Raw genomic sequence first — 142,416 nt, forward strand, 5'->3', positions numbered from 1 at the left:
GCTTCTCCTCACCCTCCTCTCCAGTCTCCTGGGCAGCCAGAGCCCGAGCCTGTCCCACCTTTCTCAGCAGGAACCAGCTACTAAGAGACACAAATGCCATTCCCCTAAAAGGCAACTCAGGGGAACACAAAGCAGCTGCTTCTGATAAAGGAAGGATGTGGCCGGCATAGAGGGAGGAAAAGAAGTCAGCAAGGAAGACAGCTGCCGGGCAGACCTGCGGGGAGCCCGAGGCCGTGGAGGGGCCCTGCAGAGGAGACGGCGGGGCTTGCACTCCCACTTCACTTTCCCCTCGCCCCACCGGGGCCCCGCTATTCAAACTGGCCAAGGCCAAATTGCTGGTCACTAAAGGAAGACACCCCTGTCCCCCACGTCAGCCTGAGACCACAGCAGCCTGTCCCCTGGGTGAGGGAAAGCCACATCCCCAGAGGAGCGGGTCTGGGGACAGGCTGGTTGAGAGGGTCGGGTGTTTGGATGTCTTGGATTCGTTGGGATAAGAGGGCCAGGGGACGGGCTGGGCCCTTGGTAGCCTCCCCCTGGGTGGTGACCGGTGAGGTTTCTCAGAAGCCACCTCCCTGGGCTGGTAGCTCCCCCAGATGCCCACCTTTGGCTGCACAAGGTAACCCAGGAGCTGAGCCTCAGGCAGGATCTGGGTTGCAGCAATCCTCATGACCCTCGCAGACTCCAGGCACCCTGTCTCTCTCATATATATTCTTTTAATCCGTAAAACAGGGATCTTCCCTGCAGTGTGCTTCTGAAGATTAAATCAGATAATGTATTCCTACGAGCTTTATGAACTGGAGTGACATACAAAAGCAAGGGATTATTCACTAATTCAACCAACATCCACTGAGCTTCAGCCATGGATTTGGAGGTAACACGGGAACTCACTGTCCAGACAAATCCAACTCAAGGTGCCCTGGGTGCTCAGGGGAGGGGCCGCCGGGCCAGACCTTGCAGAAGGAGCAGGGATTAGTAATGCAGAAAAGGAGTGAGGAGGCTCCGGGCAGGGTGGGGAGGAGGTGGGTGTCAGGGAGCCACAGCACACTCGATGGGAATGACATCATCTCTTCTCCTTTTTTCTTTCAGTGATACTAGCGATGGCTAACATGTTTCAGGGCTGGGTACCACAGTGTTCTAAGTGCTCACTGTCCTTCCCACCTCTTGATTCTCACAGCGATCCTGTGTTATTCTCATTTTGCCTGATGAGAAATTTGGGGTCCAGAGGTTAAAGTACCTTCCCAAAGTCGCTCCGCTGATAAATGACAGCAGAACTTTGAACCCTATCAGTCTGACCCTGAACCCTGTCAGCCCTGGTTTTAACCTCCTTTTTAAAAAGCCCCCTTACTTTTGTCCAACCCTCCAAAAACCCTCTTGAAGCAATATTTCCTTTCCTTGAGAACATCACCCCTCATCTTTCTCTAAAGCAAGACCCCAGTTTCTTTAGCTTTTTGTAAGAGGGTGTCTGGCTTGTGAGAGGCCAGAATAAGGTCAGCAGAGCATGGAAAGATTTGGAAAGGACGAGGGCCTAGGGTGAACCAGAAAGGCCCCTTACCTCAGCATCTCACTGACCCCAAAAAGTCCAGGGAAGAGTTGGAGAAGGGCAAGAACAGAATCATTGCTCAAAGAAGCATCTTGCTTTCTGGTAGCCAAGGCTGATCTCCTTTTAGAGTTCACTTCTCCCAAGGAATGTTAAGGCATGTTTTGTCAAACTGCCTTTCTTGTCTCCCCTGCCCTAACCCTCACCTGGAAGACAGACAGGGCATCCATGTTAGGGGACAAAGGATGTCCCAGAGAAGGCAGTTGTGGGAAGCCAAATGTGCCCGCATCTCGCCCCTTGCCTGGGGTCATCTTTAAGGAAAAGAGGTCTGAGGAAGGGTGGCATTCTCGGTAGTCATCGCCAGTGCCCCTGGAACTATTCTCCGGTGACCTGGGTCACTTTTTTTCCTAATTGCATTTCTTCTGCCAACCCCATAACCACTTAACTTGTTGTCTACCTTCACCATTCGGCATCTTCAAGATGAGACACCCTGATCCAACACTTGGGAAGGAGGCCTCTCTTGGGGACACGGCGCGGCCACTTGGTTGTGTATCACTCCCACGGCCCTCCTCAGCGAGGCGTGCAGAGTCACAGGCAGCTCCTGGCCTGAGTGCCACTCTGAACTGTAGCAAGCTCTTCCAGGCCACTCAACCTTCGGTGCCACAGCCCAGTCCACAGTGAAAGGACTGCCCTTTGAATTACAACGTTCATTGTCAATCCTTTGATGGCTCATCCCAAACCAAGAATGGTAAACCCCAAACAGGGTGGGTGGGTCACTATCAGGAAAATGCCGGTCTCTGAAGGAGGAGCTGATAGAATCAACAACAGATCGATGCAGCCACCCGCAGAGTAATCCATGCTCAGAGGTGGTTGGTGACACTGCTAGAGATGAAGGTATGTCGCAGAAATCCTGTCCGGCTGACCAGTGCTTCTGAAGCTAAAAACAATTGCGGAGAGTATCCGAGGGGGTCGTAATCCGAGATAAAGCTGTCAACCTGGGGAAGCCTCCCCAGAGCAGAGGGGTAGTGGCTCATGGTGTCTCAAAACCTTGTTTTGAGAGCATTTTGAATTACGTGCCAGCATTGAAGAAACTGGGAGGTCTAACATAAAAATTGGGATCTGCGGCTCCTTCTGGAAGATGGCCAGATGTGGCGGTGCCGGCCCCCTGCCCGTGTGCGCTGTCTGGCAAAGCTGAGCAGCAGCTCCGCGCTCCAGACACGGCGTGCAGACCCAGGTCCGCCACAGGCCCCCCGCTCTCCCCGCGTCCCATACGCAGAGGCTGAGGATCAGTTGCCAGTTATGATGACACTTCTGCCACTGGGTTCTTATGCCAGGCCTGCTTTGCCCATCCGTGTCATCTCACAGCCCCTGTAGACATGTGAACAAGGCCTCAGCCACTGTCTGAGGCAGAGGGTACCCTGATATGATCTCAGTCCCTGAAGAAAAGGGAAGTGGGAAGTTTATTGTCTATCATATGCCAGGCACTGAGATAGAACCTTGTACGTATTGTTTAATTCTTTTTTTTATTTTTATTTTTTATTTTTTCTGAGACACAGTCTCACTGTTCCCCAGGCTAGGGTGCCGTGGCATCAGCCTAGCTCACAGCAACCTCAAACTCCTGGGCTCAAGTGAGCCTTCTGCCTCTGCCTCCCAAGTAGCTGGGACTACAGGCATGCGCCACCTGGCCTGGCTAATTTTTTCTATATATATTTTTAGTTGTCCGGCTAATTTCTTTCTATTTTTAGTAGAGACGGGGGTCTCGCTCTTGCTCAGGCTGGTCTCGAACTCTTGACCTCAAATGATCCACCCGCCTCGGCCTCCCAGAGTGCTAGGATTACAGGCGTGAGCCACCGCGCCCGGCCAGAGTTTGACTTCTACGAGAGTCCCTTTCTTATCTTCTTCTTATGTCAACTCCAGGGATCCTCATGATTTTCCCACTTGCCCTCCTTATACCTCGCCCCCACCTTTAACTCCATGTGAACATATAAGTATACACACACGCACACACAAACACCCTGTATTTAGGCTGATTCCAGCATCCAAGGAATCTAAAATGCTGGGAGTGACCAAGGCCTTTCCCCCAATTAGGCTAAGCTATGTCTGTCTCAGCAAAAGATACCCTATGAGAGTTGCTTGTTCGGGTACAAAAAGGAAGGAACAAGTCTCCTAACATCATGGTGGCACTAAAAGAATGATAGAGTCTTCTCTCTCTGCCCCCCCTTCCCTTGAATCTCTCGTGTCATTCACACAGGCTAGAATGAAATGGCTTTAGGATTTTAATTTTTCATACCCCTACTGATTTATCATCGACTTTGATCACCTTCCTTCCATTTGGCATTTTCCTCCCAGAGGTAGATATGCCTGATCATGAGACCACCAGCCTGCCTAGCTTTCACCACCAGCCTCACGCAGCTCACGTCATACCCCATGTTCTTCGGAGTTATCTTCTGGTCCATCTGCCCTTCCATGAGCCGGCCCAGCAAGACGAAGCTGGTGCAGGACTGAGGCACCTCCTCAGGGTAGTAGCCCAGCTCCACCTGCCCCTTGTGCAGGGCGTACCTGCCGTCCACGATGGTGCCCGTCAGCACTTGCACTCTGCTCAGGTTTGCTGGCTGGTTCAGAATCACCGTCAGGTGTTTCCCTTCACTAACGTTGTGTGTCCAGAAGAACGACTCGTCCAGAGTGTAGGCCTCCCAGGGGTAGTGAACATTGAAAACCTCCATGTCTGTGAAAACAGCTCCAGGTGGGTTGTCGGGACCAGAGGGTTTCTTGTTCTGAAATGCTGCGGCCTTCTGCTTGTCATCAGTGGCGCCATAGGGGAACCTGTGATAGAAGAGGAAGGGTCTGCAGATGATTGGCTTTTCCTGGACCAGGAGGGTGCGGAAATGAGAGATCAGCCTGTCAAGGGGTTTCTCCTTGTGGAAGAGGAGAAGGAAATGGGCCAGGAGTGGGAGATCCTTGCTGTGGAAGAGTTTGCCAAGGATGCCCCTGTTGGAGAACTCCAGTAGCACCCAGGGTTTGGTCTTCATGGTGGTCACCTTTGAACGAATGTGGGTGACAAAGTTGGGGGCAAAAAAGACATTGTCCTCTAGTAACAAGAAGTAATCAGAGAGCTTTGTGGCAAAGCTCATGAGGAAGGCATGATCTACGTTCTGCTTGGAGTAGAATTCCTCGTGGTAGGCCTTATCCCTGATGCCATCTGCAGTGGGGTAGGCATCAGCTGGAGCATGGATAAGCAGCAACTGCCCTGCCAAGATCTGTGGGCTAAAGAGGCTTGAAATATGGGCAACAGTATTTCTGAGCCAGGTGAGATCAGAATCTGCCAGGTGGACCAGGACGGTGAGACGTTTCCGCTCAGCCTTAGAAGAAACACGGAACAGGGAGACCAATGTGGTCAAGAGTCTGCTTTCGTTCCCTCGTGACTCCGAGGAGATCCCCACTGTCAGCCATGCTAAAGAGAGGTAAAATAGGGACAACTGTCGGTGTGCAGTAGTGGTGAGGGCTGTCAAAAGGGTTAGGGGTTGGGATGTTATTTGGGACCTTCTCTTCCTTTCTTCCCTCTTTCGTCTCCTTGCTACACAAAGTGTGGTCCTGAGTCCAGCAACGTCAGCCTCAAGTGCGAACTTATTAGAAACACAGAATCTCAACACCTACCTCAGATCTAGTTAATCAGAATCTGCATTTTGACAACATCACCAGGTAACTCATATGTACGTTAAAGTATGAGAAGTACTGAGTTAGGTGATGTCGAGTCCCTGTGGGTCCCTCTGAGTCTTCTCTGAGCCTAGAACTTTGTAGCACATGGTTTAAGTGCTCAATAAATATTAGCTGTTATTATAGTTATTATAATTCTTTTTGTTTTTACTCATCTTCCCAAAGCTCTCCTTTGCAGAAAGCATATTTGAAAAAGGACTTCTTCTAGAAGTCAGGAGCCCAAGGTTCTCCTCCAAGTTCTGCCACAGACTGTGTGCTCTTGAGCAAGTCCCTTCAGCCCTGAGTTTTTCGTTCCTAATCCATAAAACCAAGGGAGTTGGACTATGTGATCCTAAGACCTCTTCTAATCCAGATGTTCTCTAATCCAATGACTTCACCTCCTTTATTTCTTTCTTTTGACAGAGTCTCACTCTGTCACCCTAGGCTAGAGTGCAGTGACATCATCCTAGCTCACAGAAACCTCTAACTCCTGGGCTCAAGTGATCCTCCTGACTCAGCCTCCCAAGTAGCTGGGACTATAAGTGTGCGCCACCATGCCTGGCTAATTTTTTCTATTTTTAGTAGAGACGGGGTCTCACTCTTGCTCAGGTTGATCTTGAACTGCTGAGCTCAATCTTCCCGCCTCGGCCTCCCAGAGTGCTAGGATTATAGGCGTGAACCACCACGCCCAGCCGATTCCCCCTTCTTATAACTAACTTTATCTTTTCCCTTCTTCTTCCTCGTATCCCTGATATAGAAATGTCGTGGGGAAGGGAAAGAGAATTGTCCGCCAGATTCAAATATTCCTGGGCACAGTTTTGCCTTTTCTCCTCCCCCTTTCTTCTTTCCTTCCTAGCTACCTCTCTTGCTGTCCCCACTTCCCCGGGACACTCAAACCCTCCCTCTCCTTGGCACTCACTCTTTCTTCTCCTCTGGATGTTTTCCATATATTTGAAGGTGATATTCTGCCAGTCTTCTAGTTGTCTCAGGCCCTTCCTGCTGCCGTACTTGGCCTGCTGGGCATTGGCAAAGGTAAAGCATATACATCCTTTTAGAAAAAGAACAGGGTTCATCCCCCACTGGCTTCCCATAAGCTTTTCTAGGAAGAGGTGGAGTGGACCATTCTTCCTAGAGTGAGCCCAGCACATTCTCAGGATGCCTGGCCATTGGCAGAAATATCCAGGACTCAAGCAGTATTTGCTCTCTTCTTTATCTTAACACATATGAAAAGTAATTGCAGCTTCTTTAGGGACCAATGGGTCCAGGTCCATACCCCAATTCCCCGTGCAGCTTCCTGCTCCAGTTAAAAGGTACAGGAAGCAGGAAAGCCCAGGTGCTTTTGAGAATCTGCCTGTGCACACCATTTCCACCCTAGATCCCCAATTCCCAAGCTTAGCAAGAGCTGCTACTTGGCCTTTGATAGTCATCACCTTTTGGTTATCTTCAGTTTCCTTGAGGACTTGCAAGGTGATGAAGAGCCACAGGAATATGACGCTCACTGAGGTTATCAAGCATCTCCTGATGGAACACCGCATGATGTCTGCCTCAGGATATGGTTCCTACAGCAAGAAGTCAACGTGTACAACTGGAAGACTCTCCCTCCCATCCATGCTTAGAACTTCCCTTCTGTCCCCATTTCTATCCTTCCTCATCATCATTAACTTATTTCCAAGTGCACCCTTTTATCTGACCTAGGAACCTGGTGCAATGGAGCCTTATTCCCTGCCAAGAAGGAAGGTCACGTGTCCTGTGATGACAGTTGCTAAGTTTGTCTGGAGATTCAACTTTCCCAAAGTCTCCCCTACTCAAAATGATGAGGGTTGGCTGGGGCTTTAGTGTTATGGTCAGTTTATCTGAGAAAACGGGGGGTCATTGTACCTCCACTTTTTTTTTTTTTTTTGGAGACAGAGTCTCTCTGTGTTGCCCAGGCTAGACTGCAATGGTGTCATCATCGCTCACTACAACCTACAACCTCAAACTCCTGAGCCCAAGCAATCTTCCTGCCTCAGCCTCCAAAGTAGCTGGGACTACAGGCATGCAACACCATGCCCAGCTAATGTGTCTTATATTTGGTTGAGACGGGGTCTTGCTAAATTGCTCAGGCTTGTCTTGACTTCCTGACCTCAAGCAATCATCCCACCTTGGCCTCCCAGAGTGCTAGGATTACAGGTGTCAGCCAGCACGCCTGGGCCTGGCTGCTTTTTTAAACAAAAATGAAACTATTACAATGACTGAACTGGAGGCTGGGAGCAGTGGCTTACACTTGTAATTCTATCACTCTGGGAGGCCGAGGTGGTAGGATCACTTGAGGTCAGGAGTTCAAGACCATCCTGACCAAGAGTGAGACCCTGTCTCTACTAAAATAGAAAAAATTAGCCAGGTGAGGTGGCACTTGTAGTCCCTGCTACTCGGGAGGCTGAGGCAGGAGGATCACTTGAGCCCAGGAGTTTGAGGTTGCTGTGAGCTCTGATGATGCCACTGCACTCTAGCCCAGGCCATAGAGTGAGACTCTGTCTCAAAAAAGAAAAATAAATAAATAAAATAACTGAACTTGAAGTGTTGCTAAGTGTTACATCATGTTGACATGTCTTTCTTTTTTTTACAAAGGATATTCTTAATTTATTCTAATCTTTAATCTTATCCATAGACCTTGATTAGAATATGATTCTGTTAACAAAGTTAAAAAAAATCCTTTCATGAGTGTTGGGTTATCGGAATTCAGCTGGCTCAGCCTCAAAAGTGCTTGTATGCTGCTTTCTTCCTCTGTTAGTGTCTTTTCTCTAGCGAGAATGTGTCTCTCTGATTGCTTCTAGATTATCAGAGGAAGAGCTTTAATATACCTTGTCACCTGCTCTTGATTCTTTCCTTGCATGCTCAGTACACAAAAGAAAAGGCATTGTAATCAATAATTTCTGTGCTCCTGAGGCCATATTAATCTCCGCCATTTTCAGGGATGCCTTCTAGTTTAGTATTTCAGTAGAGCTAACATGTTTCTCTCCCTTAGCCATTTAGTTTTTGATAACAGTTATCAAAATAATATATATGGTAGTAAGGCTTTACAGATTAAACTTTTCTTTACCTGGTTGCCTTAAGCAAAGACTTTTCGTTGCATAGGTGATTCAAATAGAAACCTCTTTATGTAAAAGAAGTAAACTTCTCTTTTCTAGACCATAAACACGTGGATACATACACTGAACGAAGGGGCTTGATGACTGCAGTGAAAGGATGTCACGCTGCAGGCACAGCTTTTCCCCTCTGTGCCTCCTGTGTAGTCCACTAGTCACGTGGCGAGGACTGCTCCCATTCAGCCGGCTGAGTTCGACAAGCTTCTGGAAGAGGCAGGAGAGAGAGAAAATAAGAGGAGCTGGGGGGTTTATGAGGCTTAGTCACTCTAGGAATAATGAACGGAGGGTGAGGCCAGGCACAGCAAGCTGAAGTCTCCCCAGTTTTCTACCCGTGAGCTAAGCTCCCTCTGTGATGTTACTCTTGTGTCCTACCCACCTGCTCCCCCATCATCAGAGGTGCGCATGCACAGGACTCCCATGTGATAGGTGCGTGACTCATAATTGACAGCTGGTAATCAGCATGCATCCTAAAGACCAGCATTAACTGAGATACCAGATACCAAGAACTATCACCCCCTGTCCCCGCCACATCCTCCACTTCCTTGCATCTCTGCTACATTCTCTCCACTCCGGTTGGTTCCACTGACACTTAGGCCTTGACTCCTACTTCTCACCTTCTCAAGTTCTTCACCCCTGTGATTATCCTCTTTATTACCTCCCAGTGGAAAAAAAGACAAAAAGCAAAATGCTTGCCTGAATTCATGTTCTGTGCCATTTCTCTCCAACTCTGCACTATAAAACTCCTTGAAACGGTTGTCTTTATTAATTAGCCCACTTTATTTCACATTTTCTCTCCTCATCTTACTCAACCTCTCTGTAATTTTGACCTGGTTGACCACTGCCGCCGCCTCCAAACGCTCTCTGCTCTGACATCACTCTTGTCACATGGAACATTCATTCTCAGTTTCCTTTCCTGGCTCATTCTCTTTCCAACCTGTAAATACAGGAGTGTCATAAGACTCTGTCCTTGGCCTCTTCCCTTCCTATACACTTCCCCTGGGTGATTTTACCCCAGTAGCATGACAATCAATCAATAAATAAATAACTTATGTATGTATATGTGTGTGTGTATATATGTACCTTATGTATGTGTATGTATGAAATTGTGGGTATCAGATAACTCCCACATCTCCAGCCCTGACTCCTATCTTGGCATCTATCCTGAGCTGAAGATTATGTGACTATTCAACATCTCCATTTGGATGAATAAGAGGTGTGTCAACTTTAATAGAGCCAAAATATCAATAGAACTATAGGTTCTTCCTACCTCTCGAATCATTTCCTCCCCAAGTTTTCTCCATCTCAGTAAATAGCACCACCATTCACCCAGTTACTCAGAGAAAAGAAATCAGGAGTTATCCTTAATGCTTCTCTCTCCTTAACACTCCACATTCAACTTATTTAGTTCCGTTACATTTTCCTCCAGAATTTATCTAGAATGTGACCACTTTTCAACATCATCTACTGCAACCAGCTTCTCATTGGTCTCTCACCTCCACCCTTGTTCTCCTGCAGTCTGTTTACCACATGGCAGTCAGACCTTTGAAAATTGTAAATCAAATGGTATCCCTTCCCTGCCTACAGTTTTCCAACGGCTTCCTACTGCGAGTAAGATGAAATCCAAACTCCCAGCTGGCCTGCAGGGTCCCACCTGATCTCTGCCTGCCTCTTTCACTTCGTCTCCCTCTCCACTCTCTCTCCAGCTTCAGGGGCTTTGCTTTCCTTTGGTAAGGTGCGAGGGAGGTTTCCTTGGACATGTTAAGCTGTTTCTTGACCCAGAGTCTTTGCGTACGCTGTTTCTCTTCTTGGAACCCTCTGCTATAGCTTTTCCAATAGCTGCCTCCTTCTCAACAACCACATCTGAGCTCAGATGTTGTCTTTGCTGCCTAAGATCACTGTGGCTAATGTAGCCCTCCCCACCCCGTCTGTCATTCCATCCTCCCAATACTCTAGCATGTATTCTATTTTCTTTTTCTCAGCATTTGTCACTACCGTAAACTACCTTCCTGTTTGTGTGTTTGTTGTCTATCTCAGGGGCTTTATTTTATTCAATGCTGTATCTATAGCACTTCACATGGCACCTGGCCGGGAGAACATGCTCAACAAGTATTTATTAACTCACTAATTATCAGGGCCTGTGTGATGGTGGTGAGTGGTCACCTATTTCTTCAACAAACACTATGTTAGGTGCTGGGGGCACAGCAATGCTGGGAGGACTGGGAAGTATTCCGGAGAAGGGCATTCTGTGGGTGATGGTCAAGAGCTCAGATTCTGAATGCAGATGGCTGGGGCTGGAATCATGAAACACTTGCCCACATGACCTTGGCCAAGTGATTCAGCCTCTCTGTAACCCAGTTCCTTATCTATAAAATGGAAATAAAAATGATGGGTATTCTCAAGAGTTCTTGGGATTAAAAGAGACCATCCACACAAAAATACGTGGCATATAGCAAGCATTCAACAAATGTTAGCTCTTTTACAGAAGGAATAACTGTTAGAGACAAGCACTGCCTTCCTTTCCCTCGTATTTGGGAGGTCCATCTCCCCTCATTCCTAAATCCTCACCCAGATTTTTACTTTTGGATTCTCACACAGGTGCACAGCACTCTGAGAACCTTTCTGGATCTTGCCATACTTCTTTCCCATTTTAGCGGGGGCAAAAAATAGAGGGAGGGAGGAGAATAAATATCACAAAGCCCTGACACCTTCCTTGCCAGGTTCCTAATCAATATTGCACCTGTTGCCACTGTGTGTTCTGGGTGTGGGCTCTGGACTTTTATGGAAGTCAGAGTTCTCCCTTCAGCCTAAGGAAATGCACGAGACCCACAGACTAGGGACGGGGCAGGAGCTCACCTCCATGCCAGCATTTCTCCCTGAGCGCCTCAGCTCATGCTCCCTTGGTAACCATTGTGCTTTCTGAAGTGCAGCAAGCTCATCACCCACTATCCTTTTCTGGCAGTTGGAGAAGGAAGGTGGCCATGGAGTGTTTCATTGGCCTACACACTGCTTTTTAAAAATTTGAAGATTGAACATTTAAAAATTGGGATAGCTTACATGAAAGCCTAAAACATTGGCTTCTCTCGAAAAATTGGAACTTGCCGCAACCCTGGTCTGAGTAGTGACAGTCCCCAGGAGCTGGTCGTGCATCCTCACTTCTCTATAAACTTCATCTTGCTGACTTCACTCATTTACTTGTCTTGCCCCTGTAGGCATTTGAGTTTTTAACCTGTGCTCTAAGTCAGGTCTTGGGAGACTGCAAGACGGTGCTAGCCCCTGATCTTATACTTAGCACCGGTTTGGCATGAGATGCTACAAAGATCGGGCACAAACTGATCCCTGGGGCTGAAGGGCTGTGGGCACAAGTAGGAGGAAAATGACTAGAATAATGCAGACAAATGAAAAACAGATAGATAAGATATAATTATTGAGTTTGTATATGATGTAGGCAATGTTCTGGGGGAATTGTTACAGAGGACATGGAAATAGGGGCAGTGGCTGAAATTCAAGATGAGATGGGTATGGGTATGGAGGACTCACCATTAGATTGCATGAATCAGGGTCCTACGGAGAAACAGAACCAATAGGATGTGTGTATATACACATATGGAGAGAGATTGAATGATTGACTTTAAGGAATTGGCTTTACCAACAGAAATTAATTTTCTCACAATTCTGGAGGCTAGAAGTCCAAGATCAAGTTGGCAGGATGTTTTTTTTCTGAGGGCCTCTCTCCTTGGCTTACAGATGGCCATCTTCTTTTAGTGTCTTTACATGGTCTTCCCTTTGTGTCATCGGTCTGTGTATATCTTCTTGAAAGCTGCCCAAACAGCAGGAAAAACTAACCACCAAGCAGTATTTTTTTCAAACTGAGGGTCACAGTTCATTATTGGTTACAAAATCAACTTAGTAGGTTTCAACCAGCATATGTAAGTACATCACTGTGTAGAGGTAAATATTGTTTTGTGAAACTTTCGTTGCTGTTGCTATGTAAACAAAAACACTGGAAATTACAGTCATAATTTGAAGACACTGTAACCTAGAGTGGAGAGAATGGGTCGATGTTGACAGATTAAGAATTAAGGGTCCATGGGTCTAGGTGGCTCACACCTATAATCCTAGCACTCACTCTGGGAGGCTGAGGCAGGAGGATCGCTCGAGGGCAGGAGTTCAAGATCAGCCTGAGCAAGAGTGAGACCCCATCTCTACTAAATATAGAAAGAAATTAGCTGGACAACTAAAAATATATAGAAAATTTAGCCAGGCATGGTGGCCCATGCCTATAGTCCCAGCTACTTGGGAGGTTGAGGTAGTAGGATAGCTTAATCCCAGGAGTTTGAGGTTGCTGTGAGCTAGGCTGACACCAGGGCACTCTAGTCCAGGCAACAGAAGAAAGGACTCTGTCTCCAAAAAAAAAAGGATTAAGGGGCAGCTGGTGAGAGCTGAGATGAGGGTTCTGTGTCCTCTTTCCTCAGCTTTAGAGAGTCAGTTCAGTGTTTTCGGAAGATCAAAGGCAGGCACTAGGATGACCATTCTAGTCCTGGCTCTGCTATTACTATATCTATGGTTTTTGGCTAATTAATCTTTCTGAGTCTCAGTTTCTCCATCTGAAAAATGGTAACAATAATACCACCTACTTCACAGGGTTGCTGTGTCGAATAGACTGTGAATTGTTAATACTTCCAGCCTGTGGCCCTGGCTTATTCATACCAGTACAGTATTTCTAGTTTTTCACATATCGTGCCTTTCTTCCAGGGAAGAGAAAAAGGGAAATTAGTATGCAGCATTTAGTGTGTCGGACCCTGTGCTGCACACTCGACATGATTTGGTTGAACACGGAATTTCAAACGGGCATGGTAAATGGGGCGGTGCTCTATAAAGTTCCGACGTCGCGTTGCACCACAGCCCTTTCATCCTGTTGGAAGACTTTCATCCCAGATACAGGGAATTCCAAACATTCCAGCTATCCAAGGCCATAGAGCATGCCGTCAGGGGCCCCTCAGCCCTGAGACCTGCGTAGGGGTGCTGGAGGTGCAGCTGCAGGATGAACGGGCACCATGGGTTTCCCTCTCAGCTTCTCTCCGCAGCGCACAGGATTGCTCCCTGGGAGTGTAGGGCTTCGAAAGCGGCCGAACCGGAATGGGAAGATACACACCCTGAAGCCCTGGTGGGGGTAACTCTGCCCCTCCCAGCGCCTATGGGCAGGGCTGGCAGCACCGTGGGAACATCCCACTTGCCAGTGCCTGACCCAGACAAGGGTCTAGCCCTTTGAGCCCCACACCCAGGTAAACCAAAGCCCAGGACTGAGGGTGCAGTAACCCTAGATCTCAGTTGGGCTGAGTCAGCAGAGAAGAGACTCCAGGACTGGAGAGGAAGAGGAGATGGGAGGAGGAGAGTTACCAGGTGCCTCCCTAGGACCCAGACCCAGCTTCCCAAGACCAGAAACCCAAAGATGAGCCCCTTGTCATGGTGTGAGCTGATCTCCAAGGGCACCCCCCACAGCTAGGGGCCGGGCAGAGCAGGGAGCACGGAAGTCCCACGTAGGAGACCAGTCCAGCAGAAGATAATAGCGTATAGGAGGAGGGACTGCTGGAGTCGGGGAAGGAAGCCAAGGCAGGGAATGGAGGAGGAAGGTTTATCTCAGTTGTGATGCCCACCCATCGTGGGGGCTCCACCAGCACCCCACCTCCGATCTGTTGTGAGATTCCTTCCTGCTTCATGTGGGCAACCAGATTCTTCTCGTCCAGCCCAAAGCTCCATCCTCAGCCAATTGGAGCCAAAGAAACTCAAGGCCATTTCCCCTCCCCTGACCTTCAACAAATACTTGCAAAGTGTCCACCACCGCGCGCCTGATGCCAGGTATAGGGAGACATTACTTCTTCCCTTTAGGGGCTTACGGTCCGGTGGGAGAGGCTTGTGTAGGGGGGAGCGCAGGGAGCACGCCAGCGGGAAAAAAACAGATACTGAGTTGTAAGTGCAGTGATAGTGCAGTAACAAGGCGCTGTGGAAACACACAAAGTACATAAAACAGGCCGGCTAAATCCCAAGGGTTTGCGGGTTTCCACAGGGGACATCTCCCCCAAACATTCCAGGACAAGAGAGGTGGTTAGAGAGACGATGGCATTGAACTGGAGCGACGAGGCGCTGAGAGGGACTGTGAAGAGGCAGAGGAAATCCCGTGCACCTGGGGGCTGGGGGAACGAGAGAGGTGGATCAACAGGGCTGGGGAGGGAAGGGGGTGCCAGAAAGCACGCCGCGCGAGGAGGGCGCAGAGAGCCGAGGTCAGGACGGAGGGAGGCGCGCGGGCGACATCGGGAGCCCTGGAAAGTCGTCAGAGGCGGCGCGGAGGGGGTGGGGAGCGGACCCTACACGTGCGCTACGTGCTGCGCCGGCCACCGCCCCCTCCCCGGCCGTTGGGTAGCCGGGCCTGCCTCCGTCATCCCGGGGCCGGTCCCAGGGCAGCTGCATGGGGGACGAGGGGCGGCGAGGGAGGGAGAAAGTCGGCCCCCCAGTTTGGAGCCCAGGAGCGCGGTCTTCCCTTGGCAGCGACCGGAAGGAGCGCGAGGAGCGCCTCATCACCAGGCGGGTGGATCTGGGGGCGCAGGCTGCAGATCTGGGGGCGCAGGTTGGCGGGTGGGATCTGGGGGCCGAATGGCCCGGTTGAGGATGGAGACCCCTAGGAATGTGTCCAGTGGCTCTGGGGCTGCACAAACGGAGGTGGTTTGGGGAACTGAGGCCCGGGATCGGGGGCGGAGTGTGGTCCAAGAGTAAGGTGGGGGTTCCTGGAGACGTGGCACTGAGAGCGGGGCTTGGTTCCGCTCCGGCCGCCGGGCTGCAGCCCCGCTTTCCCCCGGGAACCTGAACCTGACCCCGCCCAGGCTTCGCTCCCAGCCCTGCAGGAGCTCCAGCCCCGGCCCCTGCAGGCCGGGGTTGCCCAGGTCCGGCCTCTGGGGCGTCCAGCCGGCCCCAGACGAGACAATGCGGCCCGGGCCCCGCCCCCGGAGGCTGACGCGGCCCGGGCGGCGGCCAATCAGCGCCTGTGGCTAGGCTCTTTAAAAAAAGAAGAGCCGGCCGCGGTGTGGCTGTCAGCTGGAGAGGGATCCCTCCGCCCATGTAAACACACATCATAAAGGGCAAGGGGAAGCGTCTCCTGCGAGGCGGGGGAGCTGGTGCCTTCCCGGAGAGTCCTCTCAGTGCTCAGATTCCCCTCACCCTCCCGACAACCACCCCCTCCCTTAACGTCACGTCGGGCCCACCGGGAGCCAAACAGCTGCTGCCTGCTCTGGGAGCAGTAGAATCCCATCACTTTAGGGTCACCACCGGAAATGGAGGAAGGGAGACCTTGAGAGTTGAGAGCGAGAGGGAGTCCTAGGACACAGCTGAGAACTGGGAAATATTTTCTTAGGCTACTTCTTGTGCACCTCAGTTAGATATTAGTCACGATTCATATGTGTCTAGAATTTTTTCTCAAAGTTATACTCACCTGGCGTATAAGATGCCAACGTTAATGGTGAAAATAGTCTTAACGCTCTCCCAAGAGAGACCACATCACAGAAATCATCTCCAGCAAGACGCTTAAAAGCACGAAATGCCCACCGCAAAGAGCGACAATAATGATTTTTCTCTCCATTTTATTATGAATTTTCAAATAGTCAGCAAAGTTAAAAGATTTTGCAGCAAGTCCATCCATTTAGATTCTACCATTAGCATTGTATTATGACTTGCCATATCACATATCTATCTTGCACTGATGACTTCTCAAATAGGATGCTAGCTTGGCTTGAATTTTCATTGCAGTGGGGAGCAGGACAAGGTGGATCCATGTCCCAAAGTCCTAGAGAGCTAAGAAAATGACTATCTTCTCCAAGGACCACTGTGAACTCTTTTGGGGCCAGGTTTCCCTGAAAAGAGTTTATTGAAGAGGTGGCCGTTTTTCTTTCCTTTTTTTTTTTATTTTTAATTGAAGAATCCTTAAGGATAAGAGACTTCCTTCCACTAGGTGAATCTGAAAGCAGGGCTAAGTTTCCATTGACTCCTCCCTAAGGAGCTTCTGGCTAACAGTCCTTGCATGAATTTGGCTGCTTTCTAGATGAAAGAGGTCATTTCAGTGTTGAAGTTCTACTTTTTTGAGCTTCTTCTCTCCTCTTTTCTGAGGCTGGACATACCTCCCCCCCCCCCCCAAAAAAAGAAAAAAGTGCCTCAGAAGTGTTCATATCTCTTTAAATTACTTAACCTCTCAGTGCCTCCATTTCCTGCTTTGCAAAATGGAGATAACTGCAGGATCTATCCAATAGGATTGTTGTGATGACTCAGTGAGCTAATAAATGCAAAGCATTTAGGACAGTGCTTTACAAACAGTAGCATTAGATAAATAATGGCTATCACCCATATGTAAGTAACTCCCAGTTTTATATCTCCAATTCAGATCTCCCCCCTTCAGATTTATACCCTTGTGTTGGATATCTCTAGCTGTATGTACCAGAGAATTTTAATACCTCATTGTTCCTTCCCAAACTATTAGTATGTCCTAATTTTATTTCCTACCTTTTACTCCTTCCTCCTAATGAATAGGACTTAGGCCCCATCATTTCTTGTCTGGATTATTTGGGAAGTCTTGATTCTCTAAAATTCCACCTTGTCATATTGTTTCTGCCTGACTCTTCCCTGCAATATCCCCACTTCTCAACAAATAGTCTCCATTACTTATTAGCCAGGTGAATTTGGGCAAATTGCCTAGTCTACCTATGCCTCACTTTCCTTATTAGTAAGATGAAAATAAGAGAACCTACCTTATACGGTTATTGTGTAAATGATTAATCACCAAAGAACAGTGCCTAGGATATGCAAGTGTTCAGAAGCATTATATTGTTATCATTCTTACTACCTTCTCATGAACATGCTGTTCTTACGTTCAATCTTTCCTCTCTACCTGGAAAATCCTTCTCGATTTCCAATACTTTCTGCCCCTTCCGGGTTTTACTAAGTGTATACTTCTGTCATGGCACCAACCACAGTGTACTGACATGATTGAATGAGTGGCTTACGGATCTGATTCTCTTCAACAGACTATGAACTTCTTGAGGGCAGAAACTCTGCTACATAGCAAATGTCAATAAATGTTGGCCCAACTGAACCTTAAGGATAAACTCCAACCCCAAGCGGAAGGCCTCGGCCCCGCCCGATTCGGGGCGGGGCAGGGAGCTAGGGACGAGGGGTGGGTGGGGGTGGGGGTGGGACTCTTTTTCCTCGCCGTGGCGGCGGAGGCGCACGGCGTGAGTTAGCGGCAAGACGTCGTCGGAGGAAGACTGAAAAAGCTCTAGGTGCTGCCGTTGCTTGTACAAGTCGGTCTTGCTGTCGCCGGAGCCGCGTCTGCACTGGTCTGGGACCGAGCGGAGCTCGCAGCTGCGGTCCCGGAGCCAACCCTGTCCTCGCTCCTGCCCGACCTGCGGTGATGGAGCCAGCCACCGCGCTGCCCCCGGGCCCGCGCCAGGCGCTGCCCCTCGGGGGTCCGGGCCCGCTGGGCGAGTTCCTGCCTCCTCCCGAGTGCCCGGTCTTCGAGCCCAGCTGGGAAGAGTTCGCGGACCCCTTCGCTTTCATCCACAAGATCCGGCCCATAGCCGAGCAGACTGGGATCTGTAAGGTGCGGCCGCCGCCGGTGAGTCACGCCGGCACCCCAGATCCTGCTCGCGGCTGGGGGAGGGAGCGGGGACTCGCGGGGCCGGGGAGGCCCGAGGCGCGGGGGGCGGGGAACAGGTCGCCCTGCGGGCCTCTTCAAGTTTGGGGCTGCCCAGAGGGTCGGAGTTGAGGCAGCGAGAGGAAGACCGGAGCTCCTCCAGGGTGGGAGATAGGGAGCGTGGGAGAGCGGGGAGCTTTGGCGGTGCCACAGGGGGGCCAGGTTGCCGCGGGGCTCGGACGGACGGTGCGTGGCCCAGCCCGGGGGTTCGGGTTCGGTTCCGGATGGAGTGGTGGCTGGAGCCGGGGGATGGTCGCGGGGGAGTTTCCTCCTGGAGCCCAGCGGAGGCGCGGGCGTGGAGGGAGGGCTCTGGGCTCGGCGAGGCTCCTCAGGCTGGTCCTCGCCTCCTCTCCCGGGGTGCGGGGGTGTGTGATGGGGTGGGGGTGGGGGACTTGCGAGTTGTCGTGCGAGGAGGAAAGTTTTCAATATGGCGGCGGGAGCCCCTGGTCCTTTGTGTGGCGGCGGCGTCGGCCCGGAGCGGCCCTTACCTGGGCGCCCCACCCTCCAGACCAGGGCACCCCACCATCCCTTGGTCCCCCGGCCTCCAGGTGTGCCTCGGGCCGGGGTCGCGGAGGGGGCGGCCGGCGCTGCCGGGGGGCGAGGAGGCGCCGCGGGTCCGGCCCCGGAGCGGCTGTGTTGTGGGGGGCGTAAGTGTCTGGGGGGCACTTTGGGGGCGGCGGAGGGCAGGACCGGCGGCGGTGGGCGCCGATGCCCGCCCGCGCTCCCGAGCGCGCACGCACCCGACTTCTGGCCCAGCCACTCCGCTCTCCCGGGAGGCCTGGGCTGCGTTGGTGGGGATGGGTGGGGGCGAGGCCGTGTGTGTAGGGGGAGATGTCAGGCAAGAAGACCTCGGAAGATTTCCAGCTCGTTCCCCCTGGCTCCCAACCTCCGGAAGCTGAAATGCAGTCACCCACCTCAGCCCTCTAAGCCCTGTCTAAAGCGCCTCGGGCCTGGGGCCTGTGAGTGGGGTGGGGTGTTCGGAAACCATCCCTAACGGCTCCAACGTTCGGCCAGCTCCTCCATACCCCCCGCCCCCCACAGCCGGAACTGAGTGCGCTCCTGCACCCCTAGTTTTTTGCCCACCTTTCGGGATGGTCTGAGTCCGAGTTGGCCTAAACGACGGTTGGATGGGCCGGGACGGTTGGGAAGGTGGTTTAACTGCCTTTCCTACTGTTTAAGAATGTTCTCGCCACTCTCCTCCTCTGCCCGCCTCCCCTAATTGGAGGAAGACGACCCCCCCCCCCCACCTCTTTCTCCCTTAAGCTTGCTCTTTGTAATGACATTTTGAGTTTCGGGGGTTCTGTATGTAATCACTCTGTTTTGGAAAGCTGTTTTGAGGGAGATCCCTGAATAAGTCGTCTTTATCCCAGCCTCCTCCCCCACCCCAAATTAAAACAGGGGCATCATACTTAGTTTTTCTTAAACAAGTTTGAACATGGAGATGAAACATATGCCTCAGAAAATAACTGGCCGGCTAATAGGGGAGAAACGTTTGAAAATAGATCCATTTCTCTCAGTGTAGTGGACGAGGTTGATTCTTGTTGCTTAAGGGAAGTACATTTCTTTTAGAGCGCAAGGCCTGCAGAAGTTATAACGGGGCTGGTGAGAGCCAAGGTTTTAATTCTTGAATAATAGGTCATGTTTCAAGCATTTGGCAGTTTAGCTTTATGTCACATACTAGGAAGGGGGAGTATGAATATTGTACATTTGCATTAATAGGATTTTATTCAGAAATGAGGTAACTTGAGTAAGTTCTTGGTAACCAAAATGTGAGGAGTCAGGTTCCTGGGAGTTGTCCTCCATGTTGGTATTGTGGTATATTAGGGCTGGGGTAAATCCTTTATCTTGCTTTCTTATTCTTTGCCTTTTAGAGTACCCTTTTCCCAAAAAGAGAGTGTTGCTATGGTAAGGTTTGGCTACCCATTTCTTCATCTTGGCTAATAAATTACTGGCAATCTTGCAAAATTTGTGATCGTATTGCCTTTTCCCACTCAGAATGTCAGAGAGACATGATGGCCACCATTTTGTATTGAGAGTACTACATACTACAGCCTGAGGAAGAGGGTTAAAGAGGCACAAATAATCTACAAACATAACCAATGCTCTATTTTGGAGGCCTCCTTTGTGTGAAGGTGGCTTGCATCCTTCTTTGTTAACAAACTCCTATGACAAATGGAAAGAGTTTGGGAGTATTTGTTGTTGATATAATCACAAAAAGAGAAATCTTTCCAGAAGTTGTAGTTCTTGAAGAGGGGTCTTGTTGAAACAAAGGCTTCTTAAGAGATGTAAACAGTCTTTGTTTTAGAAACTGTTTTGTTTTAGGAAAGCTAACTGTGAACAAGTGGTTTCATATAGTTGAAATATAGCAACAAAAAAACCCTTCAATAGGTAGGAAATATTTTCCATGGGAATAGCTATGTAATGCCTGTGTTTCTAGATGATTTTTGTTGACTGAGTTTTTAGAACACAAATGGCTATTATATATATTAAAAGAGAAATTGGGGCTGTTGATATTTTACTTGTTAGGAGGTAAGGGGGAGAATTATAAAGCATTTCTATTTCCTTTTGTTCTTACCTTTATATCTTTAATTAATGGTACTTATGTAGCTTCAGTTTATAGCCTACTTAGAGGCTCCTAAGCTGCTTGGCTTTTGCAAACTTAGGTGTTTACATTATTTTGTCTATGGCACCTAGGGGTTGTCAGAAATTTGTGAAAATATAGTAAGATAAATGTGATAAAAGTTAATTAAGAAGACTACTCAAATCTTGATTTTAAAGTTTAAAGAGATAAACAAACCTTTGTTTGAAATTATATGAAGTATAGGGGATAACCAGGTTTGTTTTCTGGGCTAAGACGTTTTCAAATTACAATTAATCTGGTTTTGTAACCTTAAAAATGCCAATTTTAATTTCTTTCTTTATATTGTACTTAGATATCTGTTTAAGGATAAATGATATTTTTCATATCACTTTGTGGTATTTGGAGATAATTTTAGGGTATAATAACTATTAGGCAAAAAATAGTTGACTGCACAGTCATCACTTTTTTGAATCTCCCAAGTTTGATAGGACTATATTTGATGGCTTTCATAACTTACTTTCTTGCCTTCGAACATCTGACATTTGGCCACAGATAGGCAGATTCCACAAATTTCTTCTTTGGCAGTGTCCAAAAATCAGAGATTTAAATCAAACCCCAGATGGCACAGTGGACACATTTTTTTCCCCCCAGCTTTAACTTCTGTGGTCACTAGTTTGATTTCTTCATCCTTCTAGCCAGCATACAAATTTGCCCTTTTTTTTTTTTTTTTGAAACAGTCTCACTCTGTTGCCCAGGCTAGAATGTTGTGGCCTCTATCTAGCTCACAGCAACCTCAAACTCCTGGGCTCAAGCAGTGCTCCTGCCTCAGCCTCCTGAGTATCTGGGACCACAGGTGCTCGCCACCACACCCAGCTAATTTTTTTCTATATATTTTTAGTTGTCCAGCTAATTTCTTTCTATTTTTAGTAGAGACGGGGGGTCTAGCTCTTGCTCAGGCTGGTCTTGAACTCCTGCCCTCAAGGGATCCTCCCGCCTTGACCTCCCAGAGTGCTAGGGTTACAGGTGTGAGCCACTGGCCCCCCCCCCCCAAGTTTGCCCTTAAGCGTTTTGAAATAGCATCTTTGAGTGAGCCTATTGATTCTACTCTAAGAGAACTGGGAGGAACTTAAATACACATTTCTTTGTATGGTGAAAGTGTTAATGATGGGGAGCTTATTTACTCCCATTCCAGCCTGCCATTCTCCCTAACTTTGGATTTGATTGATTTTGGCCCTCTGTTTTCCCAATTTCTCTGGTGTCATGGAATCTTTCCCTAGTTGTAGCGATTCTTTGGCTGCTTTAAATCTTTAACATTTGAAGAAAAGACTTATCAGTAGAAACATCCTTGAGGAAGAATTTATAACTACTTTTCAAAAATAATTGCTTTTGGCCCTGTGTGGTGGCTTACACCTGTAATCCCAGCACTTGGGTGAGGTGGGAGGATCACTTTGCTTGAGGGCTGGGAGTTTGAGACCAGCCTGAACATCAGTGAGACCCTGTCTCTACAAAAAAATAGAAAAATAAGCTTGGTATGGTGGTGCCTGTAGTCCCACTACTCGGGAGGGCTGAGGCAGGAGGATCCCTTAAGCCCAGGAGTTTGAGGTTGCTGTGAGCTGTGATGATGCCACTGCATTCTAGCCTAGGTAACAAAGTGAGACCCTGTCTCAAAAAAAAAAAAAAACAAACAAACCCAAAACAAAAAGCTTGCTTTATTGAGATATAATTCATATACCATACACTACTGCACTGTATAGTGTGCCATTCAGTGGTTTTTAGTATTTTCACAGAGTTGTACAACCGTCACCACAATCAACTTTAGAATATTTTCATCTCTCCCAAAGGAAACCCTATACTCACTTGTAACTACTTTTTAATACAAATTTAGGACTATACTGCTCAGGAGAAAAACTTGGTAGGAGGTTGGATTAAGCCCTGCAGTTCTAGGTCACAAGTGTCTGCCTTAAACAAAGCAAAAACAAACTTCATTTGTTGTAGTCTTTGAATGGATGTTTAGCTAAATTTGACTTTGCCAGTGGTAAATTGGCACACTAGGAGCCACAAACATCCGCCTAGTTGTAACTGTTAGCTAATCAACAAAATCAATAGACTTTTAAAGTGGAATGTGAGTGACACTGCAAATATATGTCAGCTAAAGATTTGAGTCCCTACCCCCACTGGAAAAACTTCTTATCCTTGCTATGATCATAAGATATGGTTTTAAACATGCAATCTAAACTTTCCTAAAGAGCAGAATGAATAGAGAATTGTTTTTGAAAAGTGTTAATAAATATTCTCTATTAAAGCCCGAGTTTGAATTCTTTTATTAAGACAGTAATAAGAAAAATTAAAGGAAATTATTAACTCTTAATTTTATTCTTTGTCTCTAATATCCTTAATTTTCTTTATGATCTGTTGGCCTAGATTGAAGAGTATTTCTGGTTGATAGATTAGTGATAAACTTGTTTATTTGTTTAATTGGGGGGGACAGTAACAAAATTTAGGATGTTTGGATACTTGAATATAGGCAATTAGAAATCTGCCAGTGAGGGAATTTTCTCTTAGAAAGGTGAAAAAATACGTGGTAAACTATTCGATTAAAAAAAAAATTGAACTCAGTTTAGGCACTGTAATGGGGTCTTTTTGTAACCTCATTGTTGCCTTAATTGGACCCCATTAAGGTTGGCTTATAAAAAAGGATTAGGGAAAACCCATGTCCCAAAATGAAAATGCTAATTAGGTACCCAGTTAGTTTCCATGAAGCCTACTCACGTGCTTCTTTCCAAATGCTATCTGGGTTTGAAAAACTAACCTAGGAGGACCTTGCTTTCATTCATGCATGGTCCTTTCAGCTTGGTTTGTGTTGAAGTGGTTGTATGTCTTTTCTTTTTCTAAGAATTAGGTGATTCTCTTAGAAAATCTGGAGATTATGCTGATATACTTGCTATAAGTGTAGAAGATCATTGCCAGCCTCAAAAAAAAAAAAAAATTAAAATTAGGTGGGATAAATGTTGGAAACTGGAAGGCTACACATTTTGAAATTTTTTAAGTTTGGGAACCTAGAAAAGGAATCACCAGAAGTGTACTGATGCTTTGAGGTGAGTAGGTGAATGGGGCGACACCTTGGGAAAGCCATGTTCCTGGACTACCACCGTTAACTTTTGATTATTTAAAGTTTGACAAACAGGCTAGGCACGGTGGCTCATGCCTGTAATCCTAGCACTCTGGGAGGCCGAGGCGGGAGGATCACTTGAGCCTCAGGAGTCTGAGGTTGCTATGAGCTAGGCTGACGCTGCGGCACTCAACTCTATCCCGGGCAACAAAGCGAAACTCAGTCTCAAAAAAAATAAATAAATAAAATAAAGTTTGACAAACTAATAAAGTTTGGATTTTTAAAACCTGAGTTGTGAGAAACTTGTTTTAGCATGAAAATTATAGGCAATTCTCCTAACAAGGTTTTCTTAAGTATTACCTGTTTGCTGTGTCCTAGCATGGGATTAAAGAGAAAAATTAAATGAGATGACCTTTGTACTCCTCAAAAAATTCTTCCAAAAATGTTCCTTTTTCTGTCATTAACTATTAGATGTATTCTGTGGTGAATTTGCTTTTTACGACCAAGTTTATGAACCAGACTAATGAAGAAAAGCTGTCTCTAGGACAGTGAGGCATTTTAGTTCTATAATTGGAGGATGTTGGTAACAAAGATGTAGAATTTCACCAAATGCATTCTTTTAAGTCCTTTTTTCCCCCCTCCACCATGACTTAAACATTCAAATCTTTAATTGTAGACCATTCTCCTTAAAACACAGTTGCCATATACCTTTATACACGACCTTAGAGTCATCCCATCTGGTGTTTTTTTTTTCCCATTTTTTTTTTTCATTTAAGCTTTCTTTCTGGATATGAAGACTAATTACTTTGTTCTGCCAAACTTACCACTTCCAGGGTGTAAATTAAAATTTCTTTATTATGAAAAATGTCAAGCATGTAAAAAAGTATGAAGAATAGTCCCTTTAGCTATTTCCTTGACTATAAGAGCAGAAAGCAGAGTAGCAGCATTGGGATTGAGAGAAAACTAGTGACCTTCAGTTTCAGTGAACAGCTTGGCTTAGCCTTTGTCCTATTCAGGTTATGAGTGACATTTGGGCAGTTAGCAATGAGCACCTTTAGTGAGTGATAGTCACTTTGCCCAATTAGGTTGGGGATTATATTTCCTCATTTTAGTCTGTGGTTTTATTGCTTTATTACACATTTGTTGGAACCTGTGAAGTAACTTGACCATCTTCAGGCCAGTTCTTGGCACACAGAGATGTGGGGGTGGGGGGTGGGTGGGGACATTCTCTGCCAACATCGTTCCATTCTCTGCTATCCATTTTGTATTGGCCAGAATTTATTTCAACTTTCCTCTCTTAGGAAGGGGACTTCTGGTCAGAGTGGGTATTTAGCCTGACAAAACAAAGCTGGAAGTCAGGAGTAACCAAGAAATAGAATGAAGTCTCTTTCTGGAAAAGGAGTTTTAGGGAAATGAAAATTAGAAGAGTCTAATGAGTTGTTGGTTAGATTGTTAGGTTCACTTTTCTCTGAAGAATCATACTTTAATTTTCAGCATTGATGTTACAGTTTCTGTTTGAGCAGAATTTCTATATTAACATATGGTATCAAATATTTTCTTCAAAATGGGTGATTTAAAAATTAGGTCATTGAAAAATGTTTTCTATTAATAATCTCTTAAAATCTAAGGATTTTCCTCTCCCTTTCTGAAATAATCACCTTATTTTTCAGATGGGAGATGCTAGTAGGCAGATCACATTATGAATGTTCTTAGAATTTGTTGATTCCATCTCACTTGGTAGTTTCTTGTAAAATTCTATGAAATTTAACAAATATTTTGCAGGGATAAAAATGAGGTTTATCAAGGGGGTGTGTGTGTGTATATGTTTATTTATTACTTTTTAAAAGCCAGGCCTTCTATTATGTAAAAGAGGGACAGCAGGAGGTGTTATTTCTAGATTTAAAAAAATGGGTAGGTAGAATCTTGAATCTAATTCCATCATGACCTTTCTGTTATAAGGGAATCTGACACTGACCTAGGGCTGCTGTCCAGATTAATTAATTGATGGGTTGCAAGGAGCTTAAATCCCAAAGCTTTATTTGCTCATTGCTAAGAAGAGTCTGGGGGCAGATTTAGCGACACAAGGGTTAGTGCCAAATACATATCCCTCATTTCCCTTACAGTGAAGAGATTTTTAAAAAGTGAAACTTGGAAAGGCAAGAGCCCCACATCAAAACTAGAGTATATAGAATATGATCCTTCTGTTGGTTTAGATGAAGCTTTTCTGTACTTGAATCTTTTTTAAAATTAGATTAAAAATTGTTACACACGATTTCAGAAAATTTGCTGATGCATATGTGTGTCTTGTGGGGTGTATTATAAACACAGGAATTTGTATTTGGTAAGATTTGTCTAAGAAGGATTTACAGTTATTTTAATTTTCCCCAGTATGAGATGACTGAATTTGTGAAAGCCGTGTACATGAAAGGACATTATACTTATCTAACATAATAATTTAAATAATCCCAACTCTTGTCTGACAGGAGGGTCAGGATATGGACTCTAATATTTTTGCAGTTATCCTACTTGTAAAGTGGGGAGAAAAAAGTAGAAGAGGTGGTAGGAAAAATGTTTACTTGACTTTTTTTTTTTTTGAGACAGAGTCTCTCTCTGTTGCCCAGGCTAGAGTGCCGTGGCATCAGCCTAGCTCACAGCAACCTCAAACTCCTGGGCTCAAGCGATCCTCCTGCCTCAGCCTCCCGAGTAGCTGGGACTACAGGCATGCGCCACCATGCCTGGCTAATTTTTTCTATATATATTTTAGTTGACCTGCTAATTTCTTTCTATTTTTAGTAGAGACGGGGTCTCGCTCTTGCTCAGGCTGGTACCGAACTCCTGACCTCGAGTAATACACCCGCCTCGGCCTCCCAGAGTGCTAGGATTATAGGCGTGAGCCACCACACCCGACCTTGACATCTTTTTTTACAAAGAAAAAAAAAACAACAACAAAACACTTCAGGACAAGAGCCAGATTTTTTTTTTTTTTTTGGAGGCAGGATCTTTCTGTTGCCCAGGCTGGAGTGCAGTGGCCCAGTCATAGCTCACTATAATCTCCAACTACCGGCCCTGCCTTAGCCTCCTAAGTGGCTGGAACTAAGAGGCACATGCCACCATGCCTGGCTGATTTCTTTTTTTGTTTTTTTTTTGTGGGAACAGGGTCTTGCCTATGTTGCCCAGGCTGATCTTCAACTCTTGGCCTCAAGTGATCTTCCCGCCTTGGCCTCCCAAAGTGCTGGGATTACAGGCTTGAGCTACTGTGCCTGGCTTGTATTTTATCCTTTACTAACAATTAGACAAAAATTTTTCAAAAAATTTAAAGCTAATTAGAATCCCTATATAGTCATCTCTGTGTGCTAGGCTATGCTATAAGAAAAAAGAATCCCTATGTAGTCATACAAACCTGGATTTACCAAATTTTTGTTCCAATACATCTTCTGTTATTGGACTTCGTAATATTGCCTCTTAGATGGACCCATGTGTAATAGTCTCCCCTTTTCTGTGGAAAACAAAACCATGGATAAGGTTTCAGTCATATGCAGTCTGAAAATAGGTGAGTACAGTACAGTAAGGTATTTTGAGAGAGTGCCCACATTCACATAGCTTTTATTACAGTATATTCTTTTAATTTTCTATTTTATTATTGTTAATCTCTTACTGTGCCTAATTTACAAATGAAATTTTACCATAGGTATGTATGTATAGGAAAAACAGTGTATTTAGGGTTCAGTACTATTCCACAATTTCAGGCATCCACTGGAGGTCTTGGAACATATTCCCCAAAGATAAAGGGAAACTACTGTATACTGTACTTCTGCTGTGACTTTAATGGTCTTTTTTTTTTTTTTTTTTTTTGAGACAAGAGTCTCACTCTCTCACCGGGCCTAGAGTGCCATGGCGTCAGCCTAGCTCACAGCAACCTCAAACTCCTGGGCTCAAGCAATCCTCCTGCCTCAGCCTCCCGAGTAGCTGGGATTACAGGTGTGCGCCATCACACCTGGCTAATTTTTCTGTTTATAGTGGAAATGGGGCCTCACTTTTGCTCAGGCTGGTCTCAAACTCCTGACCTCAAGTGATCCTCTCGCCTCGGCCTCCCAGAGTGCTAGGATTACAGGCGTGAGCCACTGCGCCTGGCTGGCTTTTTCAGTCTTGAATCAAGCAATTTACTTAGTAGTACTGCTTTCTAGATGTATTAAAACACTCCTTGAGGTATATATCAAGTTTTAAATCTTCAAATGTTAGGTATTTTAGTTGGAAGCACACAGCTAAGATTTCACATCCCAGCTGTGCTCTTTGTGTGGCCCTAGGCAGACTTTTGTGCATTCTTGAATTAATTCTTGCCATCTTACCAGTTTGACCAAATTGTAACATTCAGAGAACTAAAGTCTAAAGTTCCTGTGTTTTGAGCACTTGGTTGGCGCTTCTTACTAAACATATATTCCCACGAGGCACACATACTATAGGCTATAGATACTGAAACATCACCGTATTACTCTAATCACATAACTCCAGAAACAAAGAACAAATCCCTATCGAACCCACATAATTACAAGGTCCTTAAGGCAAGATCCTTCCAATTTTCTGTGTGGTTATACCAACTCATCATTTGGTGATATTTAAACCAGATGGTTCATACTTGCCAGGTTTTAACTTGAAGGGAAGAGACAGGAGGCAGGAGCTATTAGGATTTGTGTTCTGGTATCTTTTTTTGTGTGTGACGGGGGCAAGGGGGTGGAGATGAGAGAGGTCTATACAGAGAGAATTTTTGGAGTATAACCTGTACTTTGTAAAATTCTAGGTATTTAAACTTTTCCCTCTCTGAGAGGCTCTCATCCAATATGATGCATTTTGGACAAGTTGAGAACAGCCACCAGATTTTCCAGCGGGAGGCTGGCTTCAGGGATTTGTGTGGGGTGTGGGTTTGGGGTTTTTAAAAATTGTACTTGGTGGCAGCCCATTCTTCTGCTTCTTCCATAACTTTTTTTCAATGTTAATCTTGTGGCTTTTCTCATCTTCCATTTGTAAAATATTTCTTTGACTTATGGATAATTGCTTATCAAGATTTTTTTGAAGGGAATAGGGTTTAGAATTTGATTTAGGATTCTAAGATAATTTTGCTCTGAGGGGTGATATTAGCCAGCTAGGAAATGAAAACTAAGAGAATAAAGATTTTGTGGAAAGAATGAATACTGGAGTGAATCAAAACATTGGGTTTCTGACATGTGTTATGTGTTATCCTTGAGCTCCTAGTCTTAAAAGAACATCCTGACTCTTTCAGAGCTTTATTCTGTTAACCTGCCTACAAAATGGGTAGGTTAAAATACCAACCCTTCTTTACATAGTGAGGCCTAAAGATGTAAGGACACTTAGGCCAGGATCACCTGATTAGTCAGTTAGTAGAGCCAGGATTTGATCCTAGGCAGTACAGGTCCTAAGTTAGTGTTCTGAGCCACTATTTATATTGCGTCTTACATAACCACAGTAATGATACAATTGTGATTACATGAGATGGCTGATGGGAAATTATGAATCTTATAATTTTTGGTTATATACTTTGTAAGTTACACTTTTTTCTGATAGGTTCAGCAAAAAACATTTTTGTTACTTCTTGCTGCTAAGGTAGATCCATTTTATAGGTAAGGAATAAATAACTTCTCTCTGAGCCTGAGAGAAGTTAAGTGGCTTGTTTAAGGTGACAGCTTTTGAAGGACAGATTGGGTGTTCCAAACCATGGCTTTTTATTCCCAAGTTCAGTGTTCGTCCTTCTAATTAATACAGTGGTTCCCTTCATAGATCCCAGAAAGATTCCTGCTTCTCTCTTTCATCTCCCTTCACAGGCTTGTTGAGTATGGTCTTCCCTCTTTTCCTTTTGGCCACCCAAACATAACTATAGGGAAATCAATAAAAATAGGAAGCTGCACATATACAATATTAAAGAACCGTTTAGATTTGTGTGTTTTTATCAGTTTTAGTTTATCAATATTTGTGAGCTTAGCCCTTTCATGTCCTGTTGGTTGGCTCACTTATATGGAAACATCTGGCTCATCAACTTCAGTGACCACTCAGCGTTCACATTGGAAGAATATTTTGGACTCAGGGGCCCCCTTTAAATGTACCTCTGCCTCCCATCAAAGTCATTCAGGGATCCATCCCAGAAGAACTGAATTAGAATCTTTTAGAATCTCATGTGTGCCTAAGTGTTTGAATTTTAAAAAGTTCTTCAGGTCATTCTAAAGCTCAGCTGGAATTAGGTGGTTTAGAATAATTCCCTGACAGGTTTAGTTTAGGCAGCTGTTAATATAAGGAATTCTCTTACCTGTTGACTCCAAATTAATCAGAAAGTCTCAGTTCTACAGAAAACTGGGGAATTTTTTTTATCAACTCTGTTGAGTGAAGAAATGAATTCGGTCCTTGGGTTGGTTGTGCTTTCAATTCATTACAACTATTGATATGTCAATAAGTGCCAGGTATTATGTTAAAGTGTTAGAGTTTCAGAAATAAATTAAACAGCTTGACTTAAAAGAACTCATAATCTACTGGTGAGAAAGATCTACAGATAGTTTATAAACTATCATTTGTGCAAGGAATAGAAGTTGTATATTAGAGTGGTTAAAGGGGGTGGATGGAGTGTGGAGAGAGGGCTGCCTGGGATGTCTGGGAAGATCTTTGCTTCACCTATTAGGGTGGGGTTGGGGGAGGAACTAGGGGTGTAGAATGAGAATGAGGGTCATGAGGACCCCTTGGAGGCACCAGGTAATGTGGTGCTGTGAAGCTAAGGAGAAAAAAGCAGGTTTGTTGATAGTATCTTAGACTTATGTGAGTTCATGGTGATAATTTCCTATGTCTCAGCTCTAGACACAGCTGTAAACCCCTGTGTTTAAAACCTGGAAAAGTAGATAATTGCAGTTTTTATAGAGTGTATCCCATTAATACCAGGCAGCCATTCAAATGAAGATCAGTTTTATCAGTCTGCAATTTCCTCATATTTTAGGCTAAAGTGTGTTGTCTTTTAAATCAGATTTATTTTGGAATATGGCAATAAATGTGAAAGAAACAAAGGAGTTGATAGTGCTGACTCTACTACAATAACATACTGAAATATAGGATAAATTTTTTCTGTGCTCTTTGGAGAAAAAGACCTATGTATCTACCCTCCTGAATTGAGTATACCTATGTATTAGTACATCCTTCTCTCTTTCAAGCAGTGTATCTAACCTTGAAGCTTGGTCAGTGTCGTAGTCCATTCGTGCTGCTTTAACAAAATATCTGAGAGACTGGGCAATTTATAAGTAATAGAAATTTGTTTTTCACAGTTGTGGAGTCTGGTGGCAGCTTGGTCTCTGCTTCCAAAATGGTGCCTTGAATGCTGTGTCTTTATCTATGGGAAGGGCAAGAGGGGCCTAAGCTAGGTCCCTCTAGCCCTTTTATAAGGTCACAGTTCCATTCATGAGGGCCCTGCCCTTATGATTAAACTGTCTCCTAAAGGGCCACCATCATGTTGTGAGTAAGTTTCAATATATGAATTTTGGGAAGGACACAAACATTCAAGTGATGGCAGTCAATTAAAATAAGTATATTGTATACATTGGCAGGTTGACCTTGTATAAATATTGAACTATCAGTGGAGTAAACTGAGCAGTTTCCTAGCCAATTCTAGTTCAGGTTCAAGTTGTCAAATATGGCTATTAGGGATGATAATGCATGTTCTAAAATTATTTCCACTTTTAATGTTAGGCTTATAGTTAATGTATCTTAATTGCAGTAGGGCTAAATAGCTGTTAAATATTTGCCTCTAGTGAAATATGTGAATTACTTAATTTACCTTTCTTTTTTAAGACAATTGCAGATGCATCTTCTTTAGATGGAACATGACACAACGAAGATTTTGCAGTCTTTAGGAAGGCTCAGGCTGATTTTTAGTTTCACTATTGTCCCTTTCCTGACCCTGATTTTGAATCTCTAGGAGTGACCAGTTTATAAAGGACTAAAGGTAGAGAATGTGTTTACAGATCTAATGAGGCCTTAAAGTAAGGGTGTGGGATGTTTGACTTTCCCTGCCATTGGTGCCTGGTAAGTTTGGGTGTTGCTTAGGAAAGGCTGAGGGAGCAGAGTCCAACCTCTTTCCTAAACCCCTTCACCCTGACAAACAAATCATTTTTGGAATCTTTCTGAAGTATGTAATATTTTCTTAACCTTGACAACCTCAGTTTTCTGCCAGAAATTGTTTTTTCCTCACTGGGATCATAGGTATGGAAAGTACCAAAATCAAAGCTACTTATGTGGGAAAAATAGTGGCATTACAGTTACTTGATCACAACATGGCTTGGTGTAGGCATACTAAAGTACTATGTGCACCAGTTATACTTGCTGTAGAGAAGGATCTGAAATTTCTTCTGGTCCCATTCAGTGACTTAAGTATCATAAGATGTCTACAAATGACATGAAAAAATAATGCTTTCTGGTTAACTTTTCATGATTAGCCTACATCATGATGTCAGCCCATTTGGGTGGAAGGTAATTTGTTCTAGGGATTTAGCTAGCTTCCTTAGGATCTTTGTTGGTGAATTTTAAAAGGAGGGTTCCATTACAGGCCCTGTAAATCTTTAGGGATTTGCCAAAATTTGTATGAATCACTCTATTAGGTAACTTAGGTAGACTTCTGTTGGGGAAATTTTGGGAGAATAAGAAGATCTCCATGTGCTTCAGTTAGCTCCCTTACTCTGTTGTTTATAAACAACATGGTACTTCCCACGTTCTGTGAAGTGGCTTGCCGGAAACTTTGTTTCTTTGAGGTTTGGGAAGCAAAATCCACCAGAGGGCCATTTTGTATTTTCTCCTGTTTTTGACAGTAATAAATTTAAGGCATTTCAAGGACTTGCAAATGCAGATTACTATTGCCAAATATTATTAAAAGTGGTGAAAGACTGAGTCCCTCCCTATCCCTTTAAAACAAAACAAAAAAAAAGTGGTGAAAGAGGAGCTAAATGGGAATAATGCTTAAAAAGTAAATACCATGGCATGTCTCTTTATTATCACTGTATTTTTATTTACTAATAGATAGTCCATAGAAACAATACTTTGCCTTTCCAAGTATTTAATATTCAGAAACTAAAATAATCTTCGAAACAAATTCTTTAAAACTGATAGCTTTTACCGGGACCTATCTGTAGGAGTTGTAATTTTAACAAAGGTTCTTATCCCTTGGTACTTACTGTTTTTGATAGTGACTATTAAAAGTCCACAAATGATTGTGTTGGTATTTTCAGGATCTTTTTGGTGGCAGGAATTTAGGGAAGACTGAGTTGACCCCGGTATACCTTATGGGCATTGTCTCAAAATAAATAAATAAATAAAATAAAACCCAAAACTTTGAGAGTGGTAGCAGTAAAAAGGGAAACCTGCTTTGCAAAGACTTGACTCAGTAGAAATAAATGTAGGATCTATGAGTAAGTGGTTTCTGTCTGTGCTCATCACTTTGAAGAGATTATGGCAAAATGACTAGGTGGCTGAGTAAAAACTTTATTTACCTGTTGGATGCTTCTGTGAAATAAAAATTTAGAAGTATTTTCTAAAGGGGAAATAATATCTCCATATAATCAATAACTGAAATATTAAAGTGGGTCCTTTTGGTCTCATTTTGCCATTTTACTTGTTTAAAAAAATTTATAATAAACAGATATGTTTGCCTTCTGCTTTTTTTTTTTTGAGACAGAGTCTTGCTCTGTCACCCGGGCTAGAGTGCCATGCATGGTGTCAGCCTAGCTCACAGCAACCTCAAACTCCTGGGCTCAAGCGATCCTCCTGCCTCAGCCTCCCAAGTAGCTGGGACTATAGGCATGTGCCACCATACCCAGCTAATTTTTTCTATTTTTGGTAGAGATGGGGGAGGGGGGTCTCACTCTTGCTCCGGCTGGTCTCGAACTCCTGAGCTCAAGCGATCCTCCTGCCTCGGCCTCCCACAGTGCTGGGATTACAGGCAGGAGCAATTGAGCCCGGCCTGAGGATGGTTTATTTTTAAGGTTACAGACCCGTTTAAGACCCTGTTGAAAGCTGTGGACCCTCCCAGAAAAATCCACAGACACTCAGTTCTATCTACAATTTAAGAACCTCTAATATAAGATATAAAGTGGTTCTATAGTCTAAAAAGAAAGTCTTCCAAGTAAAGTGTTTTTGTTTTTACTAAAGGGCTCACTAAAGATGGGAGGTCTTAAACAGCCTTTGAGCAAATGAGGGGCTAATTGAAGATGGTTGGTGCCAACCCTACCCTGAGGGAAAAGGGAGGAGTAAGCAGCATTGTCTAACACATTTTATTTCTATTTGGAAAGCATTGATACAGATCTATGTATTACAAAGCTTTCCTGATAGACACCTATCAGTGGGTGGCAATTGGATTCCACCAGAGGCCCATAAACTCTGCTTGTCCTTTGTAAGAGGAATTTATAATGGTTGTGATGTACCTGGTTCTACCTTTTGCATTTGTGCAGGTGTTTTAAGGTCATATTACTGACCTTAAACCGTTAACTTGAAGAGAAAGTGGTCTCCTAAATTGTGTTTCATATAGGTGTTACCCAAATCTTTATTAAGGTCAAGTATTGTCATCTTTGAAAGGTTTGCTAACTTGCCTTAAAATAGTAGATAAATTTGTTTGGATCCTTAAAATTTTGCACTGAAGTTTTGTATTAATGTTGATAACCTTGAAACTGTAAAAATGTGGACATAGAAAACTGCTGGCATTGGATTCAAATCCTATGAGTGCATTTATTTTCCATGATGACTGGGTTTCTCTTATAGAACATAGGCAATTTAAAAAATGCTTTAGTCGTTAGTTAATGTTATTCTTTGTGAACTAACAAGAATATGCTTTTGACACTGATTTCTAATTGGTTTTGTCTGCAGGGAGTCAGAGAACCAACTTATGTAGCCTCTGTAGAGAGTATACTTTTTCATTTTGCTAATTATCAGATCTCAAAATGATGACAGCCTCTCTATAATTAGAAAGATTAAAACATTTTGATATGTTAAATATGCGGATACTAATAGTGCATCATCTACAGAGTGAATTTTCATGGCATTCTTGGGAAAATCTTCAGCATCCTTTGAAAGTTTATTCTCACACTGGTCAATTTTATCTTTGGAACATTTCTCTCAGTTAAGTGTGCTGTAAATTGTTGCTAAGTTAGTGCTGAGACTAAGGAAAATATTTACCTGATGTTTCTCAGGCCTCTAAGGACTTTGAATCTTCACCTTTCTATTTAATTGCCTTCCCAAGGAATACATTTTTGAGTGCTAAGGAAAATAAATGAACTTTTTAACAATATAGTTCTTGTACTTTTATTTTGAAATAAAATAAAAGTATCATTTTTTCATGATACTAGTCTTTCCATGATAGGATTCTGTGAAGAACAACATATGAATAGACATTAAGGCAATTTTTTTTTTTTTTTTTTGGAGACAGGTCCTTGCACTGTTTCCTGGGGCTAGAGTGCAGTGGTATCATCATAGCTCACTACTACCTCAGACTCCTGCTTTCAAGTGATCCTCCCGCCTTGGCCTCCCAAAGTGTTAGGATTACAGGAGTGAGCCACTACCCCTGGCCAAGAACGATTTTTAAAATTGTGTTTGGATGTCAGTTTTTTTCCCTCCACCCTCACTGAAGAACTTATTCTCAGTTTTTATTATGAAAGTTAATCTGACTAGAAGATTAAGAATTTTGTAGATAATATGGCTGTTTTATAAAAAGGCAGATGCTTCTATAGTAATAGAGGATTCACAGTCTCTTTCACTGAAATCACTGGTTTTTCAGCAGAGGTTGAGACTCAGTGACATTGCTCGGTGGGAAGGATGTGGGGAGAGGTCTGTGTGGGCTGTATGATTTAATGGGAAAGGGTGTTCACATTCTGCTCTTGTGAGAAGGAGGTTGAGAAACTGTTAGCCCATGTTCTGTTTTGTTTAACTTGTTAGAGTGACCTGTTAGAGATAGGTTTATTTAATTTGGGTTTTAATTTTAAAACAATTTTTTAAATGTCAAAGAATTATAAAATCTTGTAATAAGAGTTTTGCTTTCTTCTAGGATTGGCAGCCACCATTTGCATGTGATGTTGATAAACTTCATTTTACCCCACGTATCCAGAGGCTGAATGAATTAGAGGTAATGTCCTCACTAGTGTTCTTGTTGCCTGTGTTCCAGATGGACCCTCTTTGAAAGTATTAGGGCATATTAAAATTGTTATAAATCATTGAGTGTTGAGTCAAAAAAAAAAAAAAAAAAAGAAAGAAAATTGTTACAGAATCACCACTGTAAATCTGTTTTTAGATTTTTATTTTTTTATTTTTTTTTTCTTTCAGAGGATCTTGCTTGCTTTTAAATTTGTGTTTGAGCAATAAAGAAAATTTCTTCTTGTGGAGAACAGGCCTTTAAAATATCCAGTGGTAGGCCGGGCATCGTGGCTCGTGCCTGTAATCCTAGCACTCTGGGAGGCTGAGGTGGGAAGATCCCTTGAGCTTAGGAGTTCAAGACCAGCCTGAGCAAGTGCGAGACCCCGTCTTTACTAAAAACAGAAAAATTAGCTGGGTGTGATGGCGCACATGTGTAATGCCAGCTACTTGGGAGGCTGAGGCAGGAGGATTGCTTGAGCCCAGGAGTTTGAGGTGGCTATGAGCTAGGCTGACACCATGGCACTCTACTCAGGGCAACAGAGTGAGACTCTGTCTCCAAAAAAATCCAGTTGTAAAAAGACCAAGTTAGACATATGAAAGCTTACTTGTCATAAAATTTTCAATGATAACATGAAATTATGGTTGGGTGAGGTGGCTCATACCTGTAATCCCTGCACTTTGGGAGGCCAAGGTGGGAGGATTGCTTTAGGCCAGGAATTTGAGAACAGCCTAAGCAACATAGTGAGGCCCCCATCTCTACAAAAAATGAAATTAGCGGGGTGTGGTGGTCTGCTCCTGTAGTCCTGGCTTCTTGGGAGGCCAAGGCACCGCTGCACTCCAGCCTGGGTGATGGAGTGAGACCTTGTCTCTAAAAAAAGTTTAAAAAGACCCCAAAACAAACAAAAACTAGAAAACAACCCCATGAAATTGTGCTTACAGTACTTCTTAAGTGAAGTACCTTTCAGAGTGCCTACTTATGCTATGGGAGGGTTTACTGAGTATTTAACTTCTTGCCCGTTACATGGTAGGAGCTGAATTAAATTTTTGTTGAGTTAATGTTTGTTTATTATACTTAACCAGCTTTATTTTGTATATTTTTTTTACTAATTCTCTGTTGAATTCAGGAAGTGGTTATTGCACTTAAATATTCCAATAATGAAAATATCACATGGGCAGGTAATAGGCAGGAGCTTTAAAATAAGCTAGGTGAGGTTAAAATTCAGTTCTTTGTCATTTAGGCTCAAACTCGTGTAAAATTGAATTTCTTGGACCAGATTGCAAAGTACTGGGAGTTACAGGGGAGTACTCTGAAAATTCCACATGTGGAGAGGAAGATCTTGGACTTGTTTCAGCTTAATAAGGTAAAGGGCTAATGACCATCCTACTCATCTGACAGAATGAATTTGATCTTTGTCTGAAAAGAAACTCATTGTTTAAAATATGTAAAGTGAGATTCTCAATTCAGTTGAGTGATGAGTATCAGGCTCTACTTCCTAGGTCTGGCAGCCTTATCTTGTGGAATATTTTGCTGCCACTTGTTTTTGCCATTTTCAGGCTTTACAAAAATCCTGCAAATCTATTCCTTTCTGTTGTTACGCATAAGGACACTGAGGCTCAGTGTGATAAAGAAAATTGACCAAGCTAAAAAGGCTGACATAATTCATTACCACTTTGCCTTGATTCTAAAGCCTGCATTCTTTCCATCAAACATGCTGCCATGCTTCCTACTCCTTAATTTATGGAGATTTTAAGAGTCACAGAATAGGACCAGTACTAGAGCCCTTTCTTTAGCAGAGATTTAATTGTTAACCTAATTCTTCTTCCCAGATGACTGCTTTGGGGAAGTGAAAAGTAGCTTTGGGGGGACAAAACGTTTATGGACCATGCTGTCAAAAGGGATATTTCATTTTTGTAGCTTAAAATCAGTAGTGCATGTATTTTTTCCTTTTTACTTGGGAAATGTATTTTTAAAAAATAACTACAGCCAAGAACATTTTGCTCTCGGAGTCATACCTAGGCATAAGGGAATTAGGAGTTATTTCCATATATGTGTTTCTAATTTCTTTTGTTATTTTAACAGTTAGTTGCAGAAGAAGGTGGATTTGCAGTTGTTTGCAAGGATAGAAAATGGACCAAAATTGCCACCAAGATGGGGTTTGCTCCCGGCAAAGCTGTGGGCTCACATATCAGAGGGCATTATGAACGAATCCTCAATCCCTACAACTTATTCCTGTCTGGAGACAGTTTGAGGGTGAGTTTTGGGGCTAGCCTTCACCTGTTTTATTTTACTACATTGTCTTTTAGGGTGATTGAAAAGACCTTGATTGTATTTGGAAGACATTGTTTAAAAGATCTTGTTTTGTGGTTTTTCCTCCAGTGATTTTGTTCCGTTTTGAGAGCAATCATACTTAGAAGTTTGTTTTTAGAATGAACAAGATTATGGAGGAAATGTTTTTTTTACTGTCAAAAGCTGAAATCTGTATTAACTTTCCTACAGGTGTTTTTTTTTCCTTACAGTGAGTTGATTATTATCTACTTGTTATGGTTTATGCTTTTGCATTCACTTGCTATTTAAAGTATTCTTGGTTGTCACACGAAGGTACAACCTGTGAAATAACTTGACCACCTATTCTTTTTTGCCAGCTGAGATTTCCAGGGAGTTTGTCAGATGGAGTATTGATATTGGTAAAGGATAGGTGATTTTATAATGCCGAATAGCTAATGGGTTCCTCTTACAGTAGTTCTTATTTAGCCTACAAAAATGGTATTTGTGAAATTATTCACCTAACAACTTTCATCCTAATTAAAGTAACAGTATTATAAAAACTTTCCACTGATATCAAGGCCTTGGTAGAAAAGGAGTGTCATAATCTATTCACACCCTTTGGCTTATTCAGTGACTAGAGCAGTGAGCCCTATAATTTTAAGAATTGTTTTTGTGCTATAGAGAGGTAGGAAGATAACAACATGATTTTTGAGGGTAAATCACTAATGAAAACACTATCCTTATATGGACACATACCATCTAAAATGCTTAAATCCTAAAGATTTTCTTAGCATTTTGTTTTTCTTCCTTCTCTCTTTTCTTGATTCCAGGTGAATTTTCTTTTTAGCCTAGAACAAGGTAGCCAAGGCCGGGCGCGGTGGCTCACGCCTGTAATCCTAGCACTCTTGGGAGGCCGAGGTGGGCGGATCGTTTGAGCTCAGGAGTTTGAGACCAGCCTGAGCAAGAGCGAGACCCCATCTCTACTAAAAATAGAAAGAAATTATATGGACAGCTAAAAATATATAGAGAAAAAATTAGCCGGGCATGGTGGTGCATGCCTGTAGTCCCAGCTACTCGGGAGGCTGAGACAGGAGGATCCCTTGAGCTCAGGAGTTTGAGGTTGCTGTGAGCTAGGCTGACGCCACGGCACTCACTCTAGCCTGGGCAACAGAGTGAGACTCTCTCTCAAAAAAAAAAAAAAAAAAAAAAAACAAGGTAGCCAATATGATATTCAGAAAGCTTTTTTTTTTTTTTTTTTAATGTACATTGTATGAAAGTTTAGTGAGCTCATGGATGAAATTGTTTACAACATCGAATATAAAATGTTTATGCCTCGATTTTATAGTCAGATCTAGATACAGTTGCCCATAATAGATTAATTTTCTCTTTTTGAACTCTTTTTAAATACGGAGGTTACAATGAATAAGGGAAGAGAGAAAGTCCACCTGCTTTTATGGGTTGCAACATTTTAGAAACATGTCGTCTATATACTTAAAGAGGCAGTGCAGTTTCAAAGTTAAAAAGCATTTAAGCCAGCCTGAGCAAAATAGTGAGACCCTATCTCTACAAAAAAAATAGTTAAAAAATATATATATATTAGCCACGAGTGGTGGTGCTAGCGCTAGCCTGTATAGGCCCAGCTACTGATTGGGCCACTGCACTCCAACCTGGGTGACAGAGTGAGACCCCATCTCTGTTTTGTTTTTGTTTTTGTTTAATTTTTTATTTCAATATATTAAAGGAGTACATATGTTTTTGGTTACATGGATTGATTTTGTAATGCTTGAGTCATGGCTATAAGTGTGCCCATGTCCCAAATAGTGTTCATTGTACCCATTAGGTAGGTTTTTGTCTCTACTCTCCTCCCCCTTCCCCCCTGTTTGATTTCCACAGAGTTTTACTTTCCTTTGTGCACACGTATGCTCATTGGTTCATTCCAATTTAATAGCAAGCACATGTGGTGTTTGTTTTTCCATTCTTGGGATACATCACTTAGGATAATGGTATCCAGTTCCATCCAAATTGTTGCAAAAGGCATTAATTCTTCCTTTTTATTTCTGAGCAGTACTCCATTGTATACATACACCACATTTTGTTAATCCACTCATGAATTGATGGGCACTTGGGTTGATTCCACATCTTTCCAGTTGTGAATTGTGCTGTAATAAACATTTGAGTGCAGGTGTCTTTTTGATAAAATGACTTCTTTTGGGTAGATACCCAGTAAGTGGGATTGCTGGATTGAATGGTGGGTCTACTTTTATAGTTCTTTGAGGAATATCCATACTGTTTGCCATAGAAGTTATACTAATTTGCAGTCTCACCAACAGTGTATAAGCATTTCTTTCTCTTTGCATCCACACCAACTTCTGTTTTTAGACTTTTTAATAAAAGCTATTCTAACCAGGATAAGGTGGTATCTCATTGTGAGACCCCATCTCTTAAAAAAAAAAGCACTTAAGCATTTATACAAACAGTCTGAAAGGAACAGGTATTTAAAGACACCCTTGTACAAACATTGCATCTACCTAGTATGTGCCAAGTATATAGGCATTGATACGTATTCATTGTAGAAAGTTTAAAAACACAGGAAAGTATTCATCATGGATTTTGGATCTTGTTGAAAAAAAAAACAAAACAAAACAGGAGAGTATGGCAAAAATAAAATCATTCCTAATCCTCCCACCTGTTATTTTTCTTAAGACTATTTTTATGCATATATCCATAAATTGGCAGTGTACTCTTAATATGCAGTGGTGTTTCCTGTTTTTTTTCTACTTAACATCATGAGCATTTGACATGTCATTGAATGTGTTTGAGGACTTGGTTTCTAATGCCTGTGGCAATCCACTTTTATAGCCAGACCTTGATTTGATTTTTTCCTATTGTTGAATGTTTAGGTTGGTTCCAATTTTTTATTATAATACTGTGATGGGATATTCTTTGTATGTAAATTTTTATCCCTGTTTCTGATTTTTGACATAGTTCTTGGGGGAAAGGAGAATTGAAGAATATACAGTTTAAAAAAAAAGCAGGGGGAGTGTACAATGAAGGAATTGTTGCCAAAGGGTGAACTAGAGCCTAAGTTAAGTTTTGGGAAACTTGAAAAAAGTTGATGTGTACTACACAATGGAACAAAGGCCTCAATCTTGCATCATCATGTTTTCTAAATGTCTTAAGGGATTGCTTTGTCTCTGTGGGATGATATGATTATGGTGTGATGATATTAATCATCTCTAAATCCCAGTTTCTCAAGTGAAGGTTAAAATTAGAGTCTGTATTTGATGGCATTACATTCAAAACCAATATACCATGTGTGCGTTTTGAATTGTGGTTTGTAACAAAATAATAAAGCTCTTCATGTATATTTTAAAAAGATACTGGCTTGATTTTGCCTTAGGTCTCCAAAGTTCATGCAGAACCAAGCTGACCATAGAGACTATCTTGGGACATAGGAAACACATTTATAGTATCTGAATTTTAACCATCCACTTAATACAATTTATATGATTCAGCTCAATTAGTATTTCCCTAATCACACATACTTTTGTGTCTCAAATAGAAAGTTCATAGAGTACATAATGGGAGTTAATTTAGATGATAGACAGGTTTTATTCCCCTCTGCATGCTTTCATGAAACATACTCTAAATGCTTAATTGAGGACATGTTACAGAATGAAGGGTAATGTTCCATGCTAAGTAAAAAAAATAATATATTTCTCTCAGTTATTATTGATATGTATTTTGTCTCCCAGCTTTTTCTAGAATGTGAATGTTTAACTATTAGGAATATAATAGTTGACTTTTCCAGATAAATCAATGGATAGGTTTTATTAGAATAAGCAGAATATTTAATATTTATAAGGTGTTGTGCCAGTGGTAGATTTGTTAGTTGTTATCAAGTAATCTGAATCAGTACTTCTTATAGTATATCATATTTATTAAATAGATTTTTTCAGTTTGTTGCTTTGTACTTTCTTTTGTCCTTCCCCCAGTCTCTGTATTCTTTCTGAAAATATAAAGAGGAGGGGGTCAATCTCCTTAGTGAGACTATATGGTATTAATAGTGTTCATAGTGCCAGTAATTCTGGAAGGTTATTATTGCAGTGTATCGCATTCTAAGGATAGATAATATAACACACTCCAAATGGTTACATTTTAGAACCTGATTTTTTTTTTTTTCTTTTTTTGAGACACAATCTCACTCTGTTGCCCAGGCTAGCCTGCTGTGGCATCAGCCTACCCCACAGCAACATCAAACTCCTGGGCTCAAGCAATCCTCCTGCCTCAGCCTCCTGAGTAGCTGGGACTATAGGTGCAAACCACCATGCCCAGATAATTTTTTTTTTTTTTTTCCTGTTTTTAGTAGAGATGGGGTCTCGCTCTTGCTTAGGCTGGTCTTGAACTCCTGAGCTCAAGTGATCCTCCTGCCTTGGCTTCCCAGAGTGCTAAGATTACAGGTGTGAGCCACCGCGCTTGGCCTGGAACCTGATTTTTGAAAGGCTTCTCTTGATGTTTGTGGGTTGTCTTATGAAAGAGTAACTTGAAGTTCATATTATCTTTAGTGGTGATATTTTATTGTGTTAATATTGAGAGGGAAAAAAATTGTTTTTGGAGACAGGGTTTCAGTCTGTTGCCCAGGCTGGAGTGAGTGCAGTGACATCATTATAGCTCACTGCAACCTCAGACTCCTGGGCTTGTGTTAATGTCATATTGGCATTAAATACTCTTTCAGCCAGCTAACTAAAAAGAAGAACCAAAGCAAGAAGAGATGATTGTCTGATCAGAGCCGAAGTTATTACTCTGGGCTACCAGTTAATCTTTGCCTGTGGCTTAGACTTTGTAGGGATATGTTAAAGTAGATGGAAACCCATAAAGAAGAGTACTTTAGTTAAAAAACCTGTTTTCTTAATTCAGATGATATCTTTGATAATATTGCTAGTTTTGTGTGAAACTACAGGATTATAAAAATCTAGAAAATCTCATTGAATTCTCTATTTTTATTATTCCAAACGCTTTCTTAAAATGAGATATTCTTAATATGGAAAATCATTTTGGGGACTTGCAAGGGGCCTTTCTAACCTTTTGGATCTTCAATTAATTGACAGTTCCAAGCACGAATAATTGTGAGTAGATGATTAGTTGTGCCTTGAGCCTGCTGTGGCCTGTTGTAACCTGGTGACATCAGCAGTGAAGTAAATCAAAGTAATACCATCTAGCTGTTAAACATTTTTTAAAGCTGTTACACACACACATATGTGTGTGTGTATGTATGTGATTGGTAACTGCAGACTGATGTTTGTGTTTATTTAGATTTTTTAAATTACAGACCTTTTATGTTATTTTCATAAATAATTATAAAACGTACCTTACAAAAATCCAGTGAAATGCTTTAAGATTTAAAAAGAAGGGAAATTCTTCAGTACAGTTGTGTTTTATTTCTAGTGTTTGCAGAAGCCAAACCTGACCACAGACACAAAGGACAAGGAGTACAAACCCCATGATATTCCTCAGAGGCAATCTGTGCAGCCCTCAGAAACGTGCCCCCCGGCCCGGCGAGCAAAACGCATGAGAGCAGAGGTGAGATTCTCGTGGGGTTGATGGGAAGAATTCTCGGTCCCCAGTACTGGTGACTGTGACACTGCGTTTCTCTCGTGCATGTGATCGTCATGGTTTTGAACCTTGTTAATTTCACAAAGGGATGCAGTTGTGGGAATTGTACCATCAAAGGAATGAGGAATCGAAGAACTCTTTCTGGGTTTATGCTGCCTGGACAGACAGCTGCTTAATTGTTACTAGGCAAAGCTTTGGGAAGAATTGGTGTTGATGTGCTCTTACGCGGATTACCCATTACCCTTACAAAGTTGGACGATAATTATTGGACATTAAGGCTAGAAGATGTGACGATAGAGAATGGTTTTTTTTGTTTGTTTGTTTTTTAACAGAGGTTAGAAAACAGTAGCTAAAGCCATTTTTCTAAGACTTCCTGAAAAAGGAGTATGGAATCAATGGCATGTATTTATGCTAAGACAGAAAAATTGGGCAGCACGAAGGGGCATTGGATAAATAAGATGAAATAGAAGTGACACATGAGGGAAAATTAGAAGGAGTGAAACACTGATAAGATTATTTGCTTTAGGATTTTTCTGCTCTGAGAATTTTCCCCTGGGAAAGGAGAAGAGTATTCTTAGTTATCTTCTTCCCATACATAAGTGTGAAGGTTTTGGATTCCTGCCTAGCCTGATTGACATGTGAGTTTTAGGACTCAGGGATGATATATAGGGAACTGTTTAGAGCCCGGATGCCTCATATTGCATTAATTATGCCTCTAAATCATTCTCTGGCTATTTAATAATTATTAACAAAGAGAAAAAAAATTATCCATTTTGTTTTCTGAAGAAATGGATAAGTAAGAGAATTGTATTTAACTTAGGTAAATTGGAGATAGGAAAAATTTAGTGACTACATTTTTCTGAATGAAGGAGACATCCCAGAATAGGAAAAGCCCATGGCATGCTTAAAGTTCATTGATCTATGAATTATTTCTTTTTTTTTTTTTTTTTTTTTTTTTTTTTGAGACAGAGTCTCACTCTGTTGCCCAGGCTAGAGTGAGTGCCGTGGCGTCAGCCTAGCTCACAGCAACCTCAAACTCCTGAGCTCAAGCGATCCTCCTGTCTCAGCCTCCCGAGTAGCTGGGACTACAGGCATGCACCACCATGCCCGGCTAATTTTTTTTTATATATATATTTTTAGCTGTCCATATAATTTTTTTCTATTTTTAGTAGAGATGGGGTCTCGCTCTTGCTCAGGCTGGTCTCGAACTCCTGAGCTCAAATGATCCGCCCACCTCGGCCTCCCAGAGTGCTAGGATTACAGGCGTGAGCCACCGCGCCCGGCCTATGAATTATTTCTTTTTTGAGCATATTCTTGATCTTTAAGTGTATATGTAAGACATGCCCTAGTGTTTGTTGTGGGTGCCAAGCTCTGCCTCAATGATATGTAATGGTAATAATATTACTCATGGAAGAAATTATTTTAGCAATGGATATGCACAATGTGTATGAATGAACATGGGCAAAATGAAGTTGAGTTCCACATATATTTCATGTTACAGACCAAAATGGTTTTATTTGCTTTACCAATTAGTATCAGCACTTCAAGAAACAACAAAAACTGAAACTGGCTTATATACCCTCAGTGAGAAGGGAGTCATTAACAGTTTCGTGATGTTAGAAGTGTAGTGTATAATAATGGTTTATTTAAAGAATTTATAGAAAGTGGTTGTGGAAGCTGAATTTTTCATAAATACTGGCAGACCTTGGAAGAGGTCAGCAAACTCTTAGAAGCTAATGAAATTATGATATTTATATAAATGCTTAGGGTTTGGCTTGGTGTGATGATTGAATAAAGCATAAAGTAAATAGATAAGAACGGAGAAACTTCTGGGAGGAAAATAAGAGTTGTTCCCAATTTTGGTAGTAACATTTGTCATAATTTGTTCTTGATTCTTTGACCTATGATAGTGGAGAATACTTTTGTAACTTCTAAAATTCCTCATGCACATCTTACTAGTAGTTTAAAGGTGAAATCTCTCCCCTAGGGAGAGAGAGAAGTATGTTTTGAATGCCTAATTAATAAAGACAGTTTGTAAGATTATAGTCATTTTGACTCCAGATTTTTAAGGAAGATTTCTTTCTTTTTAAAGGAAATGTTCATGTATGTGACAATTTTTTTTTAGGCCATGAATATTAAAATAGAACCAGAAGAGACAACAGAAGCCAGAACTCATAATCTGAGACGTCGAATGGGTTGTCCAACTCCAAAATATGAAAATGGTAAGAAAGTTTATTCATAGAGTAAATAAAATTATTTGTTAATTTAGTAAACATTATAGCAACTATTACATACTAGTCCCTGGGTTGGGCTTTGAGAAATAAAATCTTTTTTGTTTTTGAGACAGGGTCTCACTCTGTTGCCCAGGCTGGAGTGCACTGGCCTCATAGCTCACTGCAACCTTGAACTTCTGGACTCAAGCAATCCTCTTGCCCCAGCTGCCTGAGTAGCTAGGACTACAGGCGCATGCCACCACTCTCGGCCAAGAAATAAAATCTTAATATATCAATGTCCTTGTTCTCACAATTAAGTGAACAGTGGGAGAGAGAAACATTTAATATATGCATATTAGGAATGTGGCTAAGTTTCTCAACTGTGGCAAGTTGCTGCTTTGAAATTTGGTTTAACATGTTCCTTAAAAAGAAGTGATTTGTGAAAAGCATAGATGCCTTTGACTGAATATCTAATAGATTTATTTCAGGCAAGGCAGACAGACATGCCTCCTAATCTGAATTTTAGTTGATAATCGCTTATCTGGTTGTCACTTGATACAAGTCACTGAGAGGCAGATTTAGGATTCTCTTAAGAGAAATCTCCTATCCTGTATAGGAGGCACATACAAATGAAGAAGTTATTAAACTTGGCTCCTCTTAGGGATTAGTGAGTTAGTGGAAAAGCAGCACAATGCAGTGGACAGTAGTGCACATATGGATCTACATCCTGGCTCAAGCACCTTAGAGAGATTTCTTGACTTCCTTTAACATCAGTTTTCTCATCTTTGAAATGGGTTTTTTGTGAAGAATTAAATAATTTATGGAAAGCATTTAGCACAGTGCCTACCAGCTGACACTTCAATAATTGATAGCCAGTGTTTTAGCCAAAATTCTGTCTGTGGAACCAGGAAGATGACCAGGAAGTCATCTTAGACTGTGGAGAGAGACTGTGTGAGGTGGAGGAGGCACAGGTGGTGCATTGTCAGTCTCTCATGTTCATGACCAAGAGGAACTTGATTTCATCAATGTGTTATGTCTTGGTCTTAAGAAAACCATATCTTAGCTCCTATTTTGAAAGCACACAAACCTGAGCAACATCTCCAGAAGAACCCACATCTTGAAATTTAAATGGTATGAAAGTTTGCATTTTATCATAAAATATTAATAATCAGCATTGAGCCCTTGAATATAGTAACACTGGGTACCATTGCTACTGAAAGGAAAACAAACACGAAATTATGTTTTGTGTACAGTGTATGCTTTTGGAGGGAGGTGATGAGGTGAGGGAGGAAGCAGAGAAAAGATAGTACAGAAAGAACTAATTTTGAATTGCCTCCCACAGAGAAAGAAATGAAGAGTAACATTAAGCAAGAACCCCTTGAGAAGAAAGATTATATTGTAGAAAATGAGAAGGAAAAGCCCAAGAGTCGATCTAAAAAAACCACCAATGCTGTGAGTTGACATCTCCCTTTTTCGTTTCCCCCATTTCCTCAATTCTTCCTTCTCTTCCTTTCCTTAAACCCCTTTACTTCGAATTGTAAGGTTTTGTGCTGTACTTAAGATTGCTTAACTTTGTGTCTGACAATGAAAATATCTTTCCAAGTCAGTTTATAAATGAGGAAATAACACGATTGTATTATGAAGATCTGGGGGGCATTGATAGCCATTTTTCTGGAGAACATTCAGTTTAGCACTGAATAATAATAAGCTAGATCATACATAGAATTGCTCATAAATCACTAGCTCACCTCAACATGAGCTGAAGGCTAGATCAAAAATCAAATTAGTGTCTTCCAGCTTTCCAGCTAGGAAGGAAAGAATGAAAAGGAGAAGGGAAGAAGGAAGAGAGGAAGTAAGGGGAGTGAAATGGGAGAAGAGAAGGGAGAAGGAAGGAAAAGAAAAGGAAATGAGTTAGTGGTTGAAGAGTAGGCATGGCAGAGTTAGAGGGCTAGAGAGCTGTTTCCTCTTTGAAAACTTTTATTAAAAGTAAATAGCATTAGAAAGGGTCTGGTTGCTTTTCTTCCCCCGCCCTCTTCTGACAGCCTGACAGCAGTGCTTTTCTATCTTGGAACTAGAACTTACTCCAATAGAATATTCTCTCCATAAATAACCCCCCCCCCCCAAAAAAAACCAGTTTTTATTTACTACAATAAGTAGACTGAAAAAGGTAAGACACCCTGTTTGGTTGACCTGTCAGCTTTCCAGTATTGAGTAGCATGTTAGTTTGCTACGGGTGCCTCAGCACAGTGCCACAGACAGGTGCATTCTGAAGGACTGAGGGCTAGGACTTGAACATGTGAGTTTTTGGAGAGTGCAGTTCAACCCGTAATAGGTAATAACTATGCTTTATCACCGGGCATTTGGAAAACTTCTTAACCATGATTCCCTAAGTGGAATTTAAATTGGTTAGTTTAATGTGGTTAATTAACCTTAAAGCAGTAAATATGGCAAAATTAACCTTTTCCCTTCATAAGTTCTACTTTGGGTTAGGCTGTTAATTTATTACCTAACATCTCATTTTTATAGAACAGTATCTTTATGCTATTGAAAACTAGACGTTTAAATAACAGACTTTAAACATATAACAATTGGGAAAGCTAGGAGATTATACCTTAGAATTGCTGATGCATGAGGTATTGTGAAATATCCATTGTAGAAAGTGAAGCATTTTTATTCAAAATAATCCTTATAGAAGTTGAAACATTTGAAGCAGGATGGAGAGACTAGATTATGCCTCAGATTCATTTCATTCTTAGAATTTTACAAAATCAAATAAGCTCATATTCCTTTGTTCTGTACCCATTTTTACTGCTGCAGGTGGACCTCTATGTCTGCCTCTTATGTGGCAGTGGCAACGATGAAGACAGGCTTCTCCTGTGTGATGGCTGTGATGATAGTTATCATACCTTTTGCTTGATCCCACCTCTCCATGATGTTCCTAAGGGAGACTGGAGGTGTCCTAAGTGTTTGGCTCAGGTAAGAATTACTGGCACGGATGGCATTAGAAAATTTCCTTTAGAGTATTTTTCTTTGCCTTTGAATTTTAGATTTGGCAACAAACAATAATGGGGCCCAGGAAGAAAACTGGGCTGGACCTGAATAGGAAAGAGGTAAAGAGGTCTTAGAAGTGAGTTCCACAATGTATGCAGGTGCTGCCTGGACTCTTCAAGTAGCTTAGAGTAGAAAATAATTTTCAATAACCACCACTATTTTTTTTTAACTTCATTGTAAAATTTCTTACATGTTCTTTGCAAAAATTCTTAAACACTGAACAACTTAAAAAACAGAGGTATGGGCTGGGTGAGGTGGCTCACACCTGTAATCCCAGCACTTTGGGAGGCTGAAGCAGGAGGATAACTTGAAGCCAGGAGTTCGAGATCAGCCTGGCAACAGAGAGAGACCCCGTCTGTACAAAAAAAAATTTTTTAAGTTAGCCAGGCACAGTGGCTCATGGTAGCTACTTGTGAGGCTAAGGCGGAAGGCTCAATGGAAAAATAAATAAATGAATGAATAGCTGGGCCTGATGGTGTACGCTTGTAGTCCCAGCTCCTTGGGGGTCTGAAACAGGACGATCCCTTGATCCTAGGAATTCGAGGCTACAGTGACCTATGATCAGGCCACTGCATTCCAACTATAGCTTGGATGACGGAGTGAGACACTGTCTCTTAAAAAAAATAAAAAAATAGAGATATGATTTCACAATCTGGAGATCACCTCTGTTAGTATCTTGGTGTATATTCATTCAGACTTTTTCTTTTCTTTTCTTTTTTTTTTTTGGAGACAAAGTCTCATTCTTTTGCCTTGGCTAGAGTGCCGTCAGCCTAGCGCACAGCAACCTCAAACTCCTGGGCTCAAGTAATCCTCCTGCCTTGGCCTCCTGAGTAGCTGGGACTACAGGCATGTGCCACCATGCCAAGCTAATTTTTTCTATATATTTTTAGTTGTTCAGATAATTTCTTTCTATTTTTTAGTAGAGATGGGGTCTCGCTCTTGCTCAGGGTGGTCTCAAACTCCTGACCTCGAGTGATCCTCCCGCCTCGGTCTCCTAGAGTGCTAGGATTACAGGCGTGAGCCACCATGCCTGGCCGAATTTTTCTATTTTTAATAAATGGAATTACATAAGTAATTTTTGTAATTCTAAACAGGATTTGCCTTCACCTTTGTGAGGATAATTTTATATTATGAAGTGGTCAGTTAGTGTATTACCTATGTGTTAGGGTTGGATTATAAGGTAATAGTAAGAAGGTTTAACTGCAGCTCGGATATAAAGGTTTTAGTGCTTTTCCGTGTAGCCATGTTATGACGTAAGGGTGTCCTCATCAAGGGAAGGTTGTTAGGCATGGGACAAGGCGGGGGACCATAGGTGTTGGATGAATTAAGTATGTAATACCTCATAATAGGGATGACTAAATCCGTTGGCTCACCAAGATCTAGGGCAGCTTATAGTGCCCCTGTTACCTCTCAGTGTTTTGTTTCTGGTGGCATTACTAGGTTATCAAACATTGCTGGTCTGAGAGATATTCTATTTCCATCAAGTGATTTCTATCTATTTTGATGTATTACATGTTGATTTTATAGTTTTAACTCTCAAGAGGACATTATTTCTCCCATTTGCAGTATTGAAAACATTATTTGATCCTGAGGAAGTCAAATCTTGTTAGGTTGCTTCTTTATGACATTTTCTTTGCTCATCAGCAAATAAATAACATGTATTTCATTTGCTCACTGGAACAAGCCCATTCTTCAGGCAGATTAACTTTTTTAATGTAGACCTAACGTAGAAGTAAAATAAATAAATTAAAACCCTGTTTTTTATTTGCCAGTTTGATGATTGACCAAATATATTTGGCATTTCCAAATGTTACCTAGAACATAATTTTCTTTATTTTCAGGAATGTAGTAAGCCACAAGAAGCATTTGGCTTTGAACAAGCAGCCAGGGACTATACCCTCCGTACTTTTGGAGAAATGGCAGATGCATTCAAATCTGATTATTTCAACATGCCAGTTCATGTATGTACATGCTTTGATTCGTGATTTTAATAACTTCTGGGGGACAGATCTGAGTTGGCGCCTTGCTCTGATAGTCATTATCATGCAGAATGAAACCTTTAATTTGTTTAGTGGTATTAAAATTCCATAGTACTTTAAAATGCATTCTAATTTTTTCTTTAAGGATGTCTCTAAAGATACGTCTCCCACACAAATTGTACAATAACCAGTCTAGTAAAGAAAATCACCAGCAATCCTTTCAGCCCAACAAATGTAATTTAAAGAAAACGTCAAGGCCGGGCGCGGTGGCTCACGCCTGTAATCCTAGCACTCTGGGAGGCCGAGGCGGGTGGATTGCTCAAGGTCAGGAGTTCGAGACCAGCCTGAGCGAGACCCCGTCTCTACTAAAAATAGAAAGACATTATATGGACACCTAAAAATCTATATAGAAAAAATTAGCCGGGCATAGTGGCGCATGCCTGTAGTCCCAGCTACTCGGGAGGCTGAGGCAGTAGGATCGCTTGAGCCCAGGAGTTTGAGGTTGCTGTGAGCTAAGCTGACGCCACGGCACTCACTCTAGCCTGGGCAACAAAGTGAGACTCTGTCTCAACAAAAAAAAAAAAAAAAAAAAAAAAAGAAAACGTCAAAAATGCATTGAATGACTGCTGTGTGCCAAGCAGTGTGCTAGCATTGGGAACATATTTGTTATATATTGTTATGTAATCATAAGTTAGTATTGGAAACTTCAGGATAAAAGTTCATTTTTCCCCTTCTTTTCCCCATAGGTCAGGAAAGAGTCTATTTTTAATTTTCCCTTTCACTTGGAAGCATAAAATAAAGTATGTTTCATTCAGCATTTAATATTCTGTCAAATGAATCTATCAGAGTTAAATGGTTTACTACAACAATTCTGGATATTTAAGCTGTGGTTTTTCTCACTGCTAACCAAAGTAGTACTAACAAAGTACTACAGCAAACACTTCCTGCATGTAGGACTCTTTAGTTGGATTATTTTCTTGGGGTGACTACTGAGGTCAGACAAGAGTATCCCTCATTCTACTTCAATAGCTGTAGCAACTGATGGGACCCCAGCAGTATATAAGTGAACCTTTTTTTCCCCCTAACATCAAATGTTTGCTTATTTAATGGGCTTAAATCTATTTGATTTTCAGTTCTTTTGACTCCTCATGCATTATAATATTTTCCTGTATGTTTTCTTAACCAGTCCTGCTGACGTGCATATGACCTTTTCTATTACTATTTGTGGTTGACTTTTTATTTTGATGGACTATTAAAAGATGGGGACATTGAGGGATAGACATTTAAGTTACCTACCTCTGAACTCAACAGATTAACAACAGTTCCTTGCAACTTAGTCTGGTGACTCTTATTCTAGGACACGCTGCTGCAAAATCATTCCTCTCTTTGTCATGTACTGTGCCCTGTCTTTGTCATTTTGGTGGCCTGCCTGCGTTACTCTAGTTAGGTCTTGTGACAAAAATGAAAGGATGGACTCAGGTAATGTATTTGAAAGCATTTCAAAGTATAAAGCTTCATTCAAACACAACAAACCGTTATTACTGTGCAGTTGTGAATTATACAGTACTGTACATCATTCCATCATTCTGACACAACTAGCCATTATTACTGTGCAGTTTGTATTACATTTCTTGAAACACAAAAACATCTCCGGTTCCTAAATGTCAGCATTTTACTTTCTTTGGCTCCCTTCTATAATTGTGGTCAGATTGGTGATAGAGGGACATGAATTCTTTTTTTTTAAATTAATTAATTAATTTATTTATTTTTGAGACAGAGTCTCGCTCTGTTCCCCAGGCTAGAGTGCCGTGGCATCAGCCTAGCTCACAGCAACCTCAAACTCCTGCGCTCAAGAGATCTTCCTGTCTCAGCCTCCCGAGTAGCTGGGACTACAGGCATGTGCCACCGTGCCCGGCTAATTTTTTTCTATATATATTTTTAGCTGTCCAGATAATTTCTTTCTCTTTTTAGTAGAGACGGGGTCTCGCTTTTGCTCAGGCTGGTCTCGAACTCCTGACCTCGAGTGATCTTCCCACCTTGGCCTCCCAGAGTGCTAGGATTACAGGCGTGAGCCACTGCGCCCAGCCATAAATTCTTCATTTTTATGTTCCTTATAAAATTCCTTTTAGAAAATAGAGGTTTCCTGAATTGCCTGGGGTCAATTACCAAACGTTATAAACCCAGTTTTTCCTTAGCGCACTATTCTGTGATTCTTGTCACTAAATTTAAAAGTTAGATTGGTCACAGTTTGTGAGGAAACTCATTTTTTCTATTCCTCATTGTATTTCCAGATGGTTCCCACAGAGCTGGTGGAGAAAGAGTTTTGGAGACTGGTGAGCACTATTGAAGAGGATGTTACAGTGGAATATGGAGCTGATATCGCCTCAAAGGAATTTGGCAGTGGCTTTCCTGTCCGAGATGGAAAAATCAAGCTTTCACCTGAGGAAGAGGTAGGCTCAAGCTATGAGGCACTTCTAGCTTGAGGAGGAGCTCTGCATTTAAAGCTTTAGTTCAGCATATCCTTGATCTAAAGGGGATGATACTGGATTAATAGCAGCTATACTGTTAAAAAAAAAAAAACAAAACCAAAATATCCACATGAAATGCCTTGAAAATTTCCGAGTTATTTATTGAAATCCTATTTGGTTGGCGTGAAGTAATCAATGATTATGTTCAGCAGATCTTTAATTGCCAGATTTTTAATGATTTCAAGAAAAGCAGAATGGGCCTACAGAAGAATTGTAGTCGTAAGCCAATACAGTGTGGTGATATGGGAAAATTACTTACCACCCTTTGCCTTCACATTCTGTAATCTTGGTTTCTCCTTTTGAACAAAACCTGAAGAATTGGGACAAGATGTGTTTATCGTTGAAGTTTAATGTTTATGAGTCTATTATTTTCTACGCTAGCAAACTCCTAGGAAGATTTCTATTTCTATCCTGATAGGAAAGTATTATTTTTTTATTTTTTTATTTTTTGAGACAGAGTCTTGCTTTGTTACCCAGGCTAGAGTGAGTGCCGTGGCGTCAGCCTCGCTCACAGCAACCTCAAACTCCTGGGCTTAAGCGATCCTCCTGCCTCAGCCTCCCAAGTAGCTGGGACTATAGGCATGTGCCACCATGCCCGGCTAATTTTTTCTGTATATATTTTAGTTGGCCAGATAATTTCTTTCTATTTTTAGTAGAGATGGGGTCTCGCTCTTGCTCAGGCTGGTCTCGAACTCCTGACCTTGAGCGATCTTCCCACCTTGGCCTCCCAGAGTGCTAGGATTACAGGCGTGAGCCACCGCGCCTGGCCAAGATATTTTTTTTTGGAAATTTTTTTGAAATCTAACTTAAGCTCAGAAAAGTATATAATCAGATGTGCATAGCTTGATGAATTTTTACAAACTGAACGTGTCCACATAACCAGTACTAACTAGAACAAGAAATAAGACATTCCCAACATCCTGGAAACTGCCCTTCTACTTTCTATCCTTGGCTACTTTCCCTCTTTCAGGATAACCACTATCCCCTCCGGGTAATCACCATCCTAACTTGTAACACCATATATTAGTTTCCCTATTTTTGAACTCTTTATAAGTGGGCACATACAGCTTATGCTCGTCTGTATGAAAAAAAGAGGCACTACTGTGTGAATCCATTTGTATAAAGCTTAAAACTGGGCAAAACTAATCTCTGGGTATCCCAGAAGTCAGCGTAGTGGCCTGTCCTCTTCTATACCCTCCCATTTTATTTCGAAGGAGTCTCTTTTTAGCTAGCTTTTTGAAACAGAGTTCTAAAATGTTAGCATGATGTCGCTAAACCTTTATCCTCTTTTGTCTTCTTATTTTTAGGAGTATCTTGATAGTGGCTGGAATTTGAACAATATGCCAGTGATGGAGCAGTCTGTCCTTGCTCACATTACTGCCGATATATGTGGCATGAAGCTTCCTTGGTTGTATGTGGGAATGTGCTTTTCTTCATTCTGTTGGCATATTGAAGACCACTGGAGCTATTCAATTAACTACCTGCACTGGTGAGACATTCCAAATAGAACCTATGAGTAGTATGCAAGCTGGGTAGGAAAACTTTCCTTTTCAACTAAGATGTGTCTTAACTGTGTCTTCAGAGTAACAAGCTACTTTTTTTCCCTAAGATTTTTTCACTACTATTACAACAGGCATCCTAACAAGTTAAGACAGTGGTTCTTAAAGATTCCTAGAGTGTCCTTGAATTCCCTGAAATTGCACACACACTGTTTTGCAACTATAACATATTCCTGGGGGAGAGGGTAGATTTTATCTGAAGTAAAGAAGTCTTTACTCATAGAAAGGTTAAAAAGCACTGAGCTTTGCTTTTACTGAGTTTTTCACAGGGCACATACCTGCTCGGCCCTACACCCAACTTTTTGTTTTCTTTGGCACTTTGGAGGTTGGCTCCTGGGTCAAAACAAATTCTTTTTCTTCCCCATTTCCCCCATACATCCAAATGGGGCCCCATAGGAAACCCTTCACATGGGGGCTCAGTAGGCCTTCAGGGTATGGGTCACCCCCTACCTCTCCCTGCACCCCCATATTGCTCTTGGCCCACACTGTCTCCTTTCACAGTGCAGAAGCAAGAGCTCTGCTATCTCCAATCCTGAGGTGAGGGCATGCGTGAACCCCCCTTTGCCATTATCAATACCAATCCTCACTTACCCACCTCAATGGATGTCAGTCATGATACTGATAATCTGCGACCATGGTTAGCAAGAACTTGTTTTTATGTGATTTTATAAAGCCCCGTAGACCCATTTGGGGGCATATGGACACTCTGCATTTCATGGATACACAGACGCTGGGTGGTCGCCAAAGGGAAGAGAGGAAGATCCATGGGGATCTGGAGGGTGAGTGTATGCCAGCCTGACCCCACCCCATTCCCCGAGAAAGCCAGGCAGGACCATCTACCTGGAGAGAAATGTGAGAGTAGGCTGAATTCAGGTGTCTTCCCTTTTCCAGGGATGAGGATAAAAACATAACAGAAGCAAATATGTCCTAGGAACCACACTTCCAGCAGAGTCTAGTTTGAAATAACATCCAGTGACTGCGATCTGCTGAGTTAGAAGGAATATGAATAGAGCCCCGAGCCCCTGCTGTTTATGGAGGAAATCTCATATGCTGTTTTGTTTTAAAGAATTGACTATTCCCATCCCCCTCCTCCCTCCCATACTTTTCCAACATTATGGGAAAAAAAAAAAAAAAATCCCATTTGGTACAGAGGTAGCCCAGATGCCCGTTTGGGAGAAGAGTGGAGTATAGGTAACACAGCATCCTCCAGGTCCTTGTGACTACCAGCTTCTCTTGTGCTGAGTTCTGGCATCACTACACATAATACGGTGAGCCTCATCCTTGTGTGTGTAGCCAGGGGATGCAGTTGCAGGTATTTGGACTTCTTTACTATTTACTACTCTTCAATCAGGGATGGGTATGGTGGCTAACTCCTATAATCTTAGCACTCTGGGAGGCTGAGGCTGGAGGATTGCTTGAGGTCAGGGGTTCCAGACCAGCCTGAGCAAGAGCAAGACCTCGTCTCCACTAAAATAGAAAAAATTAGCCGGGCATCATGGCACATGCCTGTAGTCCCAGCTACTCAGGAGGCTGAGGCAGGAGGATCGCTTGAGCTCAGGAGTTTGAGGTTGCTGTGAGCTAGGCTGATGCCATGGCACTCTAGCCCGGGTGACAGAGCAAGACCCTGTCTCAAAAAGGGGAAAAAAATAAATAAATAGGCCGGGCGCGGTGGCTCACGCCTGTAATCCTAGCACTCTGGGAGGCCGAGGTGGGCGGATCATATGAGCTCAGGAGTTCGAGACCAGCCTGAGCAAGAGCGAGACCCCATCTCTACTAAAAATAGAAAGAAATTATATGGACAGCTAAAAATATATAGAGAAAAAATTAGCCGGGCATGGTGGTGCATGCCTGTAGTCCCAGCTACTCGGGAGGCTGAGACAGGAGGATCCCTTGAGCTCAGGAGTTTGAGGTTGCTGTGAGCTAGGCTGACGCCACGGCACTCACTCTAGCCTGGGCAACAGAGTGAGACTCTGTCTCAAAAAAAATAAATAAATAAATAAACAAACAAACAAACAAACCTCTTCAATCAAAGCCATTTCTTCACATGTGTTTTTTCTCTTCTGTTTCTCTTGCTTCTAAGTACAAAAATATTTGAAGATCTATAGCTCACTCAAATCCCCACACAAGGAATTTAAGGATGTACCACAAGAAAGAAGTTATTGGCATATATATGTATAATAGCTTCAGTTCTGCTTCCCTAAGCAATTGCTCCCAGCTGTAAAATGAAGATTACATTTACCATACCTCATAGGGATGTTACAGATTAATTAGTTGACAATTTAAAATGCTTTGAAGAACAAGAGCTCTTTAGAAATGCTAATTGCCTTATTAGTGTTTGATTTAACCTCTTCTGCCACAATGGGCAAGGGAAAAGGAAGATGGAGTGTTGCCACCCTTTGTCAGTTCCTCTAGGAGGTTGTGATAACCGCACATTCTGTAGCTAGTGTGATAGCTTATATTCTTAGAAATTCTATCTATATGTGCATTTTGTAAAGGGTCAGATAAAAATGGGAGTGGGGGGAAGGATCTCAGATGGAAAGTCTCATGTTTAAACATTATACTTGAAGGAGGAAAATGCATGACATATGTTCAGATTACATTTCTAACGATACTTCTTTGATTTGAACATTCCTTTGTAGCTTAGTTTCACAAAGCAGTCTGAAAATTATGAACTGGTAAAACCACTGTGCTTGTGTTGATGGTGCAGATTGATTTATTTTTGTGAACTGTTTGCAGGGGTGAGCCAAAAACCTGGTATGGAGTTCCAGGGTATGCTGCCGAGCAGCTAGAAAATGTCATGAAGAAACTGGCTCCAGAGCTCTTCGTGTCCCAGCCGGATCTGCTCCATCAGCTTGTGACCATCATGAACCCCAACACGCTGATGACTCATGAAGTGCCTGTATGTTCTAGGTTAATCCTCCTGCCACTCAGACTTAATTCACTTTCTCTGTTACTCACCTGTTTATGCAATTCATTTGGTTATGTATTTTCCATAGCATAACTTGATAGCAGAAACAGCTGTTTTGGTTCAATTTGGTACTATATAGCATTAATCTAGTGGGACAGGAGTCTCAGATGCCATAAAAACTAATTTGTTGCAGCTAATAATCAGATTGCTAAACAGCCTTGCTTTGCCAATAATATGTATCATGCTTTTCTTTTTTTTCCCCACATAAAATTTGATGGTTTTAGAATATGCAGAGGTTGTGCAGCCATCACCACTAGTGCCGTCTAAGCTGTAATTTTTGTTTATAGCTTCAGTTCTTCAATCAACAAAATGAAAAGTTTAAAAAATATCTGTCAGAATAAATTAGTTTACTGTGAAAATGGCTAGATTCTGTTACAATTAGATCTAAACTCTGATGTCAGAATTCTTCGTACTCTGTCCTTACTATAAAAAATAATTTTATTGAACCTACATTATCTTAACTTTGAATAATGAACTGAAATGACATGCTTGGTAGATCTTAGATATATTATACCCTCAACCCCAATTAAGCTTATTTTAAGTGAAAATTTATTTCAAGGCCTTCAGTTTGGATTGTAGGGTTCCCGGTCTAGACTGAAGGGTGCTGTTGGTGATACTTTCTCTGAGGTTGCCATACTAAGCGACACTGTACAGTCGTTGGTCACTCAACCATGGGGCTACATGATGGGAAATGCACCACTGGGGGATTTCACCACTGAGCGAATACCATGGAGTGTACTTAACACAAACCTAGATGCATAGCCCACTGTTCACCTAGGCTGAATGGTGTAGCCCATTGCCTATAGGCCACATTTGTGTACAGCATGGTAACTCTACTGAATACTGCAGGCATTTATTAACACAATGTTAAGTATTTGTGTATTTAAATGCATCTAAACATAGGAAAAGTATAGTAAAAATATCGTATGACAATAAAAATGTTATGTGGTATATGACTGTACTGGCTTCCTTTTGGAAAATCCTCAGATGATATTTTGGGAGGCCACATTGAAATGTATGAAGTTAAAGAGTCCATCTTAGCTAAGTAAAATGCAAATGATACATTACAGTGTTAAATTGAATTCTTGATCTTGCTGTGACCTAAATTTTATGCTTTTGAGTTCACAGGCTCGTCAGTGGGAACAAACAGAAAGGATTTTTCTTTGAGGGTTCATAAGTTATGCATGGACCATAGCTTAGATAATAATCACCAATAAGTATCATAATACTACTCATCTACGCAATCTTCTCATTATTGGTATTTTCCTTATTGGTTTTGTTTTCCTTCCTTATGTTGATTGGTCTTTCCAATTTGTTAAGAATAGCTTGTTCTAAGTGAGACCTGGCCCTGGTTCTTACTGAGCAGACCATCTGGGGCTAGATTCTGCACTTGCAGACCTAGATGAATGAATGAACTTGTACATTTAGGGACTCACAATTTAAGGTAAAACAATATTTATACAGATTTTGCATGATTTGACTGTGGTGTCAACTATGAGCCTGGCTCTGTTGAGAATCAGAAAGGGCTCGTAGGTGAGATGACATCTGAAGTAGGAGCTGGAACTCTGCTAAATCATTGAGTATGTTTCACAGAGAATAGAGGAGGGAGGAAGTAGTCCAGGTAGAAGGGTTGGTGCTCCTGTGACAGCCTGCATCACAACCTGAAGGTGATATTACCACACAGATGGCTGTTCCCCACCCTCAGAGTTTCTGATTCTCTTGGTCTGGGTGGGGCCTGAGAATTTGCATTTGCATTAAGTTCCCAGTGCTTAGGATTATGCTGCTGTCCTGGGGACCTCACATGGAGAAGCACTGGTAGAAAGATACAATCAGGCATGACAAGGCCTCTAATATTATATAGTACAGTGTAAGGGTTTGTGTACCTGGAGCAGTATAGATGCTTTGGGGGTGCGGTTGGTGGAAGCAAGAAGGGAATGATGGGTAGGTGAGTTTGAGCTCCGAATCAGGAGCTCTGTATGTTAGGTGATTCTGAGAACAGAGTTTCTTTAATTGGTGGCAGAAGATCCTACTTTGGGGTAATAATATTACATTAGGATATTCTTAATTGTAACTATATTTAGAAAGGTATATTTTGAACCTCAGTGTGGCCAAATTTTTGTAATACAAGCCATGGTTCCTGTTCAGAGACGAATCAACTTTAGTAGTCTGTGGTACTGCTCCCTCTTGTGGCAGAAGTTAGTATTTCTGGGTGATACTCTACCACAGTAATAAAAAGTTGCCTTTTCTGGACAATCATCTAATAGTCTGTATCCACATTGTCTTTAAATGAAAATGTCACTATTTAAGAATCTCAAATCTCCAATTTCTGTCTCTTTAGGTTTACCGAACTAATCAGTGTGCTGGGGAGTTTGTGATTACATTTCCAAGAGCCTACCACAGCGGTTTTAACCAAGGTTTTAATTTCGCTGAGGCTGTTAACTTCTGCACTGTTGATTGGGTATGTAGTTCTGATTTAGTGAGCCTTTTCCTGGGGAAATGGCATATAATTCTTTAAAAAGTGTCATGTGAAGAGTTGCTTCAACCTATTGCTGCTCAGCTGGCCAGTCTCAAATTGTTTACCAGTCCCCAATGAGATAAGGCACTTGGACCACTTTATAAATCAAGCATGTATTAAGCACATTGCTTAGTTCAGTTGACAGTTTTTTCTTTTGTAGCAAGATGGAGTCTGTTCATTTACATTTTGGCTGAAGCTTAGTATCTCATTGCAAGCTGGTAACAAGTAAATCCTGGTATGAAGACTACACTTTGTACAACACTATCTTAAATTATCCACAAAACAGTAATTTAATGATGTGTTTGGTTTAAAGTTGAGTTTTTTTTATCAGTATTAATACTTTCATTTACCTAAAAAGAATTATCTAGATTAAATATGTGTGGTGTTAAATCTAATGAATCATAATTTTGTTACAGTGCTTTTCTGACTGGTACTTGCTGGGTCTATACTTATTTTCCATTGTGTACTTTTGGAGTATAATTATTCCCCAAGGTAGGCTAAGCATACCAGTTCAGCACAATTTTTCAGGAAATGTGTAAATTCATATTTCCAGTAGATTCCACAATGTAACATTAATACATTGTTAATATGTTGGTTTTTTAAAGCACTTTTTAATTAAGGTACATAACATCCCAGATCTTTGGGAAGCAAAGATAAATAAGGCCTAGGGCCTAGCTTAGGAATCTTAGAGTCTGGTTTTAGGGTTGATAGATAAATGGTATGTATTATGACCCAGAATGTGATGTTTGGTAATATGATAATACAGGTCAGAGATCTTTGGAAACAGAAGAAAGATGAACGTTACATGTTTTCTTCTGTCTTTTAACACAGCTACCATTAGGCCGACAGTGCGTGGAGCATTATCGCTTGCTTCATCGTTATTGTGTGTTTTCCCACGATGAGATGATTTGCAAGATGGCTTCCAAGGCTGATGTGCTGGATGTTGTAGTGGCATCAACTGTTCAGAAGGACATGGCCATTATGATCGAGGATGAGAAAGCTTTAAGAGAAACTGTCCGTAAATTGGTAAGTTTTCTGGAAATCTAGTTGCATGCCATTGGGTATTAGTAAAGTTCCTATGTACTTTAATATCAATTTAAGAAGTTTTTAAGTCTTTTATTTCCTTTAATGCCATTCTAATTTATGTATAGCAATATCTTATGGTGTGTTTAATTTGTATTGAGTATCTTATGTATTTGCCACCTATATCTCTATTTGGTGAAGCTTGTGTCCAACTGTTTTGCCCTTTTATTTTTAATTAAAAAAAAAAAATTTTTTTTGAAACAGAGTCTCACTGTATTGCCTGGGCTAGAGTGCCGTGGCGTCAGCCTAGCTCACAGCAACCTCAGACTCCTGGGCTCAAGCGATCCTCCTGCTTCAGCCTCCCGAGTAGCTGGAACTACAGGCGTGTGCCACCATGCCCTGCTAATTTTTTTCTATTTTTAGTTGCTGGCTAATTTTTTTACTATTTTTTTTAGTAGAGACAGGGTTCCGTTCTTGCTGAAGCTGGTCTTGAACTCCTGACCTCAAGCGATCCTCCCGCCTTAGCCTTCGAGAGTGCTAGCATTACAGGCGTGAGCCACCATTCCCGGCCCTGTTTTGCCCTCTTAATTTATTTATCTTTTTAAAATGGGATTGTTGTAAGAATTCTTATATATTCCAGATGCCAGTTCTTTATCAGATAAATGTTCTACTAATATTTTCTCCTAGCCTGTGGCTTGTCTTTGATTCTTCTAGTGGTATTTTCCAAAGAGCAGAAGTTTTTCATTTTGAGTGAGTCCAGTTTATTGGGTTGTTTTTTTTTTGTATGTGTGTATCTTGTTTTTTTCTGTCCTATTTAAGAAATCTTTGCCTAATCTAAAGTCACAAAGATTTTCTCCCAAGTACTCATCTAGAATTTCATAGTTTTAAGTTTTGTTTTAGGTCTTTGATCCATTTCAAATAATTTTCTTTGTTGAGGTTTGGTTTTTTTTTTTTTTTTTTGCATATGGATATCTAATTGTTCTAGTATCATTTCTTGAAAAGACTCCATTGGGTTGCTTTGGTACATTTGTTGAAAATCGGTTCACCACATAGGTCTGGGTCTGTTTCTGGACTGTGTTCTATTCTATTGATCTGTACATCTGTTCTCTTGCTAATACCAAATGGTATTGATTATTGTAGCTTTCTAAGAAGTCTTAAAATCAGGTAGTGTGAGTCCTCCAACCTTGTTCTTGTTAAAAATTGTTTTGTCTCTTTTAGTTTCTTTGCTTTTCCATATAAATTTTAGAATCAGCTTTCTGATTTCTGCCAAATCAATTCCTGTTGGGGTTTTGATTGGGACTACATTAAACCTATGGATAGTTTGGGGGAGAATTGATAACAATATTGAGTCTTCCAATCCACAAACATGATATAATTATATATTTCATGTTTTTTTGACAGGTTTTTTTTTTTTTTTTTGGTTTGTTTGAGACGGAGTCTCACTCTATTGCCTGGGCTAGAGTGCCGTGGCATCAGCCTAGCTCACAGCAACCTCAAACTCCCGGGCTCAAGCGATCCTCCTGCCTCAGCCTCCCAAGTAGCTGGGACCACAGGCATGCACCACCATGCCTGGCTAATTTTTTCTATATATTTTTAGTTGGGCCGCTAATGTCTGTTTTTAGTGGAGACGGGGTCTCGCTCTTGCTCAGGCTGGTCTCGAACTCCTGACCTTGAGTGATCCACCCGCCTCGGCACTCTCAGAGTGCTAGGATTATAAGCGTGAGCCACCGCGCCTGGCCTTTTGACACTGTTATAAATGGTCTTTTTTAAAAGTTTCAATTTCTAATTGTTTATTGCCTAGTATTTAGAGATAAAATTGACTTTTGTATTAATATGTTGACCTTGTATCCTGTAACCTTGATAAGAATTACTTAATTTTTAGTAGCTTTTTTATGAATTCTTTTAGGACAATCACATCTGCAAGTAGAGTAACATTGGTATTTTTAAAGTGCCTCTTTGGGTAGAATCCTAAAATATTGTCTCTTTGGAGCCCATTATGGATTAATAGCAGGTTATCCACCTTCCCCTTATGTATGTATGTATGTTTGTTTGTTTTTGAGACAGAATCTCACACTGTTGCTGGGCTAGAGTGCCATGGTGTCAAGTGATCTTCTTGCCTCAGCCTCCCGAGTTGGTGGGACTATAGGCGTGTGCCACCATGCCTGGCTAATTTGTTCTATTTTTAGTAGAGATGGGTTTCGCTCTTGCTCAGGCTGGTCTTGAACTCCTGACCTCAAGCAATCCTCCCTCTTCAGCCTCCCAGAGTGCTAGGATTACAGGCATGAGCCACTGTGCCCAGCCCTCTTATGTTTTACAGTTGGGGAAAACAGTGCCCAGAAGGTTTAAGTGACTTACCAAGGTCTTGCGTCAATAATGGTAGCTCATTTTTGGAACTTTAAGCACTATAATTTTTTTCAAGATGTGGAATTTATAAATTAAAATCGAGTATGAATTACAGGATTCATCCTCAAGTAAAATCCATAGAGTTTGGTCCTTAATCTCATTTTAATACATTAACTGCCATGTGAGTTGTATTTAACTCATGCTATTAATAGTTTAGAGCCCAGGGCCTTGTGAAGCGTATGTAATTCACACGTCTCTTCACCTCGGGAGCCATGAGAACTATTTTTCAAGTTGTATATAATTCACGCACAGAAAACAATAAATAACAAATCTTTCATTAAATTAGAAAGTATCATTTTGTTTTCGAAGTTTTTATTCTATTTTTATAATGAATTTTTTTTCCTAGTGTGGCAGCCAATGTGTTAAACAAAAATTTTAATTGTTCCCATCCCACCACATCCTTTTTAATGATCATTTCCAGATTAAAACCAGCGTCCATTCATTAGCATTTTTCTTACTCTCCTTGTCTTTGGTTCATTATAATTGGTGAATATGTAACAGTCAAAAGGTTAAAATATAGGATAAAAGAGTAAAACAAAGGAGCCTGATGGTCTATAAACTGAATTAATCAGGATTGGCATTCTCAAGGGTGGATTTGGATCTGGTTGCAGATAGGAGAAAAGGAGACAGCAGTTTGGTCTTTGAGTGATAAATGGTCTATCCCAGAAGGGTTCCTGGATGTTAGATGGTACAGATTAGGTTGAAATTTACTGGTTCAAGTCCTTATTTTTCTTGAAAGTCCTTTAGTTAGGAAATGAAAATGCTTTATTATGATTTTAGTATTCTGCTTGTGCAAATTTTCTAACTTATTTAGATAATAATATCCCTTCAGATAGCTTTTCATATAAAAGGCCATGAGCCCAGTCAGCATCTTCCCAGACTCAATAATTTCTGTATGATAGTCTCTTCCACTTGTGCCATCTGTCCTTTTATTTTTGTCCTTTTTGTAGATTGTCTAGCAGTATCACTCTGAAGGCCTGTAGCATTTCATCAGAAGTAGGAAGCATGTACCTTTTCCTTTGCTCTTATCTATACGCAAAATACGGATAAGGCCAGGTTGGAGTAGAAAAGACAGCTATCCACAGTAGTTTTAGAGTCCTATTAGTAACTTTTCATACTCAGATAAAAATGGCCAAACATAAGGACCTGCCTTGTCCATAAAGTGTTTTTCTTAGACAAATGAACCTGCCGGTGTTTGCTGGGTCATTGTTACTTTGTATTCCACACATTTCTACTCAAGCATCCCTGATTTGGTAAGGCTTTTTTTGGTTTGGTTGGGTTTTTTTGGAAACTTCAACTACCACTGCATGCTTTTCTTGGGATGGTAGATTGTATCATCCTTTGGAGGTCTCTAAAGTATGCTTTATTCTAGGGAGTAATTGATTCGGAAAGAATGGATTTTGAGTTGTTGCCGGATGATGAACGTCAGTGTATAAAATGCAAAACTACCTGCTTCATGTCTGCCATCTCCTGTTCTTGCAAACCTGGCCTGCTTGTTTGCCTGCATCATGTAAAAGAATTGTGTCCCTGTCCTCCTTGTAAATATAAATTGCGGTGAGTAGGAAAATCATTTTTTTTCCTATGGAAAACACTGAATCGTTGCTAAAAGCTCAGTGACATCCCAGTTCCAGGGCTGAAATGTTAAGTATAAAACATCCAGGTTTCTCCAGAGCTACATAATGTCAAAGCTAAGTCTGGTATTCTGTTTCCAGGTATCGATACACTCTGGATGATCTCTACCCTATGATGAATGCGTTGAAGCTTCGAGCAGAGTCTTACAATGAATGGGCCTTGAATGTGAATGAAGCTTTGGAGGCAAAGATTAACAAGAAGAAAAGTATGTGGTGCAGGAGGTGACTTGGTGATTGGCAGATTGGGGCTGACTGATGTAGCCAACATAAACAGAACATTAATTAAAACAACCTTACCTCATCCTCGGTATCCCCTCTGTACAGCCACATTTGCAGAGCTTTAGCAGAGAAGTGTTAAAACCAAGAGTGGATGAGGAGATGCCCTAACATCAAAGTCTTGATATGTGAATTGTGGAACATAGTTTATTTTCAACAATAACCAGATTGCTAGGAAACTTTTTTTTTTTTTTTTGAGACACAGTCTCACTCTGTTGCCCGGGCTAGAATGAGTGCCGTGGCGTCAGCCTAGCTCACAGCAACCTCAAACTCCTGGGCTTAAGTGATCCTACTGTCTCAGCCTCCCGAGTAGCTGGGACTACAGGCATGCGCCACCATGCCCAGCTAATTTTTTTTCTATATATATTTTTAGTTGGCCAGATAATTTCGTTCTATTTTTTTAGTAGAGACGGGGTGTCGCTCTTGGTCAGGCTGGTCTCGAACTCCTGAGCTCAAGCAATCCACCCGCCTCGGCCTCCCAGAGTGCTAGAATTATAGGCGTGAGCCACCGCGCCCGGCCGCTAGGAAACCTTTATACCTCTTTCTCTCAGAAACAAAAATTTCACATTTCATACAGAATTGTAGAAAAACTTAAACAGGTCTTGTGACAAAGGCAGCCTAACCTTAAATTAGGAGTCTCTGAAATGCTAGTTTATTACTTTTTAGTTCTAATCAAAATTAAGGTCCCCGGCAGTTGTCATTACCTTTGAAAACCACTGCTTCCCTTCATTTCTCTTTCAAGGTACTTTTACTTGCTTTCCTTTCTGTAGCCCAATAGGTAACTCTGCTCCCTTTCGTTTAGGGGCAGGGAGCAGTATTACTGCCTCGACTGACCAGTGTGCTCCAGTAACTGAGCGTGCGAGCTACTTGCCAACTGCAGGCTAAAGTGCAGGGGGAAGTGGCCAACCCACAATAAGATCTGCATTTGCTTTGCTTTCACTAGTCAGTTGCTTTCCATTTCTTTGTATATCTAAAAACATGTCAGGTCTTATTAACATTTCCATATTGAAGCCCAGCTCTAGGCAATAGTTTAAAATACTCCATGCTTAGCTACCTACCCCCAAAATTAAATGAACAAGTTTGTTAATGATCTAAAATGTTGTAAGAATTTTAAGTTAAATTTCTGGATATAAGAACTGACAAAAGCAATCTCCCCATCTGAATTTCATACCATTAATAATAAACATAATGATCACAGAAACGATGACTTTTTTTTATTCCTAGGCCTTGTCAGCTTTAAGGCTTTAATTGAAGAATCTGAAATGAAGAAATTCCCAGACAATGATCTCTTGAGACATCTACGCTTAGTCACGCAGGATGCAGAGAAGTGTGCCTCTGTAGCACAGCAGTTGCTTAATGGCAAAAGGCAAACTAGGTATGTACTTCTGACTCCTTGAGTTTGGACTCTCTGGCATCTGAACTTGGAAACCTATTGTGACTGGCTCTTCTTTCTGTCTTGGATTCTTAAGACATTGGAACCTGGTGGACATTTATGTTCTCATAGGGCTTCCTTGGGCCTTTGTCTTTATAGGTATCGATCTGGTGGAGGGAAATCCCAAAATCAGTTGACAGTGAATGAGCTCCGACAGTTCGTGACACAGTTGTATGCTCTTCCTTGTGTCCTCAGTCAGACACCATTGCTAAAGGTAACCACAGAGGGATGTGGGGGAGAGTACTTTGATAATCCTGTATTCTGTAAATTCAGTTAACGATACTAAGTAGTTGTCCATGGTGGCTAATTTGTACATTTATTTGCAAATGTTATTAGTAACACAGTGCGTGATGTGTGTATATAAAGAGATTATAATAGCCCACAGAGGAGAGACAAAGTTGGACATTTTTACTTTGAAAGTGACCATCAGCTGGTTTTTGCAGTTGGTATAAGGTCTGTGTTAAAGTCTCTTATTTTAGCTGTCAGTTGGCTTTTGTATTATTTTGTTTGCCTATATTATTACTAAAATCAAGTGGGATGGCAGAGGATCGCACTGAATATGAATTTGAAATTCTAAATTTAAAAGAAGCCAATTACTGACATTACTGTTTTGATGCAACAACCTGTGTATTTTTTAGGACCTGTTGAATCGTGTAGAAGATTTCCAACAGCATAGCCAGAAGCTACTTTCTGAGGAAATGCCTAGGGCTGCAGAGCTGCAGGACTTGCTAGATGTCAGCTTTGAATTCGATGTTGAACTTCCACAGCTTGCTGAGATGCGTATCCGTCTGGAGCAGGCCCGTTGGCTAGAAGAGGTGCAGCAAGCTTGCCTAGACCCCAGCTCCCTTACTTTAGATGATATGAGACGTCTCATAGACCTAGGAGTGGGGCTAGCCCCATATTCAGCAGTGGAGAAGGCTATGGCCCGGCTGCAAGAACTGCTCACAGTGTCAGAGCACTGGGATGACAAAGCCAAGAGTCTCCTCAAGGCCAGGTAAAAAAGCAAACTCACATCTTTCCCTTGGGGAAGGCTGGGCAATATATCCATCTTAGAGCATAGAGCACAGTGACTGGCATGTGGCACGTGTTCGGTAGCTGTAGTTATATATGTAGAACACATGAAGAAATCGCTGAGATATTTGGGGTTGCTTTGGGACATGGGTGTAAAAGATTATTTTTTCTTTTATTACTGCTTATGAAATGAATGATTCAAATGGACGTGCCCTTTCCAAAGCTGGTTGAATGAAATTTTCCTGGAACCCCCCCCCCCACATGCACACTTTTTTTTCTTCTTTGATTCAGAGTCTCGCTCTGTCACCCAGGTTGGAATACAGTGGCGTCATCACAGCTCACTGCAGCCTCAAACTCCTGAGCTCAAGCAGTCCTCCCACCTCAGCCTCCTGAGTAGCTGGGACTACAGGCATGCACCACCATGCCCAGCTAATTTTTTCTATTTTTTAGAGAGGGTCTTGCTCAGGCTGGTCTTGAATTCCTGACCTCAAGCAATCCTCCCAGAATGCTGGGATTACAGGCATGAGCCACCATACCCAGCCCCTGGACCCCATTAATACTGTCTTTGAGAGAAGAAAACATTTACAAATAGGTAGAACTGTTTAAACCCACAGTTAACTGTAAAATGACAATAGTGCAGATAATTTTGCACAGGAACAGGACTATACATTTGTGCAGTTGCTTAGTAATTCAAGACACCTTATCTGTATTTGAGAGATGTGATTGAACTCAGGCTAGCCATTTGAGGAGGAGAAAAGAATGAAGTCCCTCCCCAGTCTTGCTTTCTGTCAGACAGATCTTTATTGGCCCAGATGACAACATAAAGCATAAAAAAACTAAGTTATAGACCTTTTTTTACAATCCTAAAATAGTCATTGAATAGAGAGGGAGTAAAATTTTTTGGTATTGTGCTGTTTAAGTATGTTACTATCTTAAAGAACTTTAATTTTCTTGGTGAAACTGTATAAGTCTTGATAGTGTATCTAGTTTAACATAGAGGAAAATATCAGCAAGTTTTACCTTCTGTAAGTGGAAGTTTGTGGTAAATATTGTAAAATCAGGGGTAGGTAGAATTTAAGTGCTTCACTGAGTCATTTGCTTTTTTACCTTAGATGCTATTAAATCTTAAAGCCATTTAAAACTAGGTAACTTGGTATCTAGTAGTCAGTACCATTAAAAAAAAAATCTATTTGCCATACTGAATTTCCGTTGAAATGATTTCTCTAGTCTCTTTGGTAACTATTAAAAAAATGAACCATCATATAAAATGCTAAGAGGTCTTTGTGTTTAAATTTTGTAGGCCGAGACACTCACTGACTAGCCTTGCTACTGCAGTAAAGGAGATCGAGGAGATCCCTGCATATCTGCCCAATGGTGCGGCTCTGAAAGACGCAGTGCAGAGAGCCAGAGACTGGCTTCAGGATGTAGAGGCCCTACAGGTTGGTTTTAAGAAAAATATATCCTAAATGTGTAAGTGCATCTATAAAGAGTAATAACTAAAAAGTAGTAAAGAATAATATGTTGAATCTCACTGCACAGATTCAGTATTTTGGGAGTTGACCAAAAAGCTAATTCTATTCATAATTATTTAGATGTACTTACTAGCTATTATCCTGAGCAATTGGCTCAAATATTTAAAGCTTAGACAATTTAACCAACTTTTTCTGGGACCTGAGGAGTCTTCTGTAACAAACTTGAGCACTTGATTGCAGATTGAAGGAAAAGAACTAAAATGAAGTTGTGAGAGAAAGGGTAGTTTTTACTCTTTGATAAATACAATTACTTCTTGTTGGTTTATGTAATTTTATGTGGTGCTAATTGGCCAACTGCTAACAAGAAATACCAAATAGGGCAATTTTAGACAAATGTTTGCCACAAAACATCTGGGCATCTGTTCTAGTTAATAGGGAAAAGAAGATACACTGTTTGAGGAGATTATGTAATTAAAATGTGACCCCGGAAAGCCAAAGAAAAAACAAGGAAAGTATTTACTATGCACGAAAACTTCCTTAACGGGAGTTTTAGATACAGGCTCTTGTCAATGATTGTTGGTAATACAGTAATTAGTTTTGGTCATGGTCCCCCATTTCACTCAATGATTGGTAGCAGCCAAAAGGTGAGATCATTGCAATAAGGAGAGGCTGGTGGGTAAAATCGGAAAGCAAGCTGTAATTCTAGCACTTTGGGAGGCCGAGGTGGGAGGATTGCTTGAGTCTAGGACATCGAGAGCAGGCTGAGCAAGAATGAGACCCCGTTTCTCCAAAAAGTAGAAAAATTAGCCTGGCATGGTGGTGCAGGCAGGCCTGTAGTCCCAGCTACTTGGGAGGCTGAGGCAGGAGGATCACTTGAGCCCAGGAGTTTGAGGTTGCAGTGAGCGGTGATGAGGACATTATACTTCTAGCCCAGGTGACAGAGTGAGACCCTGTCTCAAAAAAAACAAAAAAACAAACAAAAACAAAACGAGAAAGCAAGAACATGTTTCTGGACAGGCTTATTTCCTTTGCATTTTATATGTGCTGCTTACTGTATTACAGTGTCCTTAAGGGCAAAATAAGTTTTGCCTCATTCCTGAAAAAATAGCCTAACCTTTTTTTGGCGTCATATATTTAAAGACAAGAGACATGACTAATAACAAGGAACCACTTCATATTTAGTGGATTATTTATTTTAAAATGTTATCTAGTATTTTCCTTTCTATGTGGGAAGCACTCCACGTATTTCTAAATGGAGTATCATAGGAATAGCATGTAATTTGTGAGTCACTTTTTTATTTTGTGTGCATCAGAACATTCTGCCCTAATGGTTTCAATCCTGTAAGAAAAAGCATCAAGGGCAATGAAATGTCAATTTGCCCTGTCTTGCCTAGTTGTTCTGAAAATGTCCCTTATGGTTGTTTGTCTAACCCAGGACCACACATTGTACCTAATTGGTATCTCTTTAAGTTTTTCTTAATCTTGCAGAATTCTCCTCCCTACCCCGCTTTTTCTAGTGTCATTATCCAGACAGTTATCGTTTGGTCTGTCCTACCTCCTGGATTTGTCTGGTTGTTTCTTTGTGGTGTGTTCTATCCTTTATATTTCCTATGAATTGGAAGTTAGTTTCAAAACCTTGATGGATTCAAGTTATTTTGACTAGAATACATCGACATGTCAAGTGATGCCGTGTACTTTGTATAGCATCACGTCAGGAGGCAATCGGGATGACCTGCCATTCGTGTTGCTAAGGTTTACGTTGCATTTGAGCAACACTCATGCACTTCATCCTCCGTGATGCTTTGGTTCTTCTTCCGGTTCGGCTGTCTCATTCTCAAACGATAGTTCCCAGACCAGCAGCCTCACCTGGGAACTAGTTAGAAATGTAAATTCATGGGTCCTTCTCTGACCTATGGAATTACAGCATCTGGGGATGGGATCCAGGAAACTGTATTTGAACAAGCCTTCCAGATGATTCTTATGCATGCTAAAGTTTAAGAAACCCTGAGCTGTCTCAACTCATGTTTTAGTTTCCTGGATAATTTATAATGAGTTACTTTAATTTATCACTCATGAGTAGATTAGAGTAAGATATTATTTTGTTGTTTTTTATTTATGTGATTTAGTATGGAAGTCTTGAGTTACTACAAATTTTCATTTCTGTTGGATTTTTTCAAACTATTCATAGGGACCAATGTGATGAGGGTATAAACAGTCAAAACAAAAGGACCACAGAGTATGCATATCATGTTCAGATTTGTATCCTCAGGCGAAACTAGGTTCCCCAGGAATTAGGTGAAAGGACAAATATCACTCTTCCCTCCACCATCATCGGTCAACTGGCAGCTTCATCAACAGCTTTGCATTTAACAAGTTGAAGTCAAGGAGTAATCTGACTTGCCTCATTGATCATGGACTAATCTGAACTGTGCTTTTCCCATTTTACATAGAAATATTCTTTTTTCTAAACTGCTATAATTTTTCTTGACTTCTTAGGTTGGAGGACGTGTGCCAGTATTAGACACACTCATAGAACTTGTCACACGAGGCCGATCTATTCCAGTACATCTGAATTCTTTGCCAAGACTGGAATCATTAGTAGCTGAGGTTCAGGCTTGGAAAGAATGTGCTGCTAATACATTCGTGACTGAGAACTCTCCGTATTCTCTTTTAGAGGTAAGTTTGCAGCCAGCACATCTGAAGACCTTAGATCTAGCTTAGTAAAACATGCAGTCAGTCCGTCACGCACGAAGGTGATGCTACTGATTGATCTATGTTCTGTGAGTTGTTTCCCAGTAGAGCCAGGCAATCTTGTGGTGAAACAACCGTTAAATGTTTTCTGGGTACATTTAGATAGCATTTAGTGACTAAAGAAGAACATTTTTCCTATTGGGTGAAGTTCCTCTATGTTGAAACTGGACTCCTAAACTTAGCCATGCTTCACCACTTGAATTTAGTAAGCCTGATAAGTGATCTCACCCACCTTTTATAAAAGAGCTTTTAGCTGCACCTTTTGTATTTTGGTAGTGTTTGTCAGATTTTTACTTGTTATTTAATTGAATCTGGAATCAAAGTTAATCATTTGTGAGCCTGCCTCCCTCCCACCTTCCCTCCATTCCTCCTTCCTGCTTTTGTAAAGGAGAGTATTCTGGTCTCAGGGCTGCGTGTTCCAGAGAAAATGTTCAATACTAAGAAATGTACATCCTTTCTGCTGCTTAGGCTTTTATTTTGGGAATTCTAATGCTTTATCTGACTGAAATCCATTTTACCAGTGGTTGTGCTTTGTCCCACATTAGGTGCTGTGTCCTCGATGTGATATTGGCCTTTTGGGATTAAAAAGGAAGCAGAGAAAGTTAAAGGAGCCCTTGCCAAGTGGAAAGAAAAAAAGCACCAAATTAGAGAGCCTGAGTGACCTGGAGAGAGCTTTAACTGAAAGCAAGGAGACTGCTTCAGCTGTATGTATTTTCCTTTTCCTTTCTTTCTTGCTGGGGAGGATAATTTCTGTCTCTTTCTGATTTACAGGAATACTGGGAAGGCAAGTAGAATAATTTGAAAATGCTCATTTTACTGAGAAAGACTTTTTAAAAATTGTTAAGTATAAAAGTTTTGAGTGGAAGATACATAGAGGTACAGAAGATTCAGGGTGGGCCTCCCAGTCTGTCTGCAGCTGCAGAAACAGTCCTGTTAATGCCCATGGGTTGATCCAGAAATGCTGACTAAGGATATCCAGGCTGGTGGGCATGTGAGACTACACTGCCAACTGACTAATTTACAGCAGGAAATATACTTCAAAGTGTACTGGATACTTATTTGATTCTGACCTGCATTTAGTAAATACTGTTGATCCAAAAATAAAGTAATGTTTAGCTAATGTGTAGTGGGCACAGTATCAGGATAAAAGAAGATAGCTCTGTGATTTGGATGTTTTTAAGGACAGGAAGCATTGCCTATTCTTCTGTAGCAGTATATGCCTGCTACTAGCACTAGACTGAACGGGTTCATCCTTGGGTCATGGTACCTTCTCCCCTATTTCTTTTTTCTTTTCTTTCGACTTTCTTTCTTTCTTTTTTTTTTTTTTTTTTTTTTCATTATTATTTTCCCTGTTTCTCTGGGGACATCCCTTTTCTATTTCTCTGTAGCTGCCTGACCTCTAGGCATGACGGATATGGAATTACCTTGATTTATGTATGTATTTTGATAGACTTTCTTTGGTGTCTATTTGTATGTTCAGTCAGGTTCTGGATAGGTTTCTGCCATCTAAGCACCATGTTGGTTGTTTTTAAGGAGGCTACTTTGGTCCACTATTACATCTGTAGTTCATTTTTATAAAGACTAACCAAAAAGTATAGTCCCTCTCCCCTGGAATGTTTATATGTCTGTTTGAAACTTTACATACAATACCTTGAATCCATTTTGGTCTGTGTCCATCTAATCTGAGGACCCTGGTTTAGGAACTCTTCCTGTATATTATCTATTGATTTATGGTAGAACTCTGAAAGGTCAGTTGTTTGCTTGCCATTTCTAAGCTATGGGAAGGTACCGTGTTATCACATAACCCACATATATTGCCTGTATGTTGTATTTATCTATGAAAATAAGTGGAGTTTTTTTTTTTTGGTTTTTTTTTCATACCAAAGCTTCTTACCTGATTTGCTTTTAGGTCCTTTTTTTCTTTATAATCCCTCAGTCTTACATTTTCTTCCCCAATCCAAAAAGAGATAATGGAAAGTTTATCTGGCCTTGTGACTGTGTGTGTCATTTGGTGAATCATGATGGATATGAAGACAGATGAATGTGATCATTGGGAATCGTCTTTAACTATGACAAATGAGCATTTTAAGGACTTGGGAGTAGAATTAGGAAAATAGAATAGGTCCCACAGCCTATAGTTCTTGTTTCTAGAGAGAAAAACTCAGTTTTTAAAAATCTGTGCTTTTCCTTTATCTATCAGTCTCTTCTCTGTCAGTGACGTACTAGAGGAGGACTTTAATGGTCCAGCTTTTTGTTGGAACCTGGCTATTGAAACGAGACATCAATTTTGAGGTGTTGGTGAGCAACTCTGACATAGCTACTGATGTGAATTTGTCACCTTTAGACTCACGCATTTAAGACCTTAATGTTAGGCCGGGCGGAGTTGCTCACACCTGTAATCTTAGCACTTTGGAAGGCCCAGGCGGGAGGATTGCTTGAAGCTAGGAGTTCAAGACCAGCCTGAACAAGAGTGAGACCTCTACAAAATATAGAAAATCTATCTGGGCATGGAGGCGGGTCCTTGTAGTCCCAGCTGCTTGGGAGATAGAGGCAAGAGGATCGCTTGAGCCCAGGACTTTGAGGTTGCAATGAACTGTGATGAGGCCACTGCACTCTAGCCCACTAGACAGAGTGAGACCCTGTCTTAAAAAAAAAAAAGACCTAGGCCGGGCGCGGTGGCTCACGCCTGTAATCCTAGCACTCTGGGAGGCCGAGGCGGGTGGATCGCTCGAGGTCGGGAGTTCGAGACCAGCCTGAGCAAGAGTGAGACCCCGTCTCTACTAAAAATAGAAAGAAATTATATGGACAACTAAAATATATATATACAAAAAATTAGCCGGGCATGGTGGCGCATGCCTGTAGTCCCAGCTACTCGGGAGGCTGAGGCAGTAGGATCGCTTAAGCCCAGGAGTTTGAGGTTGCTGTGAGCTAGACTGACGCCACGGCACTCACTCTAGCCCGGGCAACAGAGTGAGACTCTGTCTCAAAAAAAAAAAAAAAGAAAAAAGAAAAAAAAAAAAAAAAAAAAAAAGACCTTAGGCCAGAGTGTGGTGGCTCATGCCTGTAATCCTAGCACTCTGGGAGGCTGAGGCGGGTGGATCGTTTGAGCTCAGGAATTCCAGACCAGACTGAGCAAGAGTGAGACCCCGTCTCTACTAAAAATAGAAAAAAATTATATGGACAACTAAAAATATATACAGAAAAAATGAGCCGGGCATGGTGGCCCATGTCTGTAGTCCCAGCTACTCGGGAGGCTGAGGCAGGAGGATCACTTGAGCCCAGGAGTTTGAGGTTGCAGTGAGCTGTGATGATGCCACTGCACTCTAGCTGAGGCTGCAGAGCAAGACCCTATCTCAAAAAAAGAAAAAAAAGAGAAAAGCGTAGTGTGAGGCAGAGTCAGGATTTGAATGCAGATAATCTACTCACAGACTCTTAACTGCTAGGCCCTTGAATTTTAGGGAAAGGCAAACTCATTATCCTTGATTATTAATTCCTTTTCAGATGGCAACTCTTGGGGAAGCTCGCCTAAGGGAAATGGAAGCCTTGCAGGCTCTCAGACTCGCCAATGAAGGGAAATTGCTGTCGCCTATCCAAGATGTAGAGATGAAAGTCTGCCTATGTCAGAAGGCCCCAGCCGCTCCTATGATCCAGTGTGAACTCTGCAGGGATGCTTTCCACACCAGCTGTGTGGCAGTACCCAGTATTGCGCAAGGTCCCCGAATCTGGCTTTGTCCCCATTGTCGGAGGTCAGAGAAACCTCCATTAGAGAAAATTCTGCCCCTCCTGGCCTCCCTGCAGCGCATCCGAGTCCGCCTTCCTGAGGGAGATGCACTTCGATACATGATCGAAAGAACCGTGAACTGGCAGCACAGAGCCCAGCAACTGCTTTCGTCAGGGAATCTAAAATTTGTGCAAGATCGAGTGGGCTCAGGACTGTTATATAGCAGATGGCAAGCTTCAGCAGGACAGGTGCCAGAGACAAACAAGGTGAATCTGGACTTTGTGGGCTACTGGAATTTCCAAAGCTCATTACCTTTCTCCTGAACCCATAGCCCTGGCGTTGCTGTTCCCTTGGTGATGGCTTTCCTGTTACCAGCACTCGCTGGACTGTAGCTTCCCACCTCTAAGGTCGTGCGTATCTACTGTGTTCTCTCGTGTCCTCTGCTCCTGAGAGTCAGGAGTTGTTTCTCAGACACTGTTTCTGTAGAGCACATGTTTACCTTTTCATATATACAAACAGATTTTCCTTTTATATGTGTGTTAATCCACATATATATTTAGCATATACATATATATGTATTTTTAAATTTTTGCTTGACTAAAAATTTTTTCCCCTGCTTCACCTCACGTAAGTCACTTAGGAGAAAGGAAAAGTGCTTCCTGCCTGCTGTCTCTTTTTGCCCTTCTAGGAAGAAAAGGTTTTGAAAGTGTTTGAGCCTGTGTTGCTTCAGAGGAAAGGGTATGGGTTTCATACCGTTTGGGATCTTTCTGCCACAAGGCAGATGCTTCTCACCATCTCTGGGGTGGGTAGAGTTTTCTCTCTTTTCCATAGGTGGCTGCAGGAAAGGAATGTGAAGACATCAGATAATACAATCAAGAGGGCAGTATTGAGTTTTTTATAAGGTTAATTTGATAACTTTCAAATTTAGTACATATTTCTCTATCAGAGATACCACAACTCTCTTGTGCCATATGAACACAAACATATGAACTATATGAATCAGATTATTGATAAGATCAGAGCTAAAGACCAAAAAATGGTCTCTGTCCTATTTGTTTCTCTGGTTTTTGATCTCTTTCCTGGTTTCTAAAATACAGTGCCTGGCACGTGGCAGATGATCAATTAAGTATTTGTTGCATAGATGAGTTGTGGCTGCTTGGGCAGCCCACAGTGGAGTCATTTGTATTCTTTACCCAGGATGCACTAATTTACCTTTATTAATAAAGGGAAAGGACACGGCTATTATTTACTAATCTGTGGTCAAAGGCATGTTTCCCCAGCTCCTTTAGTAAGGAAGGTAGGGAGGTGGTTGTGAATGATTCCAACAGGTCCTCCTTTGATTACTCAAAGGGGTACATGTCTGTGTTCATCACGTTATATTCTTTAATAAGGAGAATTACATAAGGATTAAAAGGCTACATGGTCTGTTCTCACACAGAGAAAATAAAATGGCTTATTCCCTGATGGTCTTCTACATCTCTGAAATCAGTCCAAGCAAAACTGAAAAGATTAAAAGCTTGGTCTTCAGGAGGCCATGAGTTGATTTGGCCAATCCTAAAATGCCAAGAGACTCTTTTCAGTTTGGAAAAATCAAGTCTTTTTTCTGGTTGCCTGCCTGATAACTCTTGCTACTTTCATTGGACTGATGGGAGTATTTTTAATCATAAAAAAAAGCCTTATTATAAAATGTTTTCCTTCCTTTAGGTATCTCAGCCTCCTGGCACAACATCCTTTTCCTTGCCTGGTGACTGGGACAACAGAACCTCGTATTTGCACTCTCCTTTCTCTACTGGACGGAGTTGTGTTCCCCTCCATGGTTTGTGTTTTGTTGTTATTACTATTCTTTTGAGGGCTGGATAGTGACAGGTGATCTTGTAGGAGGTTTTTGTTACAGATGATCAGATATCATTAAAAAGGCCTTTATTCTTAAATGTAGGATATAGGTTACAATGGATGTGCAAGATGGGGAAGGATCATATTTCAAGGTTTGTAAATGCAAAGGAAACAGGAAGGCTTTGTATCCATTGCTTTCAGGGATGGAAGGGATTATCCCATGCCAATCGATAATTAAATACCAAGCATTTAGGTCAGATGCTAAGTCGAGCTCCCTGTTGCTTCCTTACTTAGTAGAATTGTGGGGGGTCTTAGGGATAATCCGTTTGAAAACTGCCTCCTTGTTTCCTGTCTACCCCATGAGTTCTGCCTAAAACTGCAAGTGGAGCCCCGATCTGTAGTCTCACCATCTCCGTGTACGTCTAGTGATGTGGTCAGAGACCCTCGATCCACTCAGATTATTCAGTCCTCAGCCATCAGTTTGTTTCTGTACTTTCTATTAAAAGCCATCAAGGCAGAGCTATAATTTCTTCTTCGTTAGCAATACGTTAAGTAAGGAGGGTTTGGTGTGGAAGTAATACTTCCTTGGTAATCAGAAGACTTAGGAAACCTAGTTTGGGCTGTTATGGCGTGGCTTTAGGCATATCCAGTAAACCAAACTTCAGCTGAATGTAACTTAAGGAAGAGAGAGGGTGATATGGTTTGAGGGACAGTCCTTCCACTCGCCTCACAGGTCCAAATGTGAATATGAAACACTCTGTTGGCATCATTTTGACTTGGTCTGGTCTTTAACAGGCGTTAGTCCAGAAGTGAACGAACTGTTGATGGAAGCCCAGTTGCTCCAGGTATCCCTTCCTGAAATTCAGGAACTTTACCAGACTTTACTTGCAAAGCCAAGCCCAGCTCAGCAGACTGACCGAAGCTCACCAGTTAGACTCAGTGGTGAGAAGGTAAGTGTCTCAAAGGCTGCTGAGGAGGGCGGGGGTGGGTTAGGCTTTTTAGTGTCATTGCATCTAAATAGTTTGGTGAATGAGATGGTATCTTGGATCCAGAAAAGGATGGAAACTGCCTCACAACTCTGTTCCTAAGGCTGTCAGTGAGAAGATAGGTGCTAGGCATCTGCTACAGTTTGGGCTCTCACGGTCTAGATTTTGGTCCTGTTTTAAGTCACTATGCAAAATTATTTTTTTTAGCAGGTTGCTCCTCATCATTCTCATGTGATAATGGTGTGAAGCAAGATTGTTTTTCCCCATCAGAGAAATGCTATATAGATGAAAATGTGATATCATAGCTGGGAAGGCCTTTTGGAATAGAGGTTTCAAAAATCAAAGATAGTCCTAGAGTTAACATTTTAATAAATGCTTTCATTTACTCCTGCAAACCTAACAAGACAGCTGGTATGGGAACTGGGTGATGAGACAGAGGATGCCCATTTTGAATGCTGACTTACTTGAAGGCTACACCATAATATCCCGTTTCTTAACATAGCTAAAGATACTGCTGCTACTTCTGATAAACTGAGTTTTCACATTTAAGGCCCTGAGGATATAGTTAGGACAGAAACCTACTAGAAGACTGAAGCCAAATTAGAGAAGAACCTCAGAAAGACGGCATGAGGGCTGATACTGGCATTCAGAGTTTAATTTTTTATTATACCACATAGTATAGCACCATCACTGATTATGTTCAGTTAATGCACCTTACTTCTGTAAAGGATGGGGGTGTATGTCCTTAAAGAAGGGAGATACTAGTATGGCTCCTTAGGTGCCTGCAGGTCAAAGGACAGACATAAACACCTAGATGGAGCCAGGCATGGTGGCTCACGCCTATAATCCTAGCTCTTTGGGAGGCTGAGGTAGGAGGATTGCTTGAGCTCGGGAGTTCAAGACCATCCTGGGCAATAGTGAGACTCGATCTCTACAAAAAATAAAAATCAACTGGGCGTGGTGGCGCACACCTGTAGTCCCAGCTAGTTGGAGCCTGAAGCAGGAGGGATCGCTTGAGTCCCAGGAGTTTGAGGTTGTAGTGAGCTATGATGACGCCACCGCACTGTAGCCCAGGTGACAGTGCAAGACCCTGTCTAAAAACAAAAACAAAACCTAGATAGAAACTATATAGTGGTCATTCACTCATGGATTTGGCTAAAGGAAGACTCTTTGTAGTCATCTCTGCATCTTCTGGTGTTGGCTGGCTAATTTGAGGGCCAATCACATCTTCAGTGTTTCCTTTCTCCAGTGTTCCTTTGGTAGCACTAATAGTGAGGGGGGAAGGAAGTTAAACTCAAAACTGGTTGTCCTGTAGGACTTGGGGGAACAGGTGGTAGTGGTAGTTGGGATGCAGTATTTTTCAGTGTGGATCGGGGGATCCGATTTCTAATTGTCACGTTCTCTTTAGCTTCACTAGTTTTAGTAGTAGGCAAACTGTAGGCTAAGGTTGAACTTGCCTGTCTTCTACCCAGAATGACTGTTGCCGAGGAAAGCGAGATGGAGTTAACAGTCTTGAGAGAAAACTGAAGAGACGCCTGGAAAGAGAGAGCCTCTCCAGTGAGCGGTGGGATCGAGTTAAAAAAATGCGGACCCCCAAAAAGAAGAAAATCAAACTGAGCCACTCCAAGGACATGAACAATTTCAAGTTAGAGAAAGAGCATAGCTTTGAGTTAGTCCGTTCCGCCGAAACTCACTCCCTGCCCTCAGACACATCCTATTCCGAGCAGGAGGACTCTGAGGATGAAGATGCCATCTGCCCAGCTGTGAGCTGCCTGCAGCCAGAAGGAGATGAGGTCAGTGAAGTTTGGGCCATAGAGGACGTGCTTTCCCTTAACTCAGAAACCCTGTAAGCTAGACCTCATCTCGCTGGGTCTTTCTCTTCTGCTTGTCTGCTTTGAGCTGATCTGAATGGATTGCTCAGCCCTCCCCCACTGATATCTCTGCTCTCACCATCGTTCCTGGGTCTCCTCCCTTTTCTTGAAGAAACTCTTGTTCTTCCCTTTTTCCTTTTCTTGCTCCTCCAGCTTTCACCGTCCTGGCACTAAGAAGGTGGGAGGGATGCTGACGTGGTGCCCTTTGGCTTACTTACCACAGGGCGGCGCTGTCTAACCCCCAAAGCACACATGACTTGAAGAATGACTTTGACTCGGTTGCTTTGGCTGGGGGGCCGGCTGCACTCATCTGGCTTAGCTGTTGTGCCAGAGGTCCCAGTGGTGGGACGGTGGCCGTTAGTGGCAAACGGCCTGAATATCTTGAGGCTGGCCTGCCCAACTTTGAATCCATTTTTTTCCTCTGAAAACCCCATCTTCCTGCTCTTTGTAACCAGGTGGACTGGGTCCAGTGTGATGGCAGCTGCAATCAGTGGTTTCATCAGGTCTGTGTTGGTGTCTCCCCAGAGATGGCAGAGAAGGAAGACTACATCTGTGTGCGCTGTACTGTGAAGGACGCACCAAGCCGAAAGTAAAAACACAAACACAGACACCACCACCCCCACTTAATGTAATTCAGGACTCCAACCAAGAGGATTTCTTCAAATCTCAGCAAAGCCACAGGACTGGTATTCAAGCCAGCCTGTAAACGGTGCTATTTCTATTCCTTATGGGATCATTTTTCCAGGACTCTTTGAAAAAAAGAAAAAACAACTAAAAAAATTTTTGACACTTTTTGTATTTTTTCCTTAAGAGCTGTTTGTGGTTGTTGAGGTTTAAAAGCTGACTGTTTTTTGCAGGGGTTTCCACCAATTTGAAGGCATTGAAGCTTGCACCTTTTCATGTACAGCATTAAAATTTTACCTCTGTCTGGGATTTACCGGCTTAGGAGTCCAGCTCACTCACAGTGCCCAGAAGGGCATCAGAAATTCCAGTAAATCCTCATTTGAGGAGGCGCTCCCTTGTTTACTCTGTTACCACCACGTTGGGGAACTTTTTAAGTTTTTCACTTTTGGGGTTTTTGTTTGTTTCGTTTTTTCTTTATCCACTTTTCTTTTTCCTGGTAGACTAGGTTTATTTATCTGAGCAATAACTTCTATGTTGGTTTCAGTGGCTGGAATTAAAACAAAACAAAACAAACTTCTGAACAGTGTGTTGGTGCTTTAGCATTCGGTTGATGTGCAGAACGCGAATGTCTAGTTTCTAGTGTCACTGATGAACTGGTGATGTAGAAAAGAGACTGCTCTGTAAGTAATTGCCACAGCTGTACTTTGGCTTTCTCCCTGCCCCTCCTTACTCTCCCCTATTTTTCGGTAGCTTGTATCAAATGTCGCAGTTTATGTTGTGGAATAAACCCTTGGTCCTAATATGACACTAAATGCTGGTTATTTAGAGCCACTAGACTACAGCTTCTTCTGCCCTTCTACCTTGTGGGCTTGCAGAGCTAGAAGGGGTTGCTTGCTTTTGCTTCTGCCCAGCCAGGCTGCAATTGCAGTGGCTGTTAGCCTGTAAACAACGTTAGGGGACTCTTCTTTTGTGCCCTGCTCCGTTTGGTGGGCCATATGCCTCCAGCCCCCGCTAATAAAGAACCCCCCGTCTTCAAGGACTAAAACCTGTCTTTAAAGCCATGCTCTTTTTTAATAATCTTTCTCAATGTTGGCAAATCACTTCAATCCTCAGATCAGTCCTCCTTGTGGAAATGATGCCTTTATTACATTTGAATTGACAGGGAAATTTGGTTTAGGGTTAAGATTGGAAGGAAATCTAAGGAAGATTCATCCTCAGAAGTCTGGGTTTAGTGTATGGGTTGAGGGGAAACTTGTGAATACCCAGGCTCTGCTTCCCTGGTTTCCTTTCCTGTCTCTTGCTAACTCTAGCTGTCGTCATTGGCTGTGCATAGCCCAAAGCTGTTTTCCCTCCTTTTTTCTTAAAGGGCTCTGTTCTACAGTACAGAAGGCATTCTGGTGAACAAAACAGTTTTGCTTAATTTTTCCTATTCTGTTGGTAATACTTGTTTTCCCCACATTCTATAGCCATAAACCTAAACATGGGTAAAACTGGTGGGTCTTTAACAAAATAAAACAACAACAAAACAACAGCAGTTTGTGATGTAGCAGAGATTTAAATGTACTATCCCCTTTTATGCAATTCAAATAATTAAATCTCTTTACGAATGACTTCTAGTTGTCTGCAGTTTTCCTGCAGTTGTGATGTTTCTCCTTGTCCGGTGGGGGTTCTGGGGCCAGAGAAGAATAGTCTCGAGTACAATCTGGAGTGAGAGCGGTTTGGCCTTTTTAGTGTCCAAATTGTTAGAACCCCTGACACTGGGACAGGATGCCGACCGTCCCAGTCCTCACCTTCCACTGAGAAAGTGAGTTCACAAGGAGACATCGCTGCTAGAATAAAGCCTTGGCCTCTCGAGAGCCGCTGCCCGTCCAGTGAGCGCAGCACCCCCAGGCCCCGGCCCCGGTGGTTTTTCTTCTTCACGTGTAGGTTGTGCGCAGTTCCTGACCACAGTGTCCTTGCTGAGGTGAAATCTCTGTGTCTCTGAGTAGCGGGGAGAGACGGGCGTGTGTGTATTTGAACCATCTCCGCTCACTGGGTGAGAACCACTGGTCTTTGTACACGCGATGATGCTGAAGGTGAAGAGAGTATCAGTTGACAGTGCCTGGGTTTTGTCTTCCAGTGTTCCTCACACCCTGTCCACTATCAGACCCTAAAAGTGAATGCAGAGGTCCATTTACCTTCCAGTTTATGCCTTTTATGTACCCAAAATAACTACAGACTGATGTTATTATTATATAAAAACCACGTTTCATTATGTGTTAGCTGTGAAGCTGGCCTGTACCCTAGAGAAACCTCTGAACTCTAGGGGAAAGAAGATAAAATACCCACAAAATGACACGTGAGTTTCCATCTCAGTAGTCCTTCCACCACATGAGGTGGGAGAGGGAGAGGGGAAGGACTCTGTTAGCTGAGAGCCTGAGCCAGGAGGAGCGTCAGAGGGCCAGTGGGTAAGGAAAGAACCTGGTGAACTCAGCGCCTTACCTCCATGACCACTGTTTGTTTTTTGTTCTTCCTTCCAGATCAGACTCGGGGGGGGATCTTTTTTTTTTTTTAATATAGAATAAAAGGTTTGCTTTCTGTAGCCTCTAACCTGGAGAAAGGTTGTGTAATTTGGACTAGCTGCAAAGGCGGTTAATTTCTTACAGCTTTATTTCCGCATTCTGGGAGGTGTGGCTCATTTGTCTATCTCAAGGTTAATCTAAAGCAGAGATGTCACTTGGGGAGGTTCGTAAAAACCTGAATTTCGGCCGGGCGCGGTGGCTCACACCTGTAATCCTAGCACTCGGGGAGGCTGAGGTGGGAAGACTGCTTGAGCTCAAAGAGTGCGAGAGCAGTCTGAGCAAGAGCGAGACCCCGTCTGTACAAAAATAGAAAAAATTAGCTAGATGTCGTGGTGCATGCCTGTAGTCCCAGCTACTGCAAGAGGCTGAGGCAGGAGGATCATTTGAGCCCAGGAGGTTGCTGTGAGCTATGATGATACCATTGTACTCTAGCCAGGCGACAGAGGAAGACTATGTCTCAAAAAAACAAACAAACAAACAAAAAAACTCAAAAAATCCTGAATTTCCCTGCTTCCTTCTGCCATGCAGAGCTTAAGAAAATGAGACATAAAAATCTGGAGGCTTTGGATTTTATATTTTGGCAGACGTGTCTGAGATGCACCTAATTTGCCATTATACCCACCATAAAAAGCAACATGGCCCTTTGGGTGTTAGTGCAGGATAAGCTGAGAACAGGGTAGACACCTGTCTGGGAGGGGGTTACACGTGGCTTTCTTCCCACCTACCAGGGCTGTGCTCCAAAGGCCATTTTGTAATGCATTTCTGCCCCCTTTTCCACTCAAAATGACAATGGATAGCTGGCAGTTCATTAAGACCTGCTTCTGGCTTGGAGCAGGCATTGATTGGTATTGAGTGTCCATGGATGTTTTTGTGGGCTCAATCCTAAGTTTCTTGTCATATAACAGACTGGAATGGTTTATAGATGCCACATACCTGTAACAGGAGATAGAATTAGTAGGTATTTAAGAGTCTTGCCCGTCGCCAGGCATTAAGCCAGAGCTGGTTATTCATCAACAGACTGTGTGTCAGTCCTGTGCAGGGTGTCGGCCTGCATTAACATGGTCTTTCCTTGCTGTAATGCTGCAGAAAACACAGGCCCCCTCTGATGAAGCGTTGCCTGTTGGGAAGAAGAGCTGAGGAAGGCCGTGAAGATCGCAGTGTCGGCCTTTACTGAGCTCCATGTGAGGGTCGGGATCCTTCCTCAACTCCCAGGGACTGGGAAGCACCAGAGTGATGGCTTCTCCCCCTTTGCCCCTGTCACCAGTCCCCTGCATGGGGCTCTTTTCAGCTTCTCAACTTTCTCTGGAGAGGTTTCACACGTGTAACTTGTAATAGAAATGTTACTGGAAATCTGCGTAAACAAAAAATTGTATAAAGTAGGAACTTGTATAAAGGAATACTGTTGTAAATCCATTTTCAAGGTATAAAGAATCAATTTGAAATGTGTATATTTCACTTCTCCAAATTTATGTAAACAGATTTTCATGTTTCAATATTGCTTACATAGGAGTGCACCTTACATTTTTATCAGTGTAATTGGAACACCTAAGCCAGTCAACAGCAGAACAGATAATCCAGCTCCCTGTTTTGGTTCTGGGTTAATTAATTGTACAGGGACGAAGGGCTGGAATGTGGTGAGTTTGGGTATGATTTTTATTTTCAGGATAATCTGCTACATATAGAAGAATGGAATGGTGAAGTCATCTATCCGTTCCAGGTGAGTGGAGGCCAAAGAATTATTCTTTCTGCTTCCCCTTGGATGGGAAAATAGAGAAGAAGTTGCCTTTCTGAGGAAACAAAAGTTATTTGCTTTATTTAAACTAAATGTCCAAAGACCACCCCACACACACACACACGCATATACACACACTCCAGAAATTTTAGCTCCTGGCAAACTTCACCAGCTGGAAGGTGGAGAGGAGAGCGGATGCCAGCATGGCCTCCTCTTCTGCCCAGACCTTTCCACTGCCCGTAATTCTGGTGTGAACACGCACCAAGGATATGATGCACATGATCAGGACAGGTGGTTTGACAGTCAATCAAAAAGTTAAAGGATAGAAAGATTTGATTTTAACCTAAATCATAGATATGCGTATTCACATCATAAACTCTAAAATTGAGAGAAGTTGCAGTTTGGGGATGAAGGCCTTCATTTATAATAACCATAATGTACTATTTATGATTTTCAGCTTGGGCTTTAAAATGAATAAAGAATTTAGACAACATGAATGAATTTGATTTTAGGATTCCAGATTTTTACTTATTTTCTCCAATCTTTTATAAGAATTTCACCCATACCTAAATTGACAGCAAGTTTGACAAGTAGCTCAATCTGATTACATACATACAACAACTCTTCACACTCGTTTCATTGGCTTATGTAGTAGTCAATTAAAATAGTTACTATAACAAGCTGGCTAGTATGTGATTAGGAACAAATTCACTCAATTGGTGAGAGTAGAAGAGGGCATGTTCCTACGGGTACATGCCACAGAAGGCTGTAGAGGTAGAGCTCAGGCTATTTCAAGTTTGTTAAGAGAGTGTCTGCTGCCTTTAAATCACTTGGTCCCGCCCTTGCAAGACTTTCTAAGCTCCTAGGAGATGGCTGCTGTTAAAGATGCTCCATAACTTCTGGAGCTGTCCTAATTCGCTGACCAGTTACGACACGCCTGGAATTTTCTTTTAATACAGAATGATCACCTGTCATGGTCACTGTTCCTTAGAATGACCATGCAAGGTGTAAGAGCTTACCTTGCCCACGCCAGTGCTAGGAGGGGTAGACTCTGGAATCAGATAAGACTGATCTGGGGCTGATTGTAAGGAAGAGCTACTTCTCTGATTGTTACTTTGCTGGTTCTTTATCCAGAGGTGTTTTTGTTTTGTTTTTGGTTTTTTTTTTGAGACAGGATTTTACTCTGTCATCCAAGGTGGAGTGCAGTGCTGCTATTGTAGCTCACCGTGGCCTCAATCCTGGGCTCAAGTGATCCTCTCACCTCAGCCTCCCTAGTAGCTGGGACTACAGGCATGCACTACCATGTCCAACTAATTTTTTGGTTTTCTGTGGAGTCGGGGTCTCACCATGTTGCTCAGGCTGGTCTCGAACTCCTGGGCTGAAGTGATCCTCCTGCCTCAGCCTCCCAAAGTGCTGGAAAAGGCGCGAGCCCTTTTTCCAAGGCTTTCCATAGGTCTCAAAGAACTAAGAATATTGGTCCTGGAGTTGGAGAACCTGCTTCATATCTCCGTCCCTGTCCCCACATCTCCAAATTTGGCTGGAAGGGAATAGAGTGGGCAAATGTGACCTAGGGTTTAACCTTCAGTCACTGATCAATTACTTTCTATTTATTTATTTATTTATTTATTTTGTGGCCCTGGTTGTGAAGTGCCTTTGGTTTTTAGAGATGTCTCAAAATCTGACAGCCATGTTTAGCCTTGAGATGGCCACCCTCAAACAGGACAAATGCCTCAACGATCAGCTTGCTTTTCCCTACTGAGACTGAGCGCGCACGGTCAGTGACGTGGTGTGTTCCACAGACGCATGTCCTCAGTTGCAGTTTCACAAGAGGAGGCAGACCCTGGGCACAGGCGCCTGGACTTGATCACGTCTTGGAAGACAGGCAGAGGCCATGGTGGACACGGCTGCCACACCTTGTTTCCGACTCCACTCCCTCCCCTGCCACACCCAGAGAAACTCTTCAAGGGGCTGAGTCAACTGAGGCAGATCTTAATTGGATCAAGGGGAAGAATGTCCAGAAAGCAGAGCAGAGCAGAGTTTGAGGAAGCGGATGATCTGCCCGGGTGTGCGGGCTCTGGGCTCAGCGCCCTTGCTTCCCACCGGCCATTCCGCACAGGTTCTCGGAGCCACTGCTAGGCTGGAGGCACCTCTGGCTGCCACTCTAGGCTTGGCCCCCAGATAGCACCTATCGGTTTCCGTAAGTGCCACGGATCCTCGTGCCATGATGGTGCAGGTTTGCCCTGTGTAGGCTGGCCAGGAGGGAAGCAGGTCCCAGGGAGCTGAGGCAGGCTTCAGTAAGATTACTATGAGTTACTCGCGTAAGGCTCCAGCCCTTTCTAGGAGAGGAGACTTGGGGTCTTTGCCCACCTCCTTCCCCCAGCCTTTTGGTCTTTGAATAGGTTTATGCACCGATTCCGGGGGAAACGGGAAGGGTAGAGGTCCTCGTGGTGCAGTCAGCACAATTTAACTGATGCCCACAGGGAAAGGCGGGCCCTGGTCAGGGGCTGAGGTGTGCCAGGTGGAAACCTTCCCCCAGAGCCACGGTCATTGGATGAGAGTTGAGGACAGAATTAGCACCTATTACTGAGGGCTTTCCGTGAGTCCAGATGACTAGGTCCTTAGGGATGCAGCTCCCTTTCTTGCTTCTAGTACTAATCCCCAATACAATGAAACCACAGGGCCACGTGGGGTGAGTGGGGTGGGATATTAGAGAAGTGGGTGTTCCAGGTTCTTCAGGGTGAGCCAGCAGGAGCCCCTCCTAATACTCGACAGCAGAGGGCAGCAGAGGGCCAGGATTTGGCTGCTTCGCGCTCCCAGTTCCCAGAGCTGGGCCCAGGGAGGGGGCGCAGTGGTAGAAAGACTTAGATACCCAAGGCCATTCTCCAGTCCCTTGCCTCTCTGTGACCTGCCCTAAAGTTAGAAGTCAGGATCTACCTTCTGCAGTGTCATACCCCCCACAAGATTCTGCAGTTCGTTGTCTAACTTGCTGTTTGGGAGACTGGGGTGTGGACCTAGGATCGAAGACCAGGTTTTGTGCTCTCGTTCTACCCGAGGCAGAGCCAATTCCCAAGCTGGCGGTGCTGCCAGTATGTTGCTCGGCCCTGCACCGGGTTCATAGACTCAGGGGTGTGTAGAGCATGGGCAGGGCCCTGTTCCCAAGGAGTTTGGAGTTTAGTGCGGAAGGGAACGGTGTGAGCCCGTCTTTCCGGTTTCCTTCTCTAGTGAGCATGCGCACTGCGAGGGCGCTAGAGGAGAAGGAGCAAGTCTTTAGAAACGGCAAATTTTGAGTTGACATTTGTACTAAGGTTATTGCCAAACTGGCCATGTGGCCTTGCTGAGGATGGGGCCTGGCACGTTTAAAATAAATCCCCAGGGGCGCTTTGTCCTTACGTGTCCTTCCCCCCAATAAGTTTGACCGCAGCTCCCCAGAGCGAAGTCAGGTGCACTGACTACAAACTGTTCCAGCAGAGGTGGTCTCTGACCAGGGACCGGCCCTGGCTCGGTGGCACCCTTGGATACTGAAGCTGGCTGCAAACTCTCTGGCTGTGTGAGTGGAGAGGAACCAGGGAAACCGTCCCCAGAGTCTGTGCTCTGTGCCTTCAGGGCCTCCGTGGCCAGAACAGGGCGCACATCTAGGCAAGCTGAGGAAGAAGGCGTTGCAAGTGGCACAAGCAACGACGAAACGTAGTAACAGCTAACAATACTTTATCATGTGCCAGGCATTGTTCCGGATGCTTTGCATATATTAACTCATTTAATCTTCACAACGTCCCAGTGAGGTCAGACCTATCATACTCATTTTATATATAAGGAAATTGGGCTTCAGAGAAGTTAAGACTGAAGGCCTTTGTCATAGAGGAGCCAAGACTCAAACCCAGACAGTCTGGTTCGAGTCTGAGCCGTTATAAACAAGACGGGAGGCCTCTGAGTACCCTTGGGCCTAACCTTTGAGATATGTGATTCCCCGAAGCAATAAACCATTCCTAAGAACTCCCCAACACAGCTGCTGATGCCCTTAATGGTTATAGTTTTTCTCCCTCCCACCACCAGTTGGGTGACGCTTATAAAACCTTATTTTGGAGAACTAAGTGAACATTCTTTTTTCCTAAACTGGTTTGGGTAATTCCATCAAGTTGGAAATGCATTTCAGCTACCTCTTTAAGGCCCTGGTATTTGCTTCCTCTAGGGGTAGGCACACAGGTCCTTATGCAGGGACCCTGCCCGCAGGAGCCCGCTGGGGGGTGGGTGGCAGCTCCGTGATCCTCAGCTCCCACCACGCACCTCTACCTGCCATTAGCACAGTCATCTCAGCTGGGACTGAGGCCAAGCATATTCACTGTCTTCCTAGTAGCAAGAACAAGTCAGTACAAGAAAACCAAGAAGACCTTAGTGATGGGAATTGCATAAGCGTATGTGTGGAAATTCTCGAGGGGACTGGTCTGACTGGGAAAGGAAACCACAGCACCAGGCAGGCCTGGCCCGAGGTAAGCTGCTCTTGGGATAGCGGAACTTTTTCTGGGCAGAAGCTCCTAGTCAATGCTCCAAAACCCAGACGACAGGTGCAACGGGCATGTGGTGCTTGCGTGTCTCAGCAGCGCACACGCAACTATCTTCTTTCCGGAACGGAGGCCATGCCTAATGCCAGACCCAAGGAAGGGTAGGATCTAGCTCAGGGTGTTCAATCCTCCCTTTTAAACCTTCCCCCAGCCGCACCATAGACAGTATGAGGAGGTAGGCAGCCATCCTGTGGCTTCTAGACTCACTGGGTTTCTTTGGGAAAGTCACGCAACCTCTCTGGAGCAAATGACATGGAGAATCATTAGACTTGCTGGCCTACTGGAGCTAGACATAGTGACAGTCACTGTAACACTCCATACTTACTGAGCGTTCCCTGAGTGCCAGGTACGTGCTGGGCACTTGGATGACCTCAGCTGACCCTCGCCACTTTCCTACAAAGCGCATTAACTCCTGGCCTGCGGGGGGCAGTCCGGCTCCGAACCCCAACTGGTGAGCTCTGCACTCCGCGGCCCCCTTTGAGCAGAAGCAGGGGCCGTATAAGCCCTCAATCCAACTCCAGCTGGGAGTGATTTTTCTAAAACTTCCAATTGACCAAGTTGCTCCTGTACTTGGATTCCTTCAGTGGTTTCCATTACCTTCTGAAGAAAATCCAGACAACGAGCCTCCAGAATGTTTCAGTACTCCCCAGACCCACCCTCCACTCTAGCCCCACTGCGCCGTGTCCATTTCCCAAGCCTAATGATGGCAGCTCCCTCTTTAGTTAAGGCCCTGCTCGGTGTTTGTAAACATGATATTATTGAATCTGCACAAGTCCCCTGGGTAGGCGGTTCATTGAACAAACAAGGACACTGAGGCTCTAGGGAGGTCACACAGGTTTCGGACTCCAGTGCTGAGGCTCTTCAGTGAGTTCACTGCACGCTTTTATCCTGCTACTGTTGTCTCTGCCTGGAACGCCTTCCTCTTCGCGGCCTACCTGGAGAACTGGTCCTTCCCCTGGAGGCAGCTGGAAGGTTGTTCCATCAGGGGAAGCCGGATTTCCTGCCCTACCAGGTTGCGTTAGTGGCTCTCTCGGGTCCCCACGGCACCGTCTACTTTCCTATCGGCATGCGCACCTCACTGCCCGCACTGAGGAGGCCGTGAACGTCTTGAAGCGTGTGGGTGTCCCCTTCACATGGCCAGCCCCTGGCAGGGCTCCTGGCGGACAATGTCCTAGGTGGTGGCTGGCGGATTTTGTTGCGCAGATAGGTGATGTGTACGTGGACAAATCTGAAGCCTAGGAGACTTCGCTCCCGATTTGCTCCTGAGGCACAGAGAAGGGTGGCCGAGGGCCTGGGATACCCACACGAGGACTGTATCGATCCTAGAGCCTCTTCCCCACACGTGTCCTCTGCTGTGGCTTCTGGCGTGCTGGTGCCGCCTGCCGCAGCGAGGGCGCATCCCAAGGGCGGTCCTGCGATACGACTCCAATTTATGGAGCGTTTTAATGGACACAGGAATGGTAAAGTGCCAGGGCTAATTATTCGGAAAATGTTTCAGCTGACTTGCTTTTCATCTCCTCCATGATGGGTAGCGTCAAAGCCCACGGTCGCCCGCGGTGAAGGAAAGACCTCCCACCCGCGTGTGATTACAGTCTGAGCCACTTGCTCTTTGGGGTCCAGAAGGTGAGGCCTGCACCTCCCCGCACACAGCATTTCTTCCTCACTGATGGCCTCACAGAAGAGCGCAAGGGGGCGTGGCTGCTCACCTTGGGCAGAATAATCCAGAAGAACCCTCTCTTCCATTAGGGGGTGAAAACTAAGGCTCAGGGTAACTTACCTGGGACATAAAACTGTGTGTGGCCAGTGCTTCCCTGAGGAAGGAGGAACGCTCTGATGTTCTAGGTTATTCCCTTTGAATCAAAGGATGAAAAAAAATCATTTTTGCTTTCAGACAAGTTAGGGGATTGAAGAATGTGAAAAGAGGAAGTCCTCATGATAGTCGCTAGTCCCTGGGATTCGATAACATTTTGTGCTTACTATGGTGACTTGGTGAATTTCTTCCACATGCCAGACGTGGTCCTGAAAACTTTAAAATGCTTCTCTAGGAGCACAATGTTGTAAATAGGTCGTCCTCCGCCTTCCCCATTCTGTTGTATTTAAGACCTTTATTTGAGCTCAGTGCTATTTGGTTTTATTGTTTTGTCCATTGCATGGAGAAGAAATAATTTTTTTTTTTTTTTTGAGACAGAGTCTCACTCTGTTGCCCAGGCTAGAGTGAGTGCCGTGGCGTCAGCCTAGCTCACAGCAACCTCAAACTCCTGGGCTCAAGCGATCCTCCTGCCTCAGCCTCCCGAGTAGCTGGGACTACAGGCATGCGCCACTATGCCCGGCTAATTTTTTTTTTTCTATATATATATTTTTAGTTGTCCATATAATTTCTTTCTATTTTTAGTAGAGACGGGGTCTCGCTCTTGCTCAGGCTGGTCTCGAACTCCTGACCTTGAGCGATCCACCCGCCTCGGCCTCCCAGAGTGCTAGGATTACAGGCGTGAGCCACCGAGCCCGGCCAGAAGAAATAATTATAGTCCACTTAATCAGCTCCTAAAGAGGTGGCCTTCACTGCCTGTTAGGAGACCAGGGTTTTTCTTTTTAATTAAAACCTAAGATGTGTGGATAGTATGATATTTAACTTTATTTTATCCATGTTTGAATTTTTCTCCCTATCTGATGAGTTGATGTTTTCTGTATTAAAAGCATTTTATGGGATATCTAAGAGTCAAGTGGACTCTCATATGACATATATTAATTTAAATAAAATTTAAAATACATTTAAGCATAGTATGTCCACAAAATCAGATTAGAAGAAGAAAACCAAGACCCTTAGTCTTAATAACAGGAATTGCATGAAAGTTTTTAAAAACCATTCACTCAATTATAGTCAGCAAAGCAGGTGTGTTTCAGAGGCGAGTTCAGTCGCAGTTTGCTTAGCTGTCAAGAACAATACACACGGTTCGGGACCAGCAGCGTGGATGTGTGTAGAGGGAGGGAGGCTGGAACTACAGCTTTCGGAAGGAGTGTTTGTGTTCCTGCGTGTGTCAGGAGAAAGCGGGAAATGACAGCTGGCTGGGGCTGTGCTCATGAAGGCGGGTTCTCCTACCCCGACCCTTCCCTTACTCAACGACAACAGTGGAGCTCAGAAAGCTTTGTGAGGACAAAGACCTTCCCCAGAACAGACGGGGAATGAATTCCAAGTGTTAATTAGTTCAAGTGCTAGTAGACCTGTGATCAAGAATGGGCGCAAATGGAATTTTGTAAGAAGACAGGTGGCAGGCAGGGGAGGGGCACAGAGGGTTTCAGTCCCCAGGGAGAGCTGTGACGGGGAAGATGCTGTAGTTTTGCTCTCCTCTCCTCTCCCTAGGAAGAAACAGAAAATGAAACCACCAGGAAGCATTATTTAATAGAAAGCGGTGAAACAATGTAATCGAGGGAGTTGTAGATTTTCTCCCCGGATAACTTTCAGTTTTACATAGGCAGCCTTCCCCACCTTCATGGGTTCACGGTGATCTTGCATGGAGGCAGAAGGACTGCCCCGGTGGCCCCTCGATGGGCATGCAATTTAGTGACGATGGTCTAAGATTACTGGGGGCTCATTTTTTTTAAAAGTGATGAACAGTTGAAAAGCAAAGTATCTAATAATAGGCTGGGCATGGACGGGGTGGATGTCTTTTCCATTCTTTCCTCTTCCAGCCCCAGAAGCCTGGGGGAATAAGCAAGAGGGACGCTGGGCTCCGGATTAGGTTTATAACCCAGACACTACTGGTCCTGATGAATTAAAAGAACATTAAGGCCGTAGCCAGGGACACCACATTTTTCATTTAACCAAATTGATTGCAGCATTGACTCTCCTAATAGTCTGGGAAGGCAGGTTGTCTGACGTGCTTGTCCCTGCCGTGCTTAGGAGAAGCTAGGGCACCAGATTGACACAAGGCTTTGATCAGAGTGGTGGGCAGCTGGGCCGGCTGCCATAGAAGAGTTGAAGCGTGTCAGGCCGGTTAGCTTGGCACGGCTCTGTGCGAGGAGGCTGCAGCCCTCTCTCTGGCTGGAGTCCTGTAGACACCCATTGTCGGTGTGGGGTGTAAGAAGCTGCAAACGAGCTGAGTAGAGCCGGCTCCTTTGGTGAAGCAACAGGTCCTCAACACACCTGGCGGAGGGTGGGGCTGGGCACCCTCTTTGAGTGTGAAGGGCAGCAGGGTGACTCATCAGTCTAGTCTCATTCCTCAAAGATTCAAACTTGACTCCTCACTTCCTCCACTGCCACTTGTTCTGGCTGCTTTACGGCGAGCAGGGATGGCCTCCATGCCTTAGGGGCTGTGGGCACGGCTTCAATCTCATTCCGGACTCCCCAGAGGTCACCATCATCTCTTTTAGGACATCCACTGAGATGGCAGCCACTTGGCCCCTTGAGCTGACTGGGGATGGTCTCTGAGTTCTGTCTGGTATCGTCAGCAAAGTGATCTGAAAGCCCCTCCACAGCTTCCTCTCTCCCTCCAGCCCTGAAATCCCACTTGCTCCCACACCCCCTCATTTGCATTCATTCCCTCTCTGGCTCAATCAGCAAATAGGTATTGAAGACTGACCTGGGGCCGTGTACTGTTTGGTACCTGGGAGAGAGGCAGGATGTTACAGTCCTGTTATAAAAGTTGACTCCAAAAAGTTGAAGTGGGTATTCAAATTGTGCTGTAAGGAATTCCTGATGCTCTGTACTCTGTCTCCTGCTACTTCCCTGGCAGCTCCGGGGTAGGGTAGGAAGGGCTCCACTCCGCACTTGCAGCCCTTCTCTCCCCAGGCTCCTGCACGATGCCACTACTTACTGTCTGTGGCTCCTTGGCCAGAGGTACCATTCAGGGACTGGTTCCCCATCTGCAAACTGCCCATCACACCGACCTTAAAGGGATGTCTTGAGCATTAAGCAAACTAACGTGTGTGAAGAACCGTGTCTTTAATAACTACTAATTTCCTCTTTTCCTTTCCACCTCCTCCCAGCCCCTCCTTCCTTACCAACTGGTAGATCTTCCTCTTCCCCCACCTACCTCTATTTTCACAGGCCCCGAGCACCTTTATCTTCTCCCAAGCACCCTCCTCTTCCTCACCGATCTTTAGGCTCAGAGGCCCCCAGCATCGACTTGACCACCGTAGGTAGAGGGGGAAGGGGGGGAAGAGGGGCTCAGGGATCCCAGAATGGCTATGGAGGGCTCCTGAGCCCAATAATTTAGCCTTGCGCTGCAGTGGGGCCCGGATATGGGGAGAAGGCGCTGACTCAAAAGAGACACCCCCTCTTTAGTGGGAGGACGGGGTCCCCTTGCCGTCCGACTCTTCCTGCCCGGGGGGCAGCCGCCTTGACCTTGAGCAGCAGGCGGGGGCGCCGAGCCGGGGTGGGGTGGCTGCGCAGAGAGTCCCCGGTCCCGCAGGGCAGGTCCGCCCCTGCACCTCCTCCGGGCCTCCTCCTCCTCCGCCTCCCGCGTCCCCGCCCTCCCGCGCCGCCCGCCCGGTCTCCTCCCCTCACTGCAGCGCGCGCCGCGCTCGCCCATCGATCCGGCCCCCTCCCGCCGCCGCCTCGGCGCAGACTGCCGAGCTCAGCAAGTCTTGCGGCAAAGGCACTTCGGAGTGGAGTTGGGGCCGGGGCGGAGCGGGGACCCCGAGCCCCCGGGGAACGGACGCCCCTGCTGAACCGTCGCCGGCGCCGCGTCCTTGCAGCCCGGCGCTCCCTCACATCGGGTGCCCGGGACCTCTCTGGCCTCTTTCGGGTCGCTCTCGGGTAAGTCCTCACCCCCGCCCGCGGGTGGCACCGACCTCCCTCTCCAAAGTTTCTCCTGCTACTGAGCCGAGGGGCCACGAGGAGGGAGGTGGCTCCGGGGAGACGAGTGGTGCCGGGGAAGTTTGAGGCCAAGGGGCCCGGGCGCCCGCCCCGTCCTTCGGGGGAGTTTGGATGCGCCCAGCTGGAAGGTTCGTTTGGGGGAGCCCGGCCAGAGCGGCGAGGAGCCGGCTCCTCTGCGGGATCGGGGCGGAGCGGGCGGCAGGTCTCCCCCGCGGTCTCCCGGCGCGGAGCTGCAGTGGAGCGGGACTGGCCGTCGTCCCCTGCGCCCGCGCCCCTCTCTGCTGTCCTGGGGACGCGAGCCCTTCCCCGCCCTCCCCGCCGCTCGCGTCTTGCCCACCCCGCGCCCGCCCGAGCGATCCCCAATGAAGGTTCTTTTGCCCCCGCCTCAAGCCGTGGGGACCCTTGGCCCTGTCGTCGTGGGAGGTGAGGGGAGGGTCCTCCGCAAGCTCTGGGGGCCAGGGACCCTGGAGGGGGAGAGGCTGGGGGGAGACAGGCTTCAGGGAGTGCCTGGAAGTGAGGGTCAGGAGGAGCGGGGACAGGGACGCGAGAGAGGGGGTGGAGGCGCCCCTCGCCTGTCTCCAAATCTCATGACTCAGCAGAGCGAGGACGCCCCGTCCCTGCGGCAGCCCTGGTCGGCGCTGGGTTCTCGGCCGTCCAGCGCGGGCAGCCCCACTCCCCTTTCTGGACTTGGGATCTCCTCTCCCCCTGCTCCCGTCCCCTCCCCCAGGGCACAGGATTTTCATTTTTTAACTAAAATGAGGAGTTTTACCCTTTCGCCATCCCACTAACCCAGGCCCCCCAGCCTCCTTTCTCCTCCTTTTTTCATTCCCACGTTCCACAGGTGCCTGCGGGACACCCCAGCCCTCGGGGTGTGCGGGTCTCTCCCTCTGCCGCATCCTCCCCCCACTCCCTGCGGAGCTGGAGGAGTCGGTGCTCTTACCCGGGCAGCGGGAAGAAGAAATGCCAGGACAGAGGAGGCAGGGCCCAGGAGGGGCCCCTGCGGCCAGGAGGGAAGGGCGGAGGCTCGTGGTGATGGGTGGGTGGGCCCAGGGTGGAATGAGGGAGGCACGAGGAAAAGGAAGTCCTTAGGGTCTAGGGGTGCCCGGGAAGCCGGGAAGGTGGCCTGGGGTCTGACCTGGAGGGCAGGAGGGTGCCTTTCCCCTCCCTGAGTGCCTGCCCTGAGGGGCGTCTCCCATGGGCAATAGAGCCTATCCAGTGCTGGTCAGAGTGCGTGGCAATGAGGAGCAGGGCTGCCCTTAATCCTTCCAGCCCTCTTTTCCCACTCAGGTCCAAGGTCAGCTTTTGGGCTACTAGAAACATCTCTGCACCCAGAAGAGGTGCTAAAAAAAAACAGCCTTTCCCAAAGCCTCTAAGGCCAGGCCAGAGGGGCAGGTGGGTGGGGGCAGGGCAGTTCTGATGCAGTGGGACGTGCCTGGCGTCCTGGTCCTGTCAGCGGTGGCCTGGCAGGCACTGTCAGCTGCAGCGTGTGTCAGGGCCCCAGGGGTGAGTCAGCGTCAGGGGTCCACGCCAGGCACACTGCGGCCTGGCCTAGGAAGTCCAGCCCCGACCCTTCTCCTCCCCACGGCGCCAGGGAACGTCCAGTGCCAGCTAAACCCCCACTCCCGGGCTCCCCCTGCTCAGGGTGGCATGCCTCTGCCCTTCTTGGCTCCCAGACAGGTCCCTGGCTTCATCCTCTAGGGCTCCCCCCCAGAGGCCTGGCTTTTTGGGGGACCCCTTAGGCTTGACCCTCACCCTGTCCCCTCCCCACCATGCCCAAGGAGGAGTGAGGGGAGCTCCAGGAAAGCCGAGGAGGGAGGCAGAGGTGAGTGTTCCAATTATAGCCTCACGTGGCCTGGCCGCCATCCCCTGGGGGAGGAGAGACCAGACCACTCTGTTGTGAGCCGGCTCTGTGGCTCTGTGCAGCCGTCTAGGAGCTTTTTCCAGGCAACTTGGGAGTTTTGGAGGAGTGGGCGAGTGTATACAAACACATTTCTTTTTTCAGTTTTGGGGCCTGACACCCACAGAACAGGACCAGGGGAAGAGAAAGGTGTTGGTTTTTGTAAACACTGTCCTTTCCCTACAGAGGAGCTTGCAACCGGCTTCATCTTCTGACTGGAGTTGGTTTTATCCCGGGGCTGAGGAGCTGGTAGGATGAGGCAGCCCCTTTCTGGGCTGAGTCTGGGCTCTCCTGACCTCACTCTGCAGCTGGGCAGCTTCCGTGCAGGTGTGATAGAGCTGTCCCTGCCACTGCGGAGACCTAGGGGGGGGGGGGTGTGGGCTTTGAAGATGGCTGGGGGAGCCTCTTCTCTGCCTAAGTCCCGGGGGCCAGGCCACCCCAGTATTCCCCAGCCCTTAGGCAAACCTGACCGTGAGTGGCCCCTTCTACCTCTGCCTGGACTTTGCCCTATCTTAGCCGGGTCTCGGGTCTCGGGTCTCGTCTTTCTTCCCCACCAAGCCTGTGCAGCCCTCTCAGGGCAGAGTGGGGAGAGGGGCAGCGAGTGGGCTGGAAGGAGGGGTGAGGAAGGACAGTGAGGATGGAGGGGGAGGAACTGGGGCTCAGTGAGCTGGAAGAATGGCTCCTCATGCCCATCCCTGGACAGAAGTGGCCGCGTGTTTGCCCAAAGGCTGCGGATGAGTGGAAATGCTGCTGCACTCGGCTGTGGGAGTTGCTGTGTGGACTCTGCTGGTCTAGGCAGGCTCTGAGTGAAGCTAGATTTGCTTTCCCTGAGCCAGAAACGGAAGGTTCAGGGCGGTGGGGATGCTCTTTAAGAACTAGCGTGGCAGGCCATGGGGAGCAACACAGGGTACTGATCCAGTGGGTAACATAGGAAGCACCAAAGCACACAGGCCAGAAGCTAGACAGGCCTGGGTTCAAATCCCAGGGCCACTAATTACAAAGTGTGTGACTTTATTCACAGTAAGTATTTTATTGGTGAGCACCTCCTATGTGCCACTGTTCTAGGGGAGTGTCCACAGCAGACGAAAATCCCTGCCATTGTGGCTTTTGCATTCTTGTGGGCCCAGGCAGGTTACTTAGGCACACTGAGCCTCAGTTTCCACGTTCACTCAGCTGTGACTTTTTGAGAGTCTGCCATGTGCCAGAGCTCTGCGAGGCGATGGAGATTCAGGTAGGAGCAAAACACACCACTTCCTGCTCACCAGGTCTGAATCACAAAAGGCCAAAACCTAGACCTGGTTCCTGCCCTCGTGGCACTTAGGATCTAGTGAATGCCACGCAGTTCAACAGAGAATTACGTAAAGACACATCACAAGTGGGACAAGCGTTAGAAGGTATACAGGATGCCTCGAGAGCGTATGGCTGGCATGGTCTGCAAGGAGTTTTCTCTGTAAAACAGAGGTATCAATACTCACCTCACAGGGTCGTACTGTATAAATGATAACTATTCATATTGTCTTAAAAATCGCCCCTGGCCCGCTCGCCAGATGCAACTGTGAATTCTCCACATGCATCGTCCATCCACGGGCATCACACTGATTATTCCTCCTCCACCAGGTCAGAGAGGCCGGGGCAGAGGAGCTGGGGTTCAGTCCTGGACCTCTTGGGGTCAGGAAGCCCACGGGGAATGATACAGTTTCACTGGAGAAATGTCAAGCCATGGAGATATTTTTAAGAGATAATGTAGTAACTACAGCCAGATTGCCTGGGTCCATCCTGCTTCGGCCACTTGCTCTTACTTTGGGCAAGTTAATCATGCTTTGTTTCTCAGTCTTTCCATCTGTAGAATGGAGCTAAAATTCATATCTATGACATGGGTTGTTTCTGGCGCGGATTAAACAAATTAATCCATGGAGTGTTTAGAACAGTGCCTGGCATGTGGGCAGTGCCACGTAAGAGATTCCCATCATGAGGTGGCCTGTGGGCTCCTCACAGCCCTTTTCCTGCCCACCAACAGGACCCTTTCTTGGGTTCTCCAGGTACAGGGTGCATCGCCCACCTGGTTTGTTGGTAAAAACTCAGGGGAAGGAGCTGCTGTAACTTCTGTGCTGGTCATTCCGGCACTTCATCCCGCTGACTCTCAGACAGTTCTTTATGCCTAATGAGTCGTTTCTTGCCAAAGCGTGATTTCTGGGAAGGATTTGTCCCAGCAATCTTTCATTTTCATCCCTGGCACTGACAGTTCAAGGAAGTAGTGCGAGTGATGGATAAATTTGGATCCAGGCCTAGAGGGACCTGACCAGTCATGGTGAGTGCGGACCACAGGGAGCACCCCGCTGCCGGCCCCCTCGCCTAATGAGGCCGGGTCTAAATTAACCCTCAGGAAGGACTCCCCAAGTCCCTGGTAAGCAAGAGATGTTACAAATCTTCCTCCCTGGATAATTTCCAGACACAGGGTCCCCACCGGACCGAATGCTGGGTATGAAGGGGTTGGACTCTGGGGGCTCTGTCCAGAGCTTGCCACCTGGGAAAGTAGGACATGAGTGGCCACACCAAATGGCCAGTGGACCTCAGAGTATTTGATGCTACCAAGGAGTCCCCAAATCTTGGGGTCTGGGGCAAGAAAGAAAGGGGAGTTGCTCTGCTGTTGTAAAGTCAGGGGAGGCCCTTCTTCGTCCGCCTCACGTGGGCACCTCGGGCTTCAGCTCTTGCTGTCAGCACTGCTCCCATCAGGCAGGAATGAGGCAGTCGCGGTGGGGGTGGCCCATGGCTGGGAGCATGGCGGGGGGGGGGGCGCACACGGACTCTCCTGCCACCCCGGCCCCCCCACCCCCGCTCCCTGATAAAGCCGTTCCGACAGGCCTTTCACCTCACTCCTCACTGCGGCCCTCAGTGCCACCTTGGGGTCTCGTGGCCCCCATCACTTCCCCATTTTACAAGAACGAGGCAAAGGCCCAGAGAAGTTACGTGACTTGTTCAGAATCTCCAGATGTAGGCACTTTGGGGGCTCCCAGGCCACTGGAGCTGATTGGCCAGAGCTCTTCCTCTCCTCTCTCCAGGCCCCTCCCTGCCTGCTCCACCTGCAGCGTGGAGCCGGCGCACACGCGGTGAGGTCCGTGGGGATGAGGTCGTTAGCGGGTCGAGTATGAGCGGGAGACTGAGTGATTGAAATCAGGCAGATTTCTAAAAAATTAGGCAGTGATCCCTTGGGGAAATTGCATCAGCTCCCCCTCCCTGGTGCTGGGTTTCCTTGGGCCTCTCCATATGGGCTCTGGCATCTTCTTCGGGAGCACCTGGTCTGAAGGGGGTAGGGAGGAGCCGCGGAGGGCAGACTAGAGTCAGTGGTGGGGCGCCTGCTGGATCCCAACCTGCCCCCGGCCTCAGCAGCCCTGACTGCAAATGGAATGCTGATGTCATCAGCAGCCAAAGCTGCTGCAGGCTCCCAGTTTGGTAATTAAGTGGCTCCTCTGAAGCCCAGCAGCACTGTGTGTGCACCTGTGTGTGTGTGTGTGTGTGTGTGTGTGTGTGTGTGTTTATTGGGGGGTTCAGGGGGGCGCCAAGGAGGCAGACTCCTTGCAAAGGCAGGGAAAATGGGAGTCAGCTGGTGTCTGACTGCTTCTCTCCCTCAGAGTCCCGTGGGACCCGCAGCCCAAAAGGCAACCCGCACAGGCAGGGGCAGCTGGAGTCCAGCGGGGTCTGAGCCAAAGCACCCTGTTCCTTCCTGATTTCCTTCTCCCTTTCCTCTGCTTTCCGCTCAGAGGACTAAACGCCTACTCTGTACAAGGCACCAGGGATGTGAAGGGAGGCTCAGAATAACCACGTCTCCTCTATCAGCCTGGGAGCTCCCCAAGGGCAAGGGGGGGCGGTTTCCTCCTCTCCTGGGTCTCTGCAACACCCGAGAGCTCTGCAGTGGGGCGGAGCATTCGTGCCGGCTGGTGCAGGCCCACGGGGTCCTAGATGCTCGCCAGTGCCAGGACAGCTGCCTGCCAGGTCCGAGTTTCCCTCAGTGCGTGGAGCCTTCTTCACTTCCTCCCTCCCCCCTGCAGAGAAACCGAGGAACCCAAGGGCCTCATCACTGGACAGTCGGGGACCTGGGTGGGACAGTGGCTGGGTGTGAAGTCAGGGAAGCTCCCGTGAGGCATTTGTGAGGACTAGGTGCCTCTGAGCGGGGCAGGGAGTCCTCGGGCCGTGGAGAACCCTGGCAAAGGCTCCCTGTAATTGGGTTGATGCGGTGCTGGAATCCAGCAATTAGGGAATATTGCAATCAGGGGCGATTCACCCACCACCATTCCACGCTGCTTAGCGTCAGGTGTAAGTGGTTCCCACTGCGTGCTGGGCACTAGGGAGATGGGAAACAAGGGAATGGGGGAACGGGACGGGGTGGGGCGCTGGGAGGAGCTTAACCCTTTCCATGCCCAGGTAGACGGAGGGGGATGACCTGGAGGTGACGCAGTGCTGGGGTGAGGCCCTGCAACCCATCGCATCTGCAAGAGGTGACGGAGGCAAGTCACCAAGGCTCACCCCGGTCTCCTGCTCCTTCTTTAGCTCAGGTGGGATCAGACGCAGGTTGCACGGCAGGGATGGGGCAGAGGCTGCAGGGGAGAAGGGCTCTTCTCCCACCTTCCTGCTCAGCTGCGGAGAAACAAAGAGAAGAGAGTGATAAGCAGCCAGTGTTGAACACGTGTGTGCAGGTGAGACAGGGAAGGAACACCTTGTACCTTCATCTCCCCCCTCCCCTGTTTTCTCTTTTCTCCCTTCTTTTTACTCCCCCTCCTCACTCCCACGCCCAGGTTCAATTTCTTCTGCAGTCAAATGAGGCAGGTGTGTCAGTGCAGGGCCAAGCCGGGTGGGGACGCGCGCGCGTGTGTGTGTGTGTGTGTGTGTGTGTATGGGGGGAGATCAGCGGGCCCAGGAATGGTGCTTATTTGTCCCTTCCAGAGCAGAAGGTTTGCCCCCCAAGGTCAGCCCGTGCTCTGAGCTCCCAGAGAACCCCTGCTGCCCAAGGGCTGGATGGTTGCGGAGAAATAGCTTCTCCCCATTGACTCCAGTCTGAACGAATGGTCCAGACGTGCTGGGCATGTCCTTCCAGTTCTGAAAAGTGACTGGGGAAGCAGCTTTTATGCCATTTATGGAAAAGAAGTCCTTTCTGGCGTGTAACCTCCCCTTTTCCTGCTGCACCTTAGCTCCCGAGAGAGGAGGCGGCGGCAGGGAAGGGCCCCGGAGAGGGGGTTGGGCGAAGGGAGGCGGAGGTCTCTGAGAGCCCCTGTGTCTCCCCCTTGCTGCGTGTATTTGGAGAAAAGCGTGTGTCACAGACACACAGTCCTTCATCTCCAGCCTCCCTGGGGCTGCCCGCTCCTCACTTTCACCATCTACCACGGAGCCCTTGTCGTGCCAGCTTGGGTGGGTTGACGCCAAGGCCCCGTGGTGGGGTCTGCGATCAGGTGCCAGGAGGGAGGGATGGAGACTAGAAGCAGGAGGGGGAGAGGGATTGTCCACTCCACGGCCCAGAGTGCAGGGAGGATGGACAAGACCCTATTGGTTAAGCCTCTGGGACGCTGGGGGGAGCAGACCTGGGACTGGAAGCCATTCTTGCCACCAGGAGCCACGAAAAGCTAGCGGTGACCCCGGGAAACCCCAGGGTGGTGTGTGGCGAGGGCCGGTGTTAGCAGGAAGCATGGAGTTAACTGGCGGTGGGAGGGTTTCCTCTCCCAGCTGACTCTCCTGCAAGGAGGAAAAGGCTTCACTCTAATCAGGCTGCCCTGGTTCCACATCAATCCTGGCGTTGCAGGAGGTGAGGGGAAGCACGGCAAGAAATTGGATTAGCCCTTTGATGCTGGGAACTGTCCTGGCTGTCGCTGGGGCTGGGGCGGGAGACAGGGAAGAAGCAGGGCTCGAGGACTAAGCCTGCCGGTGGCAGCTCAGCCCCAGGGTCTGAGACGCCCCAGGGAGGGGCCCCAGGTCTCCTGCTGGTGGAGGGGCAGCAGGGGTACCTGGGGGCAGACGGTGACAGAAGCCAAGGTCCTCACCACTGCAAGGTGGGGAGACGTCCCAGGCTTCCCCTGGGGTAGATGGTGAGCCCCAAAGACCCCAGGAGGTGAGGAGCTGGGGAAGGGGGAGAGGAGACACCCAACACCCCTAAAGCCCCTGCCCCACCGCTGCATGTTCTATAGGGCGCAGCTGAGACAGCGTGCGTGGGAATCACACGGCCGGGTCTAAACCAAGACTGCCGCTTCCTGCCTGTGTGTCCCTGGGTAAGTGACTTGAACTCTCTGAGCTCCAGGGTCCTCATCTGAAAATGCAGGGAACATGCCCTTATGACAATTACATGGCAGCAGTTCTCGAGGTGTAGTCCGCGGGTCCCTGAGAGTTTTGAGGGGAGTCCATAAGGTCAGAACGGTTTTCATAATAAGACGAAAGTTATTTGCCATGTTCACATTTGACAGTGATGATACGAAAGCAGTGGTGGGTGGAACTGCTGGCATCTTAGCGCGAATCGAGGCAGTGGCACCAAACTACACTAGTCACTGTGTTCTTCTGCACCACACACCTGCTAAACGAAGAAGTCGGTACATAAAGAAATGCCAGTTTCACTTACGAATGTCTTTTGATGAAGCAGCAAAGCTTATGATTTCATTAAATCACGACTCTGGAGTGCACATCTTTTTATATTCTCTGTGATGAAACGAGAAGTCCGCAGAAAGCACTCACGCTGCAATACGGTAACTTCTCAAACAAACGACAGTACCAAACACCTGTGCCTCTGCGTGAGTTGCAGGCTGAACTAGCCGCTTTCACGGACACCATTTTCACTTGAAAGAACAACCGACAAACTGCAGTTATTCAGACTTGGGTGTTAGGCAGGCAGTTTTGCAAAAATGAATGAAGTCAGCTTGTCACTTCAAGAAAAACAACTGACAGTATTTGTTGCCAATGATAAAATTCAAGCTTTCAAACAAAACTTAGAATTTTGGAACACACGCCTGTTACCATAAAAGGGACTTTTGTGCTAAGATCAGTGGAAATATTTATGGATATGATTTGTTAATATTGCTAAATGAAATTTGTCAGTCTTTGGAAGATCTGCACGACTCAGCACACCAATATGTTCCAGGTGACAAATGCGTAGTGTTACAAAACCCTGCACAGAGGTGAGAGACCCGTTCTAAGTGTGAGGTTTCATATTCCCCATTGCAACTAACCTTTAAGAAACCACCACTTGTTGCTGTCATCTCAAAGGAAAATATCCACAATCATCTGAAAAGTCTTTATTAAATTCTCTCCTTTCCAACTACCTATCTGAGTGAGGCTGGATTTTCTTTCATATGTCAATCAGAGTAGCTTATTGCAGACAGATGAACACAGAGGCTGATAGGAAAATCCAGCTACCTTCTAGTAAAGCAGACATTAAAGAGATCGCAAAGATGTTAAACAAGGCCGTCTTATTTCTTTCTAGATATTCTTTTTTTTTTTTTTTTTTTTTTTTTTTTTGAGACAGAGTCTCACTCTGTTGCCCGGGCTAGAGTGCCATGGCATCAGCCTAGCTCACAGCAACCTCAAACTCCTAAGCTCAAGCGATCCTCCTGCCTCAACCTCCCGGGTAGCTGGGACTACAGGCATGTGCCACCATGCCCAGCTATTTTTTTCTGTATGTTTTTAGTTGTCCAGCTAATTTCTTTCTATTTTTAGTAGAGATAGGGTCTCGCTCTTGCTCCGGCTGGTAGATATTCTTATCAGATAAATCCTCTAAATTTTTTTGTCTTAGAAAATAGTTACTTTTTATTAAAATATGTTGTGTTCACATGCAATGAATTTATTGTTTTTATTTTTAATTTTCTAAATTTTAATTAAAATTTTTTTTTATTTCACCATATTATGGGGTACAAACATTTAGGTTACATATATTGCCTTTGCCCCGCCTGAGTCAGAGCTTCAAGCGTGTCCATCCCCCAGACGGTGCGCACTGCACCCAATACGTGTGTATATACCCATCCCCTCCTCCCGCCTCTCAGCTGCCCGACCCCAGATGAATGTTATTACTATAAGTGACTTAAGTGCTGATCAGTTAACACCAATTTGATGGTGAGTACATGTGGTGCTTGTTTTTCCATTCTTGGGATACTTCACTTAGTAGAACGGGTTCCAGCTCTATCCAGGATAATATAAGAGGTGCTGGATCACCATTGTTTTTTGTGGCTGAGTAGAACTCTATGGTATACATATACCACATTTTATTAATCCACTTATGTATTGATGGGCACTTGGGTTGTTTCCACATCTTTGCAACTGTGAATTGTGCTGCTATAAACATTCTAGTGCAGATGTCTTTTTTATAGAATGTCTTTTTTTCTTTTGGGTAGATGCCTAGTAATGCGATTGCTGGATCAAATGGTAGTTCTACTTGTGTCTCTTTGAGGTATCTCCATATTGCTTTCCAGAGGTTGTACTAGTTTGAAGTCCCACCAGAAGTTTAAGAGTGTTCCCGTTTCTTCACATCGTGCCAACATTTGTTGTTTTGGCATCAGCCTAGCTCACAACAACCTCAAACTCCTGGGTTCAAGCAATCCTCCTGCCTCAGCCTCCCAAGTAGCTGGGACTACAGGCATGCGCCACCATGCCCAGCTAATTTTTTCTCTATATATATTTTTTAGTTGTCCATATAATTTCTTTCTATTTTTTTTAGTAGAGACGGGGTCTCGCTCTTGCTCAGGCTGGTCTTGAACTCCTGAGCTCAAACGATCCACCCACTTCGGCCTCCCAGAGTGCTAGGATTACAGGTGTGAGCCACCACGCCCGGCCATTTTGGGACTTTTTGATAAAGGCCATTCTCACTGGGGGTAAGTGATACCTCATTGTGGTTTTCATTTGCATTTCCCTGATGATTAGAGATGTTGAGGATTTTTTCATATGTCTGTTAGCCATTATTCTGTCTTCTTTTGAAAAGTTTCTGTTCATGTCTTTTGCCTACTTTTTGATAGGGTTGTTTATTTTTTCTTGCTGATTTTCCTGAGTTCTACGTAGATTCTGCTTATCCCTTTATCAGATGTGTAACATGCTAATATTTTCTCCCATTCTGTAGGTTGTCTGTTTGCTCTCATGATAGTTTCCTTGGCTGTGCAGAAGCTTTTTAATTTGATTAGGTCCCATTTATTTATTTTTGTTGTTGCTGTGATTGCCTTTGGGGTGTTCTTCATAAATTCTTTGCCTAGGCCAATGTCTTTAAGAGTTTTTCCAACATTTTCTTCTAGAATTTTCATAGTTTCACACCTTAGGTTTTAAGTCTGTTTTACACTGTGAGTTGATTTTTATGAGAGGTGAGAGGTGCGGATCCTGTTTCAGTCTTCTACATGTGGCTATCCAGTTTTCCCAGCACCATTTATTGAATAAGGATTCTTTTCCCCAGTGTACATTTTTTCTGCTTTGTCAAAGATCAGATGGCTATATGAGGATGGTTTTATATCTAGTTTCTCAGTTCTGTTCCATTGGTATATGTCTCTGTTCTTGTGCCAGTACCATGCTCTTTTAGTTACTATAGCCTGGTAGTATAGCTTGAAGTCTGGCAAATTGATGCCTCCCAATTTGTTCTTTTTGGTAAAGATGGCTTTTGCTATATGGGGTCTTCTCTGGTTCCATACGAAGCGTAAAATATGGAATGCTTCAGGAATTTGTGTGTCATCCTTGCACAGGGGCCATGCTAATCTTCTCTGTATTGTTCCAATTTTAGTATATGTGCTGCCAAAGCGAGCACTGTTGTTGTTTTTTTAACTAACAAATAATTTGGAAATGTCTCAGCTTAATTGTGAACACGGTAAATATTGATAGATGTAGCCCAAATAAGCAAACGCTTTTGGAGGGTCCTCACTAAGTGGATCTTGAGAACTGCTGTTGTAGGTAAAGCCCAGCCTGGAGCTGGGCATGGTAAGTGCTGAGGAAGGACCACTCACTCCCCAGAGTGCCAGGGTTCCCAGGATTTGGTGCCACTGGGCAGAACCTGGGGGCATTCCTGGGTCTTGGATGTCCAGGGTCAGCCTGGCAGCTGTGCTGGGGAGCCTGCCCAGAGCAAACCAGCCCAGAGAGGCTCAGCCAGGGTCCAGGGCGCCTCAGGGAGCACTTTGCCCCCGGCTTCCAGGCTTCCAGGGCTGCCTGGGGCTGGGAGAGAGGGGCATCCAGGGAGGGACCCCTCAGCTGCCCCGACCCCTGCCTTCACCGGGACGCTTTTCCTTTATGTGTCTTGTATACCCGGGTTGTTAATATTAGAGTTTACTTAAGCTTCCATTTAAAGAAAGGGGTTTGAGGCTTTAAAAAGATTTAAAAACTTTGGAGTCCAGGCCTTTATTTTAAAGACAAGGGTCAGAGAGGGAAGTGACTTCTCAAAGAACATATGGCAAGCAATCAGGTCAACAGTGAGCAAGGCAAAACCAACACACAAGACCAAGCTATAGCATGTCTCAGCCTCCCCAGCCCAGTGTCCGTGCAGTGAGAACTCAGCCCGTATTCATAAAGTAGAGCAAAATGCTTCCTTGAATATTATTTCATTGCATCTTTATAATGAGCCTGTGCTTTATTGGGTATAATTTATAGATCATAATTTTCACCTGTTTTAGGTGTGCAATTCAGCGGTTTTTAGTAAACTTATAGCATTGTACAACTATCACTGCAATCCAGTTTTAGAGTATGTGGTATTTTACCCATTTACAGAGGAAAACAGTCTCAGGAAGGTAAAGTAAGTGCCCCTAAGGTCACACTGCTATTAGATGACAGAATCAACATCCAGATTCAGGTTTGTCTTCCCCCAGTGCCACCCTCCCCCCATGCTGCGCACTGCAGAGAAGGGGATCAGGTGGTCCCTTGCTTGGGGACCATGGACCAATACCCTAGCACAGCCCGGCACCCACAGCACTCTGTAGAGCTGGGCGTGCCAGTCCCATCTGGGCACTGGTTCTATCCACACAGCTCTGTGCACGCAGAGGACACCTGTCTCCCAGTCCTCCTTGGAAGTAAAATCCCCCACACATGAGGGACCTGAAGTGCTTCCCTTCCCCTGTCTTACTGAGCAAGCCCTCTGAGGGGCATGTGCTGGGAAGTACAGTCTCCAGGAAGTAAAATCAGTCCTTAACCCTCATGACCACAAATGATGAGGACGTTCCCCTTCATGTCTAGCCACATTCCTCTTGCTGTACTGAGTACCCATTTCCTCTTGCTATACGCCTTTCCTGTTCTCCTGCCTGCTGGCTCTGGGGGTCAATGTACATAGTTCAGTGGCCACAGAGAAAAGCTGAGAGCCAGAGGCAGAGTTAAGGACCGTGTCTCCCTGGACAACTGCCTGTTGCAATTAAGATTTAGTACCCGATCTCCCAGGAAATGCTTGCTCTCCCCACAGGAAGACCAGGTAGTCATCATGTCTCTTTCCGTGGCTTTCGTGGCTCTGGTCAGTTCACCCTGGGAGGACCGGTGGAGGGACAGGCAGGGAGGCTCTGGAGGGCAGAGGAAGAGCCACCTTCATGAGGTCAGGTGTCTGTGCAGCACGCCTGGCCTAACAAGGAGCAGGGAGCGCTCATCTCTTGGCTCCTTGAGGCTTTGTGCAGGGCTGGGCGGTTGATCGCCCTGGCATGAGGCTCCTTCCCTGGCATGGCCATCCTTGGGGGGGTGCCGCTCTGTAGGGGCTGCTTCTAGCGCTGTTTAGAGTAGCAGTGGGGCTCTCGCCAGGCATAGTAAAAGATGGGGGTACACCGGGATGAGGGGGGCACTTGAGCAGGTTGAGCTTTCCTTGGTGGGGGGATGAGACCCTGGACACTGTCCCATGGAGGTCTCCAGCTAACGTGGGAATTAGGAATTGGGTCCCAGATCCTTCACCTTCCCGGCACCCCAGTGCGCTTCCTCTCCCTCCGGCTCTTCCGCTCAGTGCCAGGGTGGGGGGGGTGGGCTGTACTGCAGAGAAACCCCGGCCTGGCAGCTGTTGGGCAAGGGAGAAATGGAGAGTGAATTTGGAAGTGCTCAGAGGCAGGGAGGGGAAGCCTCCCTAGGGCAGGGTTTTCCTTTCTTTTCTTTCTAAGTTTTATGTTTTCCAGCTTTATTGAGGTTTAATTGATGAATAAAAATGTATAAATTCAAGATGTACAATGTAATAATTTGATATATGTATACATTGTATAGTGATGACCACAATGAAATTAACCAGCACATCCATCACCAGTTACCCTGTGCGTGCGTGTCTGTGTCACTGGTGAGGACACCTGTGGCTGTTCAGTACCCCCAGGACTCTCAGTTCTGGGGCACAGGGTGCTGGCCCTTTGTCTGTCCAAAATAGACCAGACAGATTCCCAAAACAGCCCCTCCCGGTGGGTCTCACCCGCTGCCCTATATTCAGGGAGCGTTTCCGTCTCTGCTGAGCTTCGTAGCACCTCAGAGACTAGGGAAGAGCCACAACTTTACACACACACACACACACACACACACACGCACGCACACACACGCAGACAGACCACACACACAGCTCCTGGCAGGTTGCCAGTCGGGGTGGGCAGTGGGTGCCTCTGTCTCACATTCCAGGAAATTGAGGATGTCATTGAACCTGAGGCTTCCCTAGTCCACATGCCACTTGCCAGCTGGGCTCGGGACGCACTGGGTGGGGTCCTAGGCTTGGTTCCGGCTCGGTACTTGGCAGTCGTGTGGTCTGCGTACAGACTTTGGACCTGTGGCTTGCCCCCAGACCATCGCTGCCTTCCCGGCCTCCGTGGCAGCTGCCGTCTGCCATTAGGAGCTAACGCTCTCAGTGAAGCTCGCTTGGCCGCAGCTGTTAGCACAGCGCTTTCTGGAGGCAGCATTGATCGGGGCTGTGGTCCTCAGAAACAGGGGGCGGGGTGGGAAGTGAATGAGACAGTGGATCTGGGACCAACGCTTGGGGCTCCAGGCGCTGCCCTAGGGACAGACGTGGTGGAGGAGAGGACGGTGGGGAACAAGGGTGTTCAGGAAAGCATGCAGACGTTAAATCCTTGCACCAACATGAAGGGCTCATCTGATCTCTCTGCTTCAAATATACCCCACGGTGCTAAGATGCTGTGTTGTGTCCAAAATTCTCTAGAAAAGAAAATGCATGACACTATCTGTTCTCCCTTCTCAGTGTTGGAGCCAGGACTAGAAGGTGGGACCTGGCCTTGCACCCTGTCCCCTGTGTGACTCAGGGCCACCCTCCCACAGGCCCCCCTCATTCATTCACTCATTCATCCATCCAGGCAGCAAACCCTCATGAGCAGCACTCTGTGCAGAGCACAGTGGTGATGGAGAGAGAGCAGACAGTCCTGCCCTGGTGGCCCTCACAGGCTGAGGGAAGCAAGGCATTAAACAAAAGGATCACTATCTAATTACAATTGTGATAATTGGCATGAAGTAAAAAGTGCTTGATGCTCCAGGGGTTTATAATGGGGGCCCGGCAGGGTGGGAAATGGTGGGCGCATGGCCACCAGGATGCATGGGCTGTGGGGTGTCAGGTCCACTCTGGCACTGCCAGGGCTATGTGCCTGGTACGTACATGTAACACACACCTGGCAGGGCAGGGTCCGTGGGAAGAGTTCTGAGCTGGGAGGCAGGATTTGGGTTGCAAACAGGACTGGATTTCTGGCTGTGCCTCTAGTTCCCCAGCTAACCTTGAGCTTGTCACTTCCCCTCTTTGTTCCTTCCTCTGTAAAATGAGGAGATTCAACTAGAAAATCCCTGAAGTCCCTTCACAGAGGCCCAGAAAAATATCAGAGGTTTCCCAAGGCCAAACTGTAGATCTTCCCCTGGAAAGTGAGAAAGGAATTTAGGAACAGGCTGATAAAGCTCCTTGGCCACTCACTCCAGAGAGCAGGGATGGGGAGGGCGAGGAACCAACCCAGAGTCAGGGGCCCATGGCCCTCTGATACCACAGATGGAGGAGTGGGCGCGGCAGGTGCACCCTGGAGTGGCTGGAATCAGGGATGGAGACACGACAGGAGGTGGCTGCTGTCATTGCACTGAGGGCTGGAGCCATGGTTGAAAACCGCAGCAAGCTGAGTTAAGACTAGACATTAGGCAGCACTTTCTTGCTTGTAGCCCTGAGCCATCTGGCAGTGGATCAAAGGGATGTAAGGAAGTGTCACATAGATGCTCCAGAAAAGCAGAGAGAGCCTTCCAGAGGGAGGTGTTTCACACGGAGTCAGGGGCGATGGGTGACCTTACAAGGTCTCTTCCTCAGACAAGTCTATGAATCTCTTCTCCTCACGTTGCCGCTGATGTCAGCGCCGTCTGGATGTCTGCGAGAGGAAGATGTCAGGTCCCCTTGGAAATGAGTTTTTGGGCATAAACTATCCCCAGTTCACATCTCTCGATGACACATGTGGCTAACTGTGCGGTTGTCACACTCAATCAAATCGAGTCCAATTACACCTTTGCTCCTTGCCCTGCTCTAATATAAATATGGCTTCTGAGAAGTGTATTAGCTGCTGGCAACATGGGAGCTGGGAGGCTGCTTTGAAGGCTAAGAGAGGCCGAGGGGTTCATGTTTCAGACTCGGAAACAAGGGCTGGAGGTGGGCTCCTTGAGGGCGTGGGGTTGGCACCCCATGAAGACTTCTTCTCAGTGGCCCTGAGGCAGTTCTATCTCTAGGTCAAGGGGATGGGTCAGACGCCCTCCCAAGGGTCCTGTATGTCCTTGGACTTTTTGTTATTGTTACTGTGGTCACAGGTTCTCCCTGTGTGTGCAGGTGGAGGGTGTGTCACACTTACGCACGTGTCTGCCTGCGGAATAAAAAGGTCTGGTGACACCCTGCTTCCTACTTCCACTGAGGAAGATGCTCTGCACCTTTAAAAATGATTTGTACTGTCAGAAAGACAGAGGGATTAGCCTATAGCGTGAATGATTTCAGGTAGACGTAAGGAGCATTTCCAAACACTAAACATGGTTAGACGTTGTAGCAGAAGACCAAGCAGGTGGTGAGACCTCCCTCAAGTAGAAAGAGGTCTGGGATGGGATAGGCACGGGGAAAGGATAAATCGACCATCAGGATCCCTTCCGGTTTATATGAGTGTGGGTGTAGACGTGTGAGGAGAGCTGAATGTGCGCACGGTTGTCAACCAACCGACTTGGGCTGGGTTGTTCAGTACCACGGACAGAGCCCAGCGCCGCCCTCCTTTGCAGACAGGAGGGTCACAAGCCTTTGAGTCCTAACTTTCCAATTTTGGAGGTCGAGGCTGAGTGAAGGGAAAACCGGTGTTGTATAATAGTGTTTCTACCCTTCACTGTGAGATCTCGGCCAAGCCATCTCCTGTCCCCGGCCTCCACTTTCCCGTCTATAAAACATGGCAGATGAACTCCAAGTTCAACTATACTATGAGCCTGAGCATCTATGACTGTCTTTCCCTGAAGGTCTTTAAAAGCAGTCTTGACCTGCAAGGCCTGGGTTAGGGTGTGGCCAGTATAGCTGTAGGTGACAGGAATACAGGACCTTGAGTCCTGCCATCTAGCTGTGGTCTCTCAGAGTAAGTGACTTGAATCTTTCTCCAGCTTGCCGAAATGTTTAGAGCAGGAGCATCTTCCCTGTACTATTCATTATTCCAGAAACTTCATTGCCCACTCTACCCAGAGGCAAAATCTGGCCTGAGTTGGTGGGCAGGTTGGGTTTTTGTGGCGGAGGGTGGGCACGAGAGCTTAACTGGGGGCAGAGCCTCTGGATGAGGCTGGAGCTGAGTAGGCACGCCTGGAGGGGAGGGGGCTGCCTGGGGATTGGAGCGGAGAATCCAGGCTTCTCCATGGCGCAGACCAAAGAGGATACCGGAGCTGGGCCTGTCCCTCACCCACTCTGTTGCAGTGACACTGCGCCAGTGGAAGCAGTGTCAGGAGAGGCCTGGCTGATCAGAGTGACACGAAGCCAGATGTGAGGGGAGGGCTGGGCAGAGCCTGGCAGCTCTCCAGGGCTCGGAGGCCTGGGGGCGCCTGGTGGTGGGGGAGAGAACAGAGTGCCAGACGGTGGCTGTGTCCTCGTGTGCTGGTTACAGGGCTGCGCCGCATTTCTGGCCTGTTGATTCATCTGAACAGGGTCATTCCTCTGCTTCCAGGGAGGAACACGCAGGGAGGAGGAAGCTCTTCTTCTCTATCCTCTAGCTTTTTCTCTTCTTATCCTCTCCCATCTACATGTCTTCCTTGTCCAGGGCACTTAGCTGGGGCAGAAGGTGTAAGTAATTGTCATCCCTGGAGCCATGAGAAAGGGCAGCCCAGGCTCCACACTCTGAATGGTAGGATCACCTGGAACCCTCCACAACCTACAAAACACAAGGGAAATTCCAGGCAATATTTAGGTTACCTCCTATCACCCCTTTTGGTGCTCCTGCCCTTAAACTCCCCTCAGGGTCCCCAGCAGGGACCCCCTGCTGTCCTCTACTACCCAGCCTTTTGCATCTTCCTCGCCCAGCCCTGAGAGCAGTCCTGGTGTGTCCTACTCCGCAGCCCCAGGCTCGGATTCACCTGCCCCTCTGCTGAACACGGCACTCCTCCCAGCGAAAAGGCATCTGGTGTTGACTAGGCAGCGAAGCCTCCCCAGAAAAGCTGGGTAAATAGTGCTGGGAATGCAGGCGTGGTGCGGGCTGTCGGTGAGCGTGTTTTAGGCGTGCTTCCCGGTGCCATTTATAATGCGAGGTAGTTCGCCGTCTGCCTCACCAGTGGGCAACACCAGTTCATGGTGGGGGTTGGGCGGCAGACTCTTGCTTGGCAGAGGACTCTGTGTGTGCACATGTGGGTACAGTATTCTTGAGGGAGAGAACCAGGGGCTTCGACCTCTATTGCCAGGAGTACCCATTGCTCAGGGCCAGGCCTGAAAACTGCTGTGCCAGGGCGCGAGGCCAGCCTAGGGCAGCAAGCTGGGTGCCACAGTCTTGCCACAGTGAGCCCAAGGCTTTGGGTCTTAGAATCGGCTCTACGTCTTACCTTCTCCTGGGCCTGAGGAGCACAAGCTACATGGAGACTCATTTTGATCCACCCTTAGGAAGAGGATCCTAACAGAGCGAGAACTTACTCTGTGTCCACTGTAAATCCAGCGCCTCATCCAGCGCCGGGCACTGGGGAGATGCTCAGTAAGTAGTTGTCGGATGAATGTGGAGGAATCAGCACTGCCCAGAGACTCCGTGGCCTGCCTCCGGAGACGCGAGCTCCTTGTCCTTGGGTGTATCTCGGCCAAGGCCAGGTGACTGACCAACTGCTGTGTGTTGGAGGGACTCGCGCAGCACTGACGGCTGGGGCTCCAGGGCCTTTTCCCTTCAGCTCTGAGAATCCATGATTCCGAGGCCTCTTCTGAAGAAAGGAGATCTCTGGAATGGGCTGGAGCGGGGCTGGCAGGGAGCGTCTTACTCAGGGACACGCGGCCAAGTACCTTTTGCCCAATCACCTCTGCTACATCACCCCGCCGCCAAGCATGCTTGTCAGCCTCGGTCACGAGAGCGTGTCTGGGTTTCTTTTCTTGGAAATCCTTATCGTGCGGCTCCTATGTCCCGTCCTGGGCTGGGCCCGTGACTTGCTGGCCATCTGCTCAGTGGCGTGATACCCATCTGACCGCTGTGTGCACTTTCCAGAGGTGGGTGCGCAGTAGGACCCCGGGTGGGAGGGCCGGGGAGAGACTGCTGGCTGTCCTCAGGGGCAGTGGAGGTAGAGCGGGTCCCCCTCCCGCTGCTCCCGTGCCGTGTCCCTGGCGCTGGCCCTGATGGGAATGAATAATTGATGGTGACTAATGGATCATTGCTCCTGTATGAAATATTCAGCAGGGATTGTGACAGGTTTGTGTAATCAGATGTTGCATGCTGCCCTCCTGGTAGGTATGGGTCCCCTGGGTCTCCCTGACTCTCAGAGCCTTGGGGTGGCAGGGGCACTTCCCCAGAGAGAGGTGGGTTCTGTGCAGGGGGCCGTGGGGCAGCCATCTCGGGGTGCACTGTACGGGGAGGGGCGAGGCCCACAGTCCCAGATTCTGGGGACTGGGCTTGCCTACTTTGCGGGGGTGTCTATACTGCCCAACATTCAGAATGTTGGGGAACTACTGTGGGGCTCACCAGCGGTAAACAAAGGAGCAAACGCAGCCTGGATGTCTCAGTAGGGTGCCTATGGCGGACAGAGAGTGTGGGAAACCCCTGCTCTCCCACTGCTCCCTGCCCCTGGGTACTTAGAGCAAGCCGGTAGAACTGCCTTATTATGCAGACGAGGGGAGTGCTCAGGGGGGTTACATGATTCGCCTAAGGTCACACAGCCAGCCAGCTGCGGAGCTGGGTCCCTCCCACAGTGCCTCTCCGCAGAGCTGTGTCTGCAGCAGCAGCCCCTTGGTCTCTTCTCCCCTCCCCACCCCCACCTCGTCCCCTCCTCCTCTTCCCTACCGACTGTGGGAATGCTGTTATTGGGATCCCAGGATAGAATTACAGCCACAAGCAGCCATATGCTTGGGAGGGCTGGCTGGTCCCTGATGGGGGATGGGATTATGGGAATGTATGTGCGTGCTCCTGTGTGTGTGTGTGTGTGTGTGTGTGTGTGTGTGTTGAGGGAGGGTCTGCAGGCTTGTCCTTGCACATGTGACGTGGTGTGCTTGGGGCTGTGAGCTTCCCTTCCGTAGGGAGTAGAAGGGGCAAAGCGTTCCAGCCGTACCTGCCCCTGCTCCTCCTGAGCAGCCCAGCAGGGAGGAGAGCGAGCCCCCCACCTCCCCAGCACCGACCAAACCCAGGGACTCGGGGAGAAGACGGGGCCAGGATGCGCCGCTGGGCCACTGGCTCCACTGGCTTGCAGGCAGCGCCTTCCCGTGCTGGGCTTGGTCCCTGGAACTTCTCCGTGAGTGTTTGGCCTTCCACGGAGTCCAGGCGCAGTAGAACACCCCCGTCCTGACTCCCTGCTGGGATCGTCCCTCTGCCGCACTGTCCTCACTTCTGCCATTGCCATCGGAGCTTGGGTGAGAGGCTACCCGAGGACGTCCCTACTTTAGAGATGAGCGACTTAACTCAGCCCACTCCCGCCACTTCTGAAAGACCCCAAGGAAGCGCCAGTGCCCTCAGTCAGCCTCCCACATCTCACAAGCTCCTTCCGCCCTCGGGAAGTTCTTCCTGCTGTCGAGTCTGCGGCCCTCCCGCTGCAGCCCCTTATGTCCTCTGGTTCCTTGCGCTGCAGATCTCTCCCTTCAAGGTCTCCTGCAACGCCGCAGGCGTGGGAGACAGATGAGTAATGCTTGCTTAACAGGGAGGAAAATGCAATTCAGGATTTTGGGTGTAGAGCCAAATCCTTCTGTAGCTACCTCTCATCTCCGACTTGACACATTTCTCCGCTCGATACCTGGGCACTGTCCAGGGGGCCGAATCAGCGCATCCTTGCAGGGAGGCCCTGCTGGCGGCCCCCTGCTGCGTGCAGCCCCAACCTGTGCCAGACCCAGAGTTGTGCTGTCCCCGCTGGGGCGGGCCAGGGCGTTAAAATGACAGGCCGTCCCCGCGAGGAATGAGTAACCTTAATGAGCTTCCCTCGCATCCTCTCCCTTCACCCTTCTGAGGGTAGGGCTGGAGGAGGAGGGCCGAGGGAGCCATGGGCGATCACACTAGCCCATTTTACAGACGAGGAAACTGAGACTCAGAGAGTGAAGTGGGGCTCCGGAGTTCACATTGCAGGGTGGAGTGTGGAGGCACGTTTTGGGTCCTGCTCTGAAAGGCAGACCCTGGGCACGGGCAGCAACAGTGACCGGAAAGCCAGGCCCTTGGTCTCTGCTGCAGGACAGGCTGTGGCCCACCCGGCGGGCTGCCGTCCAGGGCCCTGTCTCTACCCATGCATGTGTCCTCGAGTTGTGATGGCCGAAAAGACCTTTTTTCTTGCTTATTTCAGCTTCCGTTTAGTGTTAGGTACAAAGAACTTGGCAGATGGGAAGAGACAGGGTGAGAAAAAGGGTGGCTTTTATGTCTCAGGTTCCCAAAGGGAAAAATTAATAGTATGGGAGGGTCCGTTCCTAAAACAGCAAAGAAACAAAACCAAGGCTGCTTTTAACAAATCCCTCCGATCCCCCCTCACCTGAGTCACAGCTGCCTCTGGCTGTACCGTCCACAGGGGTCTTTCTCACCAGCATCTGGCCGAGGGCAGCCCCCCATTCAGAGAGCTGCCTCCTCCACCCGCCACCACCCGGCTGCCACCCAGCCTGCCCAGGGCTGGGCTTTGTGGGGAGAGAAGAGAGTGCCCCCGTGGAGTGGAGCCCCCCTCTCTGCCTTCGAGCAAGGTAGACCCTGAGAGCAGCTCACGTGGAGATGAAGGAGGTGACAGGAGACGGCAGCACACACCTGTCACAGGAGTGGGACACTTAGAGCCAGGTGGGGGGAGGCTAACCCAAGATGCGCCTTTGGAGTTTGAGGACGGTCAGTGGGGCCCTCAGGAGGGCACTTACTCTGGGCGCAGCTCACTGAGTCTTTGGGAGTTCCCAGCCGTTCATGCAGCAAACATCTTAGTGAGTGCACACCAAGGGCAGGCCTTCTGCTCAGTCCTGGGCACATAAAGTGCCTGAGATGTGGCCCTGCCCTCCAGGGGCGCAGTCCGAGCACACAGCAGGTCCTTGCAGTGCACAAGGGCAGGTGTTAAGACAGATTTGTAGGTTGCGGCGGGGTGAGGGAGGGCGCTGTCGGCGCTGCCCGAGGGAATCGGAGAAGACTTTGCAGAGCGGGAGCTTGAGTTGGTGACAGGGGGCCCCATGGACCGAAGAGCTAATGGGGCCACGTCCTCCTGGGCTGACCCTCTTGCTGGCGGACGTGCCGGGCCCTGCCCTGGGGACTCCCTGGCTGCACCCCCATGCCTGCCACCCTGTGAGACTGTTTCCTGGCCACCATTCCTGTCCCCTCGCCTTGCTTGCAGGGAACATGCCTTCGAGCAATGTGAGCCTGTTTCCCTAGTTAATGGGGCTGGGGAAACGTGCATTCATTTTTCCCCCCGAGCTGTGACAGGCAATAGGAAATTCGCCCTGAAATATGTTTCAGTGCGGATTGAAATGAAACACCCGGTGTGGTTTGCAACAGAGCATTAAAAAGGAATAACTTGGGCATCTCATCTCAGCCAGACATCAGCTTCCAAGGGTGGCGTCTCCCCAGACTTCCTTCTCCCCTCCCCCAAGCATCCCTTCCTGTGATGAGGTGGGGTGACACAGTGAAATGGCCGGGAGAGGAGCCACGGTCATGCAAGGGCCAATGCCAGTGTGCCCACGGGCCAGGGATGCCAGGAGACCTGAGACCTTGTGTCTCCAGAATAATGTGGCTTTAGAAATCTGGAAGAAGGAATGGGTGATGTGTTTAAAGCCCCTGATGCCTGAATAATTATACTCCACTGATTGTCCGCATCGCCGATGGCGTCCTGTTGCTGTGAGCAATGGTGGTAGGATAGGATGGGGCCTGGAATGGGGGGGGGGGGGCACCGGTGCGGCTCTGCTTCCTCTAAGCACCCCCTTGTAGTTCCCATAACCTGTGAACGGATTCCGCCCGGGAGAGGGCTGAATTTCCAGAGCCCAGCCCGCTGCCGCGTTAATATTCCCGGGTACCTGTGAGCAGCCCCTCCGCTCCCCAGCTGCTGTCAACCGGAGGTGTCTGGGTGCCAGGGGGGCATGCTGGGTCTCAATGCCAGGAGCCGGGGAGCAAGTTAGGGATGGGTGCGTCAGGATGAGGAGTCTGGTCAGAACGTCACGGCCTGGGGACAGAAGGTGGGCTCAGTAACGTGGTAAGTCAGAACGGAGGGACAGAGGAAGTAATTCTCTAACCACCTGAGGCCAAATACACCCGGGGGGCGGGGTGTGCGGCGAGGGGGAGCAGGGCACACCCAGATTCAAATCCCTGTGACGAGGCTCTCGTGTGCGCCCTTCTCAGCCAGTGGAGACGTCTGAGCTCCGTGTTCACTGCAGCAGTGCTCACAGTGGCCAGGACACGGCCACAGCCGGAGTGTCCCCTGGGGGCTGGGTGGGGGCAGGGAATGTGGCGTGCTGCCTTTCAGAAAAGAGGGAAATGCAGCCATTTGTGACAACATGGGTGAACCTGGGGGACGTTATTTTCAGAGAAATGAACCACTCACAGAAAGACAGATACTGTGTAATCTCACTTAGATGTGAAATCTTGAAAAAAAAAAAAAAAGTCGAATACATAGAAACGGAGAGTAGATCAGCAGTTACCAGGGTGCAAACTTGCAGTCCTGTGGGATGGGTAAGTCTGGGAGCTGGTGCACACCAGGAGGATGCAGCTAACAACACTGAATTGTGTACTGCAAGTGTGCAGGGAGGGGAGACCTCAGGTCCCCTGACCACACACACACGCACACACGTGCAAAGGTAACCATAGAGGGTGATGGACAGGTTAATTTGCTTATCTGTAGTAATCATTTTATTATGTATATGTATATCAAAACATCATGTAATGTACTTTATTTTTTTTATTTTTAGAGACAAGATCTTGCTTTGTTGTCTAGGCTACAATGCAGTGACGTCATCAGAGCTCACTGTAACCTCAGACTCCTGGGCTCAAGCAATGCTCCTGCCTTAGTCTCCTGAGTAGCTGAGACTACAGGCTCAAACCATCATGCCTAGCTAAGTTTTAAAAAATTTTTTATAGAGACATGGTCTTGATACATTGCCCCGGCTGGTCTTGAACTCCTGGCCTCAAGCGATCCTCCCACCTTGGCCTCCCAGAGTGCTGGGATTACAGGTGTGAGCCACTCCACACAACTGTGTACTTTAAATATATACAATAAAAATTTTTTTTTAAATTATCTTGACTGAAATATACATATATATACAGAAAAGTGTACAAATCATAAGTGTACGGTTGGGTGAATAGGCACAGACTGAAGGTACCTGTGTATCCTGCAGGCAGTCCAAGCAATAGAACATTCCCATCACCCCAGCAGGTGGGAGTGATCCTGGGTGAGTGGGAAATGCCTCAATTTCCCCAACGTGGCTTCTAGCCCTACAGACTAGTTCTGCCTGTTGTTGAACTGGAGAATACGGCGCGCACTCTCTTGTGACTGGCTTCTTTCCCAACATTCTGTTTGTGACATCACTCTCTTGTCGCATGTCGTTGTAGCTTGTTTATTTTTATCAATATGTCATGTTCCATTGTGTCCGTGTGTCCGTTCCACTGTTAATGGCGTCTGTGTCGTTTCCAGCTTGGGGCTGTTATGAATGGTGCTGCTGTGAACTTACTTGTCATGCTGTTTGATAAACACGTTTCTCTTGCTGGGTCAGGGTGTGTATATGTTTCATTTTGCTGTTTCGGGGAATGCACTTTCCAAAGTGCTTTTGCCGACGCTCACTGGTGGTCTATCGGTTGGGGTCAGTGCCCTCACCAGGCTGTTTCTGCCACCTCCCACTCCCAACAGCAGTGAGAGAGAATCCCCGCTGTGCCATGTTCTTGCCAACACTTGGTATTTTCCATCTTTTTTTTTTTTTTTTGCTATTCCAGTGGGTGTATGTGGTATTTCCTTCTGATTTCAACATGCATTTCCTTGATGATAAAAAAAAAAATCAAGCTGCTTTCCATATGCTTGTGGCCATTTGGATGTCCATTTTTTTTTTTTTTTTTTTTTTGTTGAGACAGAGTCTCACTTTGTTGCCCAGGCTAGAGTGAGTGCCGTGGCGTCAGCTTAGCTCACAGCAACCTCAGACTCCTCGGCTTAAGCGATCCTACTGCCTCAGCCTCCCGAGTAGCTGGGACTACAGGCATGCGCCACTATGCCCGGCTAATTTTTTCTATATAGATTTTTAGTTGTCCACATAATGTCTTTCCATTTTTAGTAGAGACGGGGTCTCGCTCAGGCTGGTCTCGAACTCCTGACCTTGAGCAATCCACCCGCCTCGGCCTCCCAGAGTGCTAGGATTACAGGCGTGAGCCACCGCGCCCGGCCTGGATGTCCGTTTTGAAGTCACTGTTTGGGTCTTCTGCTCCTGTTTCTACTGGGTCGTCTGTCTGTTTCTTATTGATCGGGGGCCTGACTGCTACCTCTGTGGCAGGCCCAGGCTCTGACCGTTCACTTGTGCTGTTCATCCTCAGCAGAAGAGCTGGGGCCGGTCTTGGAAACTGGGATCTGGCTGGTTAGCGTGATGTTCCCTGGTTCCCGTCGTCACCCACCTATTTATTGGAGCAAGTTCACTGCGTGTCCGGTGTGTGGGCCGGTCTGTGTTTAGCCCCACGTGAGCTCTCCAGCCTCACGTCTCGGTCCTCCGACCCTCAGGAAGCCCCTGCCTCGGTTGGATTAGGCCACACCTGGGCCCCAGTTCCGCTCTGCGCTGTGCCGCCCCCACGCCGTCGCTCAGGTGCGCTCCTCACCTAGAAATCCGTTCTAGGAGCCCTTTTGCTTATTCAATTCCACTCCTTCCCCTTTAAGATTCAGATTAAGGCCGGCGCGGTGGCTCACGCCTGTAATCCTAGCACTCTGGGAGGCCGAGGTGGGCGGATCATTTGAGCTCAGGAGTTCGAGACCAGCCTGAGCAAGAGCGAGACCCCATCTCTACTAAAAATAGAAAGAAATTATATGGACAGCTAAAACTATACATAGAAAAAATTAGCCGGGCATGGTGGTGCATGCCTGTAGTCCCAGCTACTCGGGAGGCTGAGACAGGAGGATCGCTTGAGCTCAGGAGTTTGAGGTTGCTGTGAGCTAGGCTGACGCCACGGCATTCACTCTAGCCTGGGCAACAGAGTGAGACTCTGTCTCAAAAAAAAAAAAAAAAAAAAAAAAAAAGATTCAGATTAATCCCACCTCTTCGACTCTTTCTCCCTGACCCCCAGCCCTTCTTGTCTGTCTCCTTTAGCGACAAACTACGTTCTGCCTTGTGACACCTCTTCTGTTGTCGGCTTATCTTATTTAACTTTTCATGTGTTATGTCCAAGTAGAGAGCACCTGTGTTTCCCACTGTGGGTGCCTGTTTGAGCCAGGACGGGGAGGGGGCCGTCGGAAGTCACGTCACAGGCCAATCTCATCTTGCTCTGCCGTCTACCACCGAGGTCGGAGGGCGCTCAGTCAGCCAGCAGGGTCCCTGCGTACCTCGTACCTCCTGCGTGGAGCCGGGTAGGGATGCAGCAGGGAGCAGCAGCCAGTCTCAGGACCCAGGGAGCCACGGAGAGGGTGCTGGAGCAAGTGTGGGCTGGGAGGGCTCTGGGCGGAGTGGCCCGGGAGGCGGGATCTCGGAGGTGCGGGAAGACTGCGGCTCACGCCCTCATCGGCGGGGTAGCTGATGGTCACGGTCTCAGATCTGATCCCCACGGAGGCTCCTGGTTGTTCACTCTGCTCCACACACCCGCGTCCCGCCTCACTGGCTGGGGTGCTGGGAGACCCCCTCACCCCGCTGACTGCCCGGCCTACTTGTTGGCGCCGAAGCCTGGGGCTGAGGGGTGTGGTGCCCAGGGCCACACACTCCCACTGCAGGCAGCAGTCAGCCAAGCAGCGTCTGGGGCCCTGTCATCCCTTACCCAGAGGACAGCATCACTGCCTGAAGATGGTTCTGTGACCCTGCCCTCGCTCTGACAGCGGATCCTGTTTCCTTCCCAGCCCAGCTCAGGCCTTTGCCCTGGAGGCTGCAGATCCCGTGCTCCTGCCCTGGAGAATGAAGGGCTTTTAGTGAGGAGCCTCGTAGAGGTTTTACTTAACGTTTCCTGAGTGCTCACCGTCTGCTGGCCGTGGCTGGAGAAGCTAAGGACCCTGCCCTGGGGATTTCTCCCGTTAAATAAGGCGAGACACCAGTGGGGGGCGGGGTGGAAGATTCTCCGCAGCCCACGGCTCTCATCCTCCATTTCCTGGGCTCTGGCCCCAGGGACTCTTCCCTCCAACTCTCCTCGGGGGCCATTCAGCCTGAGGGAGCCCCCCAGGGGCAGCCTCCGTGGCGGACGGTGGGAGGGTGGGAAGGGTGTGGGCAGCGAGGGGAGGTGGGGTCCCAGTGGTTTGACGGCTCTGCTGTGGCTGGGGCGGAGGGGGGGTGAGACTGGACCTGGGTGCGGCTGGGAGTCAGGGAGGGGCCGGGGAACCTGGCACGGGAAGGGTCTGACACCTCCCTGAGGCGTTGGCTGGACTGTACCCGAGAAGGGATTGGATAGAGCCCCGCGTTGGAGGGATCCGGGTGGTCTCCAGGCACCAGCAGTGGCGGTGAGGCAGCTGTCTTTGCCAAGGGCTCCTCTCTCACTCCTCAAACTCCCCGCTGGCTTGGCCCAGCCCTGTTTTCCCAGGGCCAGGGACAGGCAGTGGGGCGCGTGGAAATCCACGTGGGAGCTGGGAGCGATGGACTGTGCCAGCTCTGCCCGCAGCCTCTTTGCTTTCAGGAATCCGCCTGTTGAACAGCACCACGCGTGTTTCATACGGGCTTCACCTCTCTGGGCACGTTTTTAGATGGAGAAAGGCAGGAAGGGGCAAGGAAGGAGCTGGGGTGGATGGGAAGAATGGCGACCGCGTGTTCAATAGGGTTTGGGGCAACTCTCCCTTCCTCCTCTTGGGCAGCTTCGCCTCCATCCCCTTCTCCTCTCCTTGCCCCATCAGTTAGAACAGAGAGAAATTGAATCACCAACTAGCCCCAGGTGTGAGAGAGAGAATCATTCACAGAGATTCCATAGGTCGGTCCCCTTTGCTGTGGCTCCTGGAAGTTAGTATGCTTTGGTTCCCGATGTCAGTGCCGATTACACAATGGCCTGTATTAATTGGAATCCTCTGAATTTTCTTGTTGGTATTAGGAAGCTCTGTATTTAGCCGAAATGTATGGAGCCCCAACTAAGTGCAGGCACTGTGCTGGGTTCTGGGGTGCAGAGACCAATAGCCATGGCACCTGCTTTCAGGAGTGCGTATCCTGGGGAAACTGAGGCGCAAACTGTTAATTTAACACGGTGACATGGAGTTCAGGAGGGCGAAATACTAGTCATGCCAAGGACAGGTGGACTTCCAGGGGGAGGTGATGTTTAATAAATGTTTTGAAGGAGGAGGAGAGGACATTTGATGAATAGGGGTCATCCTAGGCAGAGGAAGCAACATGGATAAAAGCAGAATGGTGTGACACGGTGATGAGGGCCAAGGAAGCCTGGAATATGAGTGTGGGACTGAGGGGCTGAGGCTCTGAGGCTAGAAAGGAGGGCAGAGGCTGGATCGTGAAGAGCCTTGAATGCCAGGTTAGGGGGTAGGGATTTTATCCATTGAAGGATATTAAGCAGGGCTGGGATTTGACCAGATGGGCTTTTAGAAAGTTCACCCTGGCAGAAACGTGATTCCTGGCTTGAAGGGGGGCGATGCAGACGGCAGTTAGGAGATAATTGTGGAATCTAGGTGAGGAATGAGGAGGGCCTGGACCTCTGGGAGATGCAGTCTGCGTTTGAGAGCTAATTAGAGAGAATAATGCACCAAACTTGGTAACCAATTATAAGTGGGAGGTAAAGTAGGAGGCTCTGGGATGACTCCGAAGCCTCTGAACCAGGTGACTGTCAATGATGGTGCCTTGAGCGGAGAAGGGAAATATAGGAGGAGGACTGGTTTAATTTGAGGGAAGGAATGCGTTTAGTTTGGACATGGTGAGTATGAGGTGCCTGCGGGTAATTAGCCACAAGTTCCTGCAAGTGGAGTCTGGTGCTCAGGAGAGGCCAGGCCCAAGGAGAAGAGCAGTCTCCACCATCAAGGGAGTTGTGGGAGTGGGGCAGGGAGGGAAGACCGAGAGGGGGTGGGCAGGGGACCCTGAGCTGAGGGAGGGAGCAGCAGCAGGAGAGCAGGAGGTGGGGGTCGTCCCAGAGCGGGGAGAGAGGGCAAAGGGGCACACGGCCCTTGGCAAGGGCAGAAGCATCCCTGAGAATTGGCATGTCACAATTTATTGGGGACCTCTGCAAATGCTGTTTCATGGGTTAATAAGGGCCAGCTTCAGATCGTGTCAGATTGTAGGCCGATGGGAGGAAGTGGAGACTGAATGTGGTGTCAGGGAACAGCAGCATGTCTGTGTTGGGAAGAAGAGACATGTGCAGGTACCTGGAGGTTGTTTGTGTCTTTTGTTTTATTTTTTTTGAGACAGAGTCTCACTCTGTTGCCTGGGCTAGAGTGCTGCGCCATCAGCCTAGCTCACAACAGCCTCAAACTCCTGGGCTCAAGCGATCCTCTTGCCTCAGCCTCCCAAGTAGCTGGGACTACAGGTGCACACCACCACACCCAGCTAATTGTTTCTATTTTTAGTAGAGATGGGATCTCACTCTTGCTCAGACTGGTCTTGAACTCCTGAGCTCAAGTGATCCTCCCACCTCAGCTTCCCAGAGTGTTAGGATTACAGGAGTGAGCTACCTTGCCTGGCCTGTTTGTGTGTTTTAATTTATAAATTGGACAATCTGTAGCTGGGAGAGACAAGGTAAGTGGAAAATAGAAGGGCAGTTGGGGATGGTTGAAGAGCAGGAGCCTAGAGGAGGTGGGAATCGTTGAGTAAAGGGTCCAGGGAAGGGACTGGCCTCACACGGACCTAAGAATAGTTCTCTTGGGCCAGGGAAGGAAGCCCCGGAGAAAGAGACCAAGTAAAGATTTCAGAGAGAGACATGATAATTAAGAGAGCCATAAGGACACAGTGTCTCAGAGGAGGGAGGGCTATTGGGGAGAGCCTTGGAATGAAAATAAAAAAGAAGAGAAGAGAGTAGAGAAGTGGAGAGTTGGAGATATGTTGAAAGAAACAGACACAGTCTCCAAATCACACACAGTAAATCTGGGTTCACATTGATCATAGAATCAGAATGTTTACAGTGCCATATTTACAAAAAAAAATTTTTTTTGAAAGTTAAAACAGCACATCCATTTTTACAGAATTAACAAATTTTAATGTTTGGCCAGTCTTTTCTCATATATTTAAAAACATCACAAATAATATATGCATACATTGTTCTTTATAAAAATATAGGTATGTATGTGAAACATCACAGGGAAAGCTAAAATCTCTTTTGGAGATTTTACTCCCTGTCCACTTCTTTGAAAGTACCATGATGATTTTGCTGTTCATACTTCATGAGTCATATAGTGTTGGGTTTACCTGATAATACCTGATGAAGCACCTGATAACAAATCACCTAAAATTAGTAGCTTAAAACAGCAATAATCATTTACTTTGTTCAGAAATCTGCCATTTGAGCAGGGCTCAGCAGGGATGGTTCATCTCTGCTCCACATGATGTTAGCTCTGTTGAGGCCCCTGGAGGATCCACTTCCAAGATAGCTCATTCTCATGGTGAGTTGGTGCTAGCTGTCAGGTGAGAGTTCAGCGAGGGCTGTGGGTTGAGGATTTCTGTTCTTCTCCATATGAACCTCCCCACTGATTGCTTGAGCTCCCTCACAGCATGGCGGCTGGGCTCTAAGAATAAGTGTCCTAAGAGAATAAGGTAGAAATGTGTCACATTTTTATTATTTAGCCTTTGTCATGTAGCATCACTTCTGCCATAGTTTACTGGTCAAAGCCATCACAAAATCCACCCAATTTCAAGGGGAGGGGACATAGACCCTCTCTCTCAACATCAGGGTCACACTGGAAGAAGAACATGTGGGATGGGAGATGACAATCTGCCACATACGCATTTAAAACGTTGACATAAATGGTATTTTTTGGTCTATATCCTTTAACTTGGTTTTTCTCGCTCAGCATTACGTTTATGAAATGTAGAGCTGAACCTACTTTTTCATGTCTGTCATGCCTGATGTTCAGATCCAAGTAGTGAGGAAAAGCTATTAGGAATATCATGAATTTGGTTTCAGCTTAGCCTTCCATTATTAAGGCCAAAATGCTAGCCTGGGAAAAGCTTCTGTTTTGATCAGCCTTATGATGTCCAAAAAGCCGAGCCTGGCTGTCTGATGTGAAATGCAGGATTCATGCCACTTGTTTAAGCGTGAGGCTCAGCAAGAGAGGTGACGAGGGCTGTAATCAGTCAATGTGAACCAAGAGAGGGTCTGTGTGCTAGGAGTTCTCAGGTGTGCAAAAGAAATATAAGACAGGGCTCTTGCCCTTGAGAAACCAATAATCCATCCACTTACATGTCTTTATTAAAAAATTCACCTCCTTGTGTATTATCATTTATTTTTTTTTAGAGACAGGGTCTTGCTCTGTCACTCAGGCTGGAGTGCAGTGGCCCAATCACAGCTCACTGTAACCTTGAATTCCTGGGATCAAGCAATCCTCCTGCCTCAGCCTCCCAAGTAGCTGAGAGTACAGGTCCATGACACTACACCTGGCCAATTTTTAAATTTTTGTGTAGAGATGGGAGTCTCTCTGTGTTGCCCAGGCTGGTCTTGAAGTCCTGAGTTCAAGCGATCACCTCACTTCAGCCTCCCAAAGTGTTGGGATTACAGGCATGAGCCACTGCACCTGGCCTAAGATGATTTTTGTATTTCATCAAGCTTTTTTCAGTTGTCCTCAGTGGAAGGGTCGACCTTAATGACCTCATTTCCCTTGCTAGTAGAGGGTCTCTCTGTCTCGGCCTGTGTACCCTTGGCCGCCCGCGGCCCCGACCCTGTGATGGGGACTGGCGCTCTGGAGCTGTGCGCTGGTCCCAGGCAAGCAGTGGCAGCGACACATCTCTCTGGCTCCAGCACCAAGGTCACCACGGTTCACCGTCTGGCTCTGGTTCTCATTCTTTCCCAAAACCTCCTTTAGTTTGTTTTCCAAAAGTGAGAGGGGATAGTCATGACTTTGCTTCTGAAAGGAGGGGCTCCTCTTGCCCGGGCCCTGCACGCCCAGTGGCTGAGGACAGGAGGACGATGTGACGCTGTTGGGGGGGAGTAAGCCGTGCCTTTGTGCTTTGCTGGCTGGTCACCAGACCAGGTGACAGCCGATGGAAACCATGGGCTGCTTAACAGAACTGACTGGCTCTTTGGCCTGGCCTGTGTCAACACCGACCGGGCGAAGAGACACAGGCCCAGCTGACCCACGGGGGGCCACAGGATGGCATGCGTTTAGGATCCAGAAAGGGGAGGAAGAGTCTTTGAAGGGAAGAGCCAGGTTGAAAGTCAGCCCCATCCACGAGTCATTGAACAAGCCGCCCCTCTTGCGTTGTCATTGTACCTGTGGCTGTGTGTGACTCGTCAGAGTCCATGTTGATCAAAACAGACTGGGACAAGTAAAGGATGAATTTTCATCCGGAGCAGTGACCCGAGACTGTCAGGAGCACCGTTCTGTCATGCTGCTCCCTTTACAGCTGCCGTCAGACATCAGGTGTGGGGGGGCTGTCACCCGTCACGCCCACCCGTGTCATTGGGGCCAGACTTGGCCGTTAGGAATGGCCGTGCCCACGTTCTGCTCGCAGCTCCCGGGAGTGCAGTCATTAATCCTGGCGAGAACTTCATTAATCTTGATTTAGCGCCCAGTGTAGCTGTGTTCGCCGTCCCCCTTCCCCTTCATTTTTCCATGCATGAATCGACTGAGGAAGAATGTTAATTCCTGGGGACAGCTCGCAGGGGGGCGGGGGATTCTGCGGTTCTTTAGCTACTTGGAACCTCAGAAGCCTCAGCCCAATTTCCAGCCAGCAGCTCCTTGGAAATTTAGCAGTGTGAGCGTTAAGGGTTAAGAGCCTAATTCTCCCACTTTTCTGTCACCCTGCAACCCTGTCTTGGTCCAGGTTCCTGAGCTTCAGGAGTGACAGTGTCTCTTCGGTTCCTTCTCCGTCTGCTCCCAGAGCCCCTGCGAGGCGGTCACTCACGGGCCCTCACAGTGTGCAGACAGGCCAGAGTCTGACATTCCAGCATCACCCTGAACGCTGACCCCCCTCCCTCATGACCCTGGCCCATAGCATTAGGGGTGTTCTCTGGGTCTTTCTCCCCTCTTGGGTTGCTGCAAACCCTTCTTCCCCACGAGCGGGGGCGTATGTGTCAGCGAGCACAAGTGTGCTGGTGAATGTAGGGACGTGAGTGACGCCATCGTGCGCTGGGTCTGGACCTGCAAACTTTGCATCCGTCCGGGCATCTCCTTCCACGTTAACCAGGATAAGCTGTCACCAGGCGGATGGCAGTGCCTCGGTTACGCCCAGGTTTGAAAGGCCAGGGCTCCCAGGTGGCTTGACTGAGAGAGGCATGTTTCCTGTCTCTCTCCTCACCCGTGTCCTCAAGTCTATTAAAGACAAAAATTAAACATGAACTAGTATTTCTTTTTTTTTTTTTTTTTGAGACAGAGTCTCACTCTGTTGCCCAGGCTAGAGTGAGTGCCGTGGCATCAGCCTAGCTCACAGCAACCTCAAACTCCTGAGCTCAAGCGATCCTCCTGTCTCAGCCTCCCAAGTAGCTGGGACTACAGGCATGCGCCACCATGCCCGGCTAATTTTTTCTATATATATTTTTAGCTGTCCATATAATTTCTTTCTATTCTTAGTAGAGGTGGGGTCTCGCTCTTGCTCAGGCTGGTCTCGAACTCCTGAGCTCAAACGATCCGCCCACCTCGGCCTCCCAGAGTGCTAGGATTACAGGCGTGAGCCACCGCGCCCGGCCATGAACTAGTATTTCTAAACGGTATTTTAATGCACAACTGAATGCAAAATTTAGAGAGACGCACAGACTTTGGCCAGTGACGTGACTCACGACATCTCACTCTGTGTCAGCAGCGGCACAGCCTGGCTGGTGTTTTCGTGGCTCGTGTGGAATTAATGCAACTGAATTTATTAACTGAGCCAAGACTTTCAAAAACATCAACAGATCCCAAAATTCCTGAAGCCTTGACAACAATGAGATACAGACACCTGATCACCATGTGATTCCCCCGACCCAGCCAGCATTCCTTACGTCATTTTACCTGGCTTAACAGCCCTGTCCTGGGCTTCTACTTCACCAAAAACATGTGACTTCCAGACAAAGGTCATTGGGTTGCGAGGTGCCCGTGGTCAGTGTCCTAACTCTCCTCTCTTTGAGGAGACGCCTCCTACCGTGGTGGGTGGGACACGGAGTCCGACAGATTCAACCCAGACTCCAGCTCTGCCCATGGCAGCCACGGGCTCCGACGCAAGTAACTTAACCGATTTTCCTCTGGAAAATGGGGAGAGTAATGCTGCCTTTCAGAAATGCTCCCAGGGCTAATAAAATAATGCACATTACAATGGCTAGCACAGGGCCTGGCGTGCAGTAAGCACTTGATAAATGGGTGTTGTCATTATGTTCTCTTTCTCAAATAAAGGCTTTCCATTTGTCCCAGAGTCTTGAAACCTTGTAGATCTTATAATAATTCTACCTACAACCATCGCTAGCAGTCTTCGCTCTTCACAGATTGACTGCAGAATGAAAGGACGATCCCAATTATGCTTCTTCATTGATTTGAGTAACGTGCTATCAACTTTATAAAGCACCCTCACATATACCGTTCTGTTTATCTCCCACATCACACCTGAGAGGTTTAGATCGTAATGAGAAAAAGATGTGAAGCAGATGTCGTGCGTCTTAGCCACAGCCTGGACAAGGATGAGAGTGTGATCGGGTGTTTACACGTGTCTGTGGCTGTGAGTGGTGGAGCCCCGAGATATAGTCTGGATCTTTGTATGCTGGGTGGACTCCAGGTCTCCTGCCTCTGTTCTGCTCCACCCACATGTCCACCCCATCCACGGTGTGCGGACTTGCTGTAGGGCCTGGGTGGTCCTGAGGGGGAGGTCGCCTGAAACCATCGGAGAAGTCTACTGGGGGCTCAGTTAATCACTCTCACGGGGCTTGTTAATTAATAGAACGGCCACCATAGAACAAAGGAGCAGGACCCGCATAGACACACAGACACAGAGACACACACACCGTGCTGGTCGCTTGCCTGTTTGTCCTCAGGTCCCCTCCCTCCCTCTGCTCTGCTGCGACTGCAGTGAGCTGCCTTTCCCAACCCTCCTTGCGGGCCGGATGCCCGAGGGTCCAGCCATGGGCAGGCATGGGCAGAGACCTGGGAGGGGATTGGGGACGATCCCTTTCTCTCCGTGCCGCAGGAGGCCTCTCTGGCCGCAGTTGTGTCTCCTCTGTGGATCTAGTTCTTAATAGGTGGCCCCAGATTCTGGGTCCTGCTGCTGTTTTCCTTCCAGCTCCGGGAGTGGTCGTGGTTTTCTGAGATTGCTTTTCTTAGGGTTGAGTGTTTTCCCGTTTGACTTCCCAGTCTTCTGTCACCTGTCAGATCAATCTTTTGTATTAAATTCTCTGTGTTTGAAAGACCTAGAGTGTATTTTGTTTTCCCAAATAGACCTTAACACACACACGCTCCCTCCCTCCCTCTCTCTGTCACACACACACACACTCACTATGACAAACGCTGTGAGTGGAGACTCGGGCTCCACTGTGGCTCGGCTGTGGCTTAGCGGCAGGGACTGCGTAGAAGACAAGAAATCAACACCCGGGTAGCACATCCCTCCCAGGGTCTCAGCAGGCCAATAAGTCACCCGCTTTGGGCTGCTTCTGTGACACACTTCTGAAGTCCCAGGCATTTATCATGGGGAGAGTGTCATCTTCTCTGGCCCTCCCTGGCGTCCGCAGCACGTGGCCTTCACACCCACCCCTCCCTTCACATTATGTGCAGGACCTAAAGAAGATGCAGACTCCTAGGGGACCCAGTCTGCGGGCACCGGTCTGTCCCCGTGCCCCGGACGGGAAACTTCTCTGAGTGAAGAGAATCTTGCCGTCCTGACAAGCAGACTGGGTTTGGGTAGACTCTGATGAAACAGCCAGTCGGGCTGTCAGATTGCCCGGGAAGCGTACGTTACATTAGCTGTTTGGCATCCCGAGAACCAGGGCCTAGGCAATCTTCTTTTTCCTACTGAGAGCTGCTGATAAAACTCACTCAGTTAGCTCTTTAGAGACATAAATTCACGTCCATTTATCTACTTCTTAAATTAGGAATCGTGAACTCAAAACTCTATTCAATGAGCACAAAAAGTAACACAAATATAAACCTTGTGCTGGTGACCAGTGAGTGTGGAAAGACGGATGGGGACAGCTTGGTGAGGGGGTGAGAGACAGATGCAGGGGTAGGGGGAGGGAAGAGAAAAGGGGGAGAGAAAGATGCGCTGGGGCCTCCTGGAGTCCCTGGGGTACAGAAAATGAGAGAACATAGAAAGAGACCAATAATTCAGGAAGTAATGCCCCTTCTCTTGTGGCCTTTTAGGATAGCACAGCGGCTTTCAAAGTAGCTTTGCTTTCCAGCTGTAGACTCTCTGAAGGCCTGCGGCGCAGAGCTGAAAACAAACTTTTCTCTTGGTTGCTTTAGTCCAGTGTAGACACACCAGTCACCCCATAGTCACCTGCCTGTCTCCCTCACCAGTGCCTCGAGCTCAGGAATCTTGTCATGGATATTTAGCCCAGGGTTCAGGCCAGAGCAGGTCTCGTAATTTTTTGATGAATGTCACAGAAAGAGAAACAGAAAACTGAAAGGGAGGACAGGAAGTTATTTAGTTTGTCTTCTCTCCAAGACACACCTATCTTTGACTGCATGCTTTGGTAGCGAAGATTCTCCTTTTTGTTACTGTTGCAATTTTCCTCTTTACCACTTTCATCCCAGGGGCAAACTCATTATCCTCTTAGAATGCAGCAAAGTTTCTTGGAACCAGAGACTGAGGGAAGAGTAAGAGCAGAGTACACATAAATAACTTTTAAATGTAAACATTTTAATTTAGATAGGCTCTCCATACAGTGACATACTATATTCAGTAACAAAAAAGAACGAACTCTTCTCACCTGCAGCAACATGGGTGAATCTCAAAATAATTATGCTGAGGTCTAGAAGAAACGTAAATTGTTTCAATCCCCTTAGGAAATTGTTTGGCATTAGCTATCCAAGTTGAACACACACATCCAGCAATTCAACTCCTAAGCATATGCCCACAGGAAACGCAAACACTCCTGCAAGCCACAAAAGACGTGTGAGAATATGCCTAACAGTATCACCCACACCAGTTTGAAACTGGAAACAACTCAAATGTCCATCGACGGTAGACTAGGTAAGCGTATAGAGTATGTGCTTTCAACAGAACACAATACAGCAGTGACAGTGAATGAGGCCACACACTCAACTACCGTGACGGATCTCACAATCATCATGTCGAACAAAAGAGGCGGGTCGCAGAAGTACACAACGTACACTGCGTGATTCAGCTTGTCTAAAATTCCCAATGCTCCATGATAACATTTAGATATATATGCTCAGGTGATAAATCTAAAAAGAAAAGGAAAAAATAATTTCCATAAAGGTCAAAAATGATAGGTCCCTGTGGGGGAGGGGGAAGGGGGTTTGGGGTGTCAGCGAAGTTCTATTTCTCTACCTGGGAAGGTACACAAATATTTGCTACACGAGTATTTGCTGTATAATAATGTTAAGCTGTATATTTGTTGGATGTAGTTTTCTATAGTGTGCTCTGTTACATTCATAATACAAGAAATTTTAAAAAAAAGAAAATAATTATGCCGAGCGAAAGGAGCCGTATCCGTGTACTGTGATGATGCCATTTATTAATATACCAGGTTTAAACAGGTGACCCAACCTGCGGTGAGAAAGGCAAACGGTGGTTCCCTGGGGCTGGGCACGGCGGGAGCCTGAGTGCAGACAGGCACAGGGGAGCTTGTGGGGTGATGGGCGCGTTCTGCTCCTTGACTGGGGGGGGACGTGCGTATACACTTAACAAAATTCATCACACTGTACATTTAAAATGAATGTGTTTTATGGGATGTATGTAATATACCTCAGTGAAATTGATTGTAAGACATAAAAACAGAGGCATTGAGGGACACTGGGGTCTTGTCACCGTTGTGTGCGCTCAGGAAGCCCACGTGGGCTAGAAGTGAGCCGCCTTCCTCCTGAGTTGAGGGGCTTGAGGTTAGACTTTGCAGGACCTCTTGGACTATTAGAAAGAGGGTCCTGGGATGTCTTTCCTCCCTGTGAATGGTCTTCCCTCTACCTCCTCCTCAGCACATACCCTCTGTTTGGGGACGTCCAGGTTCAGGCGAGGGGTGAGCTGCCTGTCCCTGTCTGACAATGGTCTGAAGGCAGATGAGCAGGGCCAGGCGCTGACCCCAGGCGCTGACCCCAGGCGCTGACCCCGCCCCACCCCACTGCCTCGGTGTACAGCTCCGGCGGGCGTCACCGTTCTTGTGGAATCCCGGCTGAGCGTGCATCCCGGGAGGGACTCCTTGGATCCCGAGACTATCAGGCGTCAGTGCGCACAGAGAAGGGAGAATCCGTCCTTCCAGGAGCCCAGTGCCTGGGGCAGCCACGTCCCCAGAGCCGCTGGCAAACACAGTGCCTCGGGCACAGCGAGTGGATCCAGAGCTGCCCAGGGTCCTCCCGGCCCGCATCCCACAGGCCCTGCAGCCAGAGCGGGAGGTCCCTTAGCCAGCCCAACATGACATGATGCCTGGATTTGCTTTAAAATACTCCAGGAAAAAAAAGAGCGAGGGGTAATAGGGAAAAGGAGATTATAAAACATTCATAGATGTTGAAGTCGGGTGACAAGTACATGGGACGTATTATTCTCTTCTTTGTACCTCTGTGCAAATTTGAGAATATCCATAAAAAAGATGCTCTCCACCTGAGTCGAGCCCGGTGTGGCTGGGTGTGGTGAATCCGGCCTGCCATCCCGGCTTCTCGGGAGGCCTGAGGGTCACTTAAGCCCAGTGAGCTAAGATCGCTCCACTGCACTCCACCCCGGGTGACAGAGCGAGTCTCCATCTCTTAAAAAAAATGTCCCCAAGGTTTTAAAGAAGAGGAAACAGAACCACGGTGATGCCACGAACAGACACCAGGGAATGCAGGAGGAGGAGCAGGTTTGGAGGCCGGGGATCTTCGAGTTTGCTTGGGGAATCGTCTAGCCAGCCGTGGAAAGGAGGGGCGCGGGCTCGGGAGTGAGGCTGAGCTGCCGGTGTGACGAATGTGGCCATAAAACACGCTCCCCCAGGGGCCTTCTCAATGCGAAGGGTAACGACCTCCACCGTCCCTCGGTTCTCTCCCAGAGAGGGTGAAATGAGGGATGTGCTGCTCTGGGGCAAAGGGGCAGCTCGAGCTCTGTTTCTTGGTGCCCAGGGAAGCGCCTCCCCAGTGTGGGGCTGGTACCTTGGCCCCTGTCCCTTGCCCCACAGAGACATAACCTAAGAAAGGAAAACTTTCAGGGAAGAGGACTTAGACGAGGTCAAGAGAGGTTAAGTAACTTATCAAAGCACACACAGTTAAGTGTATCCAAGAGTTGAGTGTTATCAATCACGTCTTGTCATCCTTGTGTGTCCGGCGACTAGCACAGCCTTGGTGCCTGACAGACTCCCGAGGTGTTTAACAAGTGAATTTATGAAAGGGTAAATGAACACAGTAAATGTGCTATTTTTGTGACCAGCCTTGAACAAATTAGGGCCCCACTCGGAGCCTCAGTGACCGCATTTGCAAAGTGTGGGGATCGGATCCAGTGAATTCTGAAGGCCCTTTGTGCTTTATAAACACTGCGGCTCGGGCGGTGGGAGCGGGCCAGCACCTGCAGAGTGTTCTCGCGGAACACCTGCCCCCTTGGAGCCGAGACCGGCGCTGGCAGGCCAGTGACGGATGCGGGACTGGCGTGAAAAATTGAGGCCACGGGCTGAGCTCCCCTGCCAGGTGGTGCGAGGGCCGCCGAGTGGCGCAGGGCAACCACAGGGGAATGTTGTCGATGGCCTGACTCTGTGTTCGGGGCAATTAGCCTGTCCTCACATGTAATTAGGAGGCACAGGATCGTGTAAAGGGACAGGGCTAGATCGGGCAGAAAAAGAAATATTTTGTACCTGGCAGTGACGATGAGTGAGCTGGGGAGGACGGCTGAGCCATCCGTCTCCCTCAGAACGCTTGTCCTCCTCCGTGGTCAGTGCAGCCAGCAGGTGGCCTCTGTCAGGGGCACGTGTCAGCTAGCCCCACGTTGCCCCCACCTTGGGGTCTGGAGCTGAGGGTCCCCAGGGGCAGGTGGTCCTTAGGGCTATCTCTTCCTTGGCCTTTTTCTGACAAGAGGGCTTTGCACTTAATCTTAGCGCACAGCACAGTTCCTGGCCAGAGTGGGCGCTCGGTGGTATTTGCTGAATCAATGAATTATATGGTCCGTGAGGACAAGGGTGTTTGTCTTGTTCATTGCTCTATCCCCAGCACCTGGAACAGTGTTTGGAATAGAGTAGATGCTCAGTAAGTGTTTGCTGAATGACTAAGTAACTTGAAGAAGGTGGATGCAAAAGTATGACACTGCGGCAGGAAGAAACAAAGCAATAGAGTCCTTAGTGCAGATAAAAGGAAAGCCGGGGTTGGCGGAGAGGGAGCAGGGGCTGCACCCTCCCCACCCTTGAGCAATGGGCGCAGGACCATCTCTCCTTACCTCTGGGGAAGCACTTCTCGAAATACGGCCCATGGACCAACGTGTCAGCATCTCCCTGGGTACCTGAACTGAACCTGCGGGATCAGAACCTCTGAGGTTCGGCCTGGGAAACGGAACTTTACGGAAGCGACCAGATTTCTAATGTACATTCAAATCTGGGAGTCCTTTGGTTAAGGCTGCGGGGGAGGGGAAGCTTTTCTCACCTATATTCCGGGGAGGTCGCAGTAGTAGCACAGGCAGCAGCACCACTTACTGAGGGCGTCCATGCATGACGTCACGGAATCCTCCCCGTAGCCCTATGAGGTGGAAACAGGAAACTGAGGCTCTGACGTTAATGAACTTGCCCCGGGCCATGCAGCTACCAGGTAGCAGAGTCAGAACAAAGTCTGGCTTGTAAACATTTCTGTGCTGCCTGGCGGAGTTCCTTCTGCTTTCCTGGTGGGATATTTCCCTGGGGCCAACCCGGACCCCCTCGCTGTCCCCAGAGCCCAGCCCCTCGTCCTGACCTCAGGGAGAAGAGAGCTGTCGCCTCCACTGGCAGCAGCCATGGCTCCAGCCTGCTTTGATGGAAACACAGGAAGCAGAGCGGGTGGGGATGGGGGCGGGGGCGGCGTTTCTCAGGCGGAATCAGTTTGTTTCACTGAAAGACTCACCAGTCAGGAGCTGGAGGCTCCTGCCCGGGCCGGGGGTCTGACGGCAGTGGGGAGAGGTCCTGGAGGTAGCAGCTCCGACCCTACCAGCCACGCTCCTCACCCCTCGCCCTCAACTTACATGTCAGCCGCTGCCACCTGCTCGACAGATGGGCAGACTGACAGCACCTCTCCCCGGGCTGTCCCCAGATTGGCTCGGCTGTGCCCTGGCTGCCCCTGAGCTAGAGCCATCTGTGCCCGAGAGAGACCCAGCATCAGAGGAGAAGGGCGGAGCGGCCCTCACAGCCCCTCCAGGTGACAGGGAGAGAGCTTAGGACCTTGGGTGCCCCCACCTGCCGTGCCCAAATGGGGTGCCGAGAGCCAGCTTTGCCTGTCCCTGCAAGGGGCTTTCAGAGTCCCTTCCAAGGCTGAAATGTACTCGCCTGACCAAATGCAGTGGCCCGGCCACACTGCTAAGCTATGGCCTTCTGCTGTCTATCAACAAAGAGCCCCTGGTGTCGCTCGTGTTATTCCGCAGCAATTGGCGTCCCGGGAAACCCTCCACCAAGGGGGGGGGGACCGAGCGGGCAGGGACACGTCTGCCCTTCTTTCGGATTTATTTTCACGGCCGACTGAACTCATCACCTTTTTAATGGGGAGAGCAGAGCCGGACTAAAAAGTTCCCTTAAGATGGAACCCAAGATCAGAGGAGTGCGGACGGAGGGGGCGTGTGCGGATCAGAGCGCTGTGCAAGGGGAGCGGGGAGGGTCCCTTCCACTGGGGGACACAGGGACGTTCAGTTTCGTGCCCCTCTGAGAGCCTCATGGCAGGTTTGATATTTGATACTCCAAAGGGGGGGAGGTGTTTTCACCCCCCTTCCCCTCTCAAAAGCTCATTCAGGAGGAGAGAGAGAGAGAGAGAGAGTGAGAGGATTTTCCTTGAATCTGGAGGCCTCTCGGGCTCTGTGTGAAGGAGCCTTAAGCCAGAGCCCCCCGGGACTGGCAGAGTGAGAAGTGCCCGGGTTCAGCAACGTGAAAGTTCAGTCAGTCTGTGTCCCTGCTTTTGGGAAGGGAAAAGCGGCCACTTCATCCTCCTTCCACCCAGACCTCCCGATTCGACCAGGAGCTGGGTCCAGCCGGCTACGCAAGGCAGGGGCGCCAGAGGGGTGGGGGCCGTCCTCTGCATCAGAAGGGCTGACACATTCCCAGGCAACATGGCCACCCCTTTCTGAAAGCATCTGGCTGTACATTTCCCTGGGAAATGAGGACTTTTAGGGAAAAAAAAAAACTATTAAAAAACATCCGACCACTGCATTGCAGTGCCTCTGAGATTGGTGCAGGCTGGCGGCTGCTGTCTGAGGCACACACGCCGCGCGGGCTCGCCCAGCCCGCACCGGCCCCCGGGCCTGCTGGGCAGCGGCTCTGCTGCCTGTCCTGCCTTTGCCACACGCTCTGCTTATCTCCCCTGTCCAGGGCACCTTTAGCCGAAACCTGCACGTCCCCATTGCTGGCACCATCCAGTGTGACAGGCCCTCACCATTTTCTCCTTTTCTCTCCAAACAAGGGGCCAGGCAGCCTTTACCGCCCACCCACCGCCAGTGTCCCAGCCCGCAGAGCTGTGGAATAGCAGAGCGGAAAGGGCCCTGAGAGATCGTTCTAGTCCAATCCTTTTGTTTTATTAATAAGGAGCCTGAGACCCAGAGATGCAAGGTGACTTTGCCAAGGTCACTCAGTGAGTTAGGGGCAGAGCTGGTCCTAGAACGTAGACCCAGAGATGGTGCCGAAAGTGATTTGGAAGGTGCTGAGTGAATCCAAGCGAGAGGGACCCCGGGAGGGTTCTAGTGACTTCCTGCTGATTGAGCAATAAAGTCACTGATTCCCTGTCCAGAGCAGCCAAGGAGGAGATGCAGGATCAGCATAGCCGGCCCCCAGCCCCACCCCCACACAAACACACCCTGGGCTTCCCCCAGGGCTTCTCCAGACGCCCTCTCCCCATCTGCTGCTCCCAGCCTGGCTCCCAGGGCTTGTCAAGGACAGTTAGGGCCCTTGTCCGTGCTGGCCACACTCAGTTGCTGGACCAGGGTGCCCACATCAGGGAAGCGGAGGCCAGGTGGAGGGTGTCTCACGCCGGGAGCCAGGACCCCCAAGGCTAGCTCACAGCACTCCAGGGTGAGGGAGGGGAGGGAGAAATGCAGTGACCGCCACGCTGACATTTTCCGGTTGGCAGAGCTGTCTGTCTGCTTGTCCCTGACTTCTCCCTAGAGCCACGCGGTAGCCCTGTCACTGCAAGCCTTCCCTTCAAATGCCTGAGAAGCCAGGAGCAGCTCTGTCCAGGGTCCTGACCCTACCTCCCAGGGATGCGGGCTCCATATCTGCCTGGGAGGAGAGAGACTTATCTATGGGGAAAGAGGCCCTTCGTGGGTCCCGGACACCTCTCCCGAAGGCTGTCCTTGGGATCCTTCTTGTGGGGTCCCCTAAAGACCACGGTGAACAGGGCTCTTGCACAGGTTTGTTTGGAATGGCTGTGCCCGAGACTGGGCCTGAGGAAGGATTCTGTGCCGCCGACCATGATGAGGTTGGCCCAGCCTCAGTCTGACATCTGGAATTTGGACAATTGGCTCATATTTAAGGTGGGTTGTACTTCTCCAGACATCTCATTTTAAGAAGGACACAAACTGAGCCTTGTCCAGAAGGATTTGGCCAGGGTGGCAGAGGCAATGGAAAACACTGGAACAAGAGTGGAAGGAGCACTTTGGATCAGACAGAGGCACCAGGGAAGCCAGGGAGGCTGCTTCCAGGGAGCTGTCTTCCAAAAGGCTCAACTCCGCCTGGCAGCAGAAGGCTCAGAGAGACAGGTTTTAACTCAAAATAAGGAAGTTCACTTGAACTCTTAAAGATGTGCAAACAGTGGGAAGGGTGTAACGTAATGAGTTGCCTATTGCTGGAATGTTCATGCAGAGGCTGGTCAGGGAATTCCTGCCTGGAGTAGGGAATTGGGCCCGGGACAGCAGTGGAAAAGCAAAGGAAACTTATGTTTGTGTGGTGGCCGTGGTGCTGTGTTGGGTCCTCTACACATGCATGGTGTGTCCAACACTTAACACGTGGCATAGCTCATTGAAGCTTCACGCCACCCATGCCAAGAAAAGCATTGTTTCCTGCATTTATGGATGACAAAATGAGCCTTAGGGAGGCTAAGTACACTTCCCCAAGGTTGTCAAGACTTGAACCCAGGTCTGTCTGGCTCCTGATCCCTTGGTCTGTGCCCTCTCCCGCTCTTGGCTCTGAGTTTCAGGCTCCGAGGGCTCTGGGGCATGATGGAGGGGCCAGATGCCCAGACAGAGGTTGCCCCACTCTGCTCTGGGTCTGGAATAAAGTGCAGCAGAGTCAAGGAGTGGGGAGCCACAGCCCCTGGGGCTGAGGAACAGGAGTCCCTGGGAGGTTTCCGTTTGCCTGGGAGTCAAACAGCAGTGACCAGAAGGAGATCCCAGAGTCCAGCCTCTGTTGTCCCCGACCAGGTTGACGCTCCATGACTCACTGTTCTGATGGGGCGTGTGAGTGTGCGTGTGGCCGTGCATGTGTGTGGCTGTGCATGTGTGTGCTCCAAAGCCTGCTTTTCCCACTGGTGTCACATGCTCACTGTTCACCCCCCTTGTCACAGGTACAGCCCGCTGTTCACACTCTCCTCTCTGCACACGATAAGCCGCACTCCCTGGTTCTCATTTCCTGGCCTGCAGTCACACCCACTGCCCCTCTGACCAGGAAGTCCCCTCTCCTGTCCGGCCCAGCACTTCCTTCCCCACGGAGACCCATCCCCTCCACGCATGGCCACCCTTCCCTGTGCCTTCCCTCCCTCTGGCCCAGTAGGAGGACATCAGAGATCCACATCTTCTGGTCCTCGCCACCCGTGACACAGATGACAGGCGGCTGGCACTCCTGCCCGGGTCTCTGAGACCGTCCTCGTGCCTCCCAGGTGCACACCCATTTCTCGCAGAGACAGCTCCTGGAAGTGAGAGCATGTCAAACAGGCCTGGCACCTCCTGGCACTTACCGTAGGGCCCTGGGAACGTTGCCCGACTTCCCTGAGCTGCAGCACCCTGTTCTGGAAAACAGGACAGGAACGTCCATCTCGCGAGGGTCAAGTGAGTTAAACACGGAAAGACTCAGCCCAGTGCGTAGCTGAATGGTGATGTTCTCCTCTGCCTGAATTAATGGTAGCGTCCCCTCGTCCCTGAAGACTCTCAGGCACTTGATCAGCTGTCAGTGTGACAGTGGATAAAGGAAACAGAGGGAACTTAAATGACTCTGAGATGGAAA

The 142,416-nt window shown here is 46.5% G+C and overlaps 2 protein-coding genes and 1 non-coding gene across 5 annotated transcripts; 1 reads left to right on the forward strand and 2 right to left on the reverse strand.

Annotated features, from left to right (window-relative positions):
* Positions 1-2,397: 2,397 nt before the first annotated feature.
* LOC138375714 (alpha-1,3-mannosyl-glycoprotein 4-beta-N-acetylglucosaminyltransferase-like protein MGAT4E) lies at positions 2,398-6,765 on the reverse strand. The gene is made up of 4 exons (XM_069459509.1): positions 6,661-6,765; positions 6,150-6,246; positions 3,858-4,988; positions 2,398-2,474 (listed from the first exon to the last, which is right to left on the reverse strand). Exons 1-4 carry the CDS (start codon positions 6,763-6,765, stop codon positions 2,398-2,400), a joined length of 1,410 nt encoding a protein of 469 aa, XP_069315610.1.
* Positions 6,766-17,634: 10,869 nt separating this feature from the next.
* Positions 17,635-82,937, forward strand: KDM5B (lysine demethylase 5B). 3 transcript variants are annotated; one of them, XM_069459378.1, is made up of 27 exons: positions 17,635-18,007; positions 35,843-35,920; positions 37,167-37,289; positions 38,009-38,179; positions 43,640-43,774; positions 45,933-46,029; positions 47,363-47,472; positions 48,838-48,996; positions 50,913-51,032; positions 53,342-53,500; positions 54,886-55,067; positions 57,874-58,036; positions 60,444-60,563; positions 61,452-61,646; positions 65,419-65,600; positions 65,759-65,883; positions 67,178-67,328; positions 67,485-67,599; positions 68,024-68,379; positions 69,697-69,835; positions 72,365-72,544; positions 73,165-73,323; positions 76,121-76,606; positions 78,045-78,156; positions 78,969-79,123; positions 80,632-80,952; positions 81,486-82,937. In XM_069459378.1, the coding sequence occupies exons 1-27, from the start codon at positions 17,804-17,806 to the stop codon at positions 81,621-81,623; spliced, it is 4,635 nt and encodes a 1,544-aa protein (XP_069315479.1). In that variant the 5' UTR covers positions 17,635-17,803; the 3' UTR covers positions 81,624-82,937. The 3 variants fall into 3 exon arrangements, with proteins under 3 accessions (XP_069315479.1, XP_069315480.1, XP_069315482.1); XM_069459379.1 differs by having other exon boundaries at positions 17,783-17,992; XM_069459381.1 differs by lacking the exon at positions 43,640-43,774 and having other exon boundaries at positions 17,783-18,007.
* Positions 82,938-107,853: 24,916 nt separating this feature from the next.
* Positions 107,854-107,960, reverse strand: LOC138375869 (U6 spliceosomal RNA). Its single transcript, XR_011231574.1, has one exon. It is a non-coding gene; the product is annotated as a U6 spliceosomal RNA (small nuclear RNA).
* Between the last annotated feature and the right edge of the window lie 34,456 nt (positions 107,961-142,416).

Source organism: Eulemur rufifrons, chromosome 27 (assembly GCF_041146395.1).
Source record: "Eulemur rufifrons isolate Redbay chromosome 27, OSU_ERuf_1, whole genome shotgun sequence".
Taxonomy (NCBI): domain Eukaryota; kingdom Metazoa; phylum Chordata; class Mammalia; order Primates; family Lemuridae; genus Eulemur; species Eulemur rufifrons.

Bases quoted from the DNA above. Each gene is read 5' to 3' on its own strand.
- LOC138375714 (XM_069459509.1), bottom strand. From the start codon at position 6,765: ATGCGGTGTTCCATCAGGAGATGCTTGATAACCTCAGTGAGCGTCATA. The intron at 6,247-6,660 runs GTGATGACTATC...GCCAATGCCCAG, and splicing joins AAACTGAAGATAACCAAAAG to CAGGCCAAGTACGGCAGCAG. The intron at 4,989-6,149 runs GTGAGTGCCAAG...ACCTCTCTTTAG, and splicing joins CATCCAGAGGAGAAGAAAGA to CATGGCTGACAGTGGGGATC.
- KDM5B (XM_069459378.1), top strand. From the start codon at position 17,804: ATGGAGCCAGCCACCGCGCTGCCCCCGGGCCCGCGCCAGGCGCTGCCC. The intron at 47,473-48,837 runs GTGAGTTGACAT...TTACTGCTGCAG, and splicing joins CTAAAAAAACCACCAATGCT to GTGGACCTCTATGTCTGCCT. The intron at 67,329-67,484 runs GTATGTACTTCT...TTGTCTTTATAG, and splicing joins AATGGCAAAAGGCAAACTAG to GTATCGATCTGGTGGAGGGA.